Below are 143,271 nucleotides of genomic sequence, written 5' to 3' on the forward strand. Positions count from 1 at the left end.
TCTAGGTGTCACCTCCATATCCATCGAGATAGTTGCCAAAGTCTCACCACGGCGGGAAAGCGATATTGGCACCTGAGCCCCACCTGCAAGCGCAACTGAGTCCGACGGTAGGGGGCGCTTACCCCGAGACCTCCTTCTGCCAGGTGCTACTCATGGTTGTTCCACCTGCATATCATCTTGATGTAGAGCATCACCAACAGGCGTACGATTGATAGCAGCAATAGTGCACACCTTCTTAGCATGTCCAAAGACATTGCAAACAGAACACAAGGGTGGTGTCCAGTAGTAATGCACTGATTGCTCCACAATAGTACCATCCTCTAGAGCGATAGGGATAGTAGTAGGAAGATCATCTACTGCCTTGATGGAAACACAAAAGCGTGCAAAGGAAAGCCGCTCACACAGCAAAGTCTTACTGTCCACACAGATGGGGTGTCCCAAGACACTGGCAATTCTTCCCAACGATTGAGAACCTAAATAATGAAGATTAAGACCATAAAGTCTTACCCACAATGGTAACTCGGACTCCTCCCTTTTCGAGAGTGAAACTTCAGGGGACCATGGCCTTAAGACCAAGGGTCTTGAACCAAGACTCCAAGGACCCTCATCCAAAATCTGGCGACTGAGATCAACCTCCTGGAAATCAAAAATGAAGATCCCACTCTCAAGGCCAAAGACCTCCACTGCGCCAACATGACTCCATTTCTCACTAACAAACCTTTTCATAGATGAGAAAGTAGGCTTGGGACCAAAAACATATCCTACCAGAGCAGCCTCCCAATGATCTCTCTCATCAGCCAAGTCCTCCGCTGTACACTTGGCAACCTTCTTCCCATTAATAATCTCTGGTTCCACAAACGAAAGTTCTCCCCCACCAACTTTCACCTTCCCACCAGGGAAAAGACTCGCCCACGATCGCTGCCCAGTACTTCGTTGCCCATTGCCTTCAAGTACAACAGGGGAAGAAGGTTGCGAAGTAGACTACGGTCAATTAAGGACCGGTTAAGAATTGATTTAGGCTCAATTAGCCAAGACTGATTAAGGAATGATAAAGGACTACCGTATATTAACAGGTCTAAGCTTTGGCTGTGAGGACCCATTACATAATCGGTTGGTTTCAGTCCCAGCCCTCAAAGATGCAAGACTGATTAAGGCCCAAAAAAAAACAAAAAACAAGAATCTACTTTATTGAAATATTAGTTTATTTTTATAGACTGAGATCTAGGTGTTAATTTTGGTGTTTGTAATTTTATTTGTAAGGATGTTTCTTTTGTGTTGTCAAATGGCCTCCCTTGGGTGGTGGAGGCTGTCCTAACTTTATAATTTCTTTAGGTTGTAGTAATTTAATAAACTTTATAAATAAAAAAAATTGAGTAATTAGAGTTCGGTTACTCTGGACGTACCAACAAGTGAACGTACATGTGAGAGCCAACCACCTGTCCTAGTTTTTCCATTTACAAAGGGAGGAGAGGTATTTATGAAAAGAAAATCAAAATGTGATTGGCTCTCACATGTACGTTCACTTGTTGGTACGTGTAGATGATCCATTCTCGAGCAATTATAGTATAACATTGAACAATTTATAAGGATACATGAAAGTCTTTACATGGTGGTCCATACAATGAAAGTGTAATCGAAACTTATAACATTATTCAAATGATACTAGATTTAGTTGGGGAGAGATGTAAGATCACAATTGTGGTGTTCTTAAAAAGGGAGTGGAGAATTCAGATTTGGTTGGTGTAGACACTGATTTTTTGTCACCCCCTAATTGGTGATGATGACAACGGACATGGACGATGGACGACGCACTTTTTGGACCCAAGATACCTGACCCATAAGCCCAAGAACCATTCTGAACACAAAATGGCCCATTTTAGGCCAAAAAACAAGGGAAGAAAGGCATTGCGCTCCCACGGCGCCATGGGGGTCCTTCCCACGGCACAGTGGAGACATGTACTGGATTTCCACGGCGCCATAAGGGGGTGTGACATCAGCTTGCTAACGTCACCCACGGCACCTTGGAGGACTTATGTGGCGTAAGGGTGAGGGGTCCCCTCCCCTATAAATAGGAGGGTCCTCCTACCCTAAAAAACAAGGAATTCCAGGTAGAGAGACCCTCCCCAACTGATTTCCACATTCTTTTCCTCATTTTTCACCTTCCTTTCTCCCCTTTCTCTTATGAGAGTGCGAGTGAGTGAAATTTTCTTGGTCGTGGATAGATCCTTCGATTATCCCTTCGAGCATAGAGCATTTATGCTCCTAAGCATTGTTATCCCGTCAGTGTACGGATAACAATCAAAACCCCTTTATTCCAAATGTTATTTTGTCTGTTTGCCCCTCTTCAAACCATCTGAAAGAGCCGTTACTCTACCCAGAAAGAATTGGCGTCAGTCCATTCGTCTAATTCCCCTGAGCCAAGGGAATACAATCGTACAGGTATAATTACTGCATTCTTGTTGATTCAATGTAGTCCTTTCATATTTCATCATTTTGGTCTGTATTTTTCGTATATGTAATGTAGTTTATTATGTTCTAGTTCAATTTATAACATCTGAGTGTAGTTCATAATATCTCCCATCCCCGCAATAAAAGAGAGAGAACATTCGTCCTTATGTAGCATTTAAGACAAAGAGACCGGCTTCGGCCTGGCGAGGTGGGTGCCTAACACCTTCCGACACTGGTAACCTGACCCCTTACTCGAACCTCTGTTCAGACCATATGGAGTCACGTAGCCCGATTCCGTTCATAATGGATAGGGCTACACTTAATGGGTCCTAGGCCCTAACCCTAGGTGGCGACTTCACATTATGTTAGCATATTTTAACCCATGATCCCAATCGCCATTTATCAACATTATATATTGACATTATTATCCGTATCAATAAGATACGGTCGTCAAGAAGAGGCTGAGGAAACCCTCGCTGGAGCCCGGAGGACCACGGTACTTATAGTTGGCAAGATGGAAATTGAGAGAGAATGTTTGACTGTTTAAGTTTTAACTACTAAAAATAAATTCAATGGTGTGAATGATGATGTAGCTAGTTAACCTTGACTGGTTATTTATTTTTTTAGATTATTTGTGTCAAACTATTAGAATAAATTCGATCAATAGTGTGAATGATAAAGTAGTTAAAAAATTTTGCAGGGTTTTTCAGCCGACGGTGGATTAATTAGTTGGTGTTCACATATAGCATGTTGTAAGTGAGAACTCACATCATCCAACAATGAGTATAAAAATGGAAGGAAAATCCAAATATATATGCGATAAATACAAGCAATAAGGTATGATACATGACTTGTCAGATAATTGATGGTTGGACTTGGACCATTGTATTATTATATATATACTATTCAACTGTCAAAAAAACTAAGTAAGTCAGCCTATCTAAGTATTAGAAGAGGAGAAGATCCACTTCACCAAACTTTGATTATATTATATTGATTTTTTTTTAATATTATTGATAATTCTTTTTTTTTTAGGTAGAAATATTATTGATAATTCTAGTAGCCTAGTATCCCTATATGTATATACCCAAAATTAAAAAGACTTGCGAGACCGTCAATGCCTTTTTCCTTTTTTTTTTATATGTTCTTCTAAAAGTTAAAATGGATCTTTTCATCCACACACACACACACACGCACACATACAAAAAAAAAAAAAAACGAATCTAAAACCTTATTTTGGATTTGGATCATTTGCGGTCTTGGGGTTGAGTGGTGATCATGTTGCACTCAACCCACAGGCCGCCATGTGGATTTCATGTTAATTCAATGGTTGATAGACGACTGCCAGACATTTTGAATTTTGAATTTTGCATTCTAAATTGAATCTCGTTTACCAACCCATTGGATTGATATGAAATTCAAGTGACGGCCTGTGGGTTGAGCAAAACAAGATGGCCGCTCAACCCTTCCAAATTCCCTTATTTTTTTTTCAGTATTTCGTGATCCACTTGGTGGAAATCTCTCTTGAACCTCTAATGAGGAAAGATGGACGATAGGCCTCACAGTTGACTTCTTGACTTTTCTCTGTTTCTCGCGACTTCCCAAAGAAACAGAATCGAATGGATCTTACCTACATGGGAACGAGAGAGACAGAATTTAAAAAACAAAAAAAAAATTGCTAATTTGGAAGTTATATATTTTTTTAATCGTTAGGTAATACAGTAATATCCAAATTTGAAAACCAAACATATAAATTATATTTCGATCATTCCACAGAAGCCATATATCTCTGTCATAGAATATTATCATTTGAGGAAGACGTTAAGGGTTTGTGAGAAGAAGGTAAAGAGCTAATCGAAACACAGAACATGAAAGAATCGCAAAGAGGGAAGGACAAAGATGAGACACAAGAAGAGAAGGGGAAGAGGACAGAGAAAGAGTCTCGTTACCGGGGAGTTCGTTACCGGCCGTGGGGGAAGTACGCCGCCGAAATAAGGAACCCGTACAGGAACAGTGCGCGTCTGTGGTTGGGAACCTTTGATACAGGAGAGGAAGCAGCACGGGCTTATGATCGAGCTGCTTTCGCCTTTAAGGGTAATCAAGCTATCCTCAACTTCCCTGAGGAGTATCTTCCACGAACCCTAAGGGTACCTGCTTCTTCTTTCCCTTCTTTTGAACCTTCTTCTTCTTCTTCTTCTTCTTCTTGTTCTCACGCTTCCAGTGAGGACAAATACTTGATCGAGTTAGAGTGTTTGGATGATTCGGTGTTAGAAGAGCTTCTCGGGTCACAACAGTCTGAACAAGGCACAAAGGGCAACAACTCAACAACACATGAAAATTAAAACGGCGTCGGATCTGGTTAATCTTTTGGGATTGATGTGTGGTTTGTGTGATTACACTTTCATCACAAAAAAAAAAAAAAAAAAAAACCGGCGCCGGATCCTTTGATGTGCATGGAGAGTATTACTGTTCAGTTACACCTCTTTTTCGAGCACGTGTCCCACCGTAGCCGCTCAGTAACGGAAACTTTCATCCGTTATCTCCAATTCTTTGTCCGTTTACCATTATCACTTGTTGTGAAATCCTGTGTGCTGAATCTCTCCAAACAAGGAGGATGATCCTCAGCCTGGATTTGATTGGTTTGTAGGCATAAGTTAATTAGAATAGTGTGATTCTAGTTTTTTTTTTTTTTTTTTTTTGGGTAATAGCATTTATTTATTAACGTGAAAACTTATGGCTGAAGATAACATAACTCCAAGATCCATAGATTGAAAATGGCCAAACTATCGTACGCATCACCATTAGGGCCTTCCTTATCAAGGAGTCAGCCAAGCTATTAATCTCCTTTGGAACAAAAAGAAAACTACATGTTTCCAAATAAGAGGAAAGATAAGTAATATCTTCCAAAATAGGACGGAGGTTAAGCGCTGAAGAAGATAAACCTCCCTGTAGATTAATGATGATGCTCTTATTATCGGACTCCAATTGCACATGATCGTAACCCTCCGAAATAGCCTCCAATAGTGATGATCTTATTGCCAAAGCCTCACCAATTGCAGAACCATTGAAAACCATGGGAATAGACACATCATGAAGAGGTTTTCCATGGCAATCACGACATATAATGCCAAGTCCACCATTTGATTTGTTTGATGGTAAACTAGCATCACAGTTGATCTTCACCACACCTAATGGAGGAGCAGTCCAAGACGGCACAGTGTTCGAAAGAGCAGGAGTATCCACTTGGAGAGTTGTAGTAGGTTGAACATTAGAAAACTCATTGAAGGCCAAAATTAAAGAGACGTAAACTTGTATTACTTCATCTGGTGTCCAATTTCGATGCCCAAACACCTCATCGTTTCTTGTTTTCCATAGGTTCCAGCAAATAAAGGTACAATGAGGGATCAACAATTTCCTAATCTTCTTGTCATATGGAGAAAAGTAATCCCATTGTTGAATCCACTGATATAAGAAAGGATCATCTCTAGACGGAACCACAATTCCAAGTACACTACCAAACCATGTTCCCAAGCAAAAGAGCATCCCAATAAGATATGGGAGATAGTCTCTTAATTACAACCACAACGTATAAAACAACCATCAATAATAGGTATATTTCGACTACGTAGTGCATCTGATGTTGCAACACCGGAGGCACAAGCTCTCCGTAGAAATCTTTGAATCTTCGGGAGGAATAAGGTATTCTGTTTCCATTACTTGGTTCTTTGTCCAACGTGAGAATAGCAACAAATGTGAGCAAAATAAGGCAACAGTGAAAATTCCAACCAGGCATAACAGAAGATGGGGACAGAGCCATGAGCGCTTGAAGGAAGAGTTGCCTCAGTTGGAGATGTACCAGCAGAGGAGAGAGAGGGATAGGTAGCGTGCGTAGAAGGTGAGGTTCTTCGAGATGGGGACAGAGCCATCTCAGGTGATTTCTGAGACTGGAGCAAGAGCAGAAGCGGGAGTGGTTATAGGCATAGCTCTCGGTGCTACCACTTCTTGAATATTATTTGTAGGGACTCCGGTAGATCTCACACATAGAAGGTAATTCTATCTTTTCCAAGGGATTTTCTCCATCCTTGTATAGTTGTATACCATTGAAAGCTTTAAAAAAAAATGGTTATTTTTAAAAAAAAATCAAAAAAATTTGTGAGGGGAAATTACTGTCAAAGGGAGAGGGAAATAATAAAGAATAATAGTAATAATAATAAAAAAGAAAACGAATGACCCTTCACCTGCATGCGGAGGATCCGTATTCAAATAAAACATTTTCTTAGCCCAAAGAAAGCACAACCTACCTGCAAGAAAACATAACACCGGAGCTATTTCTCTTCTTTTTTCCCCCTCTCAGTTGGTGTGAATTCAATTTTAAACCCCATTTTGAAGGAAAAAAAATCCTCTACAGTGCCCTAATCTGGTGGTGCACTGCAGTGTGGGCTGAGAGCTTGACACGTGAAAGATACGACATCTAACGGTGCCGAGCTCAAGAAGAAAGAAAAGAAAGAAAAAAACTGCCTTGCATCGAACTTGCATCGTTGGATGAAACTTCTTTCATGTATCGAACTCTCAAGGCTGCATTGCAGTGCACCGCCATATTAGGGCACCGCTGAGGATTTTGATAAAAAGGAATCCTTAAGTATGGAAACCTATAACAAAAGTATGTTAGAAATTTGATGGGCTAAACCATGCCATACTCTTCTAATAGTCATAAATACCCATGTAACTGGGAATTTCATGAATTAACCTCCAATACAAAACAATCCACTAGCTCCGCAATAATTGTGCATCTCGACTATTGGACCCCGAGTACTATAGGGTTGTGTTCAAACTTTAAAAAAAAAATAAAAAAATTGAACAATTGTGTCTTCCAAATTAAAGCTAAAAACACACACATACCCAAAAAATTTCAAGGAATTTGATGCTTAAAATGTAAGAAGATGAAGAAATAGCGCACAAAACATGTGTGAAAATTAAAGACAACACATGAAGAGATATGTAAAATTACAAAAGGATCGGATGGCACATGAGAAACCACGTTTATACAAAAAGTCACAAAAGGTGTCTTCAATCTTCCTTTGTTTTAAATTTTTTTTTTCAGACTAACAATTATACATTCAAATCTATGTTTCTTCTACTTTTTTGCTTAAATTCATTCATCATGCCATTCTTTTCATGAAATACTTGATGTGTCACTTGGCCCAACCTTTCGAACAACCTTATATAGTCATAAAAAATATTTCCAGTGGATAGCATCCTAATGCATTGACCTTTGACATGTGTATTGTTAATAAAACCTCATAAAAAAATATGATATGGGATTTTTTCCACGTTTAAAACGATTTTGATTCAAGTTAAAAGGGCGAACGAAAATGCTAAATAATTTAAATATAAATGTAAGATAATTCTAAATTCATAAAGAAAATATGATATAGGATTTGTGCACGTTTAAAACGACTTTGATTCAAGCTGAAAGAATATGAAAATTTTGAAAATAGTTTAAATATTAATTCATGTCTAAAGTACAAAATTTAAAAAAGAGATGCATGCCAAGTTAAGTCGCATATATAATATATGTGAGAAAAAGATCTCTGTCCAGGAGTGTCACCTACGCCAGCACTCCCATTAGTCTATCTCTCTCCTCCCCATGTGAAAAAACACCTCTGCCCCCTTGTATTAAAGAAAATATGGTATAGGATTTGTCCACGTTTTAATATATATATATATATATATATATATTATGCGACTTAACTTGACATGCATTTTTTTTTCAATTTTGTACTTTAGACATGAATTAATATCTATTTTCAAAATTTTCACATTCTTTCATAATTATACAAATAAATCAATGCTTGCAACAAACCAAAGAAAGAAAAAAAAAAAAAAAAAAAAAAAAAAAAAAGGAGGAAGATTGACCTCCTGATATCGCACTCGACCAAGAGATGTTATAATATGAAGTTGTAATTGTACTTGGCTAGTTTTTAGTTGATATAAGATGTCTGGCTAATAAGGAACCTTCTCTTATGACTCATAATTTTTTTTTTAAATAAAATTATTCATACTAACTTGGTCATTATAATCCCATCGGTCAAACATGCTTCTAACTGTAAACATCCTCAACTTTTCCTTTCCTCCTCCTCCCACAAAAAAATACCAAACGAAACAAAACGTGACCAAAACTAAAATCACATACTAAAAAAATAGGAGAAAAAACGTTAACCGGTATTGTGCCTGGAAGTGTACTTGTGCCCCCAGACGCAGCCTGTCGCAAAAAGACTGGTGTTATCCCCTGAAAAGGCAGAAAGGACCAGGGGTTGCACCGGGCTGTGTCTAGGCGCAGGTACATACCCAAGCACTGCACCGGTTAACGTTCCATTTCCCTAAAAAATAATTTTCGTTAATATTTTTTAAAAATAAAAAAATTAACTTTAACAAAAGCCTAATCCCTCCCTGGAAAATTATCGCCCCCAGTACTGGGGGAGGTCAAGTGCGTATCATGCGGCTGGGCATCGCCCATGTGTGCACAGTGAACCCCACCGTGCACACATGGGTGGTGCCCAGCCGCACGATGACACTTGACCGCCCCAAATACTGGGGGCGATAAAGATCCTCCCTCCCTAGACTCAAGAGCTGAAAAGAGCGAGCGTGAACCAATATGATGCCCAACTCCTCGTTGAGCCCATTTATTAAACTTGTAGTGTCCATGGTTTATTATCTTAATGGTCCATGATTCTATGAATCTACAGTCGACACTCCACATTCCAAACTCCAAGCAAGCCATTGCGTCTACCATTCCCTAGTGGCCCAGTCCCTACCTTCCCACCCTCATCTTCACTATTGATCATTTAGGGGTGCAGGTTCGGCACTACGAACACCGAGCCCAAGCCTCCCCAAACCCATCCTGAGCCCGACAGAGGTTGGGCTTTTCAACCCATAGGCTAGGCTAGGCTAAGGCTTAGATTTTTCCGGTCCAGGGTTGGGATAGGTCTAGCTTGGACTGAGGCCTCAGTCTGACCCTGGCCTCAACCGGACCTGACCTTGTATTTATAAATATATACATGAAATGACAGGTTTTATTCCCATTAAAGGATGAAGCAATATCTAAAATGGAGAAAAAAGTAATGGTACAATTTATTTTTTTTTATCAATTTTGGTTACAACAAGATTTTTTTCACATTATATATAATAATACATAATTGCATCGTACATAAAGGTTATCACGGTCAATCAGGAGTAACCTATCCCAACCAAGATCAACCAAGACCGGGTGAGTTGGGCTAAGCCCAAACAAATTGGGCCTAGGTTGAGTTAAGAGAACCTTGGGTTGGACTGAGGTATTGAAAAACCCAGCCTAGACCGACCCGATGGCACCTTATGCTATTCATATCCCCAATTTTGTGTGGATTTTTTTGATAGACTTTGCTTGACATGTAGGATCAATTAATGAATTCACTAGTTTTGACTTTTCACAATCTAAAAGCTGTCTAAACTTTGTACCATTCCTCATTGGCTCTGCTTGTTTCGGTGTAAAATTTTATCTTAAAAATTTTAATTACGTGAAAAATTTTACTTCGTAAATCTAAAATTTTACATGTTGAAAAACATTCCAATGTTTGTTTTCATCATTGGAGGGAAAGTAATCACCTTGCCCTTCCAGTGTTTGGATGCAAATGCCATGCAACATAGCAGCCTTCTTTTTTTCTAAATTTAAAAAAAAATATATATATATATATATACAAAATTAAATGAACAACTAATGAGAAATAATTTTGAAACTTTTGAATAAAGTTAGTGAATGATAATTGGCATAACAATCCTCCTAAAAAAGTGAGATTTGTCAAAATGGACAACCATTATATTTGAAAATATAGCTTTTATGTTAACTTTTCAAAAAATCCGATATGCATTTCAATTATGGATTGGAACTGAAACGCACCAAGTAGATGCTGGTTTGGGCTGGCCAAATTGGCTAGGCTTCCACATCACACAATATAGAGCCACCCAGTCAAGCTTACTTAACTGGACCACCCATGGATGGAACCCATAAAAATAATTAACAATTATAACGTTTTGATTCAAAACTTAACGCCATTAAAATGTCATTATTAGTGATTAGAACCTCTTTTCAAGATACTACGATTTGTATCTGTATGAAACATGAAGAGGTGTTGCATTTGAAGCTTAGTTGTAAAATTTTGTTTCTGTATCCGTTCTTCTTTGGTCCCAAAACGTAAGGATATTAGGATAGAGAGTTCTCTTAGCACGCAATATAGGGCGGGAGAACATCAATGAGGCACAATAAAATAGTATTGTACATAAATTACCAAAAAAAAAAATAGTATCGTACATAGCTGGGCAACAAAGTCATTCGATTTGAAGAGGAGAGACAGGGATTTTAATCCTCTCCAATTCCCTAAACTGTGCAGTACGGCAGTTCGGAGTGGAGATGTCGTCACGTACAGCTCGGACATCCAACGATCCGAGCTTATTGACTTCTTCTTTTTTTTCTTGAGCTCGGCACAATTGGATGTCTGAGTTGCCACGTGTCGACATCTCCATCCCAATCTGCCATACTCCATAGTTTTAGGGAATCGAAGAGGAAGATTATTTTCTAGAGAGACAGATACAAAAGATGCTAGCGTATCCTACCATAGTGGCTCAGAAAACCTTTTCCCTAAAAGAATAGAATGCTGTCTAATCGCAATCAGGCAGCAATCTCATGCCCTACATTTAAACTACATCTCACAAAAAAAAAACATAAATAGATAAACTACATCAAATTCAATAGGAATACCTCCTAATCATAGAAACTTGGTATAAGATAGGATTATTGAAGTTTTTGTACTAATTTTTAAATTTGTTGTTCAAAATGATTTCTTAAAATGGCGTACAAGTACAAATTGAAACCTATTTACGATGTAGAAATATAACGTAACAGAAAGAAAAACACACAATATAAGGACATACGTGGTTCAAAAAGGTGCCTACATCCACGGTGAGATGAGAACAATTTTCATTGGCAATTTAGAAAAGAGTTACAAGCTCTCTTCCTCACGCCTCTATATATTTACAGAGATTTCCCCATTAGTCTAATTACTCCCATCACAACCCATGTAAAGTGTGAACCCTAAAAATCCTTTTGGGCCTCAAGTCCAATAGGCTATTAACGGCCCTTTGGAAACAGCCCACACCCCAACTATGGATCTCAAGCCTTTATGTTGTATGGATAATTTAAGTCTTTTTTGACCCAATATAATTTCCTTTTGCCTTCAAGCAATATATACCTGTAAAATAGTTTTCATTGAAAACAAACTACTAAGCTTTAGGGATCTAGTTTCTGGAACCCAAGCAGTGCTTCCATAGTCTATGCAATTGTAGTACTCGAACTAATGAAAAGCTTAATGCGATTCCCAAATCAACAAAAACAGATGACATAGAGAATATTTGGTGAAGATTGTTCAGATATATAAAAGATGACATTTTTATTCCTTTCCTTTATGTCTTTATGGTGGAAAGATGTGTACGTACAACAGTGGCGGGAATGCTGATCCTATTTCTCTTCTCTTCATCGTGGGTGAAGAAAAACTTTTAATTAGAAAGTTTCTCCAAAGGAATAAAAAGACAAGGAATTCCTCCTAAAAGCCATCATCTCTCTCTCTCTCTCTTTTAAAGAACACAACAGTGATGAATGGAAAAGGTATCAAGTATGATCACTAATTTTGAACTTATCTTGGACATAAAATGCCGGCAATCAATCACTCGGTGGTTGGGGTTCCACACGATAGGCAGGAAAATAGTCTCACGGACATGAATGGGGAATGTGGGTGGTTTATACTTGAGCTTCGTCTCTTTAACAATTAGCTTTTGATGATGAGTTCTACCCAAATCCCTAACAAATGATATCAAAACCAAAGGTTATGGCATGAGAGAGAGAGAGAGAGAGAGAGAGAGAGAGAGAGAGAGAGAGAGCGACTAGGTGGCGTTCTCTTTCCCCAATCTTAGTTTGTCATCCTTTGTCCGTATAAAGTGGTTATCCAAGAAGAATGCACAAACAAAAATACAGTTGTTGTTGAGAGTTACATGCACTATATATGGATTGAACATTCTTATACCATGTCAATCTCAAGGTGGGGTACGTTAGTTGTGGGAAACTCAAGATTTTGACAATTTAAACAACTTCCTTTGCTTTTCACATTGGAAGATGATTGATGTTATTTAATATTTTTTATTTATTATTTAGACAAGCTAGAAACCCGCCATATATTATATTATATTATTACAGCGCATCCATGTTACATCAGTATAACACTAGACTGTGACTGTGAGAAGATTAGGGTGATCGGGAAAAGTAGTTAAACAAAGAAAGAAGTGGCCGGCCCGGGAGATAACCATGCGCTGCATCATCTCGCTCACCCTTTCTTGTTCTTCTTCTCCTCAGAACCAAGCAGATCCTCCAACAACTTATCATCCAAGTATTCGAATTCAATAACTTCTTTTCCTCTGTTCTGATGCATTGAAGCCGAAGAAGAAGAAGAAGAAGAAGACGAAGAGGCAGGACGAGGTGGTACAGAGGAAGTGTACTCATCAGGGAAATTGAGAATGGCAAATGAACCTCTCATCCGAAAAGCTGCTTGATCATAAGCTCGTGCCGCCTCCTCTGCAGTATTAAAAGTTCCCAACCACATACGCACACCGTGCCTGGTGGAGTCACGAATCTCGGCGGCGAACTTACCCCATGGTCGCCTCCTCACGCCTCTGTACTTAACACCTTCTCCTCCTTCCTTATCTTCTTCCATGCCCGCTCTGTTAGCGTTACACTACTACTTTGTCACAAGAGCCTTTGACCGATGGATGGCGTGCTAAAATATAGAGCCCCCACTTGGGTATTTAAACTGGGAGAGTAAAACTACAGATTGGCCACTTTGAAGGGTCTTGATCAGCTGATGTGGAAGATCTGATGGATGGGAATTCTCCACACGTGGTAGAGAACCTTTGATAGGGATTTGTTTGGTTGGAGTACATTGTATGTGGATGGCTAGTGATGGATTTTTATCCTTTTAACTAATCGCTCTTTCGATGGGTAGTTAAAAAATGCTAATGTGGAGTTGTGGTTTAATAATAAAACAGGGATAGAGAATACGCTGTTCTTGGCGGGCAAAATGATCGACGTGTGCCATGTGTTTAGTTGAGGGGGCAGAACTCCATACCCACCTAGATAGTGTTCTTTCGCCCAATAAAAAAATGAAGGGAGATTCTCTAATAAAAAGGGTTATAGATTCTTGGGAAGACATTCAAACAATACAAGAAATATGATAAAATTAGAAGATTGTAAGAATATAAATCAAATCTTTTGTGATTACGTTTAACTTAGGTTTAGAATTTAGAGGGCAGGGTGGATGGATTAATTTTTCCCTCGTGTGTGTAAATTGGCATCACACATTAAGTCAGCTGGGGACCCGAAAGGTCATGTGGCTTATTCTACCTTCAAATACTCTGCATTCTCTCTATTCCTCTGATTCTTTATTTAAATAAATTTAAAAAAAAAAAAAAACTGTATTTTTGGCGACTCGTGGCCATCTAAGTAGCTAAAGAATGTCTCGTGATTTTACTGTGCCCGCAGTGGCCACGTGGAAGCCTATTCCCAATTCCGTGGGTAAAACACTTCACGGGAAAAGTGATGACTGACGAGGGATTTTTATTCCTGACGACATATTCTGCGTATAACCTATGCTTGCCAATCTGGCAGATTGAACACGGTTCTAGGAATCAAGAATCAAGATGGCCGATACCAATTCTAGGCGATCCAGATCCGGTGTGTGAGTGTTTTTTATTTTAATCGATTATTCTCTATTCATGGTTCATTCCGGCTAACTCATCCCCATTGGGTTTGAAATCATCAGATGGCAACGATTCTCGTGTTGGTTAAGATCACTCAAACCTTGAGTAGGAGAAAGACCAAAACAAAAATAATCGATCCACTAAAAATTAATTAATTTAATCATTTATTAGATTATGATTTTTGGGAATTAAGACAAATTTATATGTTCTAAATACACATGTAGAATTGTCATTTCAGACCATCCCTTACCATCATTTGTGAAATTGAAATGTTTGTTTTCCCGATCCGTAAATGATTTCAAGACAAAAATAAAATTAGAATGCCTTTTCACTAACTTTTGTTACAACAAGATTTTTTTTTTTTTTTTTTTTTTTTTTAATAATATTTGAACAAGTTTAGGCTCCATTTATTTTATTTTATTTTTCTTGGATTTATAAAAAGCAAAAAAGCTTTCTTATTCTGTCTTTTTTTTTTTTTTGATGAAAAACTTTCTTATTCTGTCAACCATAAATAGAACGTGATGGTTTGGAGTTTGGATTCATTCTCTAAACAAAAGTTTTAAATTCTTTTGAGAAAAGGAACGCTACTTGGTCACGTGTGGTGCGACCTCTGGGCCCAAACACAAGGTCGCACAAAATGACCACCGTAGTGGACCATAGAGCGCTTGTTTTGTTTAATCAGATAGACTCAATTGTTGAATACACCTTTCCTATACAATTAACATTTATTCAAACCATTAGTCCCACATTTCTTATGGAAGAGAGTAGAGTGGGTTCATATTTTATAAAGGAACTCCAAGGGTAGGATTCCTTGGAAGAAAAGAATCACTATACTCCTTCGTATCTTGGGGGTTCAGGGTTTATCTTCACACACGAGCACGAACAGCCGAGTGGAGGCGTAGCAAGGCCTTGTATGTGTGTTGTTTCTTTTTGTTGGCAGCTAAAAATGACATGTAGCTAGATTTCTTTTTTTCCAACTTTGGGTAAGGTTTTTCCAATGTCGAATGTCTTTTTCTTGACACTGGTTTTTATTAGTTACACATCGACTAGAGTACACTATTCGTCGAGGTTTGTTACAACCTTTCCCACATACTTTAACTTTTGCATGATGTGCAATAAGGTTTTATCGATGTCAGATAAGCATCATCCAACGTGTCACCAACATTAGCGTTGTTTCACTACAGGCCATCCAAAATGCATTAGACATCATCAACAACTTAATTTTTTTCTATCTTCTCTCTCTGAGAGACACATCTTTTGCGCCCTCTTGAATAAAGAACGTCCTGGACTCTGTGTGTGTGTGTGTGTGTGTGTGTGTGAGTGCGTGCGTGTGTGCGTGCTTGTGTGCGTGTGTGCGTGTGTGCATGTGTGTGTGTGTGTGTGTGTGTGTGTGTGTGTGTGTGTGTGTGTGTGTGTGTGTTTTGCTTCTTGCTTACTACTGGAGGGGCCAAAGGATTTCTGAGCCACTATGGTCTTGTTATTCCATTCCCTTTTTTGATTGAGCACAATCCGAACGTGTCTCGACGGGACTCAATAAAAGAGTGCAACGACTACTGGAGGGGCCAAAGGATTGTTTTATCTTGGAGGCTGATTCACAAGAACTCGGCTTGCACCATATGGGGCATCTACAATCTTAAGGAAAGTGTCCATTGCCATGACTCAGCTCCTTAAGTTTCTCAACGCTATATTTGGTCTTTGAGTTTGTCAGCATCAACTTTGGTTTGTCTACAAATCAGAAAAGTAATCTAATCCCTTTGTTATACATATTTTCATGTATGGTTTGGATGCTATATTTCCACAATGCAGTATCTTACTTCAACTTCTGGAACACTCTGCCTTACAACTTAATTACAATCCTCCCCCCCCCCCCCAACAATATGCATTCCCTGCAATAGAAGTGTCCCCAACATGCTATTGTTTCCCTAATTCTGTTTACTTGTGTGCAATGTTGTAATCTTTCAGATCGCCCTGGGACAATATATTCTTTCCTTCTATGGAACCCATCTAGATCCAATCTTTCTATTGGAACCTCTCTGCAGAGCTTCATGAATAAAGAAACAATCACTTGGGAGTTTCTTTTTATTCACAAAATTCTAATTAAACTATATCAATTGCTATGGCTTATTGCTCAAGATAGAAAAGGGGGATATGGGAATTGAAAATGGTTTAACTCCATATTGATTAGACGAAGGAAGACTAGAGAAAGAAGACCTTGGTGTTAGAAAAACAATGGAAAAAAATGGCGATTTTGCAGAAGAAATGCAAAGAGAAAGAGAAAACAAGCACACACAAGACAAGATTTATGTGGTTCACCCCAAGAAGGAAAGCTACATCTACGGTCGAGCGATAGAACGAATCCGCTATTTTTGTAAAGCAAACACAGACCCTCACACTCTCATCTCTCAAAGAGCTAATTAAAATATATAGGAAAACCCTAACCCAGAAAATACAAAACTACCCCCCAGAGACCCACTTGGTCTAGTTCGGACCTGAACCAAAATAGGACAAAATATATATCAAATCGAAGATCTCGACGAGCTCTACAGGAGTTAGCGCCTATGGCACTGTTGTATGCACTTTTGGGCATTCTGGCGCATTTCCAAATTGAAACGGTCAGCCAAAGAATCACCACAATGCTTTCTGAACTGAGATCAAGCTTCACCAATAACACTTGGCATGGGGTTACAACTTACTAGTCTATGCTTGCTGGACAATTTTTTTTTTTTTTCCAAGCTCCAAAATTCATTATTTCTATCCCTCACCATCATAGGAACTTTCGGTTGTAACGAAGTTGATTGTTAAACAAGTTGGAGACCCTCTTTCTTACTTTCCTCCTCTTCTTTTGCACTTCCTTCTAAAACAGAAAAGATAACAAACGGAATCACTTTCATTCCATGGAAAGATAGAATCTCAAGAACCCCACCCCATCCATCCATTCGCATAATACCCAAAATTCAAATTTCTATACATTAAACTGATCCTTACTTTATATCACAAATTATTCAATGGCCGCCTAACAGTTTGAATGTTATTGTAACTGAAAATGATAAAGATAAGCAAAACTAATATGGTCCGTTTTCAATTCAAGATATCTCTTATGGTTTTCCTTATTATTGTCTCCCATAAGGTTTGAACCCAAGACCTCCTTGACGTTAGTCGGACATTGCTTATGGAAGAGAGTAAAGTGAGGTTCATACTGTACAATGGAAACTACAAGGGTAGGATTCGTTGGAAGAATGAGTCACTCTCTTTTGTCTCCAGGGATTTGGGGTTTATTTTCACATGCACGTGCGCTGAGCCGGGTCTAGGTGTGACGTGGCATAGCATAGTGGGGCCTTGTATGTGTATGTTAGTGCTCGTGGCAATGTTGTCATTGTTGGCAACAAGGTTTGGCAGCAGTGGTCATTAGCATATGGTTATGGGTACAATATTATGTTGGTCAACAGGGTGTATCTCCGCCGCAGGCATGGGGGTTCGAGGGCGGTAGCCCCCGAGGCAAATTTTTGGGCTTGCGTTTTCTTACTATCGGTCCAAAGGGTATTTATTGGAAAGTATATATATTCACTTAGTATAACCGAAAACGCACTTTTGGAGCCCTAGAGAAGAAGGAAATCGAGGAGAAGTCGTCTTCTACCATTCTGGCGTGGTTCGAGAGCAGAGGCACGAAGGAAATCATCTGAAAATCTCGATTTGGTGTTGGCGATGGATTCGAGTGCTTGATTCATTCTATTGAAGATCTCACAACATTCGTTTGGAGTTGGAGGTTTGCCTTTGAGGATGTAAACGTGATCACAAACCATTACTTCTCTGTTCTAGGTTTAATTCTTGTTTTTGAATGTATTGGGTAGAAAATAGAGTGTGATCTGTTGTGGGTGGGGTTTGTGATTGAATCTGTTTATTGGGTCGATTGATTGTAAGGTTGAGACCATTATTGTATTGGGATTGAGGTCCTTGCTCTCACTGAGATGAGAGGTTGAAGCAGGGTAAGGGGTTTCTTGGCCGTAGGGACGGCTTATTGTATTTGAGTTGAGTATTAGGCATATACGAAACCCTGAGGGGTATTGCTTCGTGGACGTAGCCTTCACATATTGTGAGGCGAACCACGTATATCTTGTCTCGTTGCCTACTGTTTTTGTTGGAAACTAATCCCTGTTTTGCAGAGTGGGTTTATAGTCTTGGTAGACCTGACCACATTCTGGTGGTGCGAGATGGGACTGTAAGCAACACGGTTGCTTACAGAAAACGTAAAAAAAAAAAGGGAAGCTAATTCACCCCCCCCCTCTCAGTTTGATCCGGTGTTTACAGTGTATGGTTTTTTTTTGTTGGTGGTCAGACTTGATTTGTATCTAGAAATTTTTTTTTTTTGCCGACGTCAAATAAGGCTTTTCAGACATCGCATGTCTTTTTTCCTAATGTCGGTTTTGTTTAATACACGTCGACCAAGGAACGCTATTCGTCAGGGTTTGTCAAGACCTTTCCAACATACTTTGGACTCTGTTTGACGTCTAATGAGGTTTTTACTAGTTTTAGATGAGCATTGTCTGACATGTCACTAATGTCGGCAATGTTTCCTTGCACAATGCTCATAATGCGTTTGATATCAGCAATGGCTAGTTTTCTGTGTCTTCTTTCCCCCAAGAAACACATCTTTTGGGATCTCTTGATCATGTGTTTCTAGTGGGTTTCACTCCTCCATAAATAGAGGATGTTCTGGACACTTTAGAAGATTTTCTTAGTGTTCTATTCCCTCTTTGTCTTTCTCTCTATCTATCTATTTTGCCTCTTGTTTGTTGCTTTGATAGTTTTTCTGAGTTCCATTTCTTTGGTTGATTGAGCACAACCTAAGTATGTCCCGAGGTGGCCTAGTAAGTGAGTTTAAAAACTATTAGAATGCCTAAAAGGCTATTTAATCATAGAGGTTGATTCACAGTAACTCATATTGCACCATAGGAGACGACTACGATCTTAAGAAGAGTGAAAGATGGCACAATTTTGCCCCACCAAGTGTTCGTGATTAAAGCTCTCCTACAATGCGTGATTGTTTTGCTCCAAGTGATAAGCCGTTGAGATAAAGTCTATATTCTTATTTATTTGATATTAGTTTCAACAAGACTTGAAGTGGTAAACTGATGTTGAGTTTCACTGCAGGTTTAAGGTCCAGGGGAAAACCTATAAAAAAAAATGCTGGTGTAGCAGATCTCAAAGATGGTGAGAGACAGAGACTCTCTACTTACAATGTTTTGCATATAGTGAGTTTGGATGCATCGCATATATTCCTATGAGAAACTGCACTTAAATGCAGTATCTTACTTTAACTTTTGGAACAATGTGCCTTACAACTCAACCGAGGTGTCCCCAGCAAGCTACTGAGCTACTGTTCCCCTGTTACTGTTTTCTTGTGTCCAATACTGTAATTTCTCAGATCAATTGCTCTGGCTTATTGCTCATGAAAGAAAGGGTGAGAGGGGGAAATGGGAATTTAAGATGATTTGACTCCCTATTGCTTTTGACGAAGAAAGACAAGAGAAATAAGACCTTCTTGGCTTGGTTTAACGACTTACTAGTCTATGCTTGCTGGAAAATTCTATCTTTGACCCGACGACCCAGACAGAAGGAAATAGATAGTTTTGTTGTTTATTGACCAATAATTTAGTACATATTCTCGATTGGAATTTTTGGGTTCTTCTTCTAGAAGATATGCGTAGAGGAAATTTCTCCCAATTTTCTTCCTGTAATCATCGAATCAAAACTTTTTTTTTCTTTTTCGATTCAATCTATCCAAAATTTGCTATTTCTATCCCTCCCTCACCAACATGGGAATCTTCGGTTGGAACGAAGTTGATTGTCTAACAAGTTGGGGACCTTCTTTCTTGCTTTCCTCTTCTTCTTTTGCACTTCCTTCTAAAACAAAAAAGATAACAAATGCAATCACTTTCATTCATGGAAAGGCAGAATCTCAAGACTCAAAAGCTAAAGAAGTATTGCTAACACCCTATCCACCCACAGTGGATTGAGAAATGATGCTTATAATCAGGCCCACAATTCAATTACTACTTATCTATTTCATTCTCTTGGCATATACCCAAAACTCAAATTGCTATACATTAAACTGATCCTATCTTATATCACAAATTAAACTATTCAAGGGCTACCTAACAGTTTGAATGTCACTGTAACTGAAAATGATAAAAGATAAGCAAAACTAATCTGATCCATTTTCAATTCAAGGCTCGATTTGGATAGGAAGAACCGCAGTCCTAGATCCTCTGTTTTGGCCAAATGAGAAGAACGATCTTCGGATTCTACTACTACTACTACTACTACTACCTTCACCAGTGCTAATCTCATTGAGATTCCTTTTTTGTTGTATGATCTCTTGAACAGATAGGTAGAGTTGCCGATGAGCTGAAGAGTCCATGGAGATAGATCTCCTGATGGGCTGGATTGAGAACTGATCATCTTTCTCTCTGACATCGATGCATTCATCTCCCATGCTTGACATATGATGCAACTTCCTTGCTTTCTTGGGTACAAGTCTCTGCTCTAGCTTCCTTGGAGAAAGGCTTATGGACTGCTCTGAAAGCTCCCCTGAATCCCCTGTTACACTCTGTTCATCCCTCAAGTCAATCACTACGAAATCTTCATCACTACCCACTATGCTTCCTGTAAATGGAATTGGATCCTCAGGAGAAGTTGTGGGTGAAATGATTTGGTCAGTCGGGATTCGGGTTGTGCTAGAAATGTATGATCTGCAAAGAGGGCAGTTGGCGTTGTTCTGAAGCCATATATCGATACAGTCAATATGGAAAGCATGCCTGCAGTTGGGTAGAACCCTTAATTTCTCTGCTTCTTGAAACTCATTCAGACAAACTGCACATTCGACAAAGCTCATATCTTTATTTTCGTTGCTCTCTCCTCCTTTCTTGAACTGAATAATTGGGATTGCACGGATCAATGCTTCATCAAGCCCTCGACTCACCACTGCAGGAGCGTATACCATTATGGGATCCTCTTGTTGTCGAGCTTGTGAGATGGAAAAGCGTCTTAGGAGATCAAAACGGTGCCCATTGTAGCAGCATTTGATGACGAAGACATAGTAAACCACCAGTAAAATAGATGTGACAATGATCCCTGGTACAGCAATGGTAAAGATGGGGAAATTGGTGTACCAAGGAGAAGGAGAAGGAGAAGAAGAAGAAGAAGGAAACGTGGGTGGCTCAAAATTCGGATGTTCTGGGGGAATTCTTGGGGGACAGAAAGGTAGAGGTCCATTACAAGGACCATGCATGTTTAACGGATCCTTGAGAAATGGATCTGGGGAAGATCTACTGAAGAAAATCCAATGGCTTGAATGAATCAACTGAGAGAAACAGGGGGGAACGAGATTGCTAGCGGATTTGTTTTGTTGGGATCTGGGAGGAACCGTAAATGATTCAAGTTGTAATAACCAAGAAAAATCTGCTCTCAATGACCTAATGAAGAAACTTTTAGGTAGACATTAATGGCTTTGTAATTGTCTAAAGTTGCAGAAACAGGGGTGATGAAAAATGGCTATGGAGACAGAAAACCCAATTGGGTTAAATTAGAAAACTGATGAGACTTGAGAAGATTTTTGAACATTTTAAGGTGGAAAGAGAAGCAAAAATTCCAGAGGAGGGACCCTCAGAAGTCAGACCAAGACCTCGACGAAGTCTAGACGTCAGAGATAATCGTAGTCAGTGATCTCGATGAAGACTAGACGATTACCCTTTTAATAACGGATTAATTCCTGCAAATAATACAATTAAGCAAATGGTGGGCCTCAACGAACGTGTTTTCTGATGAGAAGCCAAAAACGTGTTTGTATTAAAGAGCTGAGAAAAGAAAAAAAAATAACACAGAACCGACAAACTCGCTGCTCTGTAGTCTCTACACTATATAGACTTTGATTTTAGAGGAAGAGAAGGAAGACTGTGAAAGAGAGAGGAAATCGATATTGGAATCGCTATTTCAGTCAAAGCTTTTGACGACCAGCATAAGAAGCGGAAGAAAAAAAATCTTCTTTTACTGCTTAATTTCCATTTTGGAAAAATCACACAATTTATTCGTTGAGTTCACATCAGAGATCAGACACACATGGGTCACAAAACAGTGAAAATCATAAGATAGGACAAGGAGAATTCTTAAAGATCGAATAAAGGTTGCAGAAGAAATCCTGTTTGATTGACTTTCCAAATGATAATAAAGGCAAATGGAGAGAGTCTTTAAGACTCTTAAATGCCCAGTTGTCTTTTGGTCTTCTTCACCATTGGAGACGCCTTGGATGATTGAACCAGTTTAGTCTTTACAAATTGGTTCAAAATTAAAAATAAAAAAAATAAAAAAAGATAAATTACACGGTGATCCCTTGAGTTTTGCCTTAAATACAATACAACCCCCTATGATTCTAAAATATACACCCGAACCTCCTGAGGGTGGACGGTATTAAGTATAAAATTTAAATGGCAATTTTGCCTTTCAATTAAAACAGCTCCAAATCCCCTTCTTGGAGACTTTAACAGCCACAGGGAGGTTTATGGGATTCGTAGTGGCGGCCTCAAGGGCTGACGCCGTCCTATACCAGCACCAGTGAGTGCTCTGCAAACTCCGATGACCCTCTAATGAGGATCCCATAGGCCGGAAAAGAGAAAATATACACCTACCGTTTTTTCGATTTCATAAATCCAAAACTGCAAAAACCAATGTCCAAAATGGTCACTGCTAGCCACAAAGATAATCGCAGATACCTTTGATGAGTCTGACGGCGACCCTCTTGCATGGATCCAATAGGCCAGAATCAATCCAATTTTCAGATCTAAGTCTTCCATTGGTGGTGGTCCATAGGGACGTCACCAGCCAAGATTTTGCAGCCTACAACATCACTGGCCTTCGAAGTCCTTATGATTAAGGTCCTGAGGCCGAAACTCAAAACCAGTGAACCCATTGTAATTTTCCCTTCGACATCCTTCTGATCAGGTATTGGATTTGATGACAGAGGCAGCGGATTCGTAGAAGGGGACGACTCGTGTTGGCGAGTGAGTGTTCTGATAAAATAAAACTAGGGTGGGTTAGGGTTTAGATTGCGGAGTTGCAGAGGGGTGAGGGCGGGTGCGGTTGCGGTAAAATGAAATAAGAAAAATAAGAAGAGAGTGGGGGGGGGGGGGGGGGTCAAGCCTGCGTGGATAGGGTTGCAAAGGGGTGGGGGCAGGTGAGTTTGTAGGGAGGACAAAGATAGCAGAGACAAGTAACAAAGACGATAATGTGAAGTTTGAGCTGCCTATGGGTAAAATGATAAACTCACACCCCATTGGCGGTATATTTGTCATTATAAGACATCAATGACCAACACGTCAGCAATCAACGGGAATGCTCTAACGGAGTGGGGCTGAGTGTAATAAGTAACCTAAACTTAGGGGATTCGAGTGTATATTTTAGAAATACAAGGGAGACATACTGTATTTAGGGCAAAACTCAAGGGTCACCATATAATTTTTCCAAAAAAAAATAAAGGAGAGAGAGATATGGACCATCCTCATTAAGGAGGACAACAAAATTCAATATATGGTTTAGTCTTCCTTTCATGTTTCAACAATTAATTAATGCAGAAAAATGCAAACCAATTGAAAGAAAAGGTTGTTACCAAAATTGTCCATTTATGGGGAAGCATGTGATGGGAGTTCACATTATGAGAGCTATATGAAAAAAACAAGGTTGTTACCAAAAATTTTTAGGTATACTCACCTTACTAGTTGAGATGGGATGTCTTACTGGAAGCAAGTCTTCAAGTTTGGTTGACCTGCAGTCCTTGCCCATTCATCTCATTTGAATTATTAAGTGTCCTCATGGACCATCTCTTGAATTGAGGGCAATCTACATAGAAATGATATGGTTCAAGTTTCAGCGGCTGGAATTGCAGAGGAGACTGAGATGACCCCACTATTATAGAAATAAAGAGGGATAGAGAAGCAATGGAATTAATATGGACTTGCAGTATTAAAACCTCATCTACTCAAACACTGAAAACCCTTTGCAAAAAACATATATAGATATATAAATAAGAGTAGAGGTTACTCATAATGTCAGAGTGAGAAACCAAATCAATGAGAGTTATTTTTTATTTTCAGTTAGAGAGCTATTTTGTCTGAGGATACAGTGTGAATCCCACGATTCATTATATGATTGGGTATTCCCCACTCCGGCGTTGTGAGAATCTTTTTTTTCTATAAATATATAAGGGAAAAGAACGTTACTTGGTCGCATGGTCGAATGACTCCTACACTTAGACACAGCAGTGCATGAAAGTACTGTACTACCCCTAAGAAAAAGTGGAAATGCCGTCCAAGGCGATATTTATGTGCACATTCCCATTGGCCAGCGCACGTGTGCAAACTTTAGAGGCCCAAGCAACGATCTCTTTCTCAAATATATATTTTGAGACTAATTTTCATACAATATAGTATATAAAACACGATCCAACACTTCAGTTTCTTGGATTCAATAGATTTCTTAATCAGAAGTTTAAATTTCAGCCATTCTAGGTTGGTAAGATATCTCAATTCTCACTAGAGATGGTCCTAAAACATGTTTTATTTTCACATGCTTAGGGGCTTTCAATTCAAGTGTCTTTGGGATGCGTCTCCCAATGCAAGTATTTTGTTTCTTTACCTGTTAGCCAGCACGTGCCATACATATGTGTCTCTGGCTCAATTGAGAGAGAGAGGGGCTCAGGTAATGTTTTAAGTACCACAGGCCTAAAGAAAAGCATAGATCATGGTACTCTCAAGTGTCAATTTGGATTTGGCGGAAAATTATCTCTTCCAGTTACTTGTCCGGCCTAGTTCCTCAGTTTCTCTAAAAGGGGGTGGTGAATCCCACTCGAGCAGAGTGTTCGGGCAGGGGTAGGGTAGTTATTCCAGTTCCCCTTGTTAGAGGAACTGGGGAATTGGGCCGGATAAGGAACTGGAGGAGATAAAGATCTGGATTTGGCCAAGCAGAGATTTGTGATTAGTATCAATCATAAGGTTTCTTAACTCAGCCTAGGCCCAACCCTGGTTGTCCTTGATAGTGCTGCAACAGGGTCGGGCTGTATAAAACCCTAGCCCAACCCTAAGAAGGTATATGATTAAAGTTAATTCTAAAATTTAATGCGTGACCAATTCGCATTGCTATATAGATATGCATATGGTTGAAATTACCATATCATCTTTGAAGTCAAAATTTTGGGTAGATAGTATCTTGGACCGATATGGCAACCTAAGAGGGAGTGAATTGGGTGATGGGGAATGAAGTGAGAGATTAAAAAATTTGACCCAACTCATTTGAAGTATGCAATGCAAATCTAATGTGTAGTAAAATTCATATACATGGAAGACATTAGATTTATAATGGTTTGGTCAACCTTTGACCTACATCCAATTCCAAGGGCTCCTCACCCTTGGGTATTCCACTAAAGCGATTGGTCTTTCAATGGTGCTAATCAAACCATTAGAAATTATTCTCAAGGCTCACAAGCAGTAGTTTTCTCGCCTTAGTACCAAACAATTGTTTTATAGGGAATCACAATTAATTAACCTAGTAATTTCTAAGGATCACAACTAAACTCAGGTTTTTACAAGGCTTGCACTTAATCTTGCAAATCACTTAAGAGTTCTCTAAGGAAGATATACAAATCAAAGCACAAAGCCTCTCAAAAGCAAATTATACAAATAGAAGAATAACAATTTGAATCTAACAAATGAAACTTGAAGTATATAATCTCTATTTTCCTAACAAATCAATTTCTCTTGGACTCATGAGAGTCCATTACTCTCTCATAATGGTTTGAGACACTTAGAGATGTGTAGAACATCTCTATTTATAGTCCACAGAAAAATAATTATATATATATATTTGTTTTTTTGCCCGTTATTGAACTGTTGGAATAGTGTATGATCGACCTCTAAACACTTACGGTTGAATTCAACTAGTAGAAGGTCGACCTCAGGCCAGTTAAATGCCATAGCATTCTCATCCAAACTCTAGTTGACCTGATTCTTGAACCACATGAAAGAGACTCAACGGAATACTTCTTCAATTTTTTAAGCCTTCACCAATTTTAAATGCACGCCCTCTTAAAGTGCTTTTGAAATCACTTCTTGTGCAAAAGCAAGATTTTACACAACACTGACTACTCTAGCTGATTTGGTCATATCTTCCACACAAGATCTTCGATCAATGTGATTCTAATTCCCACTTGAAGCTAACTTGAATACCATAATGATTCATGTTGATCACTTTGAGATCCTCCCAATGTATGATGGAGCTTGGTCTTATTTTGCAGCTTCCTTCCTTTTGTATGTTTCAAAGTCTTGAATTCTTCAATCATTGCATAGATTTGAGAAGTTTCAATTCATTTACTTCCGAGCTTCCATCATCTTGGCATAATTTCCTTTAACTTCTTCATTGCTTGAACAACTTCAATTTACTTGAGTTTTCTTGGCTTACTTCTTTGCTTGTGAGATGCTTGATGAATTGCAATTGTCTTTTTTCGGTGTGATGCATTATATCACTCAACACATTTTTTTTTACTAATGAGGGTGTTTGGACATTCGGCCTAACTAGTCCTTCGGGCACACACACACCGTGAGGCTGGCCCCAAGGGGGTAAGGGGAGTTGAACTCAGAACGCATGTTGATTTGGGAACGCTCTCTTGACCCTTTCCAATTGAGCTACACCCTTGGGGTTTATCGCTTAACAAACATGTTAGTGCACACTTTTAAAGCAAAGTGTCAGGACCTTTGGCTCGACTAGTCCCCTGGGCACATGCACACCGGACTGGGTCAGCATTGGATCCTATGAGATCCATAAAAGTCGCGGGGTTGGCCCCAAGGGGCTAAGGGGAGTTGAACTTAGGACACATGTCAATTTAGGCACGCTCCCTTGACCCTTTCCAATTGAGCTACAACCTTAGGGTTTATCACTTAACTAACATGTTATTGCACACTTTTAAAGCAAAGTGTAGGGACCTTCGACCGAACTAGTCCCTCGGGCACATACACACTGGACTAAGTCAACACTGGATCCTATGAGAACCATAAAAGTCATGGGACTATCCCAAGGGGGTAAGGGGAGTTGAACTCAGGACACATGTCGATTTAGCAAGGTATTTTCCTTGCCAACTGAGCTACACCCTTGGGGTTTATTACTTAACAAACATGTTAGTGCACACTTTTAAAGCAAATTTTAATATAGTTGCACAATCATAGTTTGACATCAATATTTGAAGAACAACCAAAATAAAACATAATCCATCACACGATCACATCTACTTAAATATGACTTGGATGTTATTGCCAAATACATCATGGACAATCATCTTCAAAACATAATGAAATATATAATATTTCAGCATAGTTTAGAGATACACGCCCATTGTCATTGTTAGGGAGAAACATTTCACTTCCCCCTCTTCTTTAGAAATAGACAAATTATCTGTACTTAATAGCATAGTTCACTAGTATCTCCTTCAAAATGGTTGGGATCAATTTGACTAGTATCATCTTATTGCTAGTGATTTATCGGTGGAGAGAAGTTTGGAGACATCAACCTCAAGGAATCTTTCTTGGTCGGATATGCCGAGGGGTGTATGGAAGATGATCTGGAATTGTAGAAGCCTTCCCAAAATTCAAGGCTTTCTGTGGAGAGCGTGTGCTGCTGGTGTAGCGACGGGAGATGCTCTTTGTCATTGCAATATCAATGTGGATCAGTTGAAACAATTTCACACATTCTGTTGGGTTATTCATTCTCCTGTGCAGCTTAGTTTTGTTGTTCTTTGGGACTCTTCATTCCTTCAGGAGATGATCTTTCCCTAAGTGACTGGATCATGAGTTGGAGTAATATCTCACGGGATAAGGCCACTCGACGAATGAGAATATCTTTGTGCTCTTCTATGTGTTGGATTCTCTAGAAAGCACAGAATGACAATGTTTTTGGCCGTCAGGTTTGGTCTCCATTAGAGGTAATTCAAACTTCTTTTAAAGCTTTCCAAGAGTTTCATGATTCCCCCTTCTACAGGTGGTGTTGAAATTATTTACATGGATTATTGTGATCGAACCATTCATGCTGTTTCGGTTCCAATGATTTTTGAGGATATTGCTATTGGGGAGGCTATGGCTATCCACTCTTCTTTGTTGGAGTGTATATTGGAAGGTTTTGACATGATTCTTACTATATCGGATAATAAGGATGTTGTCACTTACATAAAAAGAAGGTTATCTATGTCTCCTCTTAGCATTCGTGGCATTCTGGAGGATATTGTTCATCTTGTTACTTATTTTGATACATGTAATTTCACTCATGTTTCAAGGGAGAATACAGTTTGTGCTAACTCCCTGACAAAGAGGGAGTTTATTGGTGACGTATACGATGGTGTGGCCCATTTCCAATCCATGGCTGATTGATCTTTATAACCCTCAATCATGAGTTTTCACGTTTTCATAATAAAGTTCTTCTTACATCCTACCCGTCCAAAAAAAATTGACTATTGAAAATAATATCAATAAAACAATGTGTCAATCAAATAACAACCTAAGCCCCTATAGCTCAGTGGTAGAGCGTCAGTCTTGTAAACTGAAGGTCTGTAGTTCGATCCTGCATGGGGGCACCGTATGTTTTCTTTTTGCGCAGCGTTTTCACTTTAACGAGCAGCGAACGTGAAGATGTCCAGGAACCCAGACTCGCCCTGGCACTATAGTGGATTTTTTTCCCATAAACAGGAAGGTTGAGAATCACCGCGAGTTCTGTATGACCCACCCAGTTGATTGAACGTTGACCCTTGATTGAATTATTATAAGTTGAGTGACGACTAACGAGTTGTAATCACTACACTTTGTGATGGTAGACTCCCTCTGGTGGACTATTGGACCCAACGAGACAATCGATCTACTTTGCTTTTCTCTGACGTCAGATTAGAATCCACCATCTTAAGTTCTTGATACTCCCATGTTCTCCCACTTGATCAAGCCCTACATCTCCTACCTACCTTGCTCATTCTTTCAAGTCCACCGAGGCGTTTTTTATACATTTCTTTCCTTACGTCACAAATTATCCACATTTGGAACGTGGAATATACTCATTTGTTCATTATTCCATTCATTGGACTTATATTACCCTCAATGCCCTCGTTCACGTAAACTCCCAACGGTTTGTTTGGGAAAAACGACGAGGATGGTTTTGTCCTTTTGACAATTTTCAGTTTTGCTTTATTAAATGGGCAATAATTTGTTTTGCACTTTTGATAAGCACAGTCTTTTTTTGTTTGGTAAACTTGATAAACACTATCAAGTTCGAAGAAACAGAAAACAGCTAATGGTATTCCAAGTGTAGGGTCTCTCCAAATTCGGATTCCAATGAAAATTGCCCATTCGAAATTATCTTGGGACTTGGGGGTTCGTCAAATTCTCTTTTCTTTACATTGATCTCACTCTCCAAGGTCCGAAGTGGTGATTGAACAATCAGATTTTGATTTACCCCGATTGAAGTTCTTAGGGTTTTTGTGAAATCCAGTCTATAGATTAATTTTCGTCTTGCTTAGAGAGAATGGATTCTTTTCACGATGGTAATTGGAACATCCTCGATTACAGTATAATTGAGGACGCAGCATCCACCGATTTTATGTGGAACAATCAGAAGTATGTTTCCCTCAACCCCCTTCTATATTTTTAGTTCTACTTGGAAGAACTTATTATTCCTCGCGCAGATTTGATTTCTGAGCTTTTGTAGATTAGAGTGGTTTTCCTTTGGGTTTTGTTGTGATATCTCTGATTGGATTTTGGAAATTGTTGGGTTGCTTCCTTAGATTATGGTCCTGAGAGACAATAATTTCGATCAAAATGGCCCCTCATCGAATATATGTTTGAATTTCATGGCGTTTCTATTTTTTGGGGGGGTTTTATTTCCAATTCTTGTTTTCAACTCTTGCTCTTATTTTATTATGATCTCCGTAGCTTTGTCATTGGGTGAAAAAAAAGTTATGCACTTATGCTTTTGTTGTTACGTAAGGTTGAGAAAAAAAAAACAAAAAACCCTGATTGGCAGGCAACTGGATTGATTAGGAAAATATGAGGGAAATCAAAATTCTCTGTTAGAAATTTCAATTTGTCGACTATTTGCTCCCCCACCCCCCTCCCTAAAAAAAGGTTTGACCTAGGCAGCTGGATTTCTGTGGGTTAAGATTGTACGCTCAAAGATTGATTTTAAATTGATGCAAGTTTGTAAAATATAGTGTCTGTGAAGTGAGAATGCCTGATGTTACTTTAGTACTGGTGGAATGAATCAGGAGAAGTCTGCAAAATCAGTGCTTTCACTGCTCACATTGTAGTTGATCCTCTCTTTTGCAGTTCTTGCCTCGACTTTGATGTATCACTTCCTGGCGCTGTGGCCCAAGAACAAGGGTGCACACGCAAAAGGTATTAACCTTATGCGTATAGCTTGTGTATGCTACCAGAGTTTGCTTCAGAAAGAATTTCTTTCATTAACTTTCCTTTTGTCGGAATTAATTTTCTCAATTTCTGCGTTATGACCATGATCTATGTCCTAATTATGTGAAGACCTCATTTAGTTGTATGACTCCACTTATTTAACTTAGTTTTGGCTTTAGTTTGGTACTCACTTTATACATTACAGGAGGTTTAAAGCGCCTCTTATTGAATCTATTCAGTTAAATCCTATGTCGAAGCAACTGATATTCTCTCTTATGAATAGTCATCCTCAGCTCTTGTTGCACGATTTCAAAGCGCAGTTTGTCTTTGATATTGTGGTCAAAATCCTGACAAATAGTGAAATCAGCGAGTGTATCACAGCTAGTACAGTAATGTTATATCCATGGTGATTGTTCTATGGCTCTTAGTTCTAGTGTTCTTGTGGTATTGGATGTTTCATTAAAACCCCTCTGAGTAAACCTTTAATACTTGGAATGAATCAGTCTACAATAGGTAGAACCATGAACCCTGCCAAGGACTGTGGATTTCGTTGTGTCTATTACTTTATTAGCCAAGTTTCAAAGGTTGAAAAAGTATTGGATAAATGCACAAATCTAATATGGTATTTGGTTCAGCGATTCTATAATTGATTGTCCATTACTTCAGGTGGTTAAGACCCACCCCTGGGCGGAGAGAGGCTCTTAAGTGTTGGTCTTTTGTTGATGAATCAGTCAGTGTAGCCACTTTCTTCTATTTCATTATGGTACGGGTGATTTTATTTTAATATTTCATTGGCCTGTATTTATTGATGACTATGTGAATGATGATTAATTATAGGGGGCGAAGTGAGTCCTGCAACGGGTCAGGCTCTAAAGCTTGCCGTGAGAAGATGCGGAGGGATAAGATGAATGACAGGCATGCATCATTTCTTTTTCTCTGCTCCTTGTTTTGATCTTACCTTTTCAAAATTTCACCATTTTGAGCAACATGTAAAGTTAGTGCATATGTGTGTCAATAGTCAAGTAGCATATACCATCAATTTTTGGATGCTGAAATGACCATATTCAACATCTTAAAATATGCATAAAATTCTTTTTAAGTATATTTTTTAAAACTTTTTTAAGGAAGCAGTTTTAGCTCTTTCTGTTATCATCCTGCTTGTACTTCAGTTGTTTGTAGGAGGATTCTAGGAGCTAAATGTTCTTGATGCAGTGGTTTTTTTTCTTTATGGATTGATGTAGATAAATTTGATATATTAAATTTTCGGTATATTACATTTGAGGTACCTAATGTATAATAAAAGGACGTTTGGGTTACCTCATGTTTCAATTTTTTTTTCTCAGAGAATAAAATCCAAATTTAATAGAAGTCAAATTAAACAAAATCAGACGGTCAATCAAAGCTGAAACTGAGATCGAGTTTAACAAATAGCATAGGGAAGATTTGCTGAAAATCTGAACATAATCGGATGGCCAGATCAGCAAATAGGCCAAGTCCTAGTAGCAATAGGATTAAGGTATAGCAGTAATATAGCTAATGGAATTAGGGTTTGAAAGTGAAGATAGGTTGCTGATTTCAGATAGTAAATTAACCTCAAACATGCTCATGAAATCAGAAACAGATCCAGAGGTAAAACAGTGTTTAACAAGGGGCAAAATAGAGATTTCACTCCAGCAGCCAATCGGCTGGTCATAACTGAGTGAGATTTAAAACGAGTTCTCAAGTTAGGGTTCAAGTTTTCAGCCAAATGCAACGGCTGGTTTGCTTAAACCCAAAAAAAGTGCTACGTATGATCTTCTAGAAAGTAGGGTTCTAGTTGCAGGAAAATAGAAGAATACTTATTTGTTAATGGATAAAGAAGATGATGGAATAATAAGAACAACAGAAAATAACACCCAGGATTCAAACCGCAAGGTGGTTTTATTGGATCAAATACCAACCTACCTTGATTGCACAGAAGGGATCTTCAGTGGAAAAGAGAGCAGCAAAAACAGCAACTTTATTTATCATATTCTTGTACAATGCTTACCCCCTTAAAATTTACAAACTTATAGAAAAGACTCAAGAATAGACTCAAACACTAAAAGGGAAAGGCCTAACTCAATCCTTAACTAATAAGATAACTTAAACTGACTACGAAACTGACATAATAAAGAAACTAACTCAATGACATTGGCAAACTTTAAGTCCTAACATGCCTATGACTTGAGTTTGATGTGGACTTAGGGGTGTCAATTGGTCGGTTCGGTTCGGTCCAGGTTCAGTTTTTTCGTTTCCGTTTGGCTTTTAGGGAAACCAAAACCGAACCAATAAGGACTGTTCGGTTTCGTGTCGGTTTCGGTTTTGATACGGTTTGGTTTCATGTCGTTTCGGTTTATGATAACGGGTTGCTAGCGGTTTGGATTTGGTTCGGTACCGAGTTTTTTTTAAATGCCTATTTGCATTGACCCATGACAAGTAAACAGTCAAGGATTGGAAATTGTTGTAAACGAATTGCAACTCCCATAGATACTTTAACCCATGTTTATAGCATTAGCAGAATTAGGAACCTAATAGTTCCACAAATTAAAGCTTATATGTTCAAAATTAATAATAATAATTAATTTGAAATCATTAACATACAAAAAAATAGACAATTTATATTAACATAAAAATGATCATAATAATCTTAATTGGTCAAACAAGACGCCTGTCTTGAGAGGCTATAAGCAGAAAAGGGTGGGGGCTGGGGTTTTTGGGCATGGGCAAAGCTGCAAAGGGTAGGGCTGCAGCCGCTTATGCTGTTGCTGTCGGTAGTGGCGGCAACTTGGTCTGCTCAAATTCCTTCTGTGGTACAGCTAAGACTTGATTCTCATAATCTGTCCCCTTCTGATTGGTGCGCATGGTTTGTCGTCTGCGCATTTCAGAGGGTAGATTAAAAGGATTTAGAATGGCCTGCTGTCCCTTGTGTTCTCTATACCTTTTCTCTATCTTCTCTGTAATCCTTGAGATCTCTGTATCGATATCTAGGATTCCCATATCTGTTAGGGTTGACTCTCTGTTCTTCCAAGCGTTGCAACCTAACCATGATGGCATCAGCTGCAGCCCTCTGAGCTTCAATTGCAGCCCTGTATTCAGCAGCAACCTTCACATCTCAAGTATTGCAGCCATGGGGTCAGTCATGGGCTCTGATACCACTTAATGTAGTCCTAGATAGGTAGGAGACCTACTAGGAGCCAAACAACAGGATCAAATAACAAAAGGGGCTGCTGGTTCGAATGGACAACACTAGGATTTAGGTCAATTCCTAGGGTTAGGGTAGGATAATGGAAATATAGTTTATACGATTAAACTAGGCAGGTTTTGGGGAGTTTAGAAAGCTAGATTTGGTTAGGTTTAGATCAGAATTCAAAATTCCAGAAATTAGGGTTAGGGTTTCGGGTTTTAGAAATTAGGTCAAATTTAGGGTTTTGAAAGACAAATAGGGGCAGCAGCTTGGGTCGAGTGTAGGGTGTGTTAAGGAGAGGCTGTGGTTTGAATTTAAAGTAATTCTAAAGGTTAAATATGGCTGGGCAGCAAGATCTAGGGTTTAATGGAGTTAGGGTTTATGGGATTCAAACAAAAAATAAAGGGTATTGATTGGGGGAAAGGATTAGAGGGTTAGAAGAAGAAATTGGGTGTCAAATTTATTGGAGATTCCACTGGCAGCAGCTTGAACAGATGTGAAGGATAGAACCACCTTCGAATTGAAAAAGATCCTCCCAGCTATCATGGTGTAAGGAGTCAACCGGATTTCACCAGTCCCTTTCCACCTTGATAGAACCACAAGGATGCACACTCACAAGGAGCAACACTCAACAGAGCAGGGCAGCAGCAATGGCAGCAAAATAAAAGGTTTTTCATTAATCAAATTCGTGTTCAATGCTGGCTTCCCTTACAAACTTATATAGAAGACTCAAAAATAGACTTAGACACTAAAAAGGAAAGGCCTAACCCTATCTCTAACCTATTAGGTAACTTAAACTGACTAGTAAACTAGAATACTAAAGGAAATAGACTCAAAACATGGCTGGACTTATAGAGTCCTAATCCAGCCCAACTTACATCACATGGCCACTTAAGTTGTCATATGACCACTTAACCAAGTCACATGATCACTTAAATTGAACCAATTGGATGCAACCAATTTGAACCGGTTCAATTAAAAAACATAAAAATAAACTAAGTATTGGGCTAATCCCGTATGCAACCTATATACCCCTAGTTTAGGCTCATTAAAGTGGTCTATTACATAGAAAACCCTTGGGATCAAAGGCCCAACATATATATATCCCAACCCTAGACTTATTCCTAATAATAGAAGCCCAGTTTGGTGATAATTCTGCATGACCTGTAGTAGTGTAGTTACATATAAAAACAAAAAATTTCTTGAAATAGAATATGATTCTATTCTTGGTTTTCTAAGGTTGAAGATGATACAATGGTATGGTTCAACATCCTTGTTACTTACATATAGCAGCAGGTGTATTGGGGAAGAAGAAGAACATACCGAGGGTTTGGGGTTTCAGGTGAGAGAGAGAGAGAGAGAGAGAGAGAACATACCGAGGGTCCGAGCGGAGTTGCTGCCTCTTGGAGTCTTGGGGAAGAAGAAGAACTGAAGGGCGAACTCAAGAATAGTTGTGCATGTGCCGTTGCTGGTTGACTGAGGGCTGAGGCTGAGTGCCACTGAGAGTCTAGAGTTGAGTCTTGAGTGTTAGGAATTTAGGAAAAGTCAAAAAGATGAAAGAATGAAAGGGATTAGACGATTAGGTCATTTAGTCATTAGGGTTTGTACCAGGTCGGGTTGGTTTGGTCCGGGTTTGGGTCTATCGGTCGTGTTCAGTGGTGCACCGTCAGTTCAGACCCAACCGATCCGAAACCGAATGACCACTAAACACACGAACCGAAGCTGATCCAATAAGAGGTCGGTTTGATGTGGTTCGGTCTCATTCGGCTCAGGTCGGTCCAGTTTAGTTGGTTCGGTTTAGGTATTGACACCCCTATGTGGACACCGCTAATTTAATAGCTAACTAAAGAATTACATCATCAACTTAAATTGAATCACATAGAACCGGTTCAATTGAACTAGCCTAAAACAACTTAAAAATAAACTAAGTAAAGAAACAAACTAGCTAATCCCGTATGCAACCTTATTTCTCATACTTTAGGCTCATAAAAGTGGCCTATTACATTGAAAACCCATTGGACTAAAGGCCCAACACATATATAACCCAACATAAGGCTTATTTCCATTAAAATAAACCTACTTAAGTAATTTAACAGCATTATTGCAATCTCCGCAGCCCCCTCCCCTCTCTCTCTCTCTCTCTCTCTCTCTCTCTCTCTCTCTCCCTCCCTTCCCTGCCTTCATCCTCCATCCCCATCCACGCCATAGCATAGGCCACTGAAAATCCCAAGTTCAATGGCCATGTGCTCTGCCTCCACTGTTCTCCGCATGAGGAATCATGCAGCCCCCATCTCACCTTGCAGGCCCTTTTCTATTAATTAATTCAATCAATAGATTCAGTGTAGATTGCTGGAAAGCAACCGTAAGGCTTAAGCAGAAGGGGATAAACAATATTGAAAATGACATACAAAGGAAACCGTGCAGGAAATCATTAATTTGAATCATAAGTAGAAGTAGCTGTAAAATAAGAGGGACAAATTTGAGACTCATGAACAAACTTGACAAGAAATTTCCTAACCAAGCTTTCGGGCAACGTCCGAACCATGTTGAGGTAAAGCAAGATCTCTGCTGCAAAAGACTGTTCGACAAATAACAGAATCTCTTTCGCCTGTTTCAAAGAAGATAGTTTTAACGCCAAATCCCCATGATTCTTCACTGCAGCAATAGGGGAAATTGCTTGCTCTCGAGAAGCTCCAGCCATGTTTACCCCCATCAGATATAAGACTCTCTCTAATGAGGGAGTACATGTAGTACTTTCAGTGTGGGGGTACATGATTCCTCATGCGGGAAATGGTGGGAGCAGAGCACAATGGCCATTGAACTGGGGATTTCAGTGGCCTATGCTTTGGTGATGATGGGAGAGGAGGACAAAGGCAGGTAGGGGAGGGGAAGCGTGGGGGAGAGGGTGGAGGTAGAAGGTGATGGGTCTGTGGGTGGGTGCTGGCGACGGTGGGGCGGAGAAGGACAAATCTGGGGCAGGGGAGGTGGTAATTTGCAGAGTGAGGGGGAGGGGGAGAGAGAGGATAGCTGCTAACCCAAACATATTTGGCCAATAAGGGCAAAATTGGAAAAGAGCAAAGTCTTAAACAAAACCAGTTCACCGGGTACCCCAAACATCAATTTTGAAGCTTAAGGTACCCCAAATGTCCTTTTCTTAAACATCGGGTACCTCAACTATAATTTACCCTTAAATTTTGAAGAAATACTCTCCATGCAGCACCTGTCAGCATGCATCCAATTTTTGTAGGGGGGATTAGGGTCACTTGTCACTTGAGAATTTTATCAGTTTATGAATTCTCGCATAACTTCTTTGTATTTTTCAAGGCGATTTGAAAGGTTAATCATGAAATATCTCATCTGTCTTCCATGCAGGTTTTTAGATTTGAGTTCAGTTTTGGAGCCTGGGAAACCTCCTAAAACTGACAAATCTGCCATACTCTGCGATGCCATCCGTGTTTTGAATCAGCTAAAAGCTGAAGCTCAGGAGCTTAAAGAGGCAAATGAAAAGCTTCAAGAGGACATAAAAAATTTAAAGGTCAGCATTTGTATCTTTGTAGTGGTTTGTAATCTGAATCACTATATGAGCTGGCACATTATACCTAATTTTCTTAAATAAAAGTTACCTCATCCTAAACCTAAAAGGATTATCGTGTTGTTCTCTGGTTTCCTTATCTAACATGAATAAGAGAATAGATGTTTCCTTATTCGGTGAATTGGGTATTTGTTTTTGGGTTAGAAGAAAACAGTGATAGAGGGGATAAAGACCCTTCCAAAGAGGGTGGGGAGTAGATGATGATGATGGATACAGTTTTTGGGGAATAATGTTGGCTGACAATGAAAGGTTTCATTAGGTGTTTCTCCATGTGAAATGTGATATTGATTTAGACTGCTACAATGTGATGTTAATGGGGATGCCACTGTTATCTATAGATGGTAAAAAGAAGGGATTCAGCTGTAAAAATTGATGGAGATGAGATTCCACTATATTTTTTTGAGCAGTGTTGGGTCTTGCTGGAATATTAAGGGAGTAAGGATTCCCTTCCCTTCCAACTATTGTTTCATTTTTTGGATGCTTGTACATACAACAATACAACATCATGGTCAATATACAAGACTCGAGCCATCTAGTCAAGAATCCCTTTTTTAACATCCTTTCATGTGTTGGCAGCAATAGAATGTAATGAATATTCCATGGTCAGATATGGATCACCTGTACCTTGAGAATGTATACTTAACACCATTCTTAAGAAAAGAAGAATGGGCTATATGCCCTTGTCCATTTGGTTTGAGTGAGGTGTTAGCCCATGCCCAAGACCAACACATATGATGACAGTGCACCCATATTCAAATATGTTGGAGAGCTACTGTAGGCTTTACTTAAGCTGCAAAACCGTGTTTTGAGTCAAGTAATGCATCTTATAAAGGTTATTCCAAGAGGTTGGGATTTAAATAATGTGACTGCAATTTGTGGCTGTGTATTTTAGGTTGATAGGTTCTAAATCTTTTTAACTGTAATGTATACTTTTTCTATCTTGTGTTAATCGTAACTTTTGTCAGTAAATATGACCATCCAATGAAAGCTCAATCCTTTCATACATTGTATAATAAGGAACGTATGGTTGTCGTTATTTCTGGGTGACGGTATTTTAACCTTTAGCTTGTGAATTAACCTGCATCATGCTGACACTAATTCTAGGCATTTGGCTAAAGGTATTCAGAATTTTATCCAATTGCAGGAAGAGAAGAATGAGCTTCGTGAAGAGAAGCTTCTACTGAAGGCAGATAAAGAAAAGATGGAGCAACAGGTGAAAGCCATGACTGTTCTACCTGCTGGTTTTGTGCCACCACCCCGAGTTGCCTATCACGCTGGAGCAAACAAGATGATGGCTTTTCCTAGTTATGGAGGGTTTCCGATGTGGCAATGGATACCTCCAGCTGCCCTTGACACATCACAAGATCATGTGCTCAGGCCTCCTGTTGCCTAGTCATTTCAAAGGTCACCCTCACTTATGTCATTCCCCGTTGATTATGCAGATGTTGGAAACAGTAGCTCTCCTCCTACATGTAAATACTTCTGCCATGCTAATATGCCTGATTTCTAGATTTGGTTAGGCAAGAATTTTTGGTGGAACTGGCAAGAGATGTCCATCAACTGTTATTTAATTCTTCAATAAAACTGGTCAATTTCTCTAATTGTCTCATTTGAAATGCAAAAGCAATGTTCTGCATTGTCTTAATTCCGCTATTTCTGGCTAATAGTCTGGTTATCTTTCCCTAGAAAGACAGGTCCAAATTTTGTTTCCCAGAAATATTCAGGCTGAAAGAAGAGGATGCCTGGCTGGAAAAGAGAGAAGGAAGGGAAAAAAATATGCCCAGGATGGGTGAAAAAAACACATTTGCATGGTGCGGCAGCCCATCTTATCAAGTACTGTCCTGTGTATTGGTATGCATACTCATGTGCATGCTTATGGTACTCTGGCCAATACTGTGCTTTCATCCATGGTTTTGATTTTCAACTCTCTACTTTGCTATGTGGCAAACTCTGTTTCTGCTGAAATTTTATATGCAAGTAGAGGACCTTGTGGTCTATCTATCCACAAATTTTGGGCCCATCTGATCTGCCATGTGGTAAAAATTTGGACTACTTTTTTTGTATGAAATAAATTTCGACCACTTTATGTAACAGTTTTGATAAGTTTTGCCCCTAAAAGAAATTTCTGTGCTTCATGGATGTAGAGAATTTCTTTTTGCAGAGGAGATCAAGCATCAATATTCAATAATGGTTCTTGATTTGGGTTAATGGGAGAGATGTGCTTTTCCCTCCTTTGCCGTTATACAGATCTGATAGAGATTATGATATGGTTGTAACTGAGATTCTTGTGAACTTCATTTCATTGGACGTGAATTTTGTGAATTCAAACAGCTTTTTTTTTTAAGACAGAAATGTCTTGTTTCTCAGTTTCAAAACCATCACATCCATTTACTGCTCTGGGGTTCTCTGGATATTTCCGACAGTAAATTGTTACCCCAACTCCCAATTCTATTGTGATTACCTTGTACAACAAAAGAAACAATTTGCATGTTTTCTTCAATGAAAGCTTGAATTTGGCTTAATGTTTAGGTGGCAATTTGATAAAATTGTGTTTTGATGGCAATTGAAAACGGTAACATGGAGTCAAATGAGCACACAAAAGCAGCGTATTTTGTTACCCGAAATCATGGGTTTTGTCAAAGGATTTTGAAATTGGAGAATTATGGGAATTGTTTTTTTTGGGGGGGGGGGGGGGGGGTGTTGGGGTTGCCTGATCGCATGGAGCAGGCTGGAGCCTACCCCAAGACACCAGTGCGAATGAAATTACTGCCCTGATCCTTCAAATAAAAAATTCCATCCATGTTGATGCCTTTGTGCGGGCTCTCATTGGCACCTGCATTGGTGCGACGGTCACATGACCGACCAATGATCTCTTGCACTAGAAATATTTACACGATTTGGTCATTGCACAATCCTAAGAGTTTACATGGGATCATGAGCATGGGAACCCCGTAAGAGGGGATAAGCATAATAATTTTGGGGAAAAGATCCCCAAGAGTGATTTATGGATTTGGTTTTTGAGATGCATGGTTTTCTGGTGGAAAGATGTTTTTCCATGTCTTCTTACATCTTGATCATGCAATAAAAATCCTCTGTCGTAATGCCTATGGCACAGTAGAGGCTATGTGTACCACATGATCTTTGCTGTTCCGCAAGATGTGCACCGCACATTCTGCGGTATGGTAAAGGATCTTGACTCTTGATCATGTGGGTTTTCATATTGATTTTTTCTCTCCTTTCTGAGCATGTGGATTTCCTATTAGATGAAACCATTTCCTGTATCATAATTGATGTCGTATGAGATTTTCCTCCCATTGTCAGCGTGGTAAACCCTCTACCAAAAATTATATTATCCAAAAACACAGGAGATTAAGCCATTAAACTCATAAAGGCCCATAGGGTCGGTTTGGCATTGTACTTGGAACTGAACCATAAAAGAACCATGCCATTCCAACCGTGCTCGGCAGATTGAAACTTGCTAGGGCCTCTAACAAAGAGGGATAGAGCAAAGACGCAAAGTGGAGAACCTGGTTAGATCTCTCTCTCTCTCTCATATTCAATACTAAATGGTTTTTTTTTGGGCAAGAGATCTCTACTTGGTCGCATGGTCTCTACACAAACATCTGGGCCAATAGGGGAGTGGGTATCCACCCAAGGGGCAGAGATGTCATTTCATGGTATCCTATGAAATAACATCATCAATCCTCTCAATTTGTCATGCGTAGCCCTTCGATTGGCTTTATAGACCAAACTACTTATTGGTCCGGCTTAATCTAACCTTTTATATGTAGGGGTGTCAATGGGTCGGGTTGGGCCGGGCCTGCCCTAAACCCTGACCCGACCCTAGAGGCCTTAACCCTGACCCGGATTCGACCCGACCCTGCCAGGGTCAAGAAACTCTCAACCCAGTCCCGACCCTGCCAAGGTCGGGTTGGCCCTGATTTATGGCACCGTCCATGTGTCTCATTAGACCATGTTTCTGTAACATAGGATCTCAACCTACGGGACAGCTAATAAATATGTTGAAAAAAACGGCATGTGTATAGACTCTCTCTCTACAATTGTAACGTGTCCCCTCAATAGGCCTGAAAGCTTGTAGGGGCTACAACTAAATAACAATCATGTCAGTGACTCTTTTTATGGCCGTGATCAAAATAGTAGATGATCTACTCTTTTTACGGGTTCCCACTTCATGATGATGATAAAGCTAGTAGTTATCATGCGTTAACTGTCAACTTAAAAATAAGAGCACAGAGGACATTAAATAAAAGAGGCTAATAGGGAGAACAATAATGAATAAGAAGAATAGTCTACCTTTTCTTTTCTGTTATTTTTTCTTGTTTTTTGTTGTTAAGCAAATAATTATATTAAGTATATATATATATATATATGTAATATTATATACTTATAATTAATACAGGGTCGGGTTGGGCCGGGCCGGGCTAAGCCCAGGATCTAAACCCTGACCCGACCTGACCCTGCCAAGGCCAGACTATAACTAAACCCAAACCCGCCCTTAGGGTTGACAAATCAGGGTCGGGCTCGAGCCGGGCTCAGGGTGGGTTCGGGCAGGTTTGGGCCAGCCGGGCTTTGTTGACACCCTTATTTATATGCAAAAGATGAGCCGGACGATGCCCCTACCACCGGTTACGGTTATTCCCGGCTTGGACTACTGGTTAGTGCCTGTTAAGCTTTAACGGTTCCTCTCTAACATCAATCCGACGACCGTGAAGAGCAACACTTTAATACTCCTACGCGGCTACGCTGTCTCGGTGTCTCCATCTCTTTGAACCCTAATTAGTCTCTCCAAAGAACGATCGGACAGCTCAGAAGAAGACGACCAGACTAGGGAAGGGAAGGCTTTCTGCTTCATACTATTACAGATCGCCGAACGTTGATCTCCGAATCCGACTACTTGAAGATAAGCGTTGGAGAGAGTAAACCGTAAGCGTAAGAGATGAGCGGAGGAGTGGGTGGAGAAAAGGGTTCGATGACCTCGACGAAGACCCCGGCGGATTTCCTCAAATCGATCCGCGGTAGACCTGTCGTTGTGAAGCTTAACTCCGGTGTCGATTACAGAGGTATCCTAGCCTGCCTTGATGGATACATGAACATAGCAATGGAGCAAACCGAAGAGTACGTCAACGGCCAGCTGAAGAACAAGTATGGAGATGCTTTCATTCGAGGAAACAACGTTCTCTACATCAGTACTTCTAAGAGGACACTTCCGGATGGGACGTAGCCTCCAGGAGGTATGTTTCCGAGAGTTGCTTCACGAAAACGTGTTACTTTTTTGGATTCCAATGATCAATCTTCCTGTTAAGAATATGGTAGGAACTTATTAGCGGTTTTTGTCTCTGTTAATGATCTTCAATGTCAATATGAACTATTGAGGGATCATTGGATTTGTCTAGCAATGTTGTTGTCAAAAAGTAATTAATTAAAAAAAAAACTCTTGTTCAAAATTTGTTGCAAGTTTTATTCACCAATGGTCACTTTCGATTTGATTCTTAATTCTGAGAAATTTCCTCCCTTTTTGTCCATATTATGAAAGGAGGATGCATAACATTACATTAATATTGCAGATGACATAATTTGGTGCATTGAGTACAAATTACAAAAGGTGCTTTTGAGTGTCATGCCTGATCCCTACCTATGCACTTCACAATGTTTATAAAACCCCTACTGTGCTGTGCTGTGTTGCTTCATATACTCTATGAGCATTACAGCATCATAAACTGGAAATTTGAACAATTTCAGTAGTTGACAGTTTGACACCGTAGGACATGGATTTGATGCGACTCAGTAGTTTTTTTTCTCTGGCGAAATGTTTGTAGAAGCTTGTAGGGAAAAGCAGAAAATAGAGGAAATGACCTAACTTTATTCCTAGTGCTTTTATGGTTGTTGAATTGGTCTGCATCACAGTAATTCCTTTTTCTTTCAATAATCTGACGTGGGTCTAGAATTCTAGGGTTCCATCTGAAGTGCCTTCTTGTCTGATGTCATGACTTGAAGCTTGGTTTGTTTTTGCTCTTTGTAAGTCAGATGTGATGGCTCTTGAAATTTGGTGTGAAATTCTTGATCTCCCCTTTTTTCCCTACAGCAGAAAGTAGGGACTAATGATAGCAATAACTCCTCCAACAATGCTAAACAAGACCAAGGAAAATCCTTTAAGCCTCTGATTCTCTGTGTCCTTGTGTGATGTTTTTGGCTTTGGATGCTTGATGGACGAGTGCCATTGGTATGCAATGTTTCTTTTAAATATAGATAGAAGAACATAAACCTTGATTTACCTACAAATATATGGTCCTTCACCAAGGACAAAGTATACTAGAAATGCCACTAATACTGCTGAAAGGGGGTTAAACATTGTGACAATAAAAAAACCTTTTTCTTCTGTGCACCATAGTTGAATCACTATTATCAATCCAGAGCACACCACTCCCTGCAATTTTCCATCAACAATTTATGATTTTTACTGTGAAGTTTTAAGCTTTTGATTAGTGAGTTGTTAAATGTTTGAAATCCCCCTTACAGCATATATGATGCACCAAGGGAAGAAAATCTGGAATATCCTTGCCCAAGCCATATTTGGTATCACTTTAGTTTTTCTACATTGAATTTTCTATAAACATGGAAGCAATTACATTCGATGATCCCCACAAAAATGAGGTGATAATTAAGATAGAAGCAGAAACTTTTAAATCAAACTGTTCAAGGGCCACAGTTCCTCTCCAGTCACTTGAAAGTACTAGTGAAACAGGGGGACTATGGGGTATGTCATCCACTAGACCCCTGCAGCTCCCACTCTGTTTTGTGTCACCAGTACTTTCAAGTGACCGGAGAGGAGCGACACCCGCTGTTCAAGATGTATGGCATCATTCACAGAATGTGGCTTGATCATTCTGTAATATTCACCATTCGATGGAAGAATCTTTTTATTTCTTATATCGATTACTACAGTCGGAGTTACAGAATAGCTATGAGGGTATTGATGGATGAGCATTAGGAAGTAGAGCACATTTCTTCTTGTGGAGCATAGACTTGTTCTTCCTTATCGTCCATTATTCATACTTTGTCACAGAAATATTTTCATTTATCCTAAGAATCTCATGAAAAAATGCCTGATAATTCACATCAAAATCTGACAAATCGCCTGTCCAAATGTTAAACCTATCCTTAACCTAGAAAGCTTTCAACTAATCTTGGTAATGAATCCACTAGTACATTGAAAGTACTCACTCTGATACTCAAGCTGTTCTTGGTATTCTCTTTTCCTGCATTGCACCAAAGTGGGTTGGGTATCAGGAAGAAGGTTCAGGGTTGCGTCATCCTGTAATGCATTGAAAGCACTTTGTTTCATGTTCATATGCCAAGATGAAATGAGCAGCTTTAGGGCTTGTGGAGTTTCACAGCTGGGGTTGGGGACCTCTTTCCAGTTTCTTGCTAGAGCAACAACAAACATTTCTCTTCATACTTCATAGCTTTTCCTATTTCTCTGTCCTACACAATCAATCCGGACCAACAGGAACCGGAACCGGGCCGGATCTGGTCCTAGTGATATACTATTGGGCCGGGCCAGTTCTGGTCCGGGTCTCCCTACGGTTCTAGAACCGATAGCCCATTAAGGACCTGGTAGCACCGGAACCGTAGGAACTGGATGATATGTAAACAAATTGAATGGGAAATTAGATCTCTAAAACCCTAAAAGGCTTTAAACCCTAACCTATTAATAATATTACATTGTTTTGGACTTTTAACTGGCGCTCTTTTGTTGCTCTTTAAGTCTTAAGTATATGAGTTGAGTTTGAAATGGAAATTATGAACTTTTAAAGCTGTCTCTTTATTTATATATGCATCAATGTCTTTATTTTGGGCTCTACAAGACTATATCTATGTATGATTCTATGATGAAGCTCCCGTTTATCTAGAGAAACTCTCATTGTCCGTTTTGGGCTCAATAATGTTTGGAACCGATTAGGAACCAGAACACCCATTAGTTAACGGTCTTGGGTCTCAGATTTGGATCTGGTATGCTTATTAGTCTGGTTATGATCTTGACACTTTAGAGCCGGAACCGCTAAGGATCTGGACCGATAGCCTAGAACCAGACCAATTGGCACTCCTACCCCCATGTAATTTGTCAAATATTACAGTGGACTTGTAATACAAAAGTTTTTTTTAATGAAATATTCCATCTTTTTGCCTTGTAGGAACTAGGAAGAAGGGTGGTGGCAGAGCATTGAGGATATTTTACTCTTGCATCTTGTTTCCCTACTTGAGGGCATACTGTGACAACAGCACAGGAATTGGCCTTGGCTGGCGTGTCTATCTGCTGTTGGACTAATTATAAGAAAACAGGCACATATTATGGAAGATGTCCCTTTTCGATCTCACTTTTTCTCAGTCCATGTTCGGGAATGACAATGTTGTAAGGTGGGCACCATAACTATAGGTTGAGTTTAGCCGTACGAGTTTGCTTTGGAATTAATTGAGATGGGATCATATTTTTTTTTAACAACAGCATTTTTAATATAATCTGAATCTCAAAGAGAGAAAGGGAGAGATAAATTGCAGAGCAATATTTCTTTCATTTGCATGCAGTGATTTAATTAAAACAATTCCTTCTTAAGGTGTTTACTCCTATATTGGTTTATCTTCATTTATTAGAAAAATAAAGAATGGTTACTTCCACTCCTGTTTTTGCCCAGTCTTGTCAATGTAACTACCGAATGAAGCAGCATCCAAGAAGCATTCTATTTTCTAGTTTCCTGTTGATAATCTTGAGACCTGCTTCCATGCTCCAAAACAAACACTTATGGTTGCTGCTCACAGTTGTTAGCTAGGACAGCCCATGTTATGAACAATAAGTTGAGGTACCTATGGCTCAAATAGAATGATCATCTTCCCTGCCAAGGATGACTTTATTCACTTACACCTGCTGGTTACTGAGATTTGTTTCATCCCAGCACTGTTACATGCTTTGGGAGTATTGATGTTTATCAACTCCATGAAGTTAGAATTTGGTATCTATCATGCATCATGTTTCAAGAGAATCATGTTACTGTGACTCTGTGAGTAGTAAGAGATGTCCTTGAGAAGGTAACCTTCTTCTTAATCAGGGAATAGCTGGTATTAATATCAATTTGGAGAGAGGGGAAAGTATTTCAATTCACGGTATTTAGACAAACTGTTATTGTTAGGTAGTTCTTCAGCTAGGCAGAGTGGAACATCAGATCGCCTTCATATCAACATTAACAAGATTAAAGTAGTCAAGTTTCCCCTTAACAATGAAGATTTACCAAGAACTTTAAAATCGATATGATCCCATCATTTCTAACCATCATGGACACCGTCCGTCAATGGATATAAAGTTGTTCAGATAATAACTGGGTAATAATCATCATAATCTCTTCTTTTCAATCCATTGCTCAGCTAAATCAGAGATAAAATACAATTTTAGCATTGCAATGCTTTCCCTTTTCTCTGCATCCGAAAAATAAAAAAATGCTCTCCCTTCTCTTTTTGTTTGTTTGTTTTTTGTCGGGGGGGGGGGGGGGGTTGTATAAGCTCTATTTTCATTACAGATTGAAATGCTTTTTGAACAATATGAATTTCATTTAACCAACCACATCCTCACTAGAATAAGAACTATTATCAAAAGAAGGATTAACCTTCAGCCAGAATCCCCAACATTATTAAAGATGATAGTCCAACCATTATCCAGCTAAAGAACGCCAGAGAGACTGATATCTGGTATTTCATGCAATCCTCTCCCTTCCATAATCCAAAATCTCTTGTGTATAGGAATATTACACCTGCTGAGGAGGACGCTGCTGAAAGGGTCAATGTCGCAGTAACCTGCAAATTGTCATCCAAAACCATTAAACAGCAATTTGTGGAAGCACATAATAAAAGAATAACAAATGTCAAAGGCTTGATCAAGGCTAACCCAATCTCCAACCACAAAGAGGGTGACCAAAATAGGATTGTGGAGGACAGTCTTTCTTGCCAAGGCACATGCATCCAAACACGCAAGCGCAAAGCTCCAGATGACTTGCAAAGCCAGTGAAGCTATCAGATAGCTGCAGAGGACATGGTGAGCTTCAGCACCAGGTTTAAGAAGTTATAATATGGAGAACAAGTGGTATTTTGGCCAGATACAACTAAAAATACTTTGTTGCAATTGAATCAAGGATTTTGGGGATCTTCAATGATAATGCACAATATTTTTGCAGCCCCACCCACGCCACCCCCATCTCCATCTCATCTCATCTCCCCACTTTCATATCCTGAAAACAAGAAGTAACAATGAACTAAAAAGCTGGAGGCATAACACCCCAAGTTCCCCTACTACCCAAGAATGTGCGTATGTATAACTGCTATTAGGTGCTGAAGGTAGCAAGTTATAATTTTAGAGAGCAGCCATTCGGATTTATATCAATTAAAAGCTACTATGTATCCAACCATAAGGTTAAGTAGTCATGAAGCTAGGAAGATGAATGCTCTGTCACTGAAATCCTTGAACTGTTCTGCATTAAGCAATTCTGGTCTTTGATTGATGTGAGTCTAGGAAACCCTAAGCCTCTAAGGCCAGCAGGTTATGAGCCATTTATTGACATATGAACGAAAATTAGAGAGAAGGCTATTGAATAAGAAGAGGAGCTTAGGATAATGAGTTTCTGGTTTAAAAAGACTCTGTTCTATCATTGGAAATCTCAAATCAGAAACTCAATACCCTGAACTCCAACTGAGAGAAACTCCTGCAAAATTAGAAGTTGCAGCACCTGATAACAACTAAAAGAGAAAATTTGTATACTTATTCATCCACCATTCTACCTAAAAATATTGGTATCTAGAAAGAAACAACTTTCACAAGATTATGACCCAGTCTTAACATGCACAAGAGAACCTCTTAGAGCTGCACCCTGCCCGTGTTTGCATTCATCCATGAACTCTTTCAAGCTCTATAGTCCAATCTAGTTGGCTATCCTAGGTTAAGTTGATGGTACAAGCCTACAAAGTCTCCTTTGTCAAAATTAAAAATTCCATCTCTGCAATTGAAACATTCATTACCAGTTCTCAGTGCTGCAAACAAGTTTCATGTCATGCTACAAAAGCATCAGCGTTTCATTTCCGGTTTATTTGTAACATGGTAATTAGAGAAGTGAGTCTGATCAACACATGTAGCAAAAATAAATGCATCTCTGAATCACTTCTCTGGGTGGATACAGGGATCCAAATCCCTCAAGCCTGCCTCTGCCCCACAACAGTTGCAAACCAAAACCTCCTTGCTAAGGAGTGCTCAGAATAACCCTGAGGACTTAGCTGGAATATAGAGAGAGAGGTTTACCTCCACAGCATCAGTCCTTCCAAAACTTAATATCATTTTTCCAGCTTTAATAGCCACCATATTGTTGAAGTTTTTTTTGGGTGAATCATATTGTTGAAGTTATCAGATGCTTCAAAACTCCTTTCCACAATATTAAGTAGCTATCTCCAACTGCTATCTACAATAGATTGCACATTCAGCCAAAGGGAGCAAAAGCACACCATTCACTCTACTTGATCAACATTAATATTCCGATCTATTGGTGACTGAGGCATGGCAAAAGGAACCTGAAGTAGATAAGGTGAGTTTGCACTATCTACATCGGTAGTCTTTCCTTCAACCAGTACTCAATTCAGCCTTATTCCAACTAAATGGGGTTAGCTACATGGATATTTTTTTCTCAAATCAACTATATTCAAAACCATACTTGTTACTAGTCCTAGCTATGCATGTCTTTCCTCACCACTTCTCCAATAGTCATTTTAGGCCTACCTCTGGTTCTTTTAGCTTCTCCAATCTGAATCATATCACCCATGCTGACTAGAGCATAATGAGCATTCAACAAGTACTATGTTTCACCAAATTAGAATTGGACAAAATCACACAATCATACTAACATGAACCATATCTTTATATTCTTCACATCAGCAGTGTAACTTTTATTCAAATGCTCATTAAACAATAGTCAAGTAGCTTCTACATTCTTTATAATTTTAATTCAACATTTAGTTCATGGTTTCTTTGAAATGATTGATATTTCATACAATCAAAGTTTTGATGCTTTTCAAAGTAATTGGATTCTAAGACCAGACATTACCACTTCAAGAACAGTATTTTTTTTCCCCCTTCCCAAAAACGAATTCCATTCTGAATGTTCTACATCCCCCCCCCCCCAACTCATTGGAATTGCAGCTAGAGAATGTTTTTGGTTTTTCCTTTTGACTGATGCACCCTTACTATCCAAAGGTCATTCAACGTTGACAGGGATTATACATGAATGTAGCAAGAAGCCACAATAGAAACAGAACAAAAGAAAATAAAAAAGTGTGACAGAAAGTAAGAATAAAATGGCCAAGGGGTAAATGTAAACAACATTGATATTTTCAGCCTTGCAATGACCTGCAATGGTACTACATGAACCTGTTGACATTCTTTCTAGTATGGATTTTTTCGAAACCTTGAAAGTTCAAAATGCCATGGAAATTGCACTATTTAGGTTTATGAGATGAACTTTATCCACAACATGAGAACTACAGTTGCCATGTCCAATTCCGATCAATTGCAGGATTATTTCCTGCCTTTGCACCTATCCTAGACTCAGAATTTCAACTTCAGAGGATTCAAACGCAGCCTATTGCATTAGTGATATGAGAATTGGTATTAGCTGACCTGTAAAAGGAAACTTAAGCATGACCAGTGCAAGAAACAACATTGCATAATGGTTCTTATGCCATACCAATATATTTGTAAAGCAATAGATATTGCATACCCATTAACAGAATGCAATGGAAATAGCTTTGCTGAAAACTTAGCAAAACAAGCATCACCTCAATTGGATTCTCCACACATCCAAGCTGATAAATGTCTCAACTAAGCCGAACAAGATATAATTTTAAAACCTACAGACAGAGATCTTTCTCCAAGGTTTATGTTAGATTTTCCTTAGCCTAGTAAAGCTGCTTCCCTTCCCTCCCCCCCCCCCCCCCCTCTCTTCCGAAACAGAGGTTGTCACAGAGAGATCAGAAGGGGTTTCCCCAGACTTCTTACACAATTCGTTTAATAAGCATCATATATTTGATAATTATAAGTCAATCCAAGACCAAATTCAATTATCTTCACTCTTCACAATCATGAACTCTCTGGCCCTATTCACCGTCGTTTTGAGCCCCTTCCCAACCCCACCCCACCCCACCCCAAAGGCCCCCCACCAAAGAGGGAGAGAGGGAGAGTCTAAAATGCTTCTAAGGAGCAAACCTAGCTAAATTCCCAAAAACCAAATAATATATATTTTTTTGGATGAATCAAATAATGAATTTCGTCTCACTTGAATGATAGAATTTCAGGTTCCATGAATTCTTTCACATAATAAAAGTGAATCCAAACAGAAGTGGCATCTCAGACGTATCAAGAAGTTGGGGGTGAGAGAAAGAAGGGAAAATTTTGAAGTAGGCAGTAGGAAGTACCAGAAAGCTGTGTATTGGAAGAAGCTGGACGTAGTTACCATCAAAGCTATTGAACCCACTGCAAATAAAAACTGTGATATTCGAAGGAGGAGGGCAGTCAAAGTTCCAGGTGTTCCTGGAAATTCCTTCATTTGAACCAGCAGCAACCCACCTCCTCCCAAAAATAAAGGTGGGGAGGAGGAAAAAACAAAATCAGCTCTTCAAGAGCTAAAATGGAAGAAAACCCATATCTCCAAGCATCGGAGCATGAACCAGATAGCGAGTCGCAATTCAAAAGGGAATATTCACTCAGAGTTTCAGACCCAACGTCACTAGGTGCTCAGTTATTAATATAAAAAGGTTATATAAGGAACAACCTTTAACGTTTAAAGCTTTCAATTCAAACTACCCTCTCCTGGTCTGCTGGGAGAAAAATCCTCCAAAAGAGCAAAATCGATCGATACCCAGAAATTGAGTTGAACTGGCTTTTGGAGTATGGACGAGGAGGGAGAAGAGGTAGTTGAACGGAGAACGAATTTTTAAAAGCAAATACAAACAACTCTGATGGAATGAGGGGAAAAGCCATGTAACCTGTATTGGTTAACTTGAATAAAATAAGGCTATGTTCATCATCCATAGATGTTGAGAATCAAACCGGTCACCAAAATGCTAACCTCACGCATTCTGTGAACCTCATGTATCTCAGCATCCAAATGACAACTTAAGGAACTCATAAATTAATTAGTTATAAAATAAGGCTATGTTCATTCATGAATTTTTTCACTTAAAAATCACTTTTATAGAGAAAATTTTGTAGACTTATTTTTTTGTTCTTTTAATATAATGTCTTCTTTTAATGAAGGTAGAATTCTATCAATTTGACATATATACTTAAAAGCGTGCAAAATAATAATAACTCTTAAGAATGACATAATAAAAATCATTTTCTCAGTACCTTTAATTTGAATTTTTTTTTGGAATAAATCAATAGATAATCAAAAGAAAGTTACAATTACTCAATTCATCACTTTGGTTACAACAACATGCATCATTTATACCTATCAAAAAAAAAAAAAAAAACCATGCAAAATTTATTTATTTTTCATTTATTTTAATTTAAAACTTCTAAGTATTGTTCTTGCGAGTTAGCTATTAGAGTTCAGAACAATAGTTTGTATTCTTTTTTATTAATTTTTTGACTGAATAATATTAAAGTTCTTAACCTTTAAAATGTAGTCTGGATGCTTTAAAAAAAGATGTTTCTTGTTGTCCCCAAGTAATGAAATGAAAATTTGTAATTTTCTTTTAATTGTCTTTAGTCTTATTTTCAAAAGTAACTTTAATCAAAAGAGAGAAAAAAAGGTTTTCAAAATAATTTGACTGACTTATCATTATGTCGTTCTTAAGAGTTGTCATTGTTTTGTACATTTTTTGAATACATGTGTGAAATTATAGGATTTACCCTCATTGAAAAGAAAAAAAAGTGTCTGATACTAAAAAGATGAAATAATATGTTTTTTTCTTTCAGTTAAGATAAATCTTATATTTGTACATGTGTACTCAAAAGGTTTGCAAGACAATGAGCTCTTAAGAATGACACAATTCTAAATCATTTTCAAATTATTTTGAAGTCCCTTTTAGTCCTTGATTTAAATAACTTTGAAGAATAAGAAAAGAGACATTCAAAAAAAAATTATAATTTCTCAATTCACCACTTTGGTGGCAACAAGATGTTTCCTTTTTGTTTTGTTTTTCTATTATTAAATGATTGAGTAAACATATTTGCTACCAATTAATGGTTGATGTGGCAGATTTTAAGAGTCCAAACTACGTGGGCCGTTTACAAAAAAGAAAACTATGTGGGCCTATATCATTTAATGTATCGTTATACTGTAAGCCTATGGTTGAGTGGTTGACTTGTATTTGCAACTTTATTAATATAACATGTTTAATTATCATCGATTTTCCTTGAAAATTTTAATCTAGGGATGACAACCATTGAATATTTAAAATAAAATTATAGAAACTATGATGCTTTGCCATGTGGCATATGGAGATAGGTTTGAATCATCTATGAAAAATTGTCGATGTCAATAACATGTGGACCTTTTTAGTTGACCATATATATAGAGAGAAAAAGATCCCTGTCAAGTTGTATGGAGTCTATGATCAAACACAGGAGCACACAAAATTATTGACACACCCTTGTGAAATAAAAAATTCCTTCCATGTTGATGCCACTGTGTGCATTCTCATTGCTCCCCACGCTGACTCATAGAAGGTGAGGGCCCATACATGTATTTTTCTTTTATTTTGTCTATTTTGAAAGGGGTCCACATGAATGATACATTTTTCACACCATTAATTGGTGTAGTGTGCAAATTTCTTTCTACCCTGATAGTGTGGAAAACCTCTCCCTACACATACACACTAAAAAACTTGCACATGCAAGTACATGTATGCATTTGTTAGGTGTCGGAGATATAAAATATCTACACTAAACTAAATGCATTTCAATTATATAAATGATTCTTTTTTATTAGAAGAAAGAAGGCTGTCAGACTCTGTAGCGTATGCTAGCACCTCCCTGTTTCTATTTCTCATCTCGTAGTAGGGGCAAATCTATCATTTCACATGAGGGAGGAGAGAGATAGACATAGGAGGAGCTAGTGTACATTATGCAATTGAACATCGTTCTTTCTCCCTTTTTTATTAATAAATTAAGATTACTATTAAACAATCATTTTTTTAAAAATTTGAATTAATGATAGACAATTAATTATAAGATCCATATAGGTTAGATTTATGGTCTAGGATGTAATTACTTATGATCTTAAATGTATTTATGATAGTTAATAAATAATAAATAACCAGTGAAAGCAAGGTCCACACATCATTATAATTATGTTGGATTTTGGTGTATATGGTATTCTATTATTAAAGCTTTGAGGTTTTTGTGGTTTCGAATTCTTCTCCCCTCTCGTTCTACTTTCTTTGTTTTGGACTTCTAAGTTCTAAGTACATAATATATAGAATATGGAAGCATAAACAAAGTAACCATGTTTATCCTCCCCGTTCGTTTTCTTTTTCGGCAATACTTCAACACAAATAAAAAAGTGGGGAAAGAATGGTGCCTGGTCACGTGGTTCCTGCAGCTAGAAACAACAGCGTATGAATTTACCCTATCACCCCCATAAAATAAAATTCTCATCCATATTGATGTCTCTGCATGTGCTTTCATTGACCTTGTGCTGATGCATGGGCTACACAACTAGGTACATAGATGTATTAGGAATTTTTTCAATTGATGAAGTTTTTTGGAGTTTGACCTACAATATGACTACACCAATAAATACCAAGTTCTTAGAGTTTTGTACGTATTCCTTGCACAAAAGTGATGGAAAAACTACTAACATTCTTATTAGGTTGAAACGTGGCATGTGAGTAGGGACCTTGGGTTAAACTGTTCACAAAAGTTTATATCCATGAGTTGTCATAGCGGATTTTACCTCATTATTTTTCTTTTACATGCACTTTTACTTTCCAAGGAAATGAAGCCTAAGCACGCATGCGTGTAGAGAGAGAGAGAGAGAGAATATGCATAAATAAATGGACATAGTTTTCTTCCACCGCGCATAGTAAACGCTCATCCCACGAACCTTGGGTCTTTTTTGTAAAACCAATCCTAAGGTTACTATAGAGAGTTTACGGTCTGGGAGTAGAAGCTTAGAAAGAAAAAATAAAATACATTGAACTGCGTCATCCGGGAGTCGAACCCGGTCTATTGCTTGGAAGGCAATTATCCTAACCGTTGGACTAATGACGCTCAGTTGAATATCATTTTCCCTTTTAAGTTGTCGAAAATTTTTAAAAAATGTTTGTTGGAGTGGGTGAGAACTGGAAAGGGTTGTAAAAAACAAAATTTGAGAATTCAAATCGGAATCAATAGAAATCGGTTTCATCAAAATAAAAAAGAAAAGAAATCGACAAAAAAGATACAAAAAAAACCATGTAAACTCTTTTCATAGATAAGCAGGAAATAGAATCCGCTTGAATTGACCAATTTGATCCCATTTTTATTTTTGGGGAGGGGGGGTTGTTTGGGGGAGTGTATTTGAAGGGGAATACAAATGTAATATGAGGAAAAAAGTTTCTCACAATCACTGTATCCATATCTTCTTACAATTATTTTTTTTTATATTCTTAAATGGAATATTGAGTATTAGAGCTGACTTTGGAGTTGTCTCGATCAATGACAAGTCCCAAGAGAAATGTTTGAGGTGTTATGAGCATGTTCAACGGAGGCCTAGGATGTCCCAGTAAGGAGAAACGATATGATCCCGATTGAAGGAGCTAAAAGAACTAGGAGCAACCCTAAAATGACCAGAGACGTTGTAAGGAAGGACATGCATAGTATAGGCCTCGTATCAAGTATGACTTCGGATAGAGACTATTGGAGAGCAAGGATTCATGTCATTAACTCCATTTAACTAAGAGTATCCTGACATGCTGGGCTGTGCCTTTTTTTCCTCTTACTTTTATATTCCAGCCTTCTATTTTCCTTTTATTTTTCATATTTCATTTACCAATTTTCCTTTTTGCATTTCTCATCTCATTTATCATTTTGTATCTGGTCTTGTTTGAGTCCATGTAGCCGACCCCATTAAGTTGGGATAAGGTTGTGTTTGTTGTTGTTGTTGTTGTTGTTGTTGTATATTCAATAAATGGATAACCAAGGCTGAGGAGCCTTAAATCTAACCCAACCCTAGGAGCCTTAACTTAAGTCCATCCCGACCTTGTCAGGGCCAAGTATACCCTCAACCCAGCCTGACCCTGCTAAGGTATTTCCAAGCTCAGCCCGACCTTGATTGGGCTAGGCCGACCCTAATTGGCCTTGATTGACCCTAAAAATTATATATATAATGTATCACCCCGCCCCTGTGTTAAACTCAGGCCTGGCCCGACCCTGACCGAGCTTAGGGCGGGCTCGGGTTAGTCAGGTTTACACACACACAGAGAAATGCTAAACCCAACCCGCCCCTGCGTTAAACTCAGGCCTGGCCCGACCTTGACCGAGCTCAGGGTGGGCTCGGGTTAGTCAGGTTTTTTTTGACACCTATACCAAGGCTGAACTTCCGGCTTACATTGTGTTAATGTTTGTGATACATAGCTTACTAAGTATATATATGACTGTTTACCAACATAAAAAATAGCAAAATCTTATATAAATAGCTTAATTTTGTGATACATGACATGCAAAAAACTTAAGTTTCCCCCTAATTGTATACACAAATGTATGGTCACCGGAACTCAAACCCAAACCAGACTGAAATCGAAACCAACATGATAACGCACCGATAAGGGAAACCGAAATCGAAATCAAACCATAAACCGATATCCCTTATTGGATCATGTTTTGGGCTCACTCATTCTCACACCAAAACCAGTGAAACCGAACCGAAGCTGATCCAAATTGACCGATTCACACCTTCATCCAAATGTCAACTCAAATAAAATTTTTTTAGGTACAAAATACATTAAAAAGAAAATAGGAAAAAAACTACAACACAATAAAAATGTCTCATTACAAACGAAGAAACACATCTGCAAATCAAAAGATCTACATAATCTTGTCCTTTTAGGGAGGGGGATCGTTTTCAGGCTGTGTGGCCACCACCATAGGGGCTGTAAAGGCCTTCAACACACCCATCTGCAAGCATCCATGTAATAACTAAATGGGAAGGGTACGTTGGATACCTTCCTATCATAGAGATAAATGGAAAAAGGTAAACTAGATAGACAAATGAAAATTACAGTTACCTCCCTTTTGCAGATCTGCTATATCTTCCATAACCTCCAAAGCGTCTAAGAAAAAAATAGTAATATTATCATAACCCATCACTGTTGATGGTTGGATTCCTCTGAATATTATGAATGCTCCACAGTTTTGCTTCCTTGGCTGCTTCTCCTTTTTCCCAACTTGCACATAAAAGAAGTAAAGAACCTTACTAAAATTTCAAACATTAAAAGCCACAAGAGCCTCCCTCATCCCACTTAAAGCCTTCCATATATCAGAAATAATGATGGTTTGATAAGAGACCCTATCAATATACCAACATAGGTCATGGATGAAACCACACATGATGACATGAACTGCCTCTCTCTCTCTCTTTCTCTGTCACTGGTGGATAGATAAGTCTTTGACTTAGCCAATTGTCAAATCTAAGGACCTGATTCACCCAAATACCCTCATAATTAGTAGTAACATACATCTTTGTATTTTTTAGCCATCTCTATATGCAATGCTCCCTCTCATAGTCTCTTGGATTTTCCAAGGTTTGTTTTGTGACTTGGTGATATATTTAGATTGAAACTAGAATACAAAAATAAGTATGCAGAGGACTTTAGGATCTATCTGGCTACAAAATTTGGGATTCATTGTTATCATTAAGATAAATTATTTTGAATGGAATGCTCAGAAAATATTTGGCCACATAGAAATGTACATCAAATTTTAGTTAATTTCTTATTTAGGGGAAGGGTTTCTTACGATGCTGGAGTGGAAAGAGTACACTTATAATGGGATGCGCACTTTAGATTTCGTTAATATGAAACAAAGGAAAGAAAGAGAGTGTTAGGGGTGGTCAAAGAGGATAGAGACTATAAGAGAATTTTTCACTCTTGCATCAATGGAAATCTTTTCCCTTGTTTTAATTTGAGTATAGAAGATATGAACCAACAATAGTATACTCAATGGAGATCCATATGCATGACATTTGAGAAATTACAAATTTCAAAGCAAAAGGATGTGCACGTGGTAGCAGTGTGTGCGATACCATTTCCACCGTTGTGTGATACACCTATCTAAAAGCCACCGTCAAAGGATTCCTCTTCACCGTTGCTTAAGGAAAATTCACTCCTTTTTTATCTGTTGGTGTTTTTTTTTTTGGGGTAAAATGTATACTTTCAAACTTGTATCATTCAATAAGTAGACTGATAATTACTCACTAGATTCCTTTCCAACCCTAATTATACCATGGCGAACAGTCAACGTGTAGTGGGCAACTGGTCCATATATTTGGTCGAACCAATAAATATGCCTAGTTAATTTAATTTTTTGATAAAATACAATTTGTCAATGGGAAACATCCTTAGGATATTCTTTTCCCCCCCCCCCCCTCCTTTTGGTTAAAATTACATTCTTAGGCTTCTCCCCTCCCATCACAATCCAAATTTAGAATAAATCCAGGCTTGGCAATTGCAATATTGCAATCCATCTAACTCAAAACTGCCTAGGGACCTAGAGGGCCGGGGAACTGTTATTCATAGTAGTTAGAGGAAGTCATATGGATGGAGATTCTATTTCATTGGCCCTCCCCACCCCACTTGGGTAGAGAGGATCTAGACTCTGGATTCTCTCCCCATGTTACGTGAGGCAATAATAAGGCAGCATAACGATTCGACTCAGAGTCTCAGACCGGTTTCACCAACTCAACCCTAGGTATTGGGCTTAATTTTTCTTGAAGAGTTGAACGACTCCAACTCTTAGTAGACATTCCACTCACTTAGTGCCCACTCCTGTCTCAAATCTATCAAAAAGAGCAGCGTCAACAATGCTTAGTTTCAAATGCGTCTCAGATATTCACTCATCTTAACGCACATCCATATTGACCTCAGCGAGAGAGAGAGAGAGAGAGAGAGAGAGAGAGAGAGAGAGATCAAACCATCATTCATGACTATGGAGATTAAGGTGGCAGTATGGCACAACTTTGGATTGCATGTTGGTAAAAAGCAAAGCTATAAAATCCACTTATTATGATTCTGGTTTATTAGGGCTTCTTTGGTTCATTTTGAGAGAGAGAGAGAGAGAGATTTGGGTGGCCAAGTACTCCATTGAGGATTAGATTAAGGAAAGCAAAAGAAACACAAAGAAAGGTAGTCATGGAATCTATAGATATATAATAAAAACACTCAGAAAATGACCAGACCTTCACTTTTATATGGGTGGCAGCCTTACATATTCCTTACCTCATATCAACCCTTTTGTTGGATTTACTCGATGGGAAATTTGAAACCCTTCTTTCCCTTCTTCCCTATTATTGTATTAGCTAGAGAGAATGAAGAATCATTATTGTCCTTTGTCACTTTGTATTCATGATCTTACTCATTTCACTTCTTAATTCTTTTTTAATGAAAATGATCTATCATTTGCATCACTAACTCATCAGCTAATTAATTCATCTTCCATATACATAAGCATATATATATATATATATATATATCTGATACCAGTAGGTTTCTCAGGATACCAAATAAAATATGCGAGTAATGAAATAAATATGCAAGTGAAAACTTGTAAGAGGTCGTGGAAATAAAACTTGTGTGTGCTTAGCAGTCTTTGCATGCCCTTAATTTGGGCGGTCGTGGCACTCGGAGGGGTAACCTCGGCGGTCTACCGTTTGCGGTAGCATTGTGCTTGCTTGAAGGCGTGAGCGCCAATATTTGAAGATAAAAGATAAAATCTTGAATTTTATATTACTTGGAGAATTTGAATTACACTCTTGATATACGAGGACTCTTGAAGAAAGCTTGAAGATAACTATTCACTTACGGGTTTACTTGAAGGAAACTTGAAGCACGAGATAAAGGCTTAAACTTGCGATTCTGAGACTTGTGAACACTTGATGAAACTTAGTTCTGACTTGAAGAACACTTGATGAAATAAACTTGGAGTTACACTTGAAGAAATAAAATTAAAAATACTTGAAGTAACTTGGTGTAAGAACTTTGAAGAGGTGACTACTGGCGATCTGCGTGCTTTCTTTTTCTCTTGAGAGATTCTCCTCCTTCTCTATGGAGAAGAAGAGGGGTCTTATAGAGCTTTGGAGGCTTTGATCGCTTTACTTTTCCACCGAAAGCAAACCTTATCTTGAAGGCATCTTTGGTAGAGCGTAGAAGCAAGTGGGCGTGGGCCCGAGTCTTGACTTTGGAGGCGGGCGCCGAGCGATTTTGGTCCGTAGTGCTACTGATAAAAAGTCAATTTTACTATTTACCACTTTGTTGGTAGAACTTGGAATCTTTGAAAAAAGCTTCAAAAACCGCACGAGGCATTCCACGTGTCGAAAGCTCTTGTTTTCCTCATTGGTTTGGTTTAGATGGTTCTTTGTATTTGAATGGGCCCAGTGGTGGCTTGACTATCTAGGACCGGAGATAGTGGCCTGGGACACGACTTTTGATCTGACCACGTGTCATTTGTGAGCCATTTTTATGATGTCGTCATGGTGACGATTCTCCAATATCGGGGTTTGGAGACTAACCCATGGGCTTAAAGGCCCATTCTTTTTGATGTTTGGCTTACGGACCTTGGTGGACCTTGTTGAAGAGAAGCTGTTGGTGATGAGGTCAGCCCATCATTTGGATCTTGGGCATATTGACCTTCATGGAGGTGGGGTCAATGGACCCAACACTTGAGCTAGTTTCTTCTTTTTCTTCTTGATGTCGAGGCGGCCAGAGGCCTCGATCTCGGCTTGTTTGGCTTTTAGCTTGGGCGTCTCATTCTTGGATTTGTCCGATCCTTGATGAGGGCCGCTTGAGTTTTGGCTTTGTGAGGGATTGAGTAAGGGCCTCGGTACACCTTCTCGAGATCACACTTGTCCCACCATTTGACTCGAAGTTTCTTTGTAGAAAAGGGTAGAGCAATCGGGGCCTTCGGATTGTCCAATTGCATACTCCCAATAAGCGATCCAAGCCAGGACGGCAATGGATGAAGAACCTCGGGAGATCTGGTTGTTCAGGAATTTGTTCGGTGTCTTGGCAATAAATGCTTAAAGCATCGAACACTTGATCCGGCAAAATGTCACTAATTGGCCCAAAGCGGCCCACAGTAGCGGAACCAATTTGGAATTGGGTGGAGAACTTGAAGTCGAAACAAAAGAACCAGGAATGTTGGTTCTTGCTATTTTGAAGCGAGGAAAGCATGGTGCCAAGCATCCATGTAGTCAAAATAGTGGTATTCACTGGAATTTGGTAGTTTTGAGAGAACCTCTTTGTAGAGAGGGGATGTGTACCCCAATCTTTTAGCGATAATTTGTAAAATGGTTCTTGAAGTATGGGTAACCGGACTAGGTCAATTTTGTCGAAATTTTGTTTGATACGTATAGAATCCGTATCAACTAGGATGAACTCATAGAATTCTTGACTTTTGAACTATTTGGGGAATAGAAATCCCAACCTTGGAAAAAAGCCCTTCTTGCTACTTCCACAGGCGTGTTGCGAGCCTTTAGTGAAGCTGGTCATCAAGGGCAAAAATGTCTTGATGGGCTTGTTTGAGGATATCTTGACTCTTGGGTAAGTTTTGGGAAGAAAGCTGGTTTGGACTTGTTGTGGAGGAGCTTGGTCTAGAGATGTTGAGATGACCTTGTGTTAGGAACTATTTGAGTGGTGACTAGCCACGACTTGGGTGAAGGAACACTTTCAACTCTTTGTTTTGGAAGGGGACATTTTGATTAGTTGATTTGAAGAAGTAGGTTTGGCATAGGAACCCTTTGATTTTATGCTTGGTTTGGGGGCTCCTTTGGAGCCATGATAATAAGCATTGTTTAGGACCCTGCAAGAATTCACGGGTCAAGAAATCGAGGAATAGAATTCATTTCTCCTTTTATGTAAGTTATGTCAAAATCAAAACTCGATAAAAGGGCTTGCCATCTTGCAAAAATCTGTTTTGAAGCAATATTTTGAACATCATTTTTCAAAACTTGTTTCTTTTACTTTGCAATCAACTCTTACTAAAAATTTCTTGTTTAGAAGATCGCTTTGAAATTTACGGATGCAAGAACTCTGAAAGGATTTCTTTTTAATGGTACTATAATTTTCTTTGGTGGGTTCCAAACTCCTGAAGCAAACTGGACTAATTGTTCTTTATCATCTTGGACTTGTTTAAGGATACCTCCGTACCCAAGTTGAGGCATCGATCTCAACTATCTTGAAAAGTGCGAGGATCTGCAAGTTTTAGACAAGGGATTTCCTTGACTAATTTTTAATATCTTGAAGCTGCTTTTGTATGGTTTGAAGTCCATGGGCTTGGTTTTTCTTGAGCCTAGAGTAAAGATCTTTACATAATTGGCTAATTTGAGGATGAAATCTCGCGTAATTTAGGCTTCCTAGGAACCTCTGTAATTGTTTTTGTCTAGGATTTGATCGGGAATTTATCTGCAAAAGCTATAGATCTTTCTATAGGGATGACTTGGTTTTAGTAAATGTAATGCCCTAAGAATCTAACCTTGGTTTGGAATAACTCCATCTTTTACGGGAAAGAACTAAACCATTGTTTTTCATGGTGTGGAAGAAACTCCTAAGATGTTTGAAGTGTTGTTCAATGGATTTGGAAAAGACTAGAACATCATCAATATAGACTATTATGAACGGCGTATGGGTTTAGGATGTCGTTCATAATGTTTTGGAATTCACTAGGGCATTTTTTAAACCAAAGGGCATTACGTTCCATTCATAATGCCCAAATGGTGTGGTGAAAGCCGTTTTGTAACGGTCTTCTTTGTGGATTTGGATTTGCCAATATCCGGACTTGAGGTCAAACTTTGAGAAGATTGTGGCTTGGTAAAGTCTTTGAAGTAATTCTTTTTTATTTGGTATAGGATATCTAATCCATTGTAATGCTTCATTTAGAGGTTTGTAGTTTATGACAAGTCTGGGTGTTCCTCTTTCTATTTCAGCGTTCTTATTAACGTAGAAAGCGCACTGACTCAGGGGTGACTTGCTTTTCTCGATTAGATTTTTATTAAGGAGGTCTTGAATTTCTTTTTACAAACTTCTTGTAGTTCTTGGGTCATTTGAATAGAATTCGCTTTTGTAGGGATATCCTTATACGAAAGCTTGGTTCATAGGGAAGATGAACAATGTGCCTATGCTGTGCCAAAGGCATCGGAAACTCTACAACAGAGTTCCTTCTCAATTTGGGCCTTGGTATTAGAAATTTGTTTTTGAACCGTTCTTTCTTGGAGTTTTTGTTCAATAGTCCTATGGTTGACTTCTTGTTTTAGATATTGTAGATGTTTTTGTTTACTTTGAATTTGACTTATAGTTATGCGCTCTGAAATGGCTCTTTGTTTTGGCAGTCTATTTCTTTTGTTACGGCTTGTTCAAAGAAGCTGGAAATGGACTTGTTTACCTAGGATAGTTGTTGTAATTCCTTGATCCGAAAACGGTGAAAGGTTTATGAGTTCTAGAAAGGTTGTCCTAGAATAACCGGTGTTAAGGTCTTTTACTAATATGAAAACTTGTTTTAAGCAAACTCCTTGGTTGCGAGATGTGAGCGTCACGATAATTTATAATTTACGTTTAGTCTTGAGCCATTTGCTCCTGTTAATTTTTGAGTTGTCTTTTCAAAATATTGGGTTGGGACTAACCCTTCTTGTATGCGATTCATTTGTGCTCTGAGTCAACCGGGGCTATAGTCTTGCGATCTTATGGGGTGATGATATGACAATAGTAATATTGACATACCATTGTTGGCATTTGACTTTGTTAATAATATCAACAAAATCTTCATTCTTGTTTGGTAAAGTTTGTATCTTTTGTCTTCTTCTTCTTCTAATTCGATTTTCTTTGAAACTTCTTTAAACTTGCTATATGCCTTTTATATTTTTATTTCAGTCTTTAGATCATTTGTAGTAGCTTCTAAACCGGCAATTTTAACTTGATCCGGATTTTGAGAAGAAGTAGGAGTTTTGTCAAACTTCTTATAAATATTCTTTATGTTATAAGGGTTGCCTTGGTTTGGGGTTTTGTTGATGAGACTGTTGTAAGAGTTCTTGGGCATGTTGGAGGTATAAAGTCTTGGTATGTTTATCTTTGATTTGATCAACAAAGTTGAAATTCTTACGGTTTGTTAAAGGTTTTAAGTCACGAACTTGATTGTATCATGTTTATAGATTTTGATGATTCGAATCATCACAATTCTTGAGAAAACTCCTTGGCTACAATTACAAGAGAAGCTTGTTCATCACTATCACTTGTTTGACTCAATTTGGTTTAACTCATTTTCTTGGGTTCTGTTTCACTCTCGGAGCTGTTTTTGACCCAAATCGGCTAAAGTTGGATTTTGGTATCATCGAGGCATTATGAGTGAGTTGATCTTTTTTGCTAGTCTACGATATTTGGCTATGTGGCCTGGTTTACCACGGTTGTAACAACCTTGTCTTGGTGTTTTGAGTTGGTCTTGATTTTTGGAAAGTTCTTTTGTAAGGTCTCTGTTTCTTTGGGCTAGATTTATTTTCTAAATTTTTATCTGGTTCTTTTCTTGTCTTGTACTTACTTGAATATCTATTTTTCTGTTATGCCTATGGCTTTTATGTTTCTTTTGAGTAGTGATTTTTGAATCGAAACCAAAGCTGTTCACGAGAATCCCCTAATTCTTGTTTGTAGGATTTTGATTCTTTTCTAATTTGTTTTCTAAGTTTGATATCGTACATAAGGCTAATCCTTCCTTGTGTACAAGGCTTATGAGATCACCATAGGTGAGGGTTTGATAGGAGTATTTCCCCATTGTTTTCTTCTCTTAATTTTTGTTTGAGTTTTAGAAAATAAAGTGGGTAACCTTGAAGGAATTTTCTTTCCAACGGGGAGATTTGCATCTTCCTAGTCGGGACTTGGTCATGAATGTGTCTTTATACCATTTGAAATCGTGTAATTTTTTACATTTGAGGTTTGATAATTGTTGGAAGACCTATCCTTGAGTCTTGTGGGATCTCCTAAAAAATACTTGGTTATACTAAAAATTAGAGTGTTTACTGACATCTTCAATGGTTGGTCTCCTATCATAATTGGTAGACCTTGTTCATTAGTTTGAATGGCATTTAGTATGGATTCTTTTCGGTTGGTGAGAACATTATCCCACCAACCTTTAAGTTGACTGTAAACCAGAAATGATTATTTTCGCTATGGCTTGATCGGTATGTTCTTGATCCGATGAGCATTGCTCACCATGGTCATTTCTTGGGTTTGTTAGCGTTGTAATCGACATACCATCTATGTTCCATTCATAGATGGTACCACTTTAGTAATTTGCACTGGAAAATTCCTTCTTTGTTCAATTTGAAGATGCAGGTATGTTGGTCTTGGATAATAGTTATTGTTCATGTAAGGGCTAGTAATAGCATTTACTTGTTCTTGCTCCTCTTCATCTTTGGATGATTGAGGAGAAGCCATTTGTTGGATGTTTGCCACATTGGAGACGAGCTTCCTTGTGTTTTCCTTTTGAGGTGTATCGGGGACAATCAAATTTTGCAATCTTGTGGAAATTTGGCTTACTAGATCTCTATTTTCTTGAGTATTTAAGTTTTTAAACTCTTGTTCGAAATCGTGAAAGGTTTGAGCGAGTTGTTGTTGTTGTTGAGAAGTACTAGCTTGATTTAGAGGCGTTGGTTCAATAGGAGTGTCTTTTGAACTAAGTTCTCTATTCTAATTAGTTGACTTCCTATGGTTTGTAAATCTTGGTTTGTGTAATTTGTTTGTTCAATAATTTTCTTGGACCCATGAAACACCTTCAATGGATCTAAAAGGTGTTGCCAAGATTTCTGTGTTGTTAATTTTTAATTTAACATTTGAACCAGGAGGGTGTATTGTTTCTATGGTCTTGTCATGCCAATTTCGGTGTGGTACACCTTCTTCTCTGGCATTGATGTTTGAAAAGGGATAAGGAATGTTGTTATTACTTGTATAGATGTCTAAATATGTAAAGAACATAACATCTACCTTGATGGTTCTCATTTTGTCATACGGAGGTTCTTGATTTCTTGTTGTTTTTCTTTGAGAAGTAGCTAAAAAACCATTCTCTTTTTCGGCGTTCCTGGGTGAATTGAAATCTATTTTGAGTTTGGGTTTGTCTATCTCATAGTCTTCTCACTTGTTATAATGACAACTCTTGCTTCGTGTTGCATGTCGGTTTGAGTTGGTGGTGGTTCATTTGAAGGAGAAGACTTGTTAGGCTAGCTGTTCATAAATTCCTTGGGTGACATTCTTGTTAATTTGAGTTTGTAATCCTAGAATATGTAAGGACCTTATTTGTTCTTGTAACCTTTGATTTTCTAAGTGGAGACTTGTTAGAGATCTAGAGGTTGAAGCTCTACTTGGGACTTGGTGAGTTTTCAAACTCTTGAGGATTTGGTTTTATTTGTTTATCTTTCCTACGGAATGTTATAGTAACCATTCCGTCCCTGATCTTGGTTTATAGATTCAACGTCACTTGTTGGGTTCAACAAGTGACTGCGGGCAAGTGCTGGAGACACCATTTTGTCGGAAACTTAATGTCTTTCCACTCGCTTTGTTTTAGGGTGAATTGTTCTTGAATGGACAAAGTCCGTTTCTATGAGCGTGGTTTGTCCTTTGATAGTTCTTCTTAGAGCCTTGGGTCTTAAAGTTCTCATGGCCTTATCTTGGATTCTATGGATTATAGCAATTGGTATAGAACCTTGTTTCATCTTGTAACCACTTGTAAGGATGTTAACTTTTAAGGTATCCAGAAGATTTGCATCATTTAAGGATAAGTTTATGTCAGGTAACAATTGAAATAAAGCTGGGCCTTTGTGAAGACTTGTTTCTATCATTCCTAGAAGGGAATCATCAAATTGCAGGAACCTTTGATCCCGAGAGCAAGCGGGGAGGGCTACGTTGAGCCCTTCCCGTGCGAGGTTTGATGGCTACTTGTATAAGTCCTATATGGATATAATTAAAATCCTTTTTTAACTTGTTAAGATTTGAAGGGTCTAAGAGTTGGATCTCTTCCATATCCGGAGAGTAATTGATAGTTTGTTCTACGGTCTTGATAGTTTCGGTGAAACTATACCATTCTTGTTTGTAAACTTCTTTGGTTGGGACCTTAGGTAAGGTCCCGATTTTGAAGGATGATCAAGGTCACTTGTTAGAACTTCATTACTAATTATTTGACTTGGCGAAGCCGAAGTCGCCGACTAGTCTCGAAGACATGGTTCTACTAAGTCTACTCATAGTTATCGAACATATCCCTAACTAAGGTATACTTCCATCCACCAAAGGGTGAAGGAGATCTTAGTTGCTAATTAACCATAATGGTCTTACCTCTTGCCAACGCCTAAAAGCCAACTAATATACGCAACTCCCGGAGGACTGCTAGGAAAGTAAAATAGAAAAGGAGAGAAGATCTTAGAACTAAGGGTAGCTAAATAGAGTTAGGCTCTCAATCGTATCGAGCCTCAACTCTATTTAGGCTACCCTTAGTTCTAAGATCTTCTCCTTTTCTATTTTACTTTCCGCATCTCGGGATGCTAAGTAGTATTAGTTGGCTTTTAGGCTGCAAGAGGTAAGACCGTTATGTTAATTAGCAACTAAGATCTCCTTCACCCTTGGTGGATGGAAGTATACCTTAGTTAGGGGATATGTTCCGATAACTATGAGTAGACTTAGTAGAACCATGTCTTCGAGACTAGTCGGCGACTTCGTCGCCAAGTCAAATAATTAGTAATGAAGTTCTAACAAGTGACCTTGATCCCCTTCAAAATCGGACCTTACCTAAGGTCCCAACCAAAGAAGTTTACAAACAAGAATGGTATAGTTTCACCGAAACTATCAAGACCGTAGAACAAACTATCAATTACTCTCCGTATATGGAAGAGATCCAACTCTTAGACCCTTCAAATCTTAACAAGTTAAAAAGGATTTTAATTATATCCATATAGGACTTATACAAGTAGCCATCAAACCCCCGCACAGGGAAGGGCTCAACGTAGCCCTCCCCGCTTGCTCTCGTGGATCAAAGGTTTCCGCAATTTGATGATTCCCTTCTAGGAATGATAGAAACAAGTCTTCACAAAGGCCCAGCTTATTTCAATTGTTACCTGCATATAAACTTATCCTTAAATGATGCAAATCTTCCGATACCTTAAAAGTTAACATCCTTACAAGTGGTTACAAGATGAAACAAGGTTCTATACCAATTGCTATAATCCATAGAATCCAAAGACAAGGCCATGAGAACTTTAAGACCCAAGGCTCTAAGAAGAACTATCAAAGGACAAACCACGTTCATAGAAACGGACTTTGTCCATTCAAGAACAAGCCACCCTAAAACAAAGGAGCTCGAAAGACATTAAGTTTCCGACAAAATGGTGTCTCCAGCACTTGCCCGCAGTCACTTGTTGAACCCAACAAAGGACGTTGAATCTATAAACCAAGATCGTGACGGAATGGTTACTATAACATTCCGCAGGAAAGATAAACAAATAAAACCAAATCCTCAAGAGTTTGAAAAACTCACCAAGTCCCAAGTAGAGCTTCAACCTCTAGTTCTCTAACAAGTCTCCACTTAGAAAATCAAAGGTTACAAGAACAAATAAGGTCCTTACATATTCTAGGATTACAAACTCAAATTAACAAGAATGTCACCCAAGGAATTTATGAACAAAGTACCTAACAAGTCTTCTCCTTCAAATGAACCACTTCACTAACTCAACCGACATGCAACACGAAGCAAGAGTTGTCGCGCAACAAGAGAAGACTATGAGATAGACAAACCCAAACTCAAAATAGATTTCAATTCACCCAGAACGCTCGAAAAAAGAGAATGGTTTTTTAGCTACTTCTCGAAAGAAAAACAACAAGAAATCAAGAACCTCTCGGTATGACAAAATGAGAACCATCAAGGTAGATGTTATGTTCTTTACATATTTAGACATCTATACAAGTAATAACAACATTCCTTATCCCTTTTCAAACATCAATGCCAAGCAAGAAGGTGTACCACACCTGGAAATTGGCGATGACAAGACCATAGAAACAATACACCCTCCTGGTTCAAATGTTAAATTAAAAATTAACAACACGAAATCTTGGCAACACCTTTTAGATCCATTGAAGGTGTTTCGATGGGTCCAAGAAAATTATTGAACAAACAAATTACACAAACCAAGATTTACAAACCATAGGAAGTCAACTAATTAGAATAGAGAACTTAGTTCAAAAAGACACTCCTATTGAACCAACGTCTCTAAATCAAGCTAGTACTTCCTCAACAACAACAACAACTCGCTCAAACCTTTCACGATTTCGAACAAGAGTTTAAAAAACTTAAATACTCAAGAAAATAGAGATCTAGTAAGCCAAATTTCCACAAGATTGCAAAATTTGATTGTCCCCGATACACCTCAAAAGAAAACACAAGGAAGCTCGCTCTAATGTGGCGAACATCCAACAAATGGATTCCTCTCGAATCATCCAAATGATGAGGAGGAGCAGAACAAGTAAATGCTATTACTAGCCCATATATGAACAATAATTATTATCCTAGACCTACTTACCTGCACCTTCAAATTGAACAAAGAAGGGAATTTTCCCAAGCAAATTACCAAAGTGGTACCATATATGAATGGAACATAGATGGTATGTCTGATTATAATCAGCAACAAACTCCAAGAAATGACCATGGTGAGCAATGCTCATCGGATCAAGAACATACCGATCAAGCCATAGCGTAAATAATCATTTCCGGGTTTACAGTCAACTTAAAGGTTGGTGGGATAATGTTCTCACCAACCGAAAAGAATCCATACTAAATGCCATTCAAACTAATGAACAAGGTCTACCAATTATGATAGGAGACCAACCATTGAAGATGTAAACACTCTAATTTTTAGTATAACCAAGTATTTTTTAGGAGATCCCACAAGACTCAAGGATAGGTCTTCCGAACAATTATCAAACCTCAAATGTAAAAAATTACACGATTTCAAATGGTATAAAGACACATTCATGACCAAGGTCCCGACTAGGAAGATGCAAATCTCCCCGTTGGAAAGAAAATTCCTTCTGGTTACCCAGCTTTATTTTCTAAAACTCAAACAAAAATTAAGAGAAGAAAACAATGGGGAAATACCCTATCAAACCCTCACCTATGGTGATCTCATAAGCCTAGTACACAAGGAAGGATTAGCCTTATGTACGATATCAAACTTAGAAAACAAATTAGAAAAGAATCAAAATCCTACAAACAAGAATTAGGGGGATTCTGTGAAGCTTGGTTTCGATTCAAAAATCATCGCTCAAAAGAAACATAAAAGCCATAGGCATAACAGAAAAATAGATATTCAAGTAAGTACAAGACAAGAAAAGAACCGATAAAAATTTAGAAAATAAATCTAGCCCAAAGAAACAGAGACCTTACAAAAGAACTTTCCAAAAATCAAGACCAACTCAAAACACCAAGATCGGTTGTTACAACTGTGGTAAACCAGTGCCACATAGCCAAAACATCGTAGACTAGCAAAAAGATCAACTCACTCATAATGCCTCGATGATACCAAAATCCAACTCTTAGCCGATTTGGGTCAAAACAGCTCCGAGAGTGAAACAAACCCAAGAAAATGAGTTAAACCAAATTGAGTCAAACAATGATAGTGATGAAGTGCTCCTCCTGTAATTGTAGCCAAGGAGTTTTCTCGAAAAATTGTGATGATTCGTAATCATCAAAATCTATAAACATGATACAATCAAGTTCGGACTTAAAACCTTTAACAAACCGTAAGAATTTCTCAACTTTGTTGATCAAATCAAAGATAAACATACCAAGACTTTATACCTCCAACATGCCCAAGAACTCTTACAACAGTCTCATCAACAAAACCCCAAACTAAGGCAACCCCTTATAACATAAAGAATATTTATAAGAAGTTTGACAAAACTCCTACTTCTTCCCAAAATCCGGATCAAGTTAAAATTGCCGCTTAGAAGCTACTACAAATGATCTAAAGACTGAAATAAAAATATAAAAGCAGACATAGCAAGTTTAAAGAAGTTTCAAAGAAAAATCGAATTAGAAGAAGAAGAAGACAACAAGATACAAACTTTACCAAACAAGAATGAAGATTTTGTTGATATTATTAACAAAGTCAAATGCCAACATGGTATGTCAATATTACTATTGTCATATCATCAGCCCATAAGATCAAGACTATAGCCCTGGTTGACTCAGGAGCACAAATGAATCGCATACAAGAAGGGTTAGTCCCAACCCAATATTTTGAAAAGACAACTCAAAAATTAACAGAGCAAATGGCTCAAGACTAAACGTAAATTATAAATTATCGACGCTCACATCCGCAACCAAGGAGTTTGCTTAAAACAAGTTTTCATATTAGTAAAAGACCTTAACATCGGGTTATTCTAGGACAACCTTTCCTAGAACTCATAAAACCTTTCACTGCTTTGGATCAAGGAATTACAACAACTATCCTAGGTAAACAAGTCCATTTCCAGCTTCTTTGAACAAGCCGTAACAAAAGAAATAGACCGCTCAAAACAAGAGCCATTTCAGAAGCGCATAACTATAAGTCAAATTCAAAGTAAACAAAAACATCTACAATATCTAAAACAAGAAGTCAACCATAGGACTATTGAACAAAAACTCCAAGAAAGAACGGTTCAAAAACAAATTTCTAATACCAAGGCCCAAATTGAGAAGGAACTCGCTCGTAGTTTCCCGATGCCTTTGGCACGACATAGGCACATTGTTCATCTTCCTATGAACCAAGCTTTTCGTATAAGGATATCCCTACAAAAGCCGACCTATTCAAATGACCCAAGAACTACAAGAAGTTTGTAAAAAAGAAATCCAAGACCTCCTTAATAAAAATCTAATCAAGAAAAGCAAGTCACCTTGAGTCATGCGCTTTCTACGTTAATAAAAACGCTGCAAATAGAAAGAGGAACACCCGACTTGTCATAAACTACAAACCTCTAAATGAAGCATTACAATGGATTAGATATCCTATACCAAATAAAAAGAATTACTTCAAAGACTTTACCAAGCCACAATCTTCTCAAAGTTTGACCTCAAACCGATATTGGCAAATCCAAATCCACAAAGAAGACCGTTACAAAACGGCTTTCACCACACCATTTGGGCATTATGAATGGAACGTAATGCCCTTTGGTTTAAAAAATGCCCCTAGTGAATTCCAAAACATTATGAACGACATCCTAAACCCATACTACTACCATAATAGTCTATATTGATGATGTTCTAGTCTTTTCCAAATCCATTGAACAACACTTCAAACATCTTAGGAGTTTCTTCCACACCATGAAAAACAAGTGGTTTAGTTCTTTCCTAAAAGATGGAGTTATTCCAAACCAAGGTGAGATTCTTAGGGCATTACATTTACCAAAACCAAGTCATCCCTATAGAAAGATCTATAGCTTTTGCAGATAAATTCCCCGATCAAATCCTAGACAAAAACAATTACAGAGGTTCCTAGGAAGCCTAAATTACGCGTAGATTTCATCCTCAAATTAGCCAATTATGTAAAGATCTTTACTCTAGGCTCAAGAAAAACCAAGCCCATGGACTTCAAACCATACAAAAGCAGTTCAAGATATTAAAAATTAGTCAAGGAAATCCCTTGTCTAAAACTTGCGGATCCTGCACTTTTCAAGATAGTTGAGATCGATGCCTCTCAACTTGGGTACGGAGGTATCCTTAAACAAGTCCAAGATGATAAAGAACAATTAGTCCATTTGCTTCAGGAGTTTGGAACCCACTCAAAGAAAATTATAGTACCATTAAAAAGAAATCCTTTCAAGAGTTCTTTGCATCCAAAAATTTCAAAGCGATCTTCTAAACAAGAAATTTTTAGTAAGAGTTGATTTATAGCAAAGAAACAAGTTTTGAAAAATGATGTTCAAAATATTGCTTCAAAACAGATTTTTGCAAGATGGCAAGCCCTTTTATCGAAGTTTTGATTTTGACATAACTTACATAAAAGGAGAAATGAATTCTATTCTCGATTTCTTGACCCGTGAATTCTTGCAGGGTCCTAAAACATTTTATTATCATGGCTCCAAAGGAGCCCCCAAACCAAGCATAAAATCAAAGGGTTCCTATGCCAAACCTACTTCTTCAAATCAACTAATCAAAATGTCCCCTTCCAAAACAAAGAGTTGAAAGTGTTCCCTTCACCCAAGTCGTGGCTAGTCACCCACTCAAATAGTTCCTAACACAAGGTCATCTCAAGCTCTCTAGACCAAGCTCCTCCACAACAGTGTCCAAACCAGCTTTCTTCCCAAAACTTACCCAAGAGTCAAGATATCCTCAAACAAGCCCATCAAGACATTTTTGCCCTTGATGACCAGCCACTAAAGGCCGCAACACGCCGTGGAAGTAGCAAGAAGGGCTTTTTTCCAAGGTTGGGATTTCTATTCCCAAATAGTTCAAAAAGTCAAGAATTCTATGAGTTCATCCTAGTTGATACGGATTCTATACGTATCAAACAAAATTTCGACAAAATTGATCCTAGTCCAGTTACCCATACTTCAAGAACCATTTTACAAATTATCAGCTCAAAAGATTGGGGTACACATCCCCTCTCTACAAAGAGGTTCTCTCAAAACTACAACCCAGTGAATACCACTATTTTGACTACATGGATGCTTGGCACCATGCTTTCCTGTTTCAAAATAGCAAGAACCAACATTCCTGGTTCTTTTGTTTCGACTTCAAGTTCTCCACCCCAATTCCAAATTGGTTCCCTCGTTGGTGGGCCGCCTTTGGGCCAATTAGTGACATTTTGCCGGATCAAGTGTTCGATGCTTTAAGCATTTATTGCCAAAGACACCGAACAAATTCCTCGAACAACCAGATCTCCCGAGGTTCTTCATCCATTGCCGCCTGGCTTGGATCGCTTATTGGGAGTATGCAATTGGACAATCCAAGGCCCCGATTGCTCTACCCCTTTTCTACAAAGAAACTTCGAGTCAAGTGGTGGGACAAGTGTGATCCGAGAAGGTGTACCCCGAGGCCCTTACTCAATCCCTCACAAAAGCCAAAACTCAAGCGGCCCTCATCAAGGATCTGACAAACCAAGAATGAGACGCCCAAGCTAAAAGCCAAACAAGCCGAGATCGAGGCCCACCTGGCCGCCTCGACATCAAGAAGAAAAAGAAGAAACCAGCTTCAAGTGTTGGGTCCATTGACCCCACCTCCATGAAGGTCAATATGCCCAAGATCCAAATGATGGGCTGGACCTCATCACCAACGCTTCTCTTCAACAAGGTCCACCGAAGGTCCGTAAGCCAAACATCAAAAAGAGTGGGCCTTTAAGCCCATGGGTTAGTCTCCAAACCCCGATATTGGAGAATCGTCACCATGACGACATCATAAAAATGGCTCAGCAAATGACACGTGGTCGTATCAAAAGTCGTGTCCGCCACTATCTCCGGTCCTAGATAGTCAAGCCACCACCTGGGCCCATTCAAATACAAAGGAACCATCTAAACCAAACCAATGAGGAAAACAAGAGTTTCGACACGTGGAATGCCTCTATGTTTTTGAAGTTTTTTTCAAAGATTCCAAGTTCTACCAACAAAGTGGTGAATAGTAAAATTGACTTTTTATCGTAGCACTACGGACCAAAATCGCCGGCGCCCGCCTCCAAAGTCAAGACTCGGGCCCACGCCCACATGCTTCTACGCTCTACCAAAGATGCCTTCAAGATAAGGTTTGCTTTCGGTGGAAAAGTAAAGCGATCAAAGCCTCCAAAGCTCTATAAGACCCCTCTTCTTCTCCATAGAGAAGGAGGAGAATCTCAAGAGAAAAAAGAAAGCACGCAGAAGATCAGCCGTAGCTCACTCTTCAAAGTTCTTACACCAAGTTACTTCAAGTATTTTTAATTTTATTTCTTCAAGTGTAACTCCAAGTTTATTTCATCAAGTGTTCTTCAAGTCGAACTAAGTTTCATCAAGTGTTCGTCAAGTCTCAGAATCGCAAGTTTAAGCCTTTATCTCAGCTTCAAGTTTCCTTCAAGTAAACCCGTAAGTGAATAGTTATCTTCAAGCTTTCTTCAAGAGTCCCGTATATCAAGAGTGTAATTCAAATTCTCCAAGTAATATAAAATTCAAGATTTTATCTTTTATCTTCAAATATTGGCTGGCACCGCCTTCAAGCGCGAAGGCTACCCGCAAACGGTAGACCGCCGAGGTTACCCCTCCGAGTGCCACGACGCCCAAATTAAGGGCATGCAAAGACTGCTAAGCACACACAAGTTTTATTTCCACGACCTCTTACAAGTTTTCACTTGCATATTTATTTCATTACTGCATATTTTATTTGGTATCCTGAGAAACCTACTGGTATCATATATATATATATATATATATATATTGCTGCCTTATTCATTCAATGAGCTGAAGATGCCTCCTTGTAGGCATCATTAATTTCCAATAATTAATTAATAATAAAATTTAGTGGCCTTTCTCTAATAAGGGTTTTCACTAATTTATCTGACCTTATTATGATCACAACCACTTGATCGATGATCTGCTAAAATTAATATTGGTCCATTCATTGGTCATAATCATCTCATTTGTTTGAATTTTTTACTTTTCAGTTGATGTTTATGCTTCATTCAGCTTTGAGATGCTCTAATAAATCAATAAGAAAAAGTAGAGATAGAAGATCCAATCAAGAGAGATAAAACATGAACAAAGCAATGTTTGTTTGTGACACCCAATTCCCTTACCACTTGATTTCTTCTAAATGATTGATATTGTGATCCATGATTTCACTTTTTATAATTAAATTGCTTTATTTTGTATTCTCTTCATTTATGTCTAATAAATCACTCTCACAATCCCCTAATTCTATTAATGCAGATTTTCATTTTATATAAGTGGGCGGGCCGGGGAGAGGGGAATGAAGAAGAATCGCGCCAAAGATCGCACTGCTAATGCAAATCATGGTTTCGGAGTAGTTTGCTGTGTTGGTGAGGTACATGGAGAATTAGTTAGTAGACAAGCCATGAGAGCATAACAAGCTATTGTATCAGTTCATGGTTGTTCTTTGGCTTAGAACTATAGATAGATGCCCAAAATATGGGTGAACAATGAAGAGGTTTATGTGGTTGGAAATCTTTGATTCATATATGTCTCTTCAACCAAATATTATTGATCCTATTGTTGCCGACACCATTGGACTACCAGTAGTGAGAAAGAGAATTACACTTGGAATTGAAACCATCAGGGGTTAGGAAAGTATGAATAAAAATCCATCAGAAAGGACACTTTAGATTGAATTGTTGAGTCACCTTTTAGTATTAGAATCATTGCATAGGCAAAAAAAGAAAAGATAAAACCATCAGGCATGAGAAGGTAAGTTCATGGAATTGATCAATTAAATGTTCTGAGTGATGTAAGAGAATGATGGGAAGATAAGAAGCAATTCTTGACCATAGACATAATGTTGTTGGCCAACAAATACTGTCATTGCCTCCCCACCTTTGCCCAAACACTTACCTCTTAAGAACAAACACTCATTATTCAAATCCAATTCCATGCAATGTATCTCCATTATAATTCCCATAATTACTCTCTCTCTCTCTCCATAAAATGTTTTAAGCTCTTCTCCATCTTGTTCACATCCTAAAGCCTCAAATGCTGATGAATAGTGGATGCAGAAACTAATAAGCTGCTTTGTGGGGGTATCTTAGGTATTTTGAAAGTTTGAGAAGAAAGGTGATTTCGTTGTGTGTTTCACCTATTCCATGTTTATGTTTATATAGTGTTACATGAGACTCATGCTTAGTATTACAAGGGTAAAAGAGGTACAAAATCAGAGAGATTGAGTCATGCTTTACAGGTGCTGTACACAGAGAATAAAATCACAAATATCAAAGGTTGTTAGAGTCATGCAGATCATGTTGGTTATCATCCCCCTGCAAGCTGATGGGCGGTAGGCATAGCAGCTTGGAGCTGTGATGGTGAAATACTTGAGAAGGAAGCCCCTTTGTGAATATGTCAGCCATTTGAGAAGAGTATCGAACAAAGTAGTCAGTCTTCTTCCAGATTGGGTAGTTTGGGTTGGGAACGATGGTGGTGATTGTTGTGCCTTCAGTGTCCTTAGAGGTTTGAGTGATGGCTTGGAGAGGAACAGGGAGTGAACCATCAACATGCTCCATCAGATCTGAGCTAATGAAGATGGACTCAAGCTGTTCTTTCTAGAGAAGGTAATTGGATCCATCGAGTTTTACAGCAACAAGGTTGTTGAGGCTGGTGATGGGAAAGGGTACAGAGATTGAAGAAGAGGCCATTTGGATTGTAGGGAGAAGCAGAGGAATAAGCAGAAATTTGTTTCAAGCAAGGTAAAGAGAAAGCTCTGATACCATGAAAGTTTGAGAAGAAAGGTGATTTCGTTGTATGTTTCACCAATTCCCTGTTTATGTTTATATAGTGTTACATGAGACTCATGCTCAGTATTACAAGGGTAAAAGAGGTACAAAATCAGACAAATAGAGTCATGCTTTACAGGTGTTGTACACAGAGAATAAAATCACAAATATCAAAGGTTGTTAGAGTCACGCAGATCATGTTGGTTATCACCTCATATACTCAGACTCATGTGTTATATGCCTAATAAGGGTCGATCTAATTTACGAATGTTGGATTGGATCAATTTAGTATGAGATAGGTTAAAAGACTTGATTTAACGCGTTCCATCCGAAGCTTTTGAAACACGTAGCATTCTCTATATAGTTACGATGAAGTTATTTCATAGATGGGGTGGGTGCGCATTAAGCATCCTGCGTTATGTAGAGGAAAGGCACTTCTTTAAAAATTAAGCGGACGAGAGACTGTGAGAGCTGCTTATTTTATATATAGCTATATGGAACACCGAACCGTTCTTCGATTGCTTTAGCAGAGCTTGAGAGCAGTAAAACCCCTAAAAGGGTTCTCTTCTCTTCATTTGAAAGTTGTGTATGAAGTTATTAAATTCTCTTCAGTATCGGAGTGGTTTTTGTTTTTGTCTAAGAAATGGCTGCAAGTGAATTTAGAGCCTCTGAAACTCTCGACGATTCACACGAAGGTGTTCCCGCCGAAAATTCTACTAGCGCAGGAGAACGATCGTTGATTACATGAGCTAGAAGGACTAGATTCTGTCACGAAGATATACAACTAGAGAAGACGTTAATGTTCATTCAACTTCAACCAGTAAGCTAAAACATTAACATTTTTCTTTTTTGGTTTTCAGCTTAATGCAATTCCCATGGAGTTATATTCCTTCGAATTCATTTAAGCTTTTGGAACTGATACTTTAAGCTGTGAACGTCGTTCGATTCACAGTAGAATTAGCACTAATGTCTGTGTGAGTTTCTTTTGAAGCTTCAATTTTTTCTTTAAACTATTCTTCTGGTTGTTTAAGTCTAATTGAAGGAATTCTGAGTGGAGGATCGAAGGACTCTGCATTCATTCTAAATTTATGGCTACATGCTCGGACAGGCTGAGCTGTTCGGAGGCTTTCGTCATTGATCTGGCTAGTTTGATTGTATATTGATTTTTTGAATTATTGGAGCTTTGAGGATTCTAAAAGAAACTTGGGGCCTTGGAACGGGTTGCCTGAGGGGTTGGGAGATGGACCATTTGCTTCCGCCTACTGTTGGACCACCAATAAAACGACGGGCGGGTTTACGAAGGAAACAAGCGGGAAGAGGTTCTTACAGAGGCAGCTAGGGCTATGAAGAAAATTTAGGGTTCTCTGTGGTTTAACACTGGGGGTGTTCGTAGGGGAGTCAGAAATTTGACGGGTGTCGAGATGGGTACTTACTTGAGGGAAACTCTGAGGAGCCTCTGTCTCAAAACAGAGTGGAAATACGCAGTCTTTTGGAAGCTTAAACATCGAGGCCGCATGTAAGTTAGCTTTTGTTTTTTAGCATTTCTTTGAATAATCCTGGTCATCACTTTCAGTATTGCCTGCTCTCGAAAATATGCAAGTTCAAATAAACAATTGAGGTATTTGGTTCTGTTATAGTATTTGTTTCCAAATTATCTTCATATAGAATGCTGAAGTATTTAAGCCCTGGGTAGCTCTGTTATTAGTGTACAACAGTTATCACCATTCATACTTGATTTTAGTTTCCGGAGAGCTTCAGTTTCTTTACTTCTGATAATGATTCTTTTTATGTTTGCAACTTTGTTGGATATTTTACTTGTAACCAACACCATATTTTCAATACTGGGGGATGATATAAATACTAATCAGGATTTCACATCATATTTTCTGCATCTTATTTTTACTGACATATTGCCTTTCATTCTTTGGTTCTGCTCTTCACATTACGGTTAGAATTAAAGTAGCTGACACACTCGATTAGGAAATTATCTGAATTCTGACCTCCAAAATATATATGACAAAACTTAATTCCCCTTTGTAAGTACAGTGATTTTCATTTATCACTGTCTTCAAAATCTAGAAGTACATGATTATTCTATCCAGACTGTCTCTTAAGGTTGGAGGTGGAAGCCATGACTTACTAATTTGTTTGACTGTGTTACCTTGGATAATGGCCTTGCATGGTGAAAATTGCGACAGATCTGCTTAGATGATGACTGGTGCTAATATATTTCTTGGCGAGATTAATTAATTTATAAGCTTGTATTATTTAATTTAACCATTTAAATTTAAATTATCTATGTGCTCCTTTAGATATTAGTTGCTATTGGTCTGAGGTGACTCCACTTCTATCTCTTTTGGGTGCATGGAAGCGATTTTCCGACTTCAAATGTTGTCATCTATTCTTCCCCTTTCATTATTTTGATTTTTCTGAACTATTTAAACCATCAATCTTTAATTTTTCTTTTAGATAATTAGTTGTTATTGGTCCAAGGTTAATATGTTTCCATCCTTTTTTCCTTTCTTTCTGTGGGGGCATGGAACCCATTTCAGGAATTTGACTTGGGAGGATGCTTACTATAATAACCATGAACTTCATGACCATTCAGAGAACTTGTGCTATATAGATACCCTTGTGGATTTCAATGATGGGAGGTATCAACAGGACCTACTTGGATTAGCCCTGGCAAAGATGACATATGCTGTTTATCCTCTTGGTGAAGGGTATGGTTGTGTATGCTTCTTCTTTTCTTCTTTGTTGGTTTGATTTGATTTGATTTGATTTTTATTTATTTATTTATTTTGTGCGGGTTGATTGGGGGTGTGGGGTGGTTGGTTAGGTGCTATCTGAAGGTTTTGGTATTCCCTTTTTACAAGTGTTTGATGTGACAATTGTTCTCCGAGTAGCTGCGGTCTTGTAAATCAGTTAAATTGACTTGGATGGAATTATGTTTGAATTATATTGAATAGCTTTTCCGCTTTCATTCATATTGTCTGTGCCCTTCAAGAATCCTAGAATTTCAGATTCTAAAGAATTTCTCCCGACATATTTTAGAATTTAGTTTTTTATTTTCACTTGACTGTTTGCCTAATAATGGTTACATTTAAACACTTTGTGGCTTAATATGTGTACTTTGTTGAGCAGGATTATCGGCCAAGTGGCATCGTCTGGAACACATCAGTGGACTTTTGCAGACAGGCCTGCATCTGATTCCTGGTCATCATCTGAAGTAAGGATTCTTCTTGTTTTCCAGTGAATAATTAACTTTCATGCATGTTCATTCTACCTCCATAAACAGATGAGGATACTCCACTTATGTTATTACCTCATTATTCATATTGTTTCATTTTGGTGATTCCCAGTACTATGATGGGTGGCAAGCTCAGTTTTCAGCGGGGATTAGGGTAAGTTTCCTATATGTCTATCCTTTATTTATTGTGTTACACATGTTCTAGTTGTGCACAATACCTAATACAACAGATATGATGCACCAAATAGATAGATGGGTAGGGAGTTGATCTCACCAGCTAGGATGGTTATGCCTCTCGTTTCTTTATTTGATAAGTAGTGACACTCATTTTCTTTTCTGTTAATAATTTTCCACTGCCAGATTGGTCAACTAGAGTGAGTGCCCAGAAGACCACAACAAATATAAGATCCTAATCATATGTTCTTTAATTTCTGGGATACAAATATTTTGCAAAATTAGTGGATCAGATTAGTAGATTACAGTCATTTGGTGGATGTGGTTTCAGGTCGTGGTCTTTGAATAGGTGCCGTCCGTTGATTAGATGGCCCATACCAATGACTTGCACTATTGATTGCAATTGTAGATGATGGGAGCCCGACTTATGATGGCCTACCACATCATGCTATGCAATATGTGGTCAAGTTTAGGGCTATGTGAACATGAATCTTTCCATCAATGTGGAATATAGTTTGTTTGGAACATTAGAACTGTCCAACCATGCATAACTTCCTGTCAGGAAGATTAGAGATGCATAGGGAAGGGGGACATTTTGGATCATGTGAACTGATGACTGTCACTGATTTTGGGGGCAAATGATGTCGCTGGAGTGAATGCTCGGAATTGCTCCAGACCTTGCTAAACTGATGGCATTGCCAGTACATGAGGCATTATATTATTTGGACAGTCGAGATTGGATGGGTCTGCATGTTTCACATTGAGAGGGGAGGGGGGGGGGGGGTTGGGCTTAATATCCAACTGTTTTAGGTTTTCGAACTTAAATACCATTTTTGTCTAGTTATGGAATAACAACTTTAATTCCATATGATTATTGTACTGAGTGTTACGATTTACCTGATTTCATGCTTTTGTTTTGTAGACCATTGCTGTTGTTGCTGTAACTCCTCTTGGAGTTGTACAACTTGGCTCTTTAGATATGGTAAGTTAAATCATTAACTTTTTGTAAATCTGACCTGTTAATATTCGAACTGTGACACATTGTACATAATTTACGGGATGAAGCTAGATACCTTTCTACAAAATTGTGTGCGAACTCCGTTGCGATTATGGGTTGGATGTCTAATTGTCTAGGCGGTAATGATAGTATCTTGTACCTGAACCGGTGGCTCACTTCTTCTAAGTAACGAGGAAGAGGACCGAAATATGCCACTCAAACACACTACTGAGACAAAGATGGACTAGTTTAGTTTAATTGTGATGAATCCGATGCTTGGACAACTAGGGGCTTCTGACACATGGGGTTATAAATCAACTCTATGCTTGGACTTCGATTCAAGCCCCTCTCTGAATTTGGATGTCTGCAAGAGTCTAAGCATTTATCTTTGGTTTGGTATGCCCATTAAACTTGAAGAATCCTCTCAAATATCATTTCTCACAAATTAGACTTATGCTCACTTTAGTGAACTCAGCCACTCAGGATAAAACCTCTAAAAGAGTTCAAAAAATGTAGTTTGTCCCCAGATATTCTGAGTTCCTAGAAATCAGCTACAATGCAGCTTGGAAGCAGTTCTGACTTAATCTGCAGGGCTACAGTACAGTTGGCTTATTTAGGTCTTCTTTGTAAGCATTGGTGAAGAGTCCATTCTGAAAGCTCAAAGCTGTTGTCCATCTCTTCTTATGTAGCCACTGGCTGAATTGGTGAGTTTACTAATGATTCTCCATCCCACTGTCAAGCTTGGTTCACTGGACCCTTAAATCATTTCTGAAGTCAACTGGGACCTCTTTCATTATCCTTACCCATCTATGGCCAAGGTTAAGCCCTCAGATTTTCCCGTGCTCATACCTGCTTGTCGAGGATACAAATTTTCAGACTGAAAGCATGTAAAAGAATCAAATGAGTCCCAAGAAAAAGGAGCATGGGAATGTGTAGACCATATTCTAATCCCTCTAAAATTTGATGTTTTTTCCTATTCTAAAATAGCATTTTAGAGAACTTTTTTTCCCAAAAAAAAGGGGGAAAGGTTTTTTACGAGCTCAAAAATGAAATTGCACACCCCCTCACATATCACTGTTCATGTGAGGGGGCGATATTTCATATAAGCCCCTGCCCCTTTTGTCAGATTCCAAAAAGGGTTCCTTTATTCAACCAAAACTGCACTCAGGCAGTGTATGGAACTGTCTCCTCCCCCCAAGAAAAATAAAAATTCCATATGTATTTCAGTGATACATTTGCTCTATAAATTTTTTTAAGTTGAAACAGGATCATTTAGGTGGGGTTTTTGTTTCATCATTGCTTCTTTTACCAGCTATTTATGTATGTGCTCTCCCAATTTGGACAGTCGGGGATGCATTATTCATATCCTTAACTTTCTTCTCAATATCATGATTCTTTTGCACATCATTGAAATGCTTGACTTCCTGCTGAATATCGCAATTCTTTTTATAACAATCAGTCATCAGGTTACAACTGCACATTGTTTGAACACATTCCCTTCAAGTTGTTTAAAAGGGTGAAAGGTCAGATGAACTTCCTCTTAGGAAGACTGAAGTCAGATCATGACTTTGCTAACTGACCAGCAGTTCTATAGCATATCTGGTGCTGCTATGTTGTTGGGTTTTCAACTATACTATTCTTAACATAAATATGCACCAATTTTCTTCTTTAGTATAAGCCTGTTCTTTCCAAGTCCTTTTGATGAATCATTATACAGACATGTTTTCTCCAATATATGATGTCATCTACGATCAGTTAAATTTAGCTATGGATCCCCTTTTTTCTCCTTCTCTTTCTTATGAGAGGAGCAGGTTTTCGAGGATTTGAATTTGGTGAGTCATATCAAGGATACAATTTGTTCATTAAAAATCTTCTCTACGAGGTTTCTTCCTGATCCAATACAATATTCTATGAAGACCACCTCAAGTCTGGTATGTACTCTTTTCTTTTATTCAAAGGGCTGTCTTTTCATAATGTATTAGCATCTGATATAGCTTCTCTCCCAGTCAGAAATACCGACGAAAACTTCAGATGTAGAGATCATTAAAGATTGTCTTGGCATTCTAAATGAAGGTGTAAGCAACATAAAGGCAGATGCTCAACCTAATTCAGTGCCATGTTTGGGGAAACACAATAACATCCCTCATGTTCTTCCTCTCTATGATCTCTCTCCAAAAGCTTTTGAAATGGTTGATAAACAGGTAGGAATCGAATCACCCACATTATGGGGTGATGCAAGCTCTCTGTTTCTTCAACATTGTTCAGGAATCTTTGATCTTGAGCATCAGAAATGTGTGCAGATGAAACTGCTCAAGCACAAAAAGTGTAGGGAGGATACGAATGGCTGGAAGGATGTATGTGTGAGTTCAAGACGCATTCATACACTAATATCACATGATTTCTGTGCTGAGGATACAAACTTAAATAATTTTATGCTGGAGTCTGGAGTGCATTGCCCTTTACAGCCTGCAGATTCTCTTGTATCTATGACTTGGAAAGGAGTTAAATGTGATAGGATTATTAATCTTCAAAATGAGGGACTCCATGCATCTCAGCCATTTGAAATGCAGCAAAGAAAACATTTGGAGCAGAAGTTGGAGTTACAGACTAAAATAAAAAATGTGGATACTGTTAATAATTGGTTAAATTTCTCTGCTGGATTTGAGCTGTATGAAGCCCTCGGTCCAGCTCATATTCAACAGGAATACAATGATGATGCTTGGGGCAAGGCATTGATGACAGAAACTGGTGTACCTGTAGAACCATTGGAGGGGATGGACATTAGTCAGTTTAGATCAGAGTGTGGTTCTGATCATCTTCTCGAAGCAGTGGTAACCAATGCCTGCCTTGGTGTTAACAGTGTTAAAAGTGGGACTTCATTCTGTGAATTATCAGAGTCAGTTGTGACAACTGAAAAATGCCCACAGACGTTTTTACGGGCTAAGCATGCTTGTGCGTCAACAGGGGGTCCAAATGGTGAGTTCTCTCTTGTAGAGGATGCAAATGACAAGACTTCTACTAGGGGTTCAACAGAAGCACATGTAAGATCTCGAAAGGAATTATCTTCCACAACTCTCAGCACATGTAGTGAACCGTTGCGTGGACAGGTGAAACCAGCTAAAGCTGGCAAAAAGAGGGCTAGACCTGGTGAAACTAGTAGACCTAGACCTAGGGACAGACAATTGATCCAAGATCGTATTAAGGATCTCAGAGAGCTTGTGCCTAATGGTTTGAAGGTAATAGTTCTATTTGTGATGCTCATATATGCATCTCTTTTATTTAAAAGCTGGTCAGTGTCACCTTAATGTAAACTGAGTAGCTTTTGCCTATTGGTGGTTGCACAGTGCAGTATTGATTCACTTCTGGAGCACACAATCAAGCACATGCTCTTTCTACAGAGTGTTACTAAGTATGCTGATGACATAAAGAAGTGTGCCGAACCAATGGTAAGCATCATAGTGGGTGAAATTCCTTCAGATTCCTAGTTGTTGCCCCCAAACATGGCTATCATTTGGTGGTTGAGCATTTTGTGATGCTAGAATTTTTCCCAGATTGAGAGTGGTTCTTGCAAAGGAAGTGAAAATTGTCTTCTTGTTTTTTTCTCTCAAACCTATGGTTTATAGTATTCCCACCGGCACCCCCCCCCCTTTTTTTGCTTGGGGTTGGGTAGGACATATCCATGGTTCCTTAAGCTGGCCTGCTCAGTCCCCTAGTTTATTCTTCACACTCTTTTTTTATAACTTGGGGTTCATTAACATAGGTAGGCATGATCTATTTCCATAATTAATTAGTGTATGGGAAAGGATACCAACAACAACAACTCAGCCTGATCCCAACTAAATGGGGTCGGCTACATGGATCTTAGAGAAAAATGAGGTCCTCACAAAGGGAAAGGAAAGTAAGAGGACTGAGGATTAAAAATGAAGATATGGGATAAGAAAAGTAAGTAATGGACAATGAAAAAATGAAAGTGAGAGGAAAGAGGATAGCCCAGGAATTCAGGAAAATCTCAGCTACATGGCATCGATAACGTGGATCCTTGCCCTTGAATAGGCTCTATCTTAGGTCATACTTGGCACAAGACCCAGACTAAGCATGTCATTCTTCACAACCTCACCTATAGTCATTTTACGTCTGCCTCTAACTCTTTTAGCTCCTTCAATCGGCATCAGATCACTTCTCCTTACTGGGGCGTCCCCAGGCCTCCGTTGCACATGGCCAAACCACCTTAGGCGACATTCTTGGAGCTTGTCGCTGATCGGGACAACTTTGAATGGGAAAGGAGACCATGTTGGTTTAATCCCATTGCTGATCTGCATATATGAAACTTACACAATATTTTTGAATATGCAGTTGCAAGATCAGGGAATCGATTTACTAGGTTCTTACAGACCTGAATATGGTTCAAGCTGGGTTCTGGAGGTGGGAAGCCAGGCAGTTCGCCCAATAGTGGTGGAGAATCTGAACATGAATAGGCAGATACTTGTAGAGGTTTGTTATTGTTGAATATGCACAAATTTACCGACATTTCTTATTCATTGTTTTGCTGTGACATATTATTTCCCTGATATGCTGGTCAAATTGTTTAGATGTTGTGCGAGGAATGCAGCCTTTTCTTCGATATAGCAGATTCCCTCAGTGGTCTGGGTCTTACAATCTTAAAAGGTGTAATGGAAGTTCGTGGTGAAAAGACATGGGCATGCTTTGTCGTTGAGGTATGATTTTGATTGAAGATAATAGATTCTGTTTTATCATAGTTTGAGTGGATCCATTTCGTGTCCTTATTTTTGGTTAAACTGGGATTCTGTTGTCTTAGCTAGTAAGCTAATGCATCTCAAACAAATTAAAGTTTGTCTCTTTCTGCACAGTAGAAGTATATCAAACATGTTCTGTTGTTGGAATTTGTAAATAAATGTCCATGCCCATTTCTGTAGACTGTCCATCAGATTGATTTGATTATTTTGCATGGCTTATCGAAGGGGTAGACCAGCAATTTGATATTTTGGTTCTGTGCCTAAGCCAGGCATAACCGGATACTAGAATATGAAGAAATCTTTTTTCCTCTCTTTTGGTGTCGTTTCTCCGTTTTTTGTTTGTCATGGAGCAGCAGTGTTAAATTCCACTGAATGGGATGCAGAGTAACAAAGGCTTTCATAGGATGGACATCTTGTGGTCACTTATGCCGTTGTTGCAGCCCAAGACAAAGATCTAATGGCTACTGCTTTGACAGTTCTGGGATGATGGTCCAGAAGGTTTTGCGTGTAATTTCTAGCAATCATCTTCAAAGTATCACCGTTGGTGTTTCTGAATCATGCACCTCTCTCTGTTGAGCTATCTGGTATCCCTCCAAATCCAAAAAAAAAAAAAAAAAAAGACATACCAGTTGTCTCTTGTTACATTTAAGTGTGAAGGTGACCTACTCTACTCTGCTGCTTGATGGTTTAGTGATTGCAAATTCGGAACCAAAACACATTGCAAGTGTATTAAGTAAGATCTTCATATTTCTGGTTAAGTAAGATCTTCATTTATGTTGGCATATTTTGATTTGTCCTTGATTATTATAGACAGTAAATTTATTATGGATATTACCATATTGGGCTGGGTCATTGAGTGAAATGGCGAATTCCCGGCATCTCTAGAGAGGTTTCTTTTAGAACTAAGTTTGATTGTACACAAATTGTCTCAAGAGCAAACGAAAATTGTACATGAGTGAATATATATATTTACTGAAATGCTATAGAGGAAAATATTTGTCTCACTATAATTAATTTATTCTTCAGTTTTCCAACTCCTAGGAGTCTAGGACCTTAATTAGTATCGCTATTTTTTTTTCTTCTGAACTTGAAGTTTGCAACGCAGAAGTGCCATCAAGTCCCTTTGCTAGGTAGCGTAAAGTGTATTCTGTGACGGTGGTTTCCCTGTAGATGGGGGTATTGTCCTTACATAGCAACTCCTTGATAGGCCCATAGATCTTCGTTGATGGTTGATAACTTGTAGTGAAGAAGCATGCCAGCGATAGTCTTGGGCCTACTTTGTGGGCCAATACTCGATGTTCAGCACTTTTAAACTTATCATTGGATATAAGCTGCCACAACCACAATATCAATCAGACAAAATTACAATTAAAACTAACCACACCATTAAGTTTGTTTTTGGGTAGCTCATCCTAGGTACCAATTTCATAGCTTTAGAAATTAAATTGGAATTGGCAGACCCTGATTCCAGGTTTTGAACCTTGCCCAGCTTTGGCCAAGAATTAGGTAAGTTCCTTAATCCTGTAATCTAATAACTTTGTTGTGGGGAGAGCGGGTGTTATGAATATGGATTTAGGGGATATGATTAGATTAATTAGGTTGTTTGTTGATTAGTTAGGTTGTTGTTACAAAGGGTTGGTTGTATTACCCCTATAAAAGGGATTTCCTTGTATTCATTGAGTATGAAAAGAATGAAGAAATTAGTTTAGTTTGTCTCTCTCAGTTCCCTCTTCTTAGGAATCCCTCCCTGACTCGAAATAATGAGAAAATCCCAATTGGTGCTTTCATTGATCCTCTGCTTCCCGTTTCCTTTGCTTTCATCCTTCCAGGTCTTTCATTCCAATGGGTTTGTTCTCCGAGGACAACAGGTTGGTTCTCCTTTTCCGGTCACTGGAACGACCCAAATCATGCGTTCCTTCCATGTCTTGAAGATGCAATCTACAAGGAGCAAGAGAGGATTTATAGTGTTGATCTTGTGGCAGTTGAAGATTTTGGTTCAATGGCCGATCTTGAACCTTACTTGGCATTATCTGGAGCATCTGTGGCAGAGATCTCTTCCATTTCCATGGTTGTGTTGTCATCCACCCCTATAGTTCTCGCTGCTTCTGCAGAAATTTCAGTCACCACTGCCGTTGATCAACAAACAAACTAATTAATCTAATCAACTAATCTAATCATATCCCCTAATTCCATATTCATAACAGCGGGGTGGTTGGATGGGAAGAAGCCATAATCCAAGAGAGATTTTTCTGTCTTTCAAAGGCTTAAAAGCCAAGAAGTTAGTAGGAAACTTCTTGTACTCCTGAGTAAGATCTTCTGTATTTTGCTTCTCCAACCACATTAGAAGCAGGATTTTAGAATCCCGTTAAAATCTGAAGAGCAAGAACTTAGCCAAACATGTACTTAATCGACGACGACAGTATGATTTAGGTGTAAGAAACAGAGACACTTGCCTGCAAAAGATCACCTATGTTCACAATCAGAGCTCCAGGTGTGGGGGGAACATCAACCCATTGGTTCTGATGAAGAACTTGGAGGCCACCAATATGGTCTTGTAGAAGGACTGTGAGGAAACCACTGTCAGCATGCTTACTGGCGCCCATCGTCACTTCTGGTTCAGGGCATGCAGGATAGTAGTGACAGATAAGGAGATGTCCATCATCACAACTCATCTCCCTCAGGTGATTAGGATTTAGCCCCAAAGCCTCTGATAGTAATTCGAACAAGATAATCCCCAATCTTTTAACTTGATCCGAGTATTCTATCAATATATCTCTACAGATTAATCAGATCAGATAGACAAACTCAGTTGAACAGAAAAAAAAAAAAAAGGGATGATCACATAGTACATCCAAACACTTGAAATGTTAAGTAGTGGTTGTAATGAAGGTAGGTGAGAATATTATTGGACTCCTGGGGCGAAATCCATGATGATGTTGAGCTTATATAAATCACTGATTCACCATTTTGAATTTGGAAGTTCACTTTGATCAATAAAACGTTTAACACTAGCACTGGAAAGATCACTTACCTGCAAGCCTCAGGCAACTCTTCGGGGTTGAGAGGTTGAGGACCCATGACGCAAAAAAAAAGTGTCCCTCCAATTAGCAGCGGTAGAGCTGTAGAGATCGAAATTGGAATTGTATGCAACCCTTTTGTTGGCATATTCCCTGGTGTAGAACTGTTTCTTCACTTCCGTGTCTTGCTCGTAAAACCTTTTAATCCCTTGCAGCGTCTCATCCAGAACAGTTTGAGGGATCCCATGATTCACCACTTGGAAGAACCCCCATTCTTTCCTTAAAGTTAGATCTTTATGGATGACGCCGTCCCCCAAATCTATGATCGGAACCCTGAGGTGGGTTTGACTGTGGCTGTGGATAGATCCAGGCGATCCTTCATGGAGGGCATTAGGAGAGTGGACGAAAATACGAGGTACCTTCACAACCCCAGTGTCTACCAATCCCTTCACACCAGCTTTAGTATCATCAAATTCCCTCAACTCTTTGCTCCGGTCATAAGTAACTGATAAAATTACCTCCTCTTGGGTGCCTTAAACTACCATTTTAGTAATGTACTTTGTTACTTGTAAGAACAATACTGTGACAATGACCAACCCAGATCGAGCTCTTGGAAATCCTCCTATATGTGCAACTGTGCAAGGTAAGGAGACATCCAGACCTGTTGTTTGCTCGTATTCTAAATTTTGACAGGCAAGAAGAGATCAGAGATAGATAATGGTGGGCGTGGGATGGTGTCGTTCAAATTTGACACGCCTCTCATGTATAGAGATCGAATAGGGATCGTGGATGGAGATACCACAATAATACCGAATCGACATCACAGTTACGTCAGTCTAGCATCGTCGGGACTCGGAACGAGACCACACTTATCTCCGTAACAAATAGAAAATAGGCAATGTCCCTGGTAGTAACGTTCTTCGTTCAATGCACAGACAGTCAGACACTACTGCCCTACATTTGTATAATATATAGATAATGCTGGTCGGTGGCTGCTAGACTGATAGAACCATGGTTCAGCTTTGACTTTAATCAGAGAGGACAAAAGAGTGTATGTCTATTATATCTACCATTACTCAACAATGTCCCGGGAATCGTGACCACACACATCCAAAGTAATAAATAAATAAAGAAAGGATAATTTACGAAATATCCCTTGAAAATAGAATTAATCTCAAGTCACCCTCTTTTATTTGAAAATGCTCAGAAAACCTCTTTCATTAGAACCCTATATTACAAATTAGTCTCTACCTTTAATTTTAAATGGTTAACTGATGAAATTAGCTAGTTAAATTTATTTAAAACCCTAAACTATCCTTAATTGGTGTATAGTTACAATTTTACCTTTAAATCTAAAAAACCCAACATATATATATATATATATATATATATATATATATATATATATATATATATATATATATATATATATATATATATATATATATATATATATTTTAGTTAAAACAAAAAATCAAAAAAAAATATTCCCTCTCCTTCCCTAAATTGCTAAATCGAATGGAATTAGGTTTTAACAACCACCATCGTAGTCTCTTGTAGCGACCAAACTAGAGGCCGATGACTAAGCTCAGACACGGCGAACGACCATCAGGATTTGACGGCCATAACTCCAGCCTCAGATGCCGGTGAAATAAAAAATAAAAAAAAAAGGCTTGAAACGCCCTTTTATCCCTGTTCCGGTACGATCCCTTCTAAAATCTGCACCTAGTTGCCTTTCCTCGTAACCCTAGATTTCTCCCAGAACAATCTCAACTGCAGCTTGTATTGCTTTTTGCTTCGTTTTATCGTCGGTCATGGTCAGGTTCTTCAGGACCACCTTCTGTTAAAAATTCCACCAAACCCAAAAAAAGGTTGGAGAAGAGAAAGAGTGGATAAGATTACTCTGATACATCAATGTAACAAAAAAGAAAAATTAAGAAATGGATAGAGAAGGATAGAGTACCTGTGCCATTTGATTTAAGGTTGGAGAAGATTGGAGATTGGAAGTAAATTAGGTGAAGCTCAAAATTAAGAATGCTTAGTAGATGGTGTGAACACTTGGGGAAGAAAGACGATTGAGAAGAAATTGTAGAAATGAGAATGGGTAAAGCTCGTTTCATTCATATTTATTGCACATGGTAATGGTGGTAATGGTGGTGGTGGCTGAGGCAATGGTGGTTGTAATGGTGGAGGTGATTTAGGGTAGAATTGGGAATGTCAAAATTGGTATCCTAAATATAATTTACAAGCATTCGGTATCTAAGGTGTATTTTCAACAAACATTGGGTATCTAAATTGTCATTGTTTATCATATTTTTGTTGAGGTTAAAATTATCTTTTCACTTTTTTGTTCGACGTAAGCTAACACTGTTATTGACATACTGTAGAGGAGAATAGATGACTATTTTCAAATAAGAGGGGGTGACTTGAGATTCATTCTATTTTCAAGGGGTGTTTTGTAAATTATCCATAAAAAAATAAATGAGGGGGGAGAGGTTGGAGGGAAGATAAGAAGAGAGAAAAATAGTAAAGAAAATGAAGGCCGTTTCAGGCGATAGTACCCCGTAACTTCTACAATGCCCTTGATGTCCACTTCCGTCTCCATGAAGCAGAGTCCTTTTGGCATCCATATCGAATCATTCTCACTCTCACCCAATTGAGTTTTTTTTCGGTAGGTCATTCTATTATATTGGGGAAGGGGAGATGTGAATCAGGAGACTTGAACTCAATATCTTCTTGTAGCAATGGGCTTCCACACATGACCTGCTACCAAGTATGCTAGGCACTTGAACTCAGACCCAACTGAGTTTTCCAGTCATAGACCTGTAAGAATGCATCACTGACAATAAAGTCTCGAGTCGAAGGAATGAAGTGGTTGACCAAGTTCGGAAGGCGTCAGAGACATGGGGTTTCTTCCGGGTGATGAATCATGGGATCCCTGCCAGTATATTGAAGGAGATGCTACAAGGCGTTCGAAGGTTTTTGAACCAGACACCAAGTTGAAGAAACAATTATATTCGCGGGATGCCAACAACGGGGGAGGGTTGGATACAACAACAATTTCTCTCTCTATACTTCACCCTCTACCAATTGGAGGGACTCCTTGTGGTGCTTCATGTCTCCTCCCCCTATCAACGAACCGTTATCGTCTACGGTTCCCTGATCGGTGCGGTTCCCTAATGCCTCTCACAAGAGGGGGGTGGGACCCATCCGAGGCACCTGTTCGAACACTCTGCCCGGGTGGGATCCACCCTCCTCTTGTGAGAGGTACTAAGAAACCGCATCGGTCAGGGAACCGCATACGATAAAAATTCCCTATCAACCCTAATGAATTGCCTCCAGTTTGCAGGTAGGTATATGTTAGAATAAGGTGTTAAAGTTATTAGACTTATGTGCTTCTTCTTCCGGATCTTATCTCTAGCTTGCCAAAGAGCCTCAGGAGCTGTGCTTGCCTAGACATGGGGCTGCGTGCAATTACCGTCTTACCCCCACTCGGACAAGACGTTTGGGCAGGGGTAAGACGGACATTACGCACAGCACCATGTCGTGGCAGCACAAGTCCTACCGGCAGTTCGGCAATAGAGGATCCAAATTCCTGCTTCTACACTATTGAGTAACCTTCCTTGAACGAATGAATGATGCCAATAAGAACCAAAGTGTTGCTGAAGATGAAATACACAAATAGTATTGGTTGAGTTGTGTTTAAACAGACACTTTTCATAAGGTCTAAAACATCCCATTTGATTGCAATCAGGGTTCTTGCATTTTACCTCTAAGATAAAACAACCATATACTCTAATGCACAGTCTTCGATTAATGGGAAAGTAACAATAGGCCCACTAAACTTAATGCAATCCGAAATGGTAGGATTCCGTACTCATATACTTTTGCAAAGGCAACACAAAACAGAAATTCGAACAGGGAAGGGGTATTCTCTAGGTAGCTTTCACAGGAATCAAAAGTGTTTTGTTGGATGCACAACCCATATATATATGCGGAGACAGGGATGTAACCGTCAACAAAGTGGGAGTGTAAAGGGCGTATAATAAATATGTCATGGGAGTGAACTATGATATACAATTCAATCCATTGTGCCATCATATCTTTATTTTATTATGTTTTTTCTTTTCTTGACGACTGACGTGCAAGAATATATAGTTCGTCTCCCTTAGTAACATTTACTTGTTAATTCTATACCTAATACATCCACACTCCAAAACATAAATAAATAAAAGGGGAGAGGGGGAGGAGTGAAGAAGGAGAAGAAAAAGAGTAGCGAAAATGAAGTCCATCTCTGGCGGTGGCAAAGTTTTAGGAGAGAGTTCTTATGACAGAACAAAAGAGTTGAAGGACTTCGATGAAACCAAGGCTGGCGTGAAGGGACTCGTAGATGCCGGGGTGGTGAAGGTACCCTGTATCTTCTTCAACCCCCCTGATCATGTCCACCTACATTTCCATGAACCAGAAGACTCCATCCATAGTAGTCGTTCTCAGTCTAAGACCCAATTGAGTTTTCCTGTCATAGCCCTGCAGGAATGCATCTCCGACAATAAAGACTCGACTCCAAGGAAGGAAGTGGTCGACCAAGTCCGGAAGGCATCGGAAACATTGGGTTTCTTCCAGGTGGTGAATCATGGGAGATCCCTGTCAGCGTATTGGAGGAGACTCTTCAAGGTGTTCGAAGGTTCTTCGAACAAGACATCGAGTTCAAGAAACAATTATATTCGCGGGATACCATCAACAGGAGGGTTGTATACAACAGCAATTTCTCTCTCTACAGCTCTCCCTCTGCCACTTGGAGGGACTCCTTGTACTGTTTCATGTCTCCTCCCCCTCTCAGCCCTGATAAATTGCCTCCAGTTTGCAGGTAGATGTACCAAATTAATCATTCCCTACTATATTCTTTTTCTGAGTATTTTTCAAGATGTGAGAAGAGAATGAAAATACTAACTAGTTTGATTAATCTGGTAGAGATATAATGGTGGAGTACAACAAGCACGTGATTAGAATTGGGAATGTTTTGTTTGGGTTACTGTCGGAGGCGTTGGGACTAAGCCCGCATCACTTGGCAGACATGGGTTGCGCCGAGGGGCATGCCCTTCTGTCTAACTACTACCCTGCATGCCCAGAGCCGGAACTGACCATCGGCACTAGCAAGCATGCCGACGGGGATTTCCTTACTGTCCTCCTCCAAGACCAGATCGGTGGCCTCCAAATTCTTCACCAGAACCAATGGGTAGATGTTCCCCCCACCCCTGGAGCTCTTATTGTCAACATTGGGGATCTTTTGCAGGCAAGTTTGATCTTCCCTTCCCTTCTCTGTTGGTACATATATTATGACTACAAAGTTGTTCTGATGCTTAATTGATTGATTTGTGGATTGTGTGATTGTGGCAGCTTATATCCAATGGTATGCTCAAGAACGTTGAACATGGAGTACTGGCCAATAAAAATAGGCCTGAGAGTATCACTAGCATGCTTCATGAGTACTAGCTATCTACCATCTACAAGGATCTATGGGCCCATAAGGGAGTTATTGTCGGAGCACAATCCCCCCATCTACAGAGAAACCACCGTCAAAGAATTTACCGCATATGCCCACACAAAGGGGGGCTTAATGAGATCTCGGCATTGGAACATTTTAAGCTGTGAACTTCAACGTCACATAGGAAATACTGATAGCTGCTTAATGTTACTGGGTTGGTCTTTGCCAATTGTAATTGTTGTAGTTTTTGGGAATTTCTTTTCTGAAGAACCTCCTTCCTCCAGCTCATATCACCATATTGGGCTGGGTCATTGTGTGAATTGGTGAATTCCCCCCCTACCTATAGAATGCTTCTTTTAGATTTAAGTTTGAATTTACACATAAAATATATATTTATGTGTATATATATATTAATGTTACTCGGTTGGTGTCTGCCGGCTTCATCGGTCCTTGTATGGCCTCAAGTAAGCGCCTCATGCTTGGTTTCAACGGTTGACATAATTTTTGGTTCAATATGGATATGGATTTGCTGCCTCCAAAACTGTTCCTTCCCTATTTATTTATAACCGTGGCGACATTCTTATTTATGTCCTCATATATGTTGACAACATCCTAATCACAGGTAATAATCCTGCTCAGGTAACACGGCTTCTGATCTCTCTCACCTCAGAATTTTCAATCAAGGATTTGGGTCCTCTTCATTTCTTTTTGGGCATTGAGGTCCTAGCGCACCCTCAAGGGGTGCTCCTCTCTCAGTCGCGATATATCGGTGTCCTCCTTACTCGGCCTTGCATGGCCGATTGCAAAGGCATACTCACGCCCATGACTACCACGTCCAAGCTTTCAGATTCAGGGGGTGCATTATTTTCTGATGCCACTCTGTATTGCTCCATTGTAGGTGCTTTACAATATGTCACCCTCACCCGGTCCGATGTCTCCTTTGCTATAAATTGGGTCTGCCAGTTCATGCATGCACCTACCAAGGATCATTGGGGTATGGTCAAGCGTATTCTTCGTTATCTAAAGCAGACAAGGGATAATGGTCTTCTTCTTCAACGAACCAATGATTTTCACCTACAAACATTTTTTTATGTCAACTGGGCCGGAGATGATGTTGATTGTAAATCAACCAGAGGATTTGCTATATTTTTGGGGCCAAACCTTGTCTCTTGGGGTTCTAAGAAACAAAAGACGGTGGCCTGTTCCTCCACGGAATCTGAATATAAAGTCATGGCTGAGCTTATCTGGCTTGAGTCGCTATTTGGTGAGATTAGATTTACGGTTAAGGACCCTCCCATCCTTTGGTGTGACAATATTGGCGCTACCTACCTCTCCGCCAATCCAGTCTTTGACACACGCACGAAACATGTTGAAATCGACTTCCATTTTGTTAGTGATTGTGTCGCCAAGAAGCAGTTATCGGTCCAATTTATATCCACCCATGATCAGCTTGCTGACATCCTCACAAAGGCGCTCTCCACCGTGCGCTTTCAGTTTTTAAGGGACAAGTTGAAGATCCGTTGTCACTGCTTTTCCACTTAAGGGTGTATCAACCGTAGGGGTGTCAACCGCCCCACCCCTTTAAGTTTTCAGGCCGGGCCTGGTCGGGCTCGGTCAGGCTAGGTCGGGTTTTGGTCTATAATTGGGCTGCTATAATCGAGTCATAACCGGGCTGTGGGCATGTTTAACTCTAAACGGACCTTACTCGGACTTTAAACAGTGTAGCCACAGAGGGCTAAAGAAAAAACCCCAAAATGAGAAGCACCATTCAAGCTGTCCATTTCGACCCACTTCATCTTGATCCAGTCAATTTTGAATATAATGGGCTTATTAAAATGGAGTGGCTAATGTGAAGGCTGGACATACAAATTACTCATATTTATGTGCATGCAGGTGAATAATTGTCGTATATACGTTTCTGTTGTAGCACACATCCGATAAGTATAGTAGTTGCAACAGCAGCAATAGTTGTGCACATACCATGATGGTGTCAACTTCTATATCCCAATTGTTAGACATGGAAGTGGTTCCTAGTTTAAATGTCTGGGTAGTATCAATTTGAAGGTTGTATCGTTGTATAACGAGAAGGAAGATGCTTTGCAGCAGGACGAACTTCCCTTCCACCCCCGCCCCTACAAATTCAAGAAAGCCTCTTAGTATGCCTTCCTAATTTAATACATTCAAATGTATCCATGAGAAGAATATAACTCCCCCCCCCCCCCCAATCCCCTGCTCTGCTGCTTGGATCATCTCTCTTCAGATGTCCAAAACAGAACATCAATGGAAGATGGTAAAGCCCATGAGTGGATGATGACATAGATAGATAGGAACCAACAGTCAAAGCAGTTAAACAAAAAAAAAAAAATCAGAAATTATGATTTTTGTACTTTGAATGAAGAATCCATGCTTTGGCTTACTTTTGATTGATGAGATAGGACACCAAGGGAGACCGGGAGAGGGAAGGGGAGGGGAATTTTAAAGTTAAAGGGTCAGGCTAGGTTGGATTGTTACCGGATGGGATAGGTTGGGTCTGGAATCGGTTGATCCGGTCGGACGTTCGATGGGTTAAAACCCCGCACTGGGATCGTTCGTTTACGAAACGTGTTAAGCCCGACATGTTTAATAAACGGATCGGGCCGGGCCAGGCTTTAGCCAGGCAGGCTCGGTCAGTTCTATTAGGCCGGGCTTGAAACTGACACCCCTAATCAACCGTCATTATGAGTCCTCAAATATGGACGCTGAATGACAAAATCTTCTCTCCTTTGGCAAGATATGTGATTAGAATCACATGTGATATGGAATTCCTTATTTAGTAGATGTTGAGATCTTCTTGAACTGTTTGAGGAACCGACTAGGGTTATCCCCTGTACTCATATATATATATATATATTCAAAGCACTGGAACGATTATACAAGGAAATACAATCACATTGATAGCCTGAAACTACTATTTTAGAATGTACTTTGCTCCTTGGAGAAAAGGATAGTACTGTGTGACTATGACTAACCCAGGCTCCTAGAAATGGAAAAAATTTGGCTGCAACCATGTTCCTGCTGCCCCAATCGTGGGCGCAAACTTGGATAATCCCTTTCCCCTTTGGGTTCACAAGTACCCTCTTTGGTTTTAGTATTTTCCATAATATCCTTCTAGATTTCATATAGGTGTCTACAATTGGGGCAGCAGGAACATAGCTGCAACTCGGGTAGCAGCCAATTTCGTCCCTAGGAAATCCTCATATATGTGTATGTCTAGTGCAATACAGATCTTCTACGGCACCCTGCTCCATAGTGGCCTGTGCGGCCCAGACAGAGCGAAGATGCAATGTCTACGCACTCCTCGCCCATAGTGGCCTCGTGCGGCGCTGCCGCATGAGCGCAAAGATGCAATGTCCGCTTTACCCTCGCCAGTGCACCGGCAGACATTGCATGTCGCGCTCGCCTGGGGGCCGCACAGCCACTATGGGCAGGGCATCGTAAAAGATCACGATCCATGTCTAGTGTGAATAAGGCATGAATGTATAAGGAAATGATGTCTGTTAGCTTGTATACTAAATTTTGACCGGCAAGTAAGCTAGCTAATTTCTGATGGTGGGCCTAGGCCTAGCTTGGTATCTAAATTTGAAACGCCTCTCATGTTTAGACTATAAGACAGCAAGGATGGAAATACCACATCACACTTAGGAAAATAAATGGATATTCAAAAATTCGAATCCAATCTGCATGCGTATTCGTTTAGGGACATCCATATATATTTGTTTATAGACATCCAAAAAAAACATCTGAATATTTCGATAAAAATCTATTTGAAAAAATAAAATCCAGGTACTTAATAATAAAAAATTAAGTAAATAATAATCTTGAGGGTTTTTGAAAAGAGAATTATGATCTAAAAGATATGGATTAAGAGTAAATTATATCCGCTAGGGGAAGGATGGTCCCCGGTTACACAAGACAGAGATGTAAACGGATGGTCGAAAATACGAATTCAATCCGTATCCAAATCCGTTTAGAGGTATCCATATTCAGCCAGAAAATATCCGGATCCAATCATATCCGATCCACATCCGAGCTGAATCCGATCCGTTTACATCCCTAATCACAGTTAATTAATTACATAGTATATTCAGTCTCTCATCCTCGCGACGCGGACCACACTGATTTCTCTAACGTAAAATAGAAAATCGCTAGGCAATATCACATCTTGGCACTAGGGAGTAGGAACCGCCGCCCTTACTTTTTGTTTAATATACTGCTCTAGTTTATCCCAAAAAAAAAAACAAAAAAGAGTATAATATACACCTCTATGATTTCACCAAAATACATGTACAATAATAGAAAATATAATGCTACTCGGTGGTTGATATCCGTGATTCTGCGTTAGCTTCAGTCTTCAGCCTTTACTTCCCCTCAAAGGCCAAAAAGGAATCTTTGTCTAAGCTGGAAAAAATTCTTCTGTATTGTACTGATGTGGCGATGCACTACAGTGCAGGCTTGAGAGCTCAACATGTGGATCGATATGACATACAATGGTGCCAAACTCGAAAAGAAAGAAGGAAAAAAAAAAAAAAAATTTGGATCTATGAACAACAGTTGTCTAGCACAGGTGGTGAGCTACGCTTCATGCCCATGTTCACTAGTAGCTCTCGAGTTCGATTCTCCTGGTTGTAACCTTCCCCCTCGTTAGTTCCAAAGAAAAAAAAAAAAAAAAAAAAAAAAACAAAACTAGGTCAATGAATCTTGCAAAGTTAAATGAACATGATGAACACTCAAACAATCTATCCCTATTTTTAATTTTTTTTTCTACTAATCAAAGTCTTTATTTTGTTTTTTTTTAAGGTGAAAGTAATCAAAGTCTTTATTAAAATCAACATGAAACACACATGGAATAAATAAATGAAAAAATAAAACACATGATAGAAATAAATATATAAATAAATGGAGAGAATTGAAGAAATTTGAGAGGGAGGAAGATGGAGGACAAGAAGAGAAAGAAAAAGACAAAAGAAAATGGGTCAATGGATCTTGCTCCATTAGATGAACATTATGACCACTCAAACAATCTAGCCCTGTTTTTATTTTTTTTTTTCTGCTAATCAAAGTCTTTATTTTTTTTTTGTTTCTTAAAATCAACATGAAACACACATAAAAAATTAAAAAAATAAAAGAAGAAATAAAACACATGATGGAAATAAATATATAAATAAATGAAGAAACTGGAAGAAATATAAGAGGGGGAGAAGGAAGGAGGACAAGAAGAGAAAGAAAAAGACTAAAAAAAATGGGTCAATGGATCTTGCACCGTTAGACCAACATGATGACCACTCAAACAATCTATCCCTATTTTTATTTTATTTTTTTATTAATCAAAGTCTTTATTTATTTATTTTTTGATGAAAGTAATCAAAGTCTTTATTAAAATCTCCATGAAACACACAAGGAAAAAATAAATAAAAAATGAAGAAATAACACACATGGTAGAAATAAATATATAAATACATGAAGAAAATGGAAGAAATATAGGCGTCCATCTCCGGTAGTGGCGATATTTCAGGAGGGAGGGGGGAGGAAAGGAAGGAGGACAAGAAGAGAAAGAAAAAGACTAAAGTAAATGGCGTCAATCTCCGGCAGTGGCGAAATTTCAGGAGGGAGTACTTGTGACCGAACAAAAGAGTTGAAGGAATTCGATGAAACTAAGGCTGGCGTGAAGGGACTCGTAGATGCCGGGGTGACGAAGGTACCCCGTATCTTCTTCAGCCCCTCTGATGTCCACCTCCATCTCCATGAATCAGATTCCATCCATAGTAGTCATTCTCACGCTCAGACCCAACTGAGTTTTCCTGTCATAGACCTGCAGGACTGGATCACTGACAATAAAGACTTGAGTCGGAGGCAGGAAGTGGTCGACCAAGTCCGGAAGGCGTCGGAAACATGGGGTTTCTTCCAGGTTGTGAATCATGGGATCCCTGCCAGCGTATTGGAGGAGATGCTACAAGGCGTTCGAAGTTTCTTCGAACAAGACATCGAGTTGAAGAAACAGCTATTTTCCCGGGATGCCGCCAACAGAAGGGTGATATACAACAGCAATTTCACTCTCTACACCTCTCCCTCTGCCGATTGGAGGGACTCCTTGTACTGCCTCATGTCTCCTCCCCCTCTCGACCTTGATCAGTTGCCTCTAGTTTGCAGGTAGGTATACCTAATTAGAAATTCCCAATATATCTGGATTTCATTAATTAATTGATCCTTCCAACCAATTCAAGGGTCTTTTTCCTCCACCTCTGTTCTCCATTTTTTTTTCTGAGTTGTGAATATGAGAGATTAAGAATGAAAATACTAACTAGTTAATTTGATTAATCTGCTAGAGATATAATGGTGGAGTACAACAAGCAAGTAATTAGAATTGGAAATGTTTTGTTTGGGTTACTGTCGGAGGCGTTAGGACTAAACCCCCAGCACTTGGCAGAAATGGGTTGCGCCGATGGGCATTCCATTCTTTGTCACTACTACCCTGCATGTCCCGAGCCGGAACTGACCATCGGCACTAGCAAGCATGCCGACTATGATTTCCTTACTGTTCTCCTCCAAGACCAGATCGGTGGCCTCCAAATTCTTCAGCAGAATCAATGGGTAAATGTTCCTCCCATCCCTGGAGCTCTTATTGTCAACATTGGGGATCTTCTGCAGGCAAGTTTGATCTTCCCTTTTTTGTTGAAGTTGGCCAAAATGCCCTTCAAAGTTGTTCCTAATTGATTAATTTGTGCATTGTGATTTGTGGCAGCTTACATCCAATGATAGGTTCAAGAGCGTTGAACATCGAGTTCTGGCCAGTAAAATAGGCCCAAGAGTATCAGTGGCATGCTTCTTTACTACTGGCTATCTACCATCTGCAAGGATCTATGGGCCGATAACAGAGTTACTATCAGACCACAATCCCCCCATTTACAGAGAAACCACCGCCAAAGAATATACCACATATGGCCACAAAAAGGGAATCAATGGGATCTCGGCGTTGGAACATTTCAAGCTGTGAACTTCAGCTTCACATTGGAAATACTGATAGCTTATTAATGTTACTAGGTTAGTCTTTGCTAATTGGCATTGCTGCTAGTTTTGGGGGATGTCTTTTCTTAAAGAGCCCCCCGAAAGTGGGTTTTAAGGGCATAGTCACATTGGACTTAAGGTATTGTGTGGCAATGTTTTCAGTATATGTGTTGTCATTATTGGTTTCAGGTATTAGGATGTGTTTGAGATGTCAGAGATGTGTTGGGGATGTTTTTGAACGTATTTGATATATGTTACGATGTGTTGAGAGGTATTTGACATGTGTATAGATGTCAGTGGATGTGTACAACATGGTTCATGATGTGTCTGATGTCTTTCACATGTGTACAATGTGTTTCGGATGTGTATGACATGTGTTCGTATGTGTATGGCATGTACAACATGCATGGTAATGTATTTGGATGATGTTGAGGTGTACAACAGTATGTATGATGGTATTATGGATATATGAATGCATATTGCTAATGATGCTCATGCATGGGTATGGTGACGTTCATTATAATGCCTCAATTTTTTCCCATAAATCTTACGGCATGTATTTTGTATGACCAGGTGTTGGTCGCTTTGATCTCCAGCGAAACTTGGAGCATTAGTTTTCGCCCAAAGGTAATTTACTTATTTAATTAAGGGGAACTGTCACATACTTCCCCTGAGGTTTACCTTAATTACACTTTCACTTATGAGGTTTGGAAAATTTCATGTACCAGCATCAGTCCGTTAACTGGTGACTGAAAACGTTAAAATTGTATTTTAGTTGACCAAAATGCCCTTTATACTAAAATGAACCTATTTTTTCATTATTTCCCTTATTTCTATTCTTGTAGAACCCTAGCCTACAACTCATCCTAAAAGCTTGAGTTTTTTCCAATGGCAGTACAGGGGAGAAGAGTGAATAACATCACACAAAAATAATAAAAAAAATGTGAACATACTGTTCATGTTCTTCCCCAATTTTATTTTTAAACCCAGGTTACAGGCTGCCTGCAACTAAGAACAGAAAGGGAGGAAGGTTCTATCTTCTCTTCGTGTACTCAACCCTTTCAATATATCACTACTATATTAATTACAACTTGGAATTCCATGTCTGAGCTCCGAGCTCTCAATTTTGTTCTTTAGATTTTCTCCCAAACAGAGCAGAAGAAGAATTGTAGAACACCGCCATGGCCCCATTGTCTTTTGCAATTTCTCTTGGGTTCTGATGGAAAAAAAAAAAAACTAAAGAAAAACTGTCAGATGGCCTAAAATACAAGGATTAGTAATGGTGAAACTATCGGATAGGTCATCAATGTTGGGTATATTCTATAACCATAATATATGTTCTAATATAAGTCTACTTGAATAAGGAATCTGGGTGTGGTGGATCCCACTGGATAAAATCCATCTAACCTAAAATCCCTAGTCTTTCCTATAAATACTAGTTGGAGGCAGCAACCTGTATTATTCCAAACTTGATATGCAGGGTGTATTGCTTTAAGCAACCTTGTGCTTAAACCCTAAATCCTAACAATCTTAAAATAATATATTTTCTCTCCTCGATCGTGCGTTACCTTTTCCGAATCTTGGTTTTGGTTTGTGTAATCGTCTTTGGGATTTATGTTATCGACTTTGGAGAAGAACGATCGGCTTTGGGATTTGTGTTATCGACTTTGGAGAAGAACGATCGGCTTTGGGGTTTGTGTTATCTTGTGCAACAAGAAGAACTTAGTACAATTCATATAATGATTGAAAATGAATCAAAATTCAATAATAAGCATTATCGTCAAGTTTCTATACAAGAACAATACCTTATATAGTCTCTTTTATAAGGACCATATCATGTTTTCTTTTGGAATATTATAATCGTTATATCAATCACATATGTTGTATCATCAAGTTTGGAATGACACATCATACTATGAAGGACTGGAAAACAAACATAATATCAATGAAACATATCAAAACAATTTTCATATTTCTTTGTGGAATAACAAAGTAAGAAAATATCATACAAAATTTGCTACACCATCAGATTTGGAATGGTTTCACAAACCTCCATACTTAGTAATCTTACCAAATTATTTGAAATATGTAAATTGTCACAAATGTTTCTTATGGCTAGATGAGATTCGAATAATTCAAAATAACATAGGATTGGATTAAGATCTGTCTAAAAGGTCTTTAATTAATCCCATTTTCATCGCAGTTTTAAATGTTCGATCTTTGTTTAGTCCCTTTGTAAGGGCATCTACCATATTATTCTTCGATTGCACATCGATCAAAGTGATGATTTCGTGTTCTGTCAGATAATTTAGCATGGCATGTTTTAGACTGATGCCTCCTCTTTCCAGTAAAAAGTGAGTTATTAACTATCGTTTTCATAGCTTAATTATCACAGAATATAGATAAAGAGTTTAACTTCAAACTATTATTTTAATACATGAAACTTAAATCTGAATATTAGAATACTATAAATATAAAAATAATACATGGAATAGATACTTTGGAGTTAGGAGAAGGGTAAAATTACAAGAAAATTACTGAAAACTAGCATATTAATAGAGAGCCTAATTTTCAAAAAAACAAAAATAAACTTTATTTTGGCATGCTACAGAGAGCCCACTATAAACCATGGTTGGGAGAAGCCTCTCTATCAAAAACAGGCCTCACACTATATTCCATAATAGTATTTCATCATCGCTATGTACATCCCTATGGTGAAAAAAAACAATGTCTATAAGTGGAGAGGACTCCTCAGGTATATGAAGGCACTAAGACCGTAGCAAACCATTGTGCGACTACAACTCTATAATTCCCACATCCCCTTGCATGTTGAGTGGTCATTGTACACGTGTAAAGATAACTTAGAGAAAGAACTATGAGCTGCATATGATTTTAAATAAATACATTTTAGGGATGACAACAAATGGACTTCTGATAAGATCGGTGTCCTCTCATATTGGGTAACATATAGGATACAATATCATATCTTGTATGAGAGGATACCGATCTTGAGTGTCCATAGAAAGCTGGATTCTCAAGATCTATTGATATGTAGACTTAGGATTTTTGGTTTCCTTCATCTATAAAACCTCCCCTGCGTTACCTCTTCCTCTCTCCATTCTCTCTATACACACTCTTTCCGGAGTTGAAGCTACTAACCAATATCTCAAGATTGAACTGAGAGGGGAGGGTGAATCAGTTCCCTTAATTTTCACATCTTCTGCAAACCACACAGTTGTTTACAGTTTCGCCTTGCACCACCAGAATGTGGCCAGGTTTACCAAGACCGTAAACCCACTCTGCAAAATAGCGATTAGTCTCCAACAAATAACAGTAGACATAGAGACACAATATACGTGGTTCACCTCACAGTATGTGAAGGCTATCTCTACGGAGCAATACTCCTCAGGGTTTCGTATATGCCCAGTACTCAACTTCAATACAATTAGACGCCCCTACGGCTAGGATACCCCTTACCCTGCTTCAACCTCTCACCTCAGTGAGGCCAATGACCTCAATCTCCAATACCAAATGGCCTCTGCCTTACAATCAATCAACTCAAATAATAGATTTCAATTACAAACCCAACCCACAACAGATTACACTCTAGGTTCTACCCAATACATTCAAGAACAGAGAAATAAACCTAGAACTCAAGAGCAATGGTTTGTGAACACATTTACCTTCTCAAAGACAAACTTCCAACTCCAAAATGAATGTTGTGAGATCTTCAATAGAACGTATCAAGCATTCAAATCCATCACCAACATCCAAACCGATGTTTACTATTGATTTCCTTCGCGTCTCTGCTCTCGAATCATGCCGGAATGGTAGAAGACGACTTCTCCTCAATTTCATTCTTCTCTAGGGCTCCAGAGATGCGTTTTTTGGTCCTCCCAAAAGAATATTTATATATTTCCATTGAATATCAAATCCATGTGGCGCCTGTGAGTTGAGCGCAGCATGATGGGCACTCAAATAATCTACCCATACTTCTTTTTTATCGTAATAAAAGTCTTTATTAAAATCTGTCCGCTCAAACAATCTATTCATACTTATTTTTTCTAGTAATAAAAGTCTTTATTAAAATCATTGTCAAACACACATGGAAGAAATGAATAAATAAATGAAGAAATTTGAAGAAATAAATAAATATATGAGCAAATAAAACACTCATGGAAGAAATAACTAAATAAATGAAGAAAATGGAAGAAATGAAGGGGAGGTGGGGTGGTTGAAGGAAGGAGGACAGTAAGAGAAAGAAAAAGAGTACAGAAAATGGCGTCCGTCTCTGGTGGTGGCGAAATTGCAGGAGGGAGTACGTATGACCGAACAAAAGAGTTAAAGGAATTCGATGAAACTAAGGCTGGTGTGAAGGGACTCGTAGATGCCGGGGTAGTGAAGGTACCCCGTATCTTCTTCAACCCCCCTGACGTCCACCTCCGTGAACCAGAAGACTCCATCCACATGAGAAGTCATTCTCACGCTCAGACCCAACAACTGAGTTTTCCTGTCATAGACCTGAAGGAATGCATCACTGACAATAAAGACTTGACTCCAAGGAAAGAAGTGGTCGACCAAGTTCGTAAGGCATCAGAAACATGGGGTTTCTTCCAGGTGGTGAATCATGGGATCCCTGATACCGTATTGGAGGAGATGCTACAAGGCGTTCGAAGTTTCTTCGAACAAGACATCGAGTTGAAGAAACAACTATTTTCCCGGGATGTCATCAACAGGAGGGTGGTATACAGCAGCAATTTCGCTCTCTACAACTCTCCCTCTGCCAATTGGAGGGACTCCTTGTACTGCCTCATGTCTCCTCCCCCTCTCAATCCTGATCAATTGCCTCCAATTTGCAGGTAGGTATATCTAATTAGAAATTCCCACTTCTGGATTTCATTAATTGATCCTTCCAACCAATTCAAGGGTTTTTTTCCCCACCTCTGTTCTCCATCTTCGTTTCTGAGTGGTGAAGATGAGAGTTGAGAATGAAAATACTAACTAGTTTGATTAATCTGCTAGAGATATAATGGTGGAGTACAACAAGCAAATGATTAGAATTGGGAATGTTTTGTTTGGGTTACTGTCGGAGGCGTTGGGACTAAGCCCCCACCACTTGACAGACATGGGTTGCGCCGATGGGCATGTCTTTCTGTGTCACTACTACCCTGCATGCCCTGAGCCGGAACTGACCATCGGCACTACCAAACATGCCGACTATGATTTCCTTACTGTTCTCCTCCAAGACCAGATCGGTGGCCTCCAAATTCTTCACCAGAACCAATGGGTAGATGTTCCTCCCATCCCTGGAGCTCTTATTGTCAACATTGGGGATCTTCTGCAGGCAAGTTTGATCTTCCCTTCTCTGTCTCCATGAAAGAAAAAAAAAAATAAATAAATAAATTCCATAATTGTAAACTACGAAGTTGTTGTGATGCTAATTGATTGATTGATATGTGCATTGTGATTTGTGGCAGCTTATATCTAATGATAGGCTCAAGAGCGTTGAACATCGAGTACTGGCCAATAAAATAGGCCCAAGAGTATCACTGGCATGCTTCTTTACTACTGGCCTTCTACCATCTGCAAGGATCTATGGGCCGATAACGGAGTTCCTATCAGACCACAATCCCCCCATTTATAAAGAAACCACTGCCAAAGAATATACCACATATGCCGCTACAAAGGGACTCAATGGGATCTCGGCGTTGGAACATTTCAAGCTGTGAGGGAAATACTAATAGCTTAATGTTACTAGGTTGCTCGTTGCCAATTGTCATTGCTATTAATTATGGGGGATGTCATTTTGTTTTAAGGGCATAGTCACGTTGGACTTAAGGTGTTGTGTGGCAGTGTTTTTTTAGTGTATGTGTTGTCAAATGTGCTGGGTATGTTTTCAAATGTATTTAGTATGTGTCACGATGTGCCGAGATGTGTTTGACATGTGTGTAGATGTCAGTTAATGTGTACAATTTGGTTCATGATGTGTCTGATGTGTTTCACATGTGTACAACATGTTTCGGATGTGTATGGCATGGCATGTGTTTGTATGTGCATGGCATATACAACATGCTTGATAATGTATTTGGATGATGTTGAGATGTACGACAATATGTATGGCATGTGGTAGCATGCATGGTACTGTGGATGCATGCATATTTCTAATGATGCTCATGCATGGTATGGTAATGTTCATTATAACATCTTGATTTTTTTTTCAGAAATCTTATGGCATGTATTTCACATCGCCAGGTGTTGATCGCTTCGATCTGCAACGAAACCTGAAGATTGAGTATCTTTTCCCAACTGTAATTTTCTTATTTAATTAATTATTCGGTATAAGGTCTATATTAATCCCAAGAATTAATCTATGGTCTGCAGTCCTCCTTATTTAATTAAAGAGTGTGCATGGTATACATGTAGTTAGAAAAATATATTTTCTTTTATGTACTAATCTTAGAGCACCTTAGATGTTATTTAATTTTATTTAAGGTATTAGACTCATTTTAATTAATTTGAATCAATAGGGTTTAATGGATTCATGAGGTCTATTAGTTATAAGGTAGTTTGAAGTTAAACAAAGGTATAATAGTAACACCACATTGGTCAGAGGATTGCATGATCATTTTGAGTCAAACCAAGGGTAATTTGGTAACTTCACAATAGTCAAGTGGCCTAAAACAAAAGATTACATGTTTTTTTCATGGGGATGAGGATGGGTTTGGCTGTGGCTGTGGCTGTGGCTGTGGATGGAACAAGGCTATCCTTCATGGAGGGCATTAGGAGGGTGGATGAAAATACGAGGTAAGTTCACCACCCCAGCGTCTACCAATCCCTTCACACCAACTTTGGTATCAGCAAATGCCCTTAACTCTATTTGGTCTTGTAGGGGGTGCATATTCCACGCAAGCATCCTTCTAACCGTTAGATTAGGACAACTCATTTAAGAATCTTGATTTAATTAAGAGAATAAAAAAAGATTAATTCAATTAAATCATTAATCAATTAATAAATGAAACTTTTACAGGTAACCGGTATTAAGATTTACAAATAAAATTGATTTAATAATGATGAGAAGAAGAGAGAAATGATTCGTTGAGAAACCGGTGAAGAGAGCTGATAGAAAGAAAAAAGTAGAAGTAGATAAGATACTAGACACACTCTACGATTCTTGTTTTGTTTTCAAAATCATTCAAACAATTTTCACGATCCTTGCTATTAGTAGATAACTCTCTCTCTCTCTCTTAATCCACGGAGAGTTTATTGTTGTTTTGTGTTTTTTTTCTTTAAAAAATTCCTTAACCAAGTTTACTCACTATTTTGTGGATTCAGCAAAAACGGAGCAAGTGGGCTTATGCCAGGAGATATAGTGGGCATTGTCGTTTGGAATTTGGCAAGGGTTAAAGTGGCGAGCAGTGAAATGAGATTTCCAACAACGGTGATGAGAGTAGTTGCAACAATGTATGTTTTGAACGATTGAGATGCGGAGAGAGGGATCTAACCGTCGATAAAGTGGGGATGTAACCAGGCGTACAATATTTCATCTCATCCCTTTGTCCGGTGAATCTTTTCTTTTTCGTTTTTTAGTTCTATTTTATCTTTGTAGCCAACGGGAAGTCTAGCACATGGTGTCTATCTTTCTAGCATGTGGGTTTGACATCTGAGACACTTGAAAGAAGAAAAAAGCCTATGCTATCTTGACGTTCAAGCATAGTTTGTCCGGGCAATTGCTATCACCACTTACCCTGAGCCTATATTTATTAAAGAGGAGGGGGCGCGATGAGACGGACAAGAAGCGAAAGAAAATGGCGTCCGTCTCTCCCAGACCCAGTGGCGAAATTTCAGGAGAGAGTACATATGACCGGACAAAAGAGTTGAAGGAATTCGATGAAACAAGAGCTGGCGTGAAGGGACTCGTAGATGCCGGGGTGAGGAAGGTACCCCGTATCTTCTACAACGCCCCTGACGTCCACCTCCATGAACCAGAAGACTCCATCCACAGTAGTCATTCTCACGCACAGACCCAACTGAGTTTTCCTGTTATAGACCTGCAGGACTGGATCACTGATAATAAAGACTTGAGTCGGAGGAAGGAAGTGGTCCACCAAGTCCGAAAGGCGTCGGAAACATGGGGTTTCTTTCAGGTTGTGAATCATGGGATCCCTGCCAGCGTATTGGAGGAGATGCTGCAAGGCGTTCGAAGTTTCTTCGAACAAGACATCGAGTTGAAGAAACAGCTATTTTCCCGGGATGCCGCCAACAGAAGGGTGATATACAACAGCAATTTCACTCTCTACACCTCTCCCTCTGCCGATTGGAGGGACTCCTTGTACTGCCTCATGTCTCCTCCCCCTCTCGACCTTGATCAGTTGCCTCTAGTTTGCAGGTAGGTATACCTAATTAGAAATTCCCAATATATCTGGATTTCATTAATTAATTGATCCTTCCAACCAATTCAAGGGTCTTTTTCCTCCACCTCTGTTCTCCATTTTTTTTCTGAGTTGTGAATATGAGAGATTAAAAATGAAAATACTAACTAGTTAATTTGATTAATCTGCTAGAGATATAATGGTGGAGTACAACAAGCAAGTAATTAGAATTGGGAATGTTTGGTTTGGGTTACTGTCGGAGGCGTTAGGACTAAACCCCCAGCACTTGGCAGAAATGGGTTGCGCCGATGGGCATTCCATTCTTTGTCACTACTACCCTGCATGTCCCGAGCCGGAACTGACCATCGGCACTAGCAAGCATGCCGACTATGATTTCCTTACTGTTCTCCTCCAAGACCAGATCGGTGGCCTCCAAATTCTTCAGCAGAATCAATGGGTAGATGTTCCTCCCATCCCTAGAGCTCTTATTGTCAACATTGGGGATCTTCTGCAGGCAAGTTTGATCTTCCCTTCTCGGTTAAGTTGATACATAACTAGCTAAATAAAAAAAAAAAATCCATAAACCTATTGTAAACTACAAAGTTGTTGTGATGCTAATTGATTGATTTGTGCATTTTGATTGTGGCAGCTTATATCCAATGATAGGCTCAAGAGCGTTGAACATCGAGTACTGGCCAATAAAATAGGCCCAAGAGTATGAGTGGCATGCTTCTTTACTACTGGCTATCTACCATCTGCAAGGATCTATGGGCCGATAACGGAGTTACTGTCAGACCACAATCCCCCCATTTATAGAGAAACCACCGCCAAAGAATATACCACATATGGCCACAAAAAGGGACTCAATGGGATCTCAGCGTTGGAACATTTCAAGCTGTGAACTTCAGCTTCACATTGGAAATACTGATAGCTTATTAATGTTACTAGGTTAGTCTTTGCTAATTGACATTGCTGCTAGTTTTGGGGGAGTGGGTTTTAAATGCATAGTCACGTTGGATTTAAGATATTATGTGGCAGTGCTTTCAGTGTATGTATTGTCATTATTGGTTTCAAGTATTAGGATGTGTTTGAGATGTCAGTTTATTTTATGAAGGGAAATTTTCACGTACTTCTCCTGAGATTTGCCTTAAGTACACTTTTACTTGTGAGGTTTGAAAAATTTCACGGACCAGTACCCAGTCCTTTAACTGGTGATCTGAAAACGTTAAAATTGTGTTTTAATTGGCCAAAATGCCCTTTATGCTAAAATGAACCTATTTTTTCATTATTTCCCTTATTTCTATTCTTGCAGATCCCTAACCTGCAACTCATCCTAAAAGCTTGAGTTTTTTCCAATGGCAGAACAGGGGAGAAGAGTGAATAACATAAAAAAAAAAATAAATAAATAAATGTTAACGTTGGGTAAAACTGTTCATCTTCTTCCCCAATTTTATTTTTAAGCCCAGGCTGCCTGCAACTAAGAACAGAAAGGGAGGAAGGTTCTGTCTTCTCTTCGTGTACTCAACCCTTTCAATATATCACTACTATATTAATTACGACTTGGAATTCCATGTCTGAGCTCCGAGCTCTCGATTCTGTTCTTTAGATTTTTCTCCCAAACAGAGCAGAAGAAGAACTGTAGAACACCGCCATGGCCCCATTGTCCTTTGCAATTTCTCTTGGGTTCTGAGGGAAAAAAAAGAATAAAGAAAAACTATCGGATGGCCTAAAATACAAGGATTAGTAATGGTGAAACAATCGGATAGGTCATCAAGAGCTTCTCGAACCCAAGATGAGTAGCGAATATTAAAGGACTGATCCATCAGACCAATTGTGATTCCATCGCTGCTGTGGTTGATCTTCTTCTTTGTCTTGATAATTTGCTGGCGTGCTTAGTGTACGAGTGAATCCCAATCCCATGTGTCCACGTCTAGGGCGTCACCTACTCTTGTGCACCGTAGTTTGAATTAGCAAAACCCAACTCTGAAAATTGAAGAGAACATGGATTGCTGGAATAAGAGAACATAGAAATAGATGCAATTGGGTATTGTAATCAGTTATTTCTCAAAAAGTATAGTGGGGAAAAATTAGTTAAATGTGGGAAGTAAGGAGATTCTCACACGAAAGAGCTCTTCAAGGTTTTTTGGGTTAGGGTTTTCAAGAATTTCTAGAAATTAAATCCTGATTTGGGGGTTTCTCTTAAGATTAGGGTTTTTATAGATTGGGGCTCGGATGGGAGTTTGTCCATTTGCCGTTTGAGAAGACGATTACCTTGGGGTGAGTTCTTTAGGTTGAGGGTTTTAATTAATTAGATTAGATTTCAGAAATGGAAGGTGAAAGGGAAGTGATATTGGCTGTGGTGCAAGGAAAATTGGAGCAGTAAAAATGGAATAATAATAGGAAGAAGAAGAGGAAACCCAGGCGGAGAAGAAGAAGATGGGGAGGAAATGATGTGGACATTGTTTTCCCCTTTGGTTTCCCCTGGCTCAGGAGGTTGCCCATGGCTATGCTCACTTCCTTTTTTGTTTTTTCTTCAAAACCCAGCAAAACCAGGACCATTATCACCTTCAATTCTGACACCCTCCAATTCCCCTTCAATTACTCACATTGGAGCTGAAATGACCACTTACCCACTGCTTGGACACATTTCCCAAGGCAAATGGGTAAGTGATCATTTCACTCCCATGTGAGGGATTGGAGGGAATTGGAGGGTGTCAGAATTGGAAGGGATAACCATTCGCAAAACCATGCGGCTAGGAAGAAGAAGAGGACATTAGTATCATTTAACCCCATCAAGGGTATATTGGTCATAATAGGACTTAGTAATTCCTACCATTAGCAACTAATGTGTACAGTTAACGGATTGGTTGTTTTTGTTAATTAGTTTGGAAAGTGAGATTCCAAACCTCACTGGTCAAAGTGTAATTACGGCAAACCTCAAGGGAGGTACGTGAAAATTTTTGTTTAGTTAATTATTCGGTATAATTTTTAATTTAATACCAAGAAGGCAAGAACTAATCTATGGTCTTGAGTCCTCCTTATTTAATTAAAAAATGTGCATGTTATACATGTAAGAATCCGGATCAGCTACCCACATAAATATATTTTCTTTATGTACTAAAGCACCTTAGATGTTATTTAATTTTATTTAAGGTATTAGACCCATCTTAATTAATTTGAACCAATAGGTACATTTGGGTTTAATGGATTCATGAGGTCTATTATTTATAAGGAAGTTTGAAGTTAAAGCAAGGGTATACTGATAACACCACATTGGTTCTGTCCCCACCCGTCCCCATGTGGGTAGCTGATCCAAACTCCACATGTAATTAGAAAATATATTTCCTTTATGTACTAAAGCACCTTAGATGTTATTTAATTTTATTTAAGTTAAGGTATTAGACCCACCTTAATTAATTTGAACCAATAGGTACATTTGGGTTTAATGGATTCATGAGGTCTATTAGTTATAAGGAAGTTTGAAGTTAAAGCAAGGGTATACTGATAACACCACCATGGTTAAAGGATTGCATGGTCATTTTGAGTCAGACCAAGGGTAGTTTGGTAACTTCGCAATGGTCTAGTGGTTGCATGGTTATTATGACCTAAAACAAAGGATTTCATTGTCTTTTCATGGGAAAGTGGTACCATGGTCAAACAAAGATTATGGATGCCTATTGGTCAAGAAGTGAGGCAAGACATTAAATTGGTGGGTACAAATGAGATTTCCTGAGGAAGAAAATCGGAAGGGTCGAGAAGAGGAAGAAACAGACTAGAGGACAGAAAGAAACAAGAAAAGAAAGGAAGAAGTTAAGGATATAAACGGATTTAATGCGGTCGGATAGTGGCATTATTATATTTGTATCCGATTAGATTCGGACTGATTCAGATAATATCCTATTAGTTTTCAGACGAATTCGGATAATATCCTATCCGTTTTGTTGATGAGGGTTAGGGTTGAGAATTGAGAGTTTTTTTTTTTTTGATAAAGGAGAATTTATAGTTCAGCAATTACCCTTTCTTCTACTCTTCTCAATCTTTGATTTTCTTACCTTTTTTATTTTTATTGTATCTTGTATTTATTTTAATAGATATGTTATTCCATGTATCACCGTCCATAAAACAATATATATATATATATATAATATATATATATATAGAATTGAGTCGGACAGAGACCTAGAGGGGATAAAGATCTGGGTTGCAAACATTAGGGAGAGAGAGAGAGAGAGATATGCACATGCAACAATGGTGTTAGGCTTACGTTGCATAAACTATATGCCAAGGGCTATAGTGATTCCATGTATCACCGTCCATAAAACAATATATATATATATATATACAATATATCTCTTGTATATATATATCACCGTCCATAAAACAATATATATATATATATATATATATACAAGAGATGTATTGTATTTTTATTCTCTTTTATAACCTTTCAGTCGTGCTCGTCGGTCGTCGCTCCCTCGCCCCTTCCCAAGAGATGCCCCAATCTTTTATATTATATTCTCTTTTTTCATTTTTCATATATTGCTAATAATAAATAATATTAAATAAAATTAAATGAAATGAGGGTATAAGTGTCAAATGAAAGTTTAGCCACCAAGCATGTGTTCATACTTTTACAAAATAGTAAGATATATATCACTGTCCATAAAACAATATATATATATATATCACTATCCATATATAAAACAATATCTTACCATAGCGGACTTCTTGGCCAAACAGGCAGTGAAATCGGGTTCTTCAATGACCAACTGTGCTCTTCCTAAACACATTGAGGATCAATTGGCTCATGATGCCATGGGTCTACCGAGATATCGGTTTTGGTAATTGAGGGATGTCCCTCCTTTGTTTGGAGTAGTTGTTTTAGTTCGTTTGTTTTTGGGCTTTGTGCCTGTTGTTTTTCTTTTCCTTTTTAATCCAATGACCCTTTAACACAAAACAAAATAGGAATGGAGAAGGAAGACCCAAAGCGAGAAAAATCAAAGAAGAGACTGAAGTAATAATGCTTTTAATGTGCAGAAAGGAAAATCACTCATTTCCAAAGGAACCCTGAATCTGAATTTATGGTTTTTTATCTAACACCAGAGAAAGCAGTAGAGCATAAAACCCGGGAGAACTTCCAAAAGATATTATTAACAGAATACTCTTAATTAATATATAAGGGAGAGAGAGAGAGAGATTCAGGGTGGTGGTTATGGTAGTAGTGGAAATGGGTTTTGCTGCATGACTTCTCCTCCTAATCACAATACCAGTAATAGTTGGAATGGGTTCTCTTCCCTCATGCTCAACTATACCACAACCACCACCACCAGCAATTGTTCTTCTTCTATCAAAGCTAAGATCATGTCTCATCCCTACTATCCTCTTCTCTTATCTGCTTACGTCAACTGCCAAAAGGTAAAGAAGAAGAAGAAGATTAACAATAATAGTCTATTGATTAATTTTTGTTAATTTTTAGGGTATTGAGAAAGATACCCATTGACCTATAGTGAGAGATGGGTGTCCTTTTCTTATTTCCAAACAGATTGGAGCACCACCTGAAGTGGTGGCAAAGTTAGAGGAAGGTTATGCGTCGTCTGAGGAAGCCATGGCTAGGAACAGAAGGGGATGCTTAGGTGAAGACCCAGCACTTGATCAGTTCATGGAAGCTTACTGTGTGATGCTCACTAAGTATGAACAAGAGCTCACCAAACCCTTTAAAGAAGCTATGATGTTCGGCTCTAGGATTGAATGCCAATTCAAGTCTCTCACTGTGTCCTCCTCTACAGATTCTGGTGATGACCCCTTCTTTGTTAATTAAAATAAAAAAAAATTTTCGCAGCTTCTGCCCATGCATGTGGGCGTAAACCTAAGGCAGCGTATTTTCTTTGAATTTCTTTAATTTAATTGGGAATGTATAGTTAAACTACGTACGTTTGTCGGAAAATGTGGAGGAAGAATCTCAGCATCGCCACCATCACAACAACAACAACATCACTCAACAAGCAGAAAGAAGATCTAGAAAATAATATACTGTTATGATCTAAAGTTTGTGAAATATTAAATAGAAGAGAACTTACATGGAAAGTACAGATTTATGGTGAAGACAATGTTGAGAGAACCTCTGGAAACATGTTTCTGGGCCCTAAATGGTGTTTGGTAAACATGCTCCAAAAACGTTTTTAGAACAGAAAAACAACACAAATCCGTTTGGTAGAATCTATTCTGAAACACCTTTTACCAAATTAATGAATTATTATAGAAATATCATTGCTTGACTAAACGTACTTTTAATTAAGATGAAAACATCCACCATGATCATGTATGACAATGCAAAAAGGATCTTGGTGAATTCGAACCACCATCCCCTTAGAACGTGCTTGAGACATGTGCATGTTCCAAGTGCTCTACCAATTTGAGCTAAAGACCCAACAAGTAGAGTTTGAAGTTTACAAGTAACCCAAACCTAACCCAAATCTAATGAAACAGATTCAATTGAAATCCAAACCTCATTGAACTACAAATATAATATGACTAATGGGGAAACAGTAACTTATGAAGAAGAAGACCCATTCTCAATCCTCTTGAAACATGGAGAATCAGTCAATACTTTGGTCATGAAACAGTAACTTATGAAGAAGAAGACCCATTTCTCTTCGCTAACCAGCTCTCCCCACTTCACTTCAGGTATAGCCCCTACAACACACCCCCACAGGCCTGTTTTACTCCATCTCAGACTGCTGCACAAATTGTCCAGCAAAGACCTCAAGCAAACAAAGCCAATGTGAAGCATTTTAGAAGCCATACCATGGGTCATTACTCAAATGAATGCTCTAAGGTTCAGCAGCAGTTGTATGTGCAAGGGGTGGGTAAGTAATTATAAAATTCAATTTAGCAAGAGGCTCTTGGGTGCTCACAAGGACCATCTTCTAAGTTGGAGGTTTGGGAGGAGGGGGGGGGGGGGAGGGGAACAAGTTATATATTGTACCATTAATATATAATTATACCAATCTACTGCTGCAAGTTACAAATAATAACAAAGGTTGATGACAAGTTTTTCAGTACAAACCCCAAAACCCAATTCCCAACTCTAGGGGACCATGAAATTAACAGACTTCATAACAGTCAATCTACTACCTTAACTTCTGACCAGAGGTACACCAACCCAGGTCTCAATCCTTTTCCTTTTACCTTCTTTTCTATTCCTCTACGAATTATAAATATTCAACCTGGCTCCTCAAGTCCAATGCAGGAACATGATCAAACGATTTCATCAAGGTTTAATATATTGGAATCAACTAGTGACTAAAAGAAAGAGACAATGGCTAAAAGAAGAGATCACTGTGCACTTATGGCAGTGGATTTCAATCTGATATTTAAACCCATGGATTTCATCCAACTTCTTCCCACTTGTAGGCTAAGAAAGAAAAAAAAAATTGATTTCACGCCTGATCTGCAATCACAAATGATTTTGGTCTGCGAGGACAAAGGGACACTTATACCTGGGCATTTGCTTGTTCTTGCTTTCATCATCAAGTATGAATAAACAGAGAACCAGATCAGAACACTTCCATTAAACATTACACAACTTCCATTAACATTGCACAAAAAAAAAAAAAAAAAAAAAAAAGAGAACCAGATTGGAAGACAAAAAAATCAAACAAAAGGGGTGGTTTTTATTTTTTTGACAAATAGGAAGAAGTAGAGAGGAGTTTTACCTTTTGGAGATTAGATTGGTATGTGGGAGGTCAGGGCTTGTGAGTAGACCTTCGCAAGAGACGGGTTTTACCTTCAAAGCCTTGGATTCTAAGTGTTTCTGCAAAAATCAGAGTACAATGATATAAATCGCAAGCAAAAAAATTAAAAGAAGAAGAAGCTGCGCAGAGGAAGAAGGAGAAGAAGAAGAAGAAGAAGATACAAGTGGAGGAGAAGAAGAAGAGGATTTACCTGAGTAGCGGCGGAAGACGATGTCGCAGAGTGGAGGAGACCTTCGGATCTTCACAAATGGAGAAGACGACGTCGCTAGGGTCACTTCTCGCTGGTGTCCAAGATTTTATCAGGCAAAAACTCCTTATTTTGTTGAGTAAATTACTCCCCTCCTCGATTATGCTTTGCTGTAAGATCTATCAACGTTCCTTTGTGCGGTGTTAAAAATGCAAAAAAAGACAATATACCCCACTCTACCTCACTTCTTTCTTCTTCCTCAACCCCACCCCCCACCACTCCACCCCACCCCCTCTTCTTCTTCTTCTTCTTCTTCCTAATGCATCTCAATGTCGTTCCATGTCGAGATGGAACCCTTATAAAACAGTTGAGACTTAGAGCTCGTATGTCACCAATTCATCATCGTCAAGACCGATCTCAATCACCGCTTTCGCCATGAGAGGAGGTTGGAGTGGTGGTCATATGGCCCAACAAAGACCACCCATCTCTTCTCTTTTAGGCTCTTGAGTATCCTTTCTTATTTTGTTTCAATTGAAGTGTTTCCCTTGTTTCTTCAAAACGTGTTTTTGTGTATTTTTTTATCCCGTTTCTTTTACTGGTACATAAAAACAGTCCGGTGCGCTCAAAAGATAGATTCCGTTTTTCTATACCAGTAGTACAGAAAAACGTCAAAAACAATAAATAGAAGTGTTACTAGCACAGAAAAACGTCAAAAACAAGAAATAGAAATATTATCAAACGGACTCTAAGTGAACAGATAATTAATTTATCTGAGTTCTACATTTTTCTAAAGAAAAGGAGATGAAAAATTATTGATGGTGCAGTTGATATAGAGATTTAAATTTTAATTTGTTAAAAAATTAATGGATTTCAAAATTAGTGAAGTAAATGAAAAGTTTTTTTCCGTGTAACGAAGAGTCTAATTTTAATTTGTTAAAAAATTAATGGATTTAGAATTTGTGTATTGAAGCACCTTAAAATAATCATCTGATTTTAGAGATACGTGTCTTTACTTACACGATAATTTATGTATTAAAATAATCATCTGATTTTATTTATTAATTAATGGGTGATAACGATTCGTGTCATGTACGCCTCTTACTATTCTATGTTTCTGGTCACTTCCTCGCAGGCCCACTTCTCACGGCAAGTAATGTTGAATGTTTCTTTCGCTGTGGTTGCCGTCATTTGTTTCATGACAATCGGTTGAACCAATAGATAGTTAAAAATAATGGAATCATCATAAAAAAAATATATATATATATATTAAATAAAAGGTTCCCTTCTTCTAATGACGAGGATCTATCACATGATTTGAACCCTTTGATTACGAATATAAGTTTCATCTATTGATCAAGTAAGTTTCAAGACAATTTTTAAACCCCCAAAAAAAAAAAAAGTTTCAATACAATTTGAGTTGCTCACGTACGCAGAAATATAAAACTTGAAAAATTATTTGAAAATTCAACTTTGTTTACTTTGCAACAACTATATTTGACCGTTACAAATACAAAGATTAAATAACAGGGGTATGATGGGGTAGATTTGCATCATACCCCTGTTATATTCTCTTATTATCTTTTCTCCTTTAAATTTATGTGTATTTACATGGAGAAGGTTTAAAATAACAATGCTAAACTTAACTGATCTGTATCATTATCTTCTTAACTTCGTATCGATTATGATACGAATTCTTTCCCTATGCCATATTAGTTAATCAATACGTACCATGTTAAAAATTTTTTAAAATACAAATTATTTTTGTTGGTAAAAGGAATTTGTAAACATGTTAAGAGATTCCTTTTTATGAAATTCTTAAATATTTTTCCCCATATTTTTAAAATTATGATGCAAATGTATATAAATATGAAAAGGGAGAATGTTAAGAGATTCCGTTTTATGACAAGTGTTGAAAAATTCTTAAAAATTCTTCCCCTATCCAGACAGTACTAGGGTTAAAAGTGATGGTTGGAGAAAGGTGCCATTGTTCGGATTATATGCTTCATAAGCGGATCGTGTTGCTTCTCTAGGTGGGTAGGCACTGTCACACCAATGAATAGTAGTGGTGGTCACCTCTGAAAATGCCCTCCTATGTGACCAATGCGCCTAAATGCCAAGGCAGTGACTTAGGCGATGCCTTCACAACTTTGTAACTGAGACTGATATCGGTTAGTGAACTCAAATTGGTCCTTGTGGAAAAACATTGGCTCAAAAGATGCAAAAATGAAAATAGCAGAAGTGAATTAACCCCAAAATTCTAAGAAAAAGAAAATACTTCTGAAGGTGGTGAGTATGGTTCATAAAAATGGACATTCATCAAAAAGTACAAATATAAATTTACTGGAATGCAATGTTCTCAACCCCCCCTGAAAAAGTTAAAAAAAAATAAAAATAAAAGTTAATGAGTTTCCTAATTTACATGTAATACATTAAGCTAACAAATTTCGTTAAATTAATGCCCTGTGATTGCAATTTTGAAAAACAAATGCAGCTTTTCAAGATATTGGTTTAATGGATCTTTTTAGCATAGAATACAGTTTTTGAGAATGAAATTTGGGATTTTAGTCAGTTGGTTAGAAGTGAATGTTGTAGTTTTATCGTTTCAATGGAAAGAAAAATATTTGAGCAGAAAAATAAATAGATAATAAAGGGTATCAATAGTTTCTTAAAAATATAAGTAATGAGAAAAAAATATAATAAAAATAAAATTCACGTGTGACCATATGTAGCTGTAGAGTAGATATTTAAGAGCTGATTTGAGAGAGTGATAGAGAGAGAGAGAGAGAGAGACAGAGAGCGTATATCGGTTAGTTAGTTAGTATAGGTTTATTCCTACCTTTCTTTGCTTTGTTTATGTATGTTTAACTATTAATGGTAGTTACATTTTCTATTCTTAGCAGTTATTGAATTTTGATATTGATGTTTAGTTGTATTGATTTCTGATTCGAATTTCAACATTTAATTTTGTTCAGGTCAATGTAAGAAGTCTTTTTATACAACCCAGAAAATGTCTTTATTCGAGCAAACCTGTGATTCTGACGTTTTATTCGTGAATGATCAACGTCGATGCTAATCATTATAAACCCTCTTTCTTTGTGAATTCTCTGGAATCATATAGGTTCTTCAAAACCTTCTTTCTCCCATTCTACTTTACCTACATCATCAGTGCTTTGCTTTTGTTATTATGGATGAAAAACTTGATTATTTTCATTGAAATTTTAATTCTGTCATTTACTTGTACATTTTTCTTACCTAGTTTTATTGATGTTTACCTTTGTTTTTTAATTGGATTATTCATTTCTTTTGCTTTGTTAGTAACTTTGTAAGTTGACTTCTAAATTTGTTGAGTCAAATATTTTTCTTATATATGTAATCACTTGTAAAGAATTTTAATTGCTCTACATTTCTTTCAATTATATTCAATTACTAATTCTTTGTAAGTGTACTGAAACCTTTGTTAGCACTATTCATTCGAATTTTTCATAAGCAATATTTAATAATGTCTTCTGATTTAATTAAGGGATTTTTACAATTACCACCCCCAAATCTTTCATATCTAATATTATCTCCTTCAAAAAAAACTTTCAAACAACTGTTACCCTCCTTTGTTGCATACTAATGACAAAGTGACTCCCACCGTTATAGACCCGTAACGGAGGGGGTTAGTAGTGATACTGTGCTGTTGTCACGGAATATGTAGGACCAAAATGCCCTTCATCCAAACCCTTCCTCTTCACTTCACCAGTTGCAGCAAATCGGAGGAACAAGAACATCGTCGACTTCCTTCTCCGGCGAACACCTCTTCATCACTTCCTCTTCACTTTCAAAAATAAAATACCCAAATCGCCCTTTCACCCTTTCCCTTTTCTCCTACTCTTTCCTTGTTTCTTCGCCGTGTCGCATACCCTGAAACCTCCCCTGTTCTTGAACAAGTTCTGGGTGTATAAGAGAGACATCGGTCTCTCATAGATCTGCTCCTATTAGCCTCAAAACTTGGGCCTTTAATACTTGTGCTAGGGCGACATTACCTGTAGAATACTCATTTCCAAATCTTGCTGTAATAGTGAGTTGCAAAGCTAATTTCATATCTGATTTACCCTCCCCCACTAGTGGTAGTTTCAAACATCAAATACATCTCTCCTGCTTCGTACTTGGGCTGATACTGACGTACATCCAAGAGAGATCTTCAATATCGACTAACCCCTGAAAATTTGGAGCCAACAGAGAACCCATGAAGGTGTAATCTCTTTCGAACTGCAGCTGTTTATGCTTTTCTGGGTTAGTCGTAAGGTTGAAGACAACCATACGGTTGTGCTTCTATTTCCTTTTTTATATTTGCTTTCCAGGATTGCCCCTCTCTATTTCTATGGACATCTGAAAGTGCAGATCAGAGGAAGAACAGACATTCTTGTACAGGGACTCGATCAGAGCTCTCAAATCGCCAAAATAAAAAATCCTAATTGCTAAAGATCTAAAAGCATCAATCTTCATCATCATCCTTCAGGACTCCTTTGAAAATTTTAAAATGTTACACATGGTTTCAACTTTCAGGTGGGCTATTTTTAATTAATTCATTTTTTTTCTCTCAATTACTTTCTGGTTTCACCTCGGAAGAGGGGTTTTACTTCCAATCCCCCCTTTTGGGTTCGGTTCATGGGCTATTTTCAATTAATTCATTTTTTTTTCTCAATGACTTCCTGGTTTCACCTCGGAAGAGGGATTTTACTTCCAATCCCCCCCCTTTTGGGTTCGGTTCATGATGAAGGTATAATTGAATCCAAAGTTTTAAAGAGAATCAAATTTTCTCCATATGTACCAAGCTTTGACAGTTGGAAGGACCAGAGAAGGAGCACAGAAGAAGAAGAAGAAGCATAGAAGAAGTTATTTGCATAGATGGTCGCTGCCGGAGCAAGAGGTGTTCGCCGGAGAAGGAAGTCGTCACAGAGCAAGGAGGTGTTCGGTGGAGAAGGAAGCCGAAGGTGTTTTTGTTCCTCCGGTTTGCTGCAACTGGTGGAGTGAGGAGGAAGTGAAGAGGATGGGTTTGGATGAAGGGCATTTTGGTCCTACATATTCCGTGACAACAGCACAGTATCACTACTAACCCCCTCCGTTACGGGTCTGTAACGGTGGGGGTCACTTTGTCATTAGTATGCAATAGGAGAGGGTATTAGTTGTTTGAAAGTTTTTGGGGGGATAATTGTAGATATGAAAGATTTGGGGGTGGTAATTGTAAAAATCCCTTTAATTAAATATAATTTTTCTGAATAAGTTGTTTCTTTAAAAATTGTTAATCAAAACTTAATTGTTTTTTTCCCTACATTACTATGCCACCAAAATACAAACTTACAGAAAATCAACGTCAAAGATATAATGAAAATAAAAAGAGTAGAAGAGAGACATTACATGCAAATAAACGATACAAGAACAAAAAATGGTTACTTAGAGCACAACTTACAGAATCAACATCAACAACTTCAAATCCTGAAAATTCAACAAATCAAGCGTTTGATATCGAAAGTTAGTATTGGATAATTTACCTTTTAAAAATTATAAATTTTAGTATTATTATATTTATATATTATAGATCTAATTAGTTTTTTCCATAATACACGAGTATTACAACCGGAATTTTCTGATTTGCATGCACTTAAAAAAGTACCATAATGTACACATTGTGGAGCAAAGAAATTTGAGTATGAACCACCTTCATTTTGTTGCTCCAACGGAAAGGGTCTTTTAACACCTACAATGGTTCCAGATGAATTGTATTATTTGTTCACCTCTGACACATCTGAAGCTTTCAAATTCGAAGATTTATCCGTGCATACAACAGTATATTTTCCTTCACAACTTTTGGAGTTCGTATCGATAATGATCTTGCAAATGGTAGAGAAGGTATATATACTTTTAGAGTTCAAGGCCAAGTGTATCATGAATTACCTTTAATTTTGTCAGAAAAAGAAAATCCATGCTATTTGCAGTTATATTTTTATGATACGGATAATAAATTTCAAAATAGAATGAAAATATTACAAGAATCAAAACTGAAAGAGCCTTTAATTTTGAAATTAATGGAGATTATTTCAAAGAATTCGTATGCACGATTCTTCAGAAGCTTGAAAGATGTTCCAACAATGGAAAATTATGAAATAATAATCAAAAGTTATGTACAATTGGATCAGAGAGTTTATAATTTACCATCAGTTGATCAAGTTGCAGCTATTTGGGTGGAAGGAAATAATCCAAGTAAGACTGAAAAATGTGACATACTAATACAAGGGAATTCAGGAAAGAAACATCGAGTGAAACATTATTATGGTTGCTATGATCTATTGCAGTATCATTTACTATACCCAAATAGAGAAATTGGATGGCACAGAAACATTAAGAGAAGTAGTGAACCATATACTATTCTACATGATATAACAAGCGAGGAATCAGTTATTAATAGAGAAGACGATGTTGAAGGTATGTTCAAACTTTAATATTAACTTTATTTTTAGTTTTTAAGATTTAATAATAAATATAATTTTAATTTTACATAATGTAGGATTTGATGAGAGTAAAAAGAACAGGATATCTCCAAGAGCTTATTATTGTTAAAAGCTTCAGATACGTCCTGATCACCCTTCTATTCTTTTATGTGCTGGACGATTACTACATCAATATGTAGTAAATATGTATATTAAAATTGAAGCGACAAGATTATATTTTTATCGATCAAGACAGTCAAATATCAGAGCTGAATTATATCAAGGAATTGTAGATAGTGTTTTATCTGGGGATACTAGAGGTGATCAAGTTGGGACCAAAGTTGTTTTGCTTGCATTTTTTATTGGAGGACCAAGAGATATGCGTCGAAGGTATCTTGATGCTATAGCTTTAGTACAGCGATTTGGCAAACCTGATCTTTTCATCACTATGACATGCAATACAGAGTGGTTTGAGATACAAGAAGAACTTGAACCAGGACAAGTTCCACAAGATAGACCAGATCTTACAGCCAGGGTATTTTGAGCAAAGTTACAGGATCTAATGGACCAATTATTTAAAAGATCCATTTTTGGTAAAGTATCTGCACATGTACATGTCATTGAATTTCAGAAAAGAGGGCTCCCACATGCACACATATTGATAATATTTCAAAAGGAGTACAAGATACTAAATGCTGATTTTTTTGATAGATATCTTTGTGCTAATTCTAGATCCTGATGAATATCCTGTTTTACATGAAAAAGTTGTGAAACATATGATGCACGGACCATGTGGAGATTTGAATAGGAAAAATGCATGCATGAGGGATGGAACATGTAAGAATCGATATCCTCATTCATTTAATGAAAATACAATACTGGGTAAAGATTCTTATCCTATTTATAGACGAAGAAATAATGGAATACAAGCTAAGGTACGAAGGCAATATTTGGATAAAAGATGAGTTGTTCCTTATAATCCATATCTTCTCAGAAGATATGATTGTCACATTAATGTTGAAATATGTTCTGGATTGAAGGTTGTCAAGTACCTATATAAATATGTTTACAAAGGTCATGATCGTGTAGCTTTTTCCATATCATATAATAATGAAGAATATTTGATGGATGAAATTAAGTAGTTCAAAGATGCAAGATGAGTGTTTGCACAAGAAGCAATGTGGAGAATTTTTTAATTCAACTTGAATGAAATGTTCCCATATGTTATAAATTTACAATTGCATCTACCAAATAAGCAAATGGTATGGTACTGGGAAAAACAGAATTTGAAAAATGTACTTCATTCAGATAATACATATAAAACAATACTCACTGAGTTTTTCCAAATGAACTCTATATATCCAGAAGCAAGAAAATATTTGTACAGAGAATTTTCAGAGCATTATGTGTGGAACCAACAAGGAAAATGTTGGACCCAAAGGAAGTTGAAAGAAGCAATAGGACATGTCAATTCAACGAAACCTTCGGAAGGAGAGAGATTCTATTTAAGGTTATTATTAAATCTTGTAAGAGGCCCAACATCTTTTGAACATCTATTGTGTGTTGATGATATACAATGCTCAACTTTCAAAGAAGCCGCTCAAAAGCAAGGTCTTCTCAAACGTGATAATGCTATTTCAGAATGTTTAGAAGATTCAGCTGCTTTCAACATGTCTATCATAGTACCCAAATTTTTTACAATGATACTTGTTTATTGTGAACCTGGTGATGTTAGAAAGCTTTGGGATTATCATTTTGAAGCACTTTTTGAAGACATTCAGAAAAGAAGTGGAGGATCTGAATATCATACAATTGAAACAATAAGAAGTGTCAATTCTTTCCTACAGAGCATGGGCAAAAGCATCAAAGATTATGATTTACCCCAGATAAAAAACATTTTCAATCAGTTCAATGGAAATCATCCAAGAGAAATAGTAGATGAATATTCAATTAAAGTTCCTCCTGAAGATTATGATGCGGCAAATAATTTAAATCCAGAGCAGTACAATGCATACAATGTCATTCTTAAGCAGATAAATCCTAACCAGAGTGGTATTTATTTTTATTGATGGGCCTGGAGGTACAAGAAAAATATATTTATATTGTGCACTACTTGCAACGATAAGATCAAGAATGAAATTGCATTCGCAACAACAACATCAGGAGTAGCAGCTGCAATAATGCCAGGAGGCCGAACATCACATTCTAGATTTAAAATCCCAATAAATATCAATGATTCAAGTGTTTGCAATTTTTCTAAGCAAAGTCCGACAGCTAAATTAATACGAAAAGAGCCAAAATCATCATTTGGTATGAAGCTCCAATGGCAAAACGGCAAGCAATTGAAGCACTTGATAGGACATTGCAGGATATAACCAACAATTCAGAATCTTTTGGAGGAAAAGTTGTTGTATTCGGAGGAGACTTCAGGCAAGTACTTCTAGTGGTTCCTCAAGGAACTAGAGCAGAGACGGTAAATGCAAGTTTAGTAATGTTATACTTATGGCCGAAAATGAAGAAGTTGCAACTAAAAACTAATATAAGGGCAATAACTGATTCATGTTTCAGTGAATTACTATTAAGTGAAGGAAATGGAGAAGAACCAACTGAATGTGAAGATTTAATTCAAATTCCAAATGAAATGGTGATAAATTACGAAGAAGAAGAAAAATCTGAAGATGAGTTGATAAATGCAATATTCCCTTCTTTACAACAACATTTTGATTCGGTGGAGTACATTACACAACGAGCAAGCTTGGCAACTAAGAATGACACAGTCTTATTGAGCTATTTTCGGAGAGAGTATTACATATTACAATTTTGATTCAGCAACCGATGGTGCAGAAACTCAATATCCAGAAGAATTCCTCAATTCATTGGCTCCAAAAGGACTTCCACCACATAAGTTAATTTTGAAGAAAAATTGTCCAATAATGCTATTGAGAAATTTGAATCCTGCAGATGGAGAATGCAATGGTACCCGTTTGGTCTGTCGTTAATTTCAAAAAAATGTCATCCTAGCAGAGATTGTAATTGGACAATTTGCTAGTAAGCTCGTTCCTCTTTCAAGAATACTACTTATACCAACAGAAAATGAAGGTCACCCTTTTCATTTAAAAAGAGAGCAGTTCCCAATTCGGCTTAGCTTTGCTATGACAATAAATAAATCACAAGGTCAAACAATACCACATGTTGGAATCTATATTCCTAAACCTGTATTTTCACATGGACAATTGTACGTAGCATTATCAAGAGGTATATCAATGTCAACAACCAAGATTTTAGTGAATAACAACAAGATACAAAGGAAAAGTGGTTCGTTTACCAAGAATGTGGTCTATCAAGAGGTTTTGTTACCAAATAGGTAAGATTACTAACTTATATAATAAAAAAAAAAATTAATGTCAAATAATGGTTATCAAACAATATCATTGATGTGTAATTTGGTTTTCCAGATTTGATGATTCAACAACATATACTGATGAAGACTGATATGAAACTTCATTAAAAGTTAGTTCAACTGAGGTTTGGATCTATACTGTACAGAGCAATTTTAAGACTTTTAACATTTATTAATTGACCTAATGTTTGTTCCTGTACTGTGCAGAACAATTTTTATCTGATGTCCTAAAAATTCTTTTGAGAACTCTTGTGATAAGCTTGAGGTATGGTGATGTATATTGATTTTTTACTTCTGTATTATTTTTATGTTCATATATTTTATTCAAAATTACGTATTGTTCATTGTACATTCTTCTTTGCTAATTCTGAATCTCTGAGTTACAGACAGAAAATAGTTCTGTCCAAAATTAGCATAATGGACCATGGCGTCTTGGGCAGCCCCAAATTAGTAGTTGGATTGAAAATTCTTGTTGCGGTTATTGTATTGGCCTTTTTTAGGTGAAAGAAAACAACCCTATAGTTAAGGTTTTTCCTCATTGGATTTTCAACATTCAAGAGACCCAACTGCACTGAATCCATGATTTGATCAAATATGCTCATCTGCATCCTGATTTCGCATTCAAATTTTATATACTGCATTGATCTGTTTGGAAGCTTGAATTTCATATAGTTAGATACTTTCGAATTTTTTTTTTCATTAGATTGGAGATATATCCTACTGCACGAGGATGGGAACAAGAGGGTAGTGTTGTAGTCCAACTTCCTATTTGAACATGATAAGAGTGTATTGTATCATTAAAACAATCTCCTTTCAATCATTTTACTTATAGGCATTTGGAATCATGTCGGATGAAATCACTCTGTAACATTAACTTGCAAGGTGTATCATCCAAAATGAAATCATACAAATGATTTTCAATTTAGGATTTGAAAAAATGAATATATTTCTACTTCTTATACTATTTAAGCTGTGACTGAAATCATGCATTCTACAGTATACCAAACAATACAGGCAGTTGTTCCCTGTAAACCTATCTTCAGAAGAAGCAACTACATTTTTGTATATATAGTAGTAAAGATTTGAGCATGCAGGTATGGAACCTTATTCATCCGAGACAATCCTGGTTGCCTTATCATTGCTACCAATTATGACTCAATGCACCACTCGACTAATTTTCAAGAATTGCCAGGTACTTCATAAATATGAACATTTCCTGAAATGAAATTCAGCTTTTTAAGCACTTTCAACATGAAAATTTCAGATGTAAATTAGTTTTCAGTTTGAGTTTGAGGTGCTGGATGTGTGGTTGATGCAGGGGGTGGATCAACTCAAAAGGAACCTATTGTCGTTGGAAAACCATCAACGTTTATGATGAACTTTCTACTAAAAAAGTATGCAGACCTGTATTTCTTTTTAGGTGGATTGAGAATTCTTGTTGGAGTTATTGTATTGGCCTTTTTTAGGTGAAAGAAAACAAACTCTATAATTATGGTTTTTCCTCTTTGGGTTTTCAACATTCAAGAGACCCAACTGCACTGAATCCATGATTTGGTCAAATATGCTCATCTGGATCCTGATTTTGCATTCAAATTTTATATACTGCATTGATCTGTTTGGAAGCTTGAATTTAATATAGTTAGATACTTTCAACAAAAAAAAATTTCATTAGATTGGAGATATATCCTACTGCAGGAGGATGGGAACAAGAGGGTAGTGTTGTAGTCCAACTTCCTATTTGAACATGATAAGAGTGTATTGTATCATTAAAACAATCTCCTTTCAATCATTTTACTTATAGGCATCTGGAATCATGTGGGATTAAATCAGTCTGTAGCATTAACATGGAAGATGTATCATCCAAAATGTTTTTAATTTATACTATTTAAGCTGTGACTGAAATCATGCATTCAACAGTATACCAAACAATACAGGCATTTGTTCCCTGTAAACCTATCTTTAGAAGACGCAACAACATTTATGTATATATAGTAGTAACCATTTGAGCTCGCAGGTATGGAACCTTATGCATTTGAGAGAATCCTGGTTGCCCTTTCATTGCGACCACTCGACTAATTTTCTAGGATGGACAGGTACTTCATAAATATGAACATTTCTTCAAATGAAACTCAGCTTTTTAAGCACTTTCAAGATGAAAATTTCAAGTGTTGGATGTGTGGTTGATGCAATGCAAAATGTCCAACAAATGGAATATTTTCTTAGAATAGCAAAATGTCTTATGGGATTTATCATTTCCTATATTTAAAATAAGGGAAAAAGATCTCTACTTGGTGGTGTTTTCTACGCCCTATCAGAGGGCACCGTGAGATGACACCTCTTCCCCTTTTGGCCAGACGGTTGGGTAGATACCATGCAACCAAGTAGAGATCTCTTGCCCTTAAAATAATCATGTCATGGGATTGATTATATAATTCAAAGAATAGATCATTTACTATGTCAAATCCTGCGTACCAGGTTCGAAATCCATACCTCCAAAATGTCCATGGTGGGTGATAGACTGGACAATGATATTTTATTTGAACAAAATCTGGCTACAAGACTCTCCTTGTTTTTACTGGTACAGTCATGTCTTATATTGCTACTTGTCTACATATTTTCCTTCTTTGAGTAATTAGAAAAAATTATGGAGACAACCAATTGATATTCACTCATGATGTTCTTGAAAAATTTCATCATTTGCAGGTGTGACTACTCTACATTTACTTGAAGATCCTACAAATAACATTCACCAAGATTATTACACAGGCAAATCATCTAACTTTCTTGAACTATTGGGACAATGATTGCAACATCTGTACTTCATAATTTTTGTTAAGATCTCTTCGATATACTTAACTTTACTTCTATATTTTCAATAAGGGTCATAACAACAGTATGTGGCCTACCCTTCTCACTGTACTATTGTTACAATGAGGCATACCAAACACAACTATGGCCACAACAACCAAAAACTTCAACATGATTTCACAGACTTTATTTGATTATGTATCTGTATTAGTATTCAATGCATGTTACTTTCACAAGTTTTATAGTCTATCTGATGCTACTCATCAGGAACACTAAAATCGATGCAATTTCAACCATGCTATAGTACACAAAGTTGAGCCAAAAAAATTATCCAATAATAAATTCGTTTTCTATAACAAAAAAACTATTATGACAATTTCTTTATTTTATTGTTTCATAGGTACTAAATTTTTTCTCTAAAATTTCTATTAAGTTTCAGTGCCATTCTAGCTTTAAGCTACATTTTTAGACATCACTTTGATTGCAGAATCTTATTCCGTTACTCTTAGTAATTAACTACCACTGTCTGTACAGCTCAAAGATAAAATAGGGTGAACTAATTAGCTTAAGGACTTATGTTCGTGAACAAATTCACTTTTCTTTAGTGTATGATATGACTACATCCAAACTGCTAGCCTTGAAGACACAATAGATTGATAACTGCGCAGAAAGTGGCAAAGTGTATAAGAGCTGCGATAGAATCACAACGTGGATATTAACTAGTATATATATATATATATATATATATATTAATAGAATTGATATGTGATTCCATGTATCACCGTCCGTAAAACAATAGATATATATATATATATAGAATGAATTGGGTCGGACAGAGAACTGGAGGGGATAAAGATCTAGGTAGCAACATTGGGGAGAGAGAGAGAGAGATATGCACATGCAACAATGGTGTTAGGCTTACATTGCATAAACTATATGCCAAGAGCTATAGTTGACATTGTGGTTGGAGATTTGGTAGGAATTGTGGTGGCGAGCGAGGGAGAGAGACTTCAGCAACGTTGAAGAGAGTGATTGCAGCAATGTATGCTTAGAACGATTGAGATGCCGAGAAACGGATCTAACCGTCAATAAAGTGGGAGTGTAAGGGGCGTACAAGATTTCATCTCACCCCCTTCTTAATGTGTCACACCCCGGAACCACCCCCTGGGAGGATCCGCTAGTTGACCCGAATACCCGAAGTATTCGAAGACCTCCAGGATCCAGATGCAGTATTTACATGTCACAAGCATAACGCAATATCAAGATAACAAGTGTTTCATTGCTCAGAGTGCACGAAAAGTAAATATTTACAAGTCTTATGTACATTATTTACAATGATACTCCCAAACAACCTGATAACCCTATAGATTCACAACCATCGGGCCAAAGCACAACTATTCCAAAATATGTACAGTGGAAACTTTTACACCAAAAGAATAGTGTTTAACAAAAGAAAACAAAAAAATAACGCCACATCATCGTCTCTATTAGGGGTGTCAATTCCAGGACCGGCCTGGTGGAACCGACCAAGCCTGGCCTGGCCCGTCTACTAAACATGTCGGGCTTACTAACTAGCAGTCCCGACGTAGGGTTCTAACTCATCGGGCACCTGACCAGACCGATCGATTCTAGGCCTGACTGTAGATGCAACGGATGAAGATCGATCCGTGACCTCTTTTTGGCGTGGTGCACCCGAGTGTGGGAGCGGTGCGGGGATTGTTGTTGATGGTGTAGGGAGTCACCACCTAGATCAGGGTCTAAGACCCACAAATGGTGCCCGTTCTTCAGAGAAGGGCGCTAATTAACTCCAATGACTCAATGGATGGTCTGCTCTAGATCTCTGGGTAGGTGTCAAGTTACGGGCTAGGAAGGTGTTAGGCACCCAGCAACCGCCCGGCCGACGGCCGGTCTTCCTAGACCAAACTCTATTGTATACTGTTGTGTTATGCATATTATGCACTTAATTAAACTATTTTATTTTTTGTGTTTTGATTATCTTTGTTGAAATTTATGGACCTAATTAGGCTAATTAAAATTAATGTTTTAATCCTAATTACTACCCCTAAGTTAGGTGATTATGTAGAGCCAAAATGGCCAAAATTATGAAAATACTCCTAGAGGACCAAAATATGTACAAATACAAGAAATCACATTTAAATGCTGAAATGATTAAAACATGATTAATGGCATGCATGTGAATCATTAAAATATATACAATATTACAAAGTGGTAAAATTACCAAAATGCCCCTATTAAGGCAAAAATACAAATATGCATGAAAATGCAAACTTATACTTAAAACATGCTTATGAAAGTTAAAACATGCAAATAAAGTGATAGAAACCTTTCCAGGGCCCTAAATATGATTTGATCGCAAAATGACCAAAATACCCCTGAGGGCAGAAGTGACTTTTTATGCATGGTTATGATTCATGGTGGGCATGTATGCGTATGAAAACATTCTAAAACAACTTAAAATAGAATTTAATGCTTAGAAATGTATTTTTTCTGATTTTCTTGGATTTTCACAACAAATATAAAAATGACATCTAAATCCCTAACATGGTAAGGAACACCTATGAAAATGATCAAACTTTCATGTCAGTGATTAATGATCCCATAAAATCAATCCTGATGAAATATGTATCCCATAATTTTTTTGTGAATTTTTATGCATTTATACTATTTTTAATATTTTCTGAAATGCTAAAATGAAGGGAAAACAAAGAAAAATACAAAATCCCCATCACAGATCCGAATTGGATCAAACCAGAGCCCACACCCACTAATCAAAACATGATATTTAACATGGTCATAATGATTTTGTCCAAATCCCCACCCACAGGTTCAGATTTTACATAATCCGAAATCCTTCACAGGGGCAAAAATGTCACAAAAACCGTGATTTGGAGTTTGAGAAAATTAATGGACATCAAGCACAGTGGGGAGCATCTTCCCTAAGATTTTCAGAAATTTACCACTCTTGTGTTATTTTTGAAGATTTTTTAACTGAAAACAGCCTCTTTTAAGTAAAGAAAATCAAAAGAAATACATAAAAACTAAATAAAGATATATAAAACCTACCCTTGAAGCGTGAAAGTGTCTGAGCTCAATCTACATATCCTTGGATGGCCGGAATTATCGCAGGAAGGCACCGAAAGCCACTCCAAGTGTGTTTGCCCCGAATGGCAAGAGTGGTGAACAAGGGGTATTTGAGGAATTTTATATGTCTATGGAAGCATGATATGGAGATGTATCTGGAATGGATGGACAGAGGGGAGAACGAACTTCACAATGATAATTTTTTCATGAATTTTCTCCGTTCTTAAACTCTCCAAATGGCCTGTTATTTATAGGGGAAAAATTATTCGAGGAAAGGTCTCAAAGACCCCTGGGGCCTTAATGGCTAGAATAAGGAGTGATGAGCTGGTTTGCGTGTGGCCAGGCTTGCTACGCAGCTTGGGCTTGCGTGTGCCTAGGCTTGCTGTGCAGCCTGGGCATGGGTGATGGGCCTTGTGTGGCTCAGCCTAAATGGTGGGGCTTTGTCCCCTGCCGACAGTCCAGCTGGGCCGGGTCAGACTGGGTTGACTCGGTTCAGGTCAACTCAGTTTGACCCACTTTTTTTTATTTTTTTTATTTTTTAATAAACCATTTAAAGATTCGATTTTAAAGGTCCACGTTCAAATGTTAATAACTTCCAATCCATGTGGCCGATTTTGTCGCACCACATATCGCCGCGAAGGTCTCAACATGTACTTTCCATCCGTGTGGTAGATATGGTCAGATTTTGCCTAAAAATGGCACGGATATCGAGGAAACACGTAAATGGTGTTTCACACTGATCAAGGTCCAAATGATACCGGAATTACATGAAATTTTATGTGTAAGCACAATATGACCAAATAAAGTTATCCAAATGGTTTCAGGTCACATCGGGTGGCTTGGGTACCAAGAACCATGTCAGGGGAAAAATGGTCATTTTCATAAAAGTTACCCGATTTGGCCGAAACTTTTCATGAAAGCTTAATATGACCAAATAAGGTCTTCCAAAGTGTTTTGGGCCAAATCGGACAGTCCAGATACCGAGAACTAGGCCAGGGGTAAGACAGTCATTTTGACAAAAAGGCATCAGATTGGAGTGAAATTTCACATGTGGGCTTAAAATGGTTAAACAAGGTTATCCTAGAGATTTGTGCTCTACTTGGGACAGTTTGGTTACAAAAATGGGGGTAAGGGTAAATTGGTAATTTTCTACCATTTGGTCACCACGCAAGCCAGTCGAGCTTTAATCATCGTCGCCGAGTCACACTTCCAAGGTGCCAAAATTCAGCGTCTACACCGACCTAGCCCGACCCTTTAACTTGTAAACTTTGCTATGGGCTTGGGCCCTATTTGATTTATTGGCCCAAATCTGTTTATGACATTAACTTTCTGTAGGGCTGGGTCTGATGTATTGGGTATGTTTTAATAACAATTTCTGTTGGGTTGGGCCTGATGTATTGAGTATTTTTTATGATATTTTTTAGCTTCAAATTATATCATATACTATATGTGGTGTCTTAAATCTTAAATGTCTTTTCCCTTTTAATGTTCTTATGCAGAGAAGCAATAGATGTGTAAAACTTGATTGAACTCCTATTGATTTTCACATCTAGCTCTGAAATATTCCATTTATTTGTTTGTAAATGCTTTGTACAAAGATGCTTCCCCCACCCCCAACTTTATTATATTTTATTTTTTGTATTGATGTGAAAGAACGAGAGGAAGGAAGCAGTAGAAGATGGGTTTTTATGGTGTTGGTGCTAATCCTATTGGTAAGGGAAGAGGCATCCAACCCATTCCGTGGCTGCATTGTTTAGAGCCCGGTTAAGGTCCGTTTAGTGTTAAACATGCCCACAGCCCGGTTATGGTCCGGTTGGGGACTGATTACATAGCCCAGTTGTAGCCCGAAACCCGACCTAGATTGACCTAGCCCGACCGGTTGACACCCCTAATCTCTGTTCTCCAGGGACACCCTAATCACTATCGTGATAGGGGGTCACACCCCTTTGGGTCCACACCAACATGCTCACACTAATCATCAGCCTCCGCCTTGAAGTAATCCTCCTCGCTACTATCAGATCCACCTACAAGATCATCTAAAAGAAAATATTTCATAGGGGTGAGCTCCACCGAGCCCAGCAAGTAAAGGATAAACCACACACAAGCACAATGCATACACAAAGCAAAAAACCCTATATGCATGGATTCAATTTTAATCTTAATTCCATCTATGAAAAATGTCTAAGTCTCTAAGTCTGTGTTATGTCAACAACTCGAAAAACATTCTCGATTCCTTCACCCTTCCCCGAGACGTAACCTCAATTGTTGTATGGAGCTCGCATAGGTAGTAGTAATCAATACCTCCCCTTGGGCAGATCCAGATAATCATAGCCTGGATCCCATCCCGATTTACCACCGCACTCCTCAAATGACTGGGGACTATGATCGCCCAACACCTGAATCCCTACTGGTAAGGGTTATCGCACCAAGGAATGACATTCCTAGCCATATACAATATAAATGACATAGTACGAGGTGCACAGTGCTCCCGCATCCTATACTAAGACACACCATACCTCTCGTTTCCAAGCTGGCTACGATATCTATTCTCACACAAGGATTCATATTTCAAATCATTCCATATCGCATCAACATCAATCCATAGTTCTATATCCATAAGCCATAAACCATCAACCAATAGACCATTTTCAAATAAGAACAACATTCATTCATGTGTATGATTCCTAACAAACAATCTAAATAAAATAAATATTATCAAAATAATTCAAGTCTATCCCCACTTACCTTGTCGTGTTTGCGATCGCGAAGTTGAATTGGTTCTTGAGACGGTTGCCGGTAGGTTTCACCGTTCAATTGGTCCTATCATAAATTTGTAAAATTAAGTATGAATGTTAAATTGAATTTGAAGGGATAAGGGGGGTCCTAGGGTACATGTGGGTCCATGTTAGAGCATGACTTTAACCCAAAATAAGGCTGACAAAAGTCTGGCTGATGTGAGTGGTCGACCAGAGACATCAACCAGAGACGGTCAGTAGCTTCATAAATTTAAAGGAAAAATGGGGGGTTTTGTATGGAAATTTTAAATCACTTAGAAATAGAATTGGGCAATGGTTTCTTCTAACAAAATGAAACCCTATGAGTATAGTTTCTAACAAAATTGTAATCACAGAAAATGAAGTTCAGATTATGGAGTTATACCATTTTTATTAAACATGGGTCAATCTGCCAGAATAGAAGAATTCAATCTTCTGATAGAACATGCCCCCCAACTTGAAGTGAAATGTTAGCCCATTTAGAGACATAATTGAAAAAATTATATTTCTATACAAATTTAAACCTTATGAGACTATTTTCTAACAAAATTGGAATCACCCAATTCTGAGTTAAAAAGGGAGATATCGCTTCTGTTCTTTGGTCTATGGAAGAGGTCAACCACTAGCATAGATCAGAGATTTTGCAATAGGGTTTTAAAGAATGACAACAAGGTTTGGGAAGGGGTTTTGGCTTGGATTTGTCCAATTGACCACAGAGATGGTGTCCACACATGGGATTGAGTTTTTATAACTTAAATTGGTTTAGGAAAATAGATAATTGATGTTTTAAATTGGGCATTGGGGGCATGCAATGGATTTAGGTTCAAATGCACCAAATCAGCCATGCATGGCTGGAAATGGGTTCCTAATGCTAAATCTCTTGCATACAAGATGAGGATTGGATAGGAATTAAATCAAAAACAGGTTCAGCTTTGTGCTAATCGGTTTGGATTAAACATGCATAGGGTTTAATTGAGTCCAATTGCATCTCATTAGACATGCATGGGATTAGGTGATGATCTTTATCCCCAAAACAGAATTTATATAGCTCTAGGTCTAGGTAATTGGGATTTGCAGAATTTCATTAAGAGGAAAAAGAAATTAAATTGGGGTTTGAACAACATCCAATTGGTTCAAGAGTAGAGAATCTAGGCTTAATTTGAACATCAGTATCACAACTCAGATTGGAATGGGAAAATCGATGGGTTAGGAATTGGGAATTTGTTATGCATGTGTGGAATCGGATTCCAATTGCGTGAAACCAACCTTGTATGGTGGTTGATGGTTTAAAAATCCAGCACAAGCAGAATTTATCATTGGATTTTTGGGCAATTGAATAATTAGAGATAGGAAATTAGGTTCGGTTTAGGTATTACCTCCCAAGGTTGAGGTTGAGTATCGATTAGTGTAGGTGTAATTGGCTTCCCTCTTCTCTCTCTACTTCGTCTCCTTTCTTCTCTTTCTCTTCTTCTTCTTTTCCTTCTTCTCCTTTTCTTTATTTTCTCTGCTTCCCGATGTTTTGAACAGTTTTATAGTCTTTAGTTGAGTTTACATAGGAGTGGGCCATAGGGTGTGTTTGGCTAAGGCTTAATTGGCCAAAAACTGGTTTTTAAGCCAAAATCACGTACATGGATTGATATGTGGGTCCCGCATATCAAGAATTGTTGGGGAACATTCTTACAAAGTAATTGGGACGTGACGGCGAGATCTCCGACTCGAGACACTGGGCCCTGCACATGGGCCAGAGATTTGCTATGACAATAGCTTTGGTCGATGGGAGCGATTGACCAGAGCCATCGACCAATTGATGTTTTTGTGTCGGAACTGTCACGCCCCCATCCCAGACAAGGGATAAAATACATTATAAGGGGTGACTAGGACAACGCTTGTCATCCTATTAAGCGCCAGGATCACGACACGTGTCCCAACGCATGATCATAACTAATATTAAAATAATATAATATCAGTGCGGAAGGAAAATATTACATTCCAAATGATCGTAGTTTTGCGGAAGCGTATAAAATCAATAATTACAAGATGATCAAAGCCTAGATGATAAATCCGTAGTTAATCCATTTTTCATTACCATCTAATAATGATTAACAAGGGTATAACAAGAAATGTTTTTACATGGGCCTACGCCCTAAAATAAACAAAAGGGGAACAAGTCCCAAGAATTCTCACGGCCGTAGGCGCAATCGTCACAAGGACACCCGTTGCCATGTTCCTCTAACACGACTTCGGCTCCTCGTACTGCATCATAATCTAAAAATTGTGTACACGAGGGGTTAGCTCTCCACCGAGCCGGTGAGGGGATGGGGATGCACAAACACACAATTCACATAGTCCAATGATGCATGCATATGTTAAGTAAATTTTCCACCTAACATCACAACTAAGTCGGAGGTATATGCTACTTGTGACAACTCGGGGAGACACGTGGGTCACTTAACTTATCGCCACAATGAAACCTCAATTGTCACGTGGGACCTACGCCGATCGAAGCCTCCAAGACCACTCGTGCGGACCCGATAACCAATACTACCATGGTGGCCTCTCCCACCTCCACGAGAATCCGGTGTCGATTACCCAACACCTAAACCCCTGTTGGTAAGGGTCGTAGCATAAGGGTGTGAAATCCTAGCCACAATATACTACATGCGGAGTCCTATCGTCCCGAGAGGTAATGCGGCGCATCAACTTTTCATCCGGTTTAGTGCCCGGTTACCACGACGGCACAGCACATCTGATTCAACATGACATTCAACATAATTTCTTCATAAATATATATATTATCCGGGAGTTTGCAAGCACCCACCGCACCGAGACCCATCAAAGTAAAGCATCTCCAATTAACATCATAACATTCATATATAAAAGTATGCAATATGCGCAAGCATGCTTAATAATTTATAATGATGACATAATATACAATGCAATAATAATATCAAGCCCAAACAACCAAACCCACTCACAACGTATACACCAAGCACCAAGATTATCGTTGTCGCCTCGATCAAGCAATAAGCCACAAAGTGAATATATTAACCTATACAAAGAGTGGAATAAGGTTAAACGAGCGAAAGGAAAGGATCCCCAAAAGGTCTCCCATAAACACTTAAGTATGAGGTTCCGGAAACAAAGTGGTTGCAGGAGTGGTTTCATGCCCAAATTGCAACCACATGTAAATCCTAGGAAATCGGGGTTCGGGATGCGTTTTAGTCAAGGTCGGATGCGAGATGTGGTTTTGAAAGCTGAAACCGAGTGTAAATCCGACCTTCACAGGAATCCTTCTCGGGAAGGTAATTTCGGGGTGGTTTCTTGCAGTGCGAAACCACATGTAAATCCTAGCTAACCAGGGGCTTAGGATAGTTTTAGTCAAGGTCGGATGCAGATGTGGTTTCAGAAAACTGAATCCGAGTGTAAATCCGAGCTTCACAGGGGCTCAGGACAATTTTTGTCAAGGTCGGATGCGATGTGGTTTCGTAAAACCGAATCCGAGTGTAAATCCGACCTTCACAGAATCCTTCTCGGGAAGGTAATTTCGGGGTGGTTTCTTGCGGTCCGAAACCACATGTAAATCCTAGCTAACCGGGGCTTAGGATAGTTTTAGTCAAGGTCGGTTGCGGTGTGGTTTCGAAAATCAATCCGAGTGTAAAACCACATACTGCAGAACCGAAAATTGAAGGGTTTCTCACTAGGGATTCATTTTCCAAGGGGTTTAAAGGTAGGGAGGCTTCAAGAAAGCTTCCTCCTAGGTCCATTAGGGTTCTAAGACCTCATTAGGTCCATGTAATCCCATGGATTTAAGAGAAAACAAAGAGAACCTAAATTAGGACATAATATGGTAGAAACCTTAAATTTCTTAAATGGAAAGAGATTACTTAGGCTTAGGGCTTGTAATGGAGTGAAATAACTCCACCATAGTCTAGGTTTAGAGGTTCCATCGATTCCTTAGGTTCCAAGAGAACCCTAGGTCGAATTTCTCTCATTTCCCAAACCCCAAAACCCAAAATAGAAGAAAAGAGATGGGATTGAATGGCTTACCCACCCCAAGGTAGAAGGCTCCATGTTGAGGCTCCAAGAAGTGATCTCCAAACCTCCAACCAAGATTCTCCACCCTTCTTCCTCCTTTTCTCCTTCCTTCTTTCTTCTTTCCTTCTTTCTTCTTTCCTTCTTTCTTCTTTCTTCTTTCTCCTTTCTCTCCTCTTTCTCTCTTCCACGATTTAGGCTAGATGGGAGAAGAAATGAAAATGAATCCTTCTCCCCCCCCCCTTTGTCTTATTTATAGAAAATGGGCTTGGGTCCTTTAAGTTAAATGGGTCAAATAGTTAAATGGGTGGATCCAAGATAAATGGGTCATTAGGCCAAATGGGTAGTTTAAGTTAAATGGGTCAAGAGGGCTTAATGGGTTGACCCATGGTCTTATTTAGGGTACAGGAATGGGTTAACCCATCTTTGGGTCAAATAGAGTTAAATGGGCCTGCCCACAACCTTAATTAGGAAAAGCCCATTCTTAGATGGGTTCATAAGAGATGGGTATAAGTCCCCAATGTACTTCCTAAAGGTACGTGGGACCCGAACTTAAATTATTCCCTTCTCTCATGAAATAGCTCGGCGGTTCAAGCCGGACCCGCACTTCGAGGTTACCAAGGGAAGAATAATTAATAAGACTTGAGGCTAGAACTTACTTTTCCATTGCCATGGTGAGTCAATGGTAAGCCCGTATCATGATCAATAATTTGTAATCGGGTTTGACCACCGGTGAGAACAGCTCACCAAGACGTGGCGGTGATAACCACACGTCACGGGAAGAAATAATAATTAATTATGATCCGGTGCGGGTATAACATCCTCCCCACCTTACAAGAAATTTCGTCCCCGAAATTTGAGGCGACTAGGGTCTCAAGTGAGAAGGGCTGTTGGATAACAACATCCCAAGTCACCCACATCTTGAACTAAGTCAAAGGTCGGGTCAAGATGAGGCGGTGCCTACGTGGCACGCAAGTCGGAGTTCCACAATTCTCTTTTCCTTACAGGTCGCATTACCACGGGGTGTGGTTCACAATAACCCTAGAAAAACGGGTTCCAACTACTAAGTTAAGTCTCAAGGAACGAGTTCCCTAAATCTTCCGATCGGTGATACTATTCTAGCCTTCACTACTGCAGTGGGTCTTGGGTTACAGGATTTAACTGTCCATGTCCCAACATAGGGTTCACATTCTAAAGGCTTTCACATCTGGTTGTCTCATTACCTAACCCAACTTTAGAATGATTTGGAATATTGATGGAATCTCCTATTGTTCACTCGATGCACGGAGGAACGCATTTGGTGATCCATTACCCCATTCATATCTGTCGTTGGAGAAGGTCTTGTTACATCCTTCGATTTTAGCTTTCACAACCTTTAAACCTACTACACGTTATCCCACGGGAAGAATCCACATCAGTCCTCTTTCGAGAACCAACAACCTTTACTAGCTTTTGTCAAAGTCAACTCTTCAAGCAGTCTCCATAATTTAACCTATTCGGTCATTAAATTCATTCTTCATTACCCTAAGGTTTGGTCAACCAAGGTCAGGGCACCAACTAGTTACACAGCAAGGTCGATGTAAGGTCATACTTGTAGTACCAGAGAATCACTCTAGTCACACAAGTCCAAGGTTCTAAGGGATATCTATATATATTTATCACACCAATATGTAGGCATAGATTCAATAATTACATTCAAATCCCTATGGACATATCTGTCATCTAGGTCAATCCACAAGAACAAGAAGTTCTCAGGTACGGTTCACTAAGTCTCTTTTTTTTTTTTTTTTTTTTTTTTTTTTTTTTTTTTTTTTGGAAAGTCAAATCACGGTGTAGGACTTTCTCTATGAGTCTAAACAAGGTTTGGATGGACCAAGTAAAGTTCAAATAGAGTCGTCACTAGCTTGAGGTGTTATGAATGACTTCCAAATATACGTGACCTTCATGGCTTACTCAAATAAACCAGTCTATTACTTTCCTTTCCTACGCACCCCATTGAGGGTCTCTACCCGTATAGGTTTAGGTTTCTCTATCCATAAGGTTCGGGTCTTTAAATGCATAGGATCGAAGGTCTTTATCCTCAAAGGTAACTCTTCTCCTTTTATGTAAGAGAGGAGTCACATGTTACCAATGCCCTGCTACTTTTTATTAGTGGCCCGTCGGGTACAAGTCCTAACCTCTTTCAATTCAAGGTATTGACTAGACTTAGGTGGTTCCCACAAATGGGTCACACAACGGGGTGTCCGATCTAGGGTATAGGCACATAATCATCACATATAAGTGTAGTCAAAGGTCTCCAAAACAAGCTAAAAATCCTAAAAGAAATCGGGTGGACTCACGAGCGGTGTCAGTACTCTGGGTCCGTTCGTGGCTCCTCTGCGAAAATAGGGAGAGCAGACTA

The 143,271-nt window shown here is 38.5% G+C and overlaps 11 protein-coding genes, 2 long non-coding RNA genes, 2 other non-coding genes and 2 pseudogenes across 21 annotated transcripts; 10 read left to right on the forward strand and 7 right to left on the reverse strand.

Annotated features, from left to right (window-relative positions):
* The first annotated feature begins 3,854 nt into the window (after nt 1-3,854).
* On the forward strand, nt 3,855-39,167 carry LOC122645548 (transcription factor bHLH115-like). Its single transcript, XM_043838861.1, has 7 exons — nt 3,855-3,870; nt 23,937-23,939; nt 29,830-29,972; nt 30,681-30,749; nt 31,599-31,676; nt 37,339-37,501; nt 38,703-39,167. Exons 3-7 carry the CDS (start codon nt 29,881-29,883, stop codon nt 38,949-38,951), a joined length of 651 nt encoding a protein of 216 aa, XP_043694796.1. The 5' UTR covers nt 3,855-3,870; nt 23,937-23,939; nt 29,830-29,880; the 3' UTR covers nt 38,952-39,167.
* Nucleotides 4,317-4,790, forward strand: LOC122644323 (ethylene-responsive transcription factor ERF098-like). Its single transcript, XM_043837922.1, has one exon. It carries the CDS (start codon nt 4,317-4,319, stop codon nt 4,788-4,790), a length of 474 nt encoding a protein of 157 aa, XP_043693857.1.
* Nucleotides 12,858-13,250, reverse strand: LOC122645560 (ethylene-responsive transcription factor ERF098-like). Its single transcript, XM_043838869.1, has one exon. It carries the CDS (start codon nt 13,242-13,244, stop codon nt 12,858-12,860), a length of 387 nt encoding a protein of 128 aa, XP_043694804.1. The 5' UTR covers nt 13,245-13,250.
* LOC122644609 (RING-H2 finger protein ATL16-like) lies at nt 20,476-21,574 on the reverse strand. Its single transcript, XM_043838023.1, has one exon. It carries the CDS (start codon nt 21,572-21,574, stop codon nt 20,510-20,512), a length of 1,065 nt encoding a protein of 354 aa, XP_043693958.1. The 3' UTR covers nt 20,476-20,509.
* On the forward strand, nt 28,874-28,945 carry TRNAT-UGU. The gene has a single exon. It is a non-coding gene; the product is annotated as a tRNA-Thr (tRNA).
* A 3,194-nt stretch (nt 39,168-42,361) lies between the features above and the next one.
* On the forward strand, nt 42,362-45,975 carry LOC122648626 (U6 snRNA-associated Sm-like protein LSm6). Of its 2 annotated transcripts, none has more exons than XM_043841837.1 (2): nt 42,362-42,810; nt 45,779-45,975. In XM_043841837.1, the coding sequence occupies exon 1, from the start codon at nt 42,516-42,518 to the stop codon at nt 42,798-42,800; it is 285 nt and encodes a 94-aa protein (XP_043697772.1). In that variant the 5' UTR covers nt 42,362-42,515; the 3' UTR covers nt 42,801-42,810; nt 45,779-45,975. The 2 variants fall into 2 exon arrangements, with proteins under 2 accessions (XP_043697772.1, XP_043697773.1); XM_043841838.1 differs by lacking the exon at nt 45,779-45,975 and adding an exon at nt 43,665-43,936.
* Nucleotides 42,856-52,745, reverse strand: LOC122648627. Its single transcript, XR_006331106.1, has 4 exons — nt 52,733-52,745; nt 46,178-46,185; nt 45,447-45,451; nt 42,856-43,010 (listed from the first exon to the last, which is right to left on the reverse strand). It is a non-coding gene; the product is annotated as an uncharacterized LOC122648627 (long non-coding RNA).
* Nucleotides 47,156-51,334, reverse strand: LOC122648625 (CASP-like protein 5B3). Its single transcript, XM_043841835.1, has 3 exons — nt 51,074-51,334; nt 47,511-47,643; nt 47,156-47,419 (listed from the first exon to the last, which is right to left on the reverse strand). Exons 1-3 carry the CDS (start codon nt 51,202-51,204, stop codon nt 47,228-47,230), a joined length of 456 nt encoding a protein of 151 aa, XP_043697770.1. The 5' UTR covers nt 51,205-51,334; the 3' UTR covers nt 47,156-47,227.
* Nucleotides 52,746-54,807: 2,062 nt separating the features above from the next.
* On the reverse strand, nt 54,808-54,878 carry TRNAG-UCC. The gene has a single exon. It is a non-coding gene; the product is annotated as a tRNA-Gly (tRNA).
* Nucleotides 54,879-56,801: 1,923 nt separating this feature from the next.
* Nucleotides 56,802-80,807, reverse strand: LOC122639848. Its single transcript, XR_006329582.1, has 3 exons — nt 80,540-80,807; nt 71,907-71,912; nt 56,802-56,813 (listed from the first exon to the last, which is right to left on the reverse strand). It is a non-coding gene; the product is annotated as an uncharacterized LOC122639848 (long non-coding RNA).
* LOC122639829 (transcription factor EMB1444-like) lies at nt 78,270-87,183 on the forward strand. Of its 3 annotated transcripts, none has more exons than XM_043832827.1 (12): nt 78,270-78,769; nt 79,806-79,976; nt 80,395-80,482; nt 80,616-80,657; nt 81,600-81,659; nt 83,486-83,605; nt 83,681-83,875; nt 83,963-84,910; nt 85,019-85,120; nt 86,028-86,165; nt 86,264-86,389; nt 86,812-87,183. In XM_043832827.1, the coding sequence occupies exons 1-12, from the start codon at nt 78,675-78,677 to the stop codon at nt 86,884-86,886; spliced, it is 2,160 nt and encodes a 719-aa protein (XP_043688762.1). In that variant the 5' UTR covers nt 78,270-78,674; the 3' UTR covers nt 86,887-87,183. The 3 variants fall into 3 exon arrangements, with proteins under 3 accessions (XP_043688762.1, XP_043688778.1, XP_043688769.1); XM_043832843.1 differs by having other exon boundaries at nt 83,975-84,910; XM_043832834.1 differs by having other exon boundaries at nt 80,398-80,482.
* Nucleotides 87,184-87,465: 282 nt separating this feature from the next.
* LOC122644697 lies at nt 87,466-90,266 on the reverse strand (annotated as a pseudogene).
* A 1,974-nt stretch (nt 90,267-92,240) lies between these two features.
* Nucleotides 92,241-95,112, forward strand: LOC122668902 (annotated as a pseudogene).
* Nucleotides 95,113-100,490: 5,378 nt separating this feature from the next.
* Nucleotides 100,491-107,763, forward strand: LOC122668887 (1-aminocyclopropane-1-carboxylate oxidase homolog 1-like). 2 transcript variants are annotated; one of them, XM_043865464.1, is made up of 5 exons: nt 100,491-101,116; nt 101,293-101,614; nt 101,709-101,972; nt 105,165-105,169; nt 107,702-107,763. In XM_043865464.1, the coding sequence occupies exons 1-3, from the start codon at nt 100,539-100,541 to the stop codon at nt 101,958-101,960; spliced, it is 1,152 nt and encodes a 383-aa protein (XP_043721399.1). In that variant the 5' UTR covers nt 100,491-100,538; the 3' UTR covers nt 101,961-101,972; nt 105,165-105,169; nt 107,702-107,763. The 2 variants fall into 2 exon arrangements, with proteins under 2 accessions (XP_043721399.1, XP_043721390.1); XM_043865455.1 differs by lacking the exons at nt 105,165-105,169; nt 107,702-107,763 and having other exon boundaries at nt 101,709-101,975.
* On the forward strand, nt 106,218-111,266 carry LOC122668860 (1-aminocyclopropane-1-carboxylate oxidase homolog 1-like). 3 transcript variants are annotated; one of them, XM_043865425.1, is made up of 3 exons: nt 106,218-106,830; nt 106,994-107,315; nt 110,990-111,266. In XM_043865425.1, exons 1-3 carry the CDS (start codon nt 106,250-106,252, stop codon nt 111,059-111,061), a joined length of 975 nt encoding a protein of 324 aa, XP_043721360.1. In that variant the 5' UTR covers nt 106,218-106,249; the 3' UTR covers nt 111,062-111,266. The 3 variants fall into 3 exon arrangements, with proteins under 3 accessions (XP_043721360.1, XP_043721369.1, XP_043721352.1); XM_043865434.1 differs by lacking the exon at nt 106,994-107,315 and adding an exon at nt 110,533-110,854; XM_043865417.1 differs by lacking the exon at nt 110,990-111,266 and adding an exon at nt 107,449-107,700.
* Nucleotides 111,267-115,581: 4,315 nt separating this feature from the next.
* LOC122644779 (homeobox protein SBH1-like) lies at nt 115,582-116,158 on the forward strand. The gene is made up of 2 exons (XM_043838181.1): nt 115,582-115,755; nt 115,883-116,158. The coding sequence occupies exons 1-2, from the start codon at nt 115,582-115,584 to the stop codon at nt 116,156-116,158; spliced, it is 450 nt and encodes a 149-aa protein (XP_043694116.1).
* An 8,801-nt stretch (nt 116,159-124,959) lies between these two features.
* On the forward strand, nt 124,960-125,896 carry LOC122644840. The gene is made up of 2 exons (XM_043838235.1): nt 124,960-125,289; nt 125,795-125,896. Exons 1-2 carry the CDS (start codon nt 124,960-124,962, stop codon nt 125,894-125,896), a joined length of 432 nt encoding a protein of 143 aa, XP_043694170.1.
* Nucleotides 125,897-143,271: the final 17,375 nt, after the last annotated feature.

This window comes from Telopea speciosissima, chromosome 1 (genome assembly GCF_018873765.1).
Source record: "Telopea speciosissima isolate NSW1024214 ecotype Mountain lineage chromosome 1, Tspe_v1, whole genome shotgun sequence".
Classification (NCBI taxonomy): domain Eukaryota; kingdom Viridiplantae; phylum Streptophyta; class Magnoliopsida; order Proteales; family Proteaceae; genus Telopea; species Telopea speciosissima.

Excerpts from the sequence above, each read along its gene's own strand:
- LOC122644609 (XM_043838023.1), bottom strand. The coding sequence starts at position 21,574 with ATGCATGGTCCTTGTAATGGACCTCTACCTTTCTGTCCCCCAAGAATT.
- LOC122644840 (XM_043838235.1), top strand. The coding sequence starts at position 124,960 with ATGTATATTAAAATTGAAGCGACAAGATTATATTTTTATCGATCAAGA. Across the intron at positions 125,290-125,794 it reads GACCAGATCTTACAGCCAGG|GTTGTCAAGTACCTATATAA; the intron begins GTATTTTGAGCA and ends TCTGGATTGAAG.
- LOC122644323 (XM_043837922.1), top strand. The coding sequence starts at position 4,317 with ATGAAAGAATCGCAAAGAGGGAAGGACAAAGATGAGACACAAGAAGAG.
- LOC122645548 (XM_043838861.1), top strand. The coding sequence starts at position 29,881 with ATGGATTCTTTTCACGATGGTAATTGGAACATCCTCGATTACAGTATA. Across the intron at positions 30,750-31,598 it reads CAAGGGTGCACACGCAAAAG|GGGGCGAAGTGAGTCCTGCA; the intron begins GTATTAACCTTA and ends GATTAATTATAG. Across the intron at positions 37,502-38,702 it reads AGGACATAAAAAATTTAAAG|GAAGAGAAGAATGAGCTTCG; the intron begins GTCAGCATTTGT and ends ATCCAATTGCAG.
- LOC122648625 (XM_043841835.1), bottom strand. The coding sequence starts at position 51,204 with ATGAAGGAATTTCCAGGAACACCTGGAACTTTGACTGCCCTCCTCCTT. Across the intron at positions 47,644-51,073 it reads TTCCAATACACAGCTTTCTG|CTATCTGATAGCTTCACTGG; the intron begins GTACTTCCTACT and ends TGTCCTCTGCAG. Across the intron at positions 47,420-47,510 it reads TCTTTGTGGTTGGAGATTGG|GTTACTGCGACATTGACCCT; the intron begins GTTAGCCTTGAT and ends GACAATTTGCAG.
- LOC122645560 (XM_043838869.1), bottom strand. The coding sequence starts at position 13,244 with ATGGAAGAAGATAAGGAAGGAGGAGAAGGTGTTAAGTACAGAGGCGTG.
- LOC122648626 (XM_043841837.1), top strand. The coding sequence starts at position 42,516 with ATGAGCGGAGGAGTGGGTGGAGAAAAGGGTTCGATGACCTCGACGAAG.
- LOC122644779 (XM_043838181.1), top strand. The coding sequence starts at position 115,582 with ATGACTTCTCCTCCTAATCACAATACCAGTAATAGTTGGAATGGGTTC. Across the intron at positions 115,756-115,882 it reads CTTACGTCAACTGCCAAAAG|ATTGGAGCACCACCTGAAGT; the intron begins GTAAAGAAGAAG and ends ATTTCCAAACAG.
- LOC122639829 (XM_043832827.1), top strand. The coding sequence starts at position 78,675 with ATGGGTACTTACTTGAGGGAAACTCTGAGGAGCCTCTGTCTCAAAACA. Across the intron at positions 83,606-83,680 it reads TGAAGACCACCTCAAGTCTG|TCAGAAATACCGACGAAAAC; the intron begins GTATGTACTCTT and ends CTTCTCTCCCAG. Across the intron at positions 83,876-83,962 it reads TTGAAATGGTTGATAAACAG|AAATGTGTGCAGATGAAACT; the intron begins GTAGGAATCGAA and ends CTTGAGCATCAG.
- LOC122668860 (XM_043865417.1), top strand. The coding sequence starts at position 106,250 with ATGGCGTCCGTCTCTGGTGGTGGCGAAATTGCAGGAGGGAGTACGTAT. Across the intron at positions 106,831-106,993 it reads CAATTGCCTCCAATTTGCAG|AGATATAATGGTGGAGTACA; the intron begins GTAGGTATATCT and ends TTAATCTGCTAG. Across the intron at positions 107,316-107,448 it reads ACATTGGGGATCTTCTGCAG|CTTATATCTAATGATAGGCT; the intron begins GCAAGTTTGATC and ends GATTTGTGGCAG.
- LOC122668887 (XM_043865464.1), top strand. The coding sequence starts at position 100,539 with ATGGCGTCAATCTCCGGCAGTGGCGAAATTTCAGGAGGGAGTACTTGT. Across the intron at positions 101,117-101,292 it reads CAGTTGCCTCTAGTTTGCAG|AGATATAATGGTGGAGTACA; the intron begins GTAGGTATACCT and ends TTAATCTGCTAG. Across the intron at positions 101,615-101,708 it reads ACATTGGGGATCTTCTGCAG|CTTACATCCAATGATAGGTT; the intron begins GCAAGTTTGATC and ends GATTTGTGGCAG.